The sequence below is a fragment of the Haliotis asinina genome, chromosome 13 (assembly GCF_037392515.1).
Source record: "Haliotis asinina isolate JCU_RB_2024 chromosome 13, JCU_Hal_asi_v2, whole genome shotgun sequence".
In the NCBI taxonomy this organism is placed as follows: Eukaryota; Metazoa; Mollusca; class Gastropoda; order Lepetellida; family Haliotidae; genus Haliotis; species Haliotis asinina.
The window spans coordinates 6,622,131-6,766,309 of NC_090292.1; the positions used below are offsets into that span (position 1 = coordinate 6,622,131).

Consider the following 144,179-nt stretch of genomic DNA (forward strand, 5'->3'; position numbering starts at 1 on the left):
ATGTTTGGAGGTTTCTAAAAGAAAGAAACAAACAAAGGAAACATTTTGCAAATTGGTTTGCTTGTGACTTGCAAGTAACGAACACTGGATACACTGTTTTAAAAGTGACCCCAAAGTCAAGATCCACAACATGTGCAGGATTCGCTGAATCGAGGTTCATGGCAAGATGGCTTTGATTATGATTCTTGATTTGTTCAAGCCACACCCTAGTGGATTCTGGGCTCTGCTTGTTTGTAATTAACCGCCGCATTTATCAACATCCTTGGCATGGACCAGACAATCCAGTGACTGACATGCTACTTCTCGATCTTCTCAAGTAATCAATGTTTGGGATGTTGATCACTGCATAGTTTGGTTCAGACGCGATCATTTACAGGCGGTATCCATATAACTGGAACACTACTGCGTGCAGCGGTAAACAACAACATACTAAATTTCACCTTTGTTCCCACGTGAAGCTGCCACATGCTGAAAGCGCTGTGAAAAGCGCATTAAACCCATATCACCCACCCTTAAACTACCGCCACATACACCGGGAGATATTAGATATCGATTCATGAAAATACACTTGTCCCTTTAGACATGAAAAAAATAACACGCAATCAAATCAACGCCAAGTAGCATGCTGGTCTATGACAACAGAAGTGTCGGATCTGGAGAACTATCCAACATCTCCGATGACGACTTGATCACGTTCATCGAGACGACTTCATCACCAATCCCATCCACGGGTCCATCCTGGTCGGGAATAGGGCCATGTTAGGCTGCAATGAGGAGACGTTAATAGCTGGGAGATATTTGCACGTCAGAGATAAATTCCTGGAAACTGATTGTCCAATATTCACGACCAGCACCACGCCGACGGACAGACCAGTAGAGCTGGTTCCATGTCACGTTAAAGCGACCTGTAACGTGAGCTGGACAATGGCGATTGTTGGAGCTGTGTCTGGTACAATTGATAAACCAAGTCCTATGACAATCGTTGAAGTGTTTTTATCTGGGTGAATAAGGGAAGATGTTGGGTTGGATCTTCTTCAGGAGAGAACTGCTGGGTGTGATTAAGATGTTTGTACAAAGAGAAAAAAAGACACGTCCAGTCTTTATCTGATCATCCGTGATTCTATACTGTCATACAACGAAGGACTTTTAACTGATAGTGTCGTGAAATGATCTTTCGTCGCTGTTGACCTTATAATTAAAAATAAACAATGACTTTCAGAAGGTGTTCATTTGGTGACATATGTTATATTCGGGATAACACTTCGTCTTGCTATATTCGGGATAACACTTCGTCTTGCTATATTCGGGATAACACTTCGTCTTGCTATATTCGGCTATATTCGGGATAACACTTCGTCTTGCTATATTCGGATAACACTTCGTCTTGCCATATTCGGGATAACACTTCGTCTTGCTATATTCGGATAACACTTCGTCTTGCTATATTCGGATAACACTTCGTCTTGCTATATTCGGATAACACTTCGTCTTGCTATATTCGGATAACACTTCGTCTTGCTATATTCGGATAACACTTCGTCTTGCTATATTCGGATAACACTTCGTCTTGCTATATTCGGGATAACAATTCGTCTTGCTATATTCGGATAACACTTCGTCTTGCTACATTCGGATAACACTTCGTCTTGCTATATTCGGATAACACTTCGTCTTGCTATATTCGGGATAACACTTCGTCTTGCTATATTCGGGATAACAATTCGTCTTGCTATATTCGGATAACACTTCGTCTTGCTATATTCGGATAACACTTCGTCTTGCTATATTCGGGATAACACTTCGTCTTGCTATATTCGGATAACACTTCGTCTTGCTATATTCGGATAACACTTCGTCTTGCTATATTCGGGATAACACTTCGTCTTGCTATATTCGGGATAACACTTCGTCTTCCTATATTCGGATAACACTTCGTCTTGCTATATTCGGATAACACTTCGTCTTGCTATATTCGGGATAACACTTCGTCTTGCTATATTCGGATAACACTTCGTCTTGCTATATTCGGATAACACTTCGTCTTGCTATATTCGGATAACACTTCGTCTTGCTATATTCGGGATAACAATTCGTCTTGCTATATTCGGATAACACTTCGTCTTGCTACATTCGGATAACACTTCGTCTTGCTATATTCGGATAACACTTCGTCTTGCTATATTCGGGATAACACTTCGTCTTGCTATATTCGGGATAACAATTCGTCTTGCTATATTCGGATAACACTTCGTCTTGCTATATTCGGATAACACTTCGTCTTGCTATATTCGGGATAACACTTCGTCTTGCTATATTCGGATAACACTTCGTCTTGCTATATTCGGATAACACTTCGTCTTGCTATATTCGGGATAACACTTCGTCTTGCTATATTCGGATAACACTTCGTCTTGCTATTTTCGGGATAACACTTCGTCTTGCTATATTCGGATAACACTTCGTCTTGCTATATTCGGATAACACTTCGTCTTGCTATATTCGGGATAACACTTCGTCTTGCTATATTCGGATAACACTTCGTCTTGCTATATTCGGATAACACTTCGTCTTGCTATATTCGGATAACACTTCGTCTTGCTATATTCGGATAATACTTCGTCTTGCTATATTCGGATAGCACTTCGTCTTGCTATATTCGGGATAACACTTCGTCTTGCTATATTCGGATAACACTTCGTCTTGCTATATTCGGATAACACTTGTCAGAAGCATACACTAAGCTCTAGTTTGTCTCCCTTTAGCTTCCCTCCTGTCCAGCCGTTCCTTCAATGCTACAGTGCAGTTTAATAGGCATTGCTAGTTTCTATCGAAATTATAAAAATTCAGAGTCTAAACGTTTGTCTACCCAGAGCATGTTATTACATCAGTTTTATGCAAACAGCATCATGCCATACAACCCTTGATAGAGCACCGTACCCTTTCAGATATAAATCCGTCAAGATAATCCGGTGACACGACGATGTCGTACTGGACATTTTCATTACACCGATTCTTTCTCCTTTGTTACCCTCTCAATCCATTCCTTGTCACAGGTCTATGACTAACAGGAACCTTTTGTTAGAATGTGTGGATTTTTCACTCATTCGCCAACGTCTTTATACTGTTCAAACAATTGCTGAACTTTTCAATACCGTTTCTAACCATTTTATTTTCATGAACATAAAGGACATTAAAGTGATGAGATGCAATGCAATGGAATGTCAATTACTATGGTAATGTACTGATGCTCTGGTGATCTTCGTCGTCACCATTATCACTTGCGTTGTACACTCGTTTCTCAAAAATATGTTCCGACCAGGTCAAATAGCTGTGTAAAATGCCAGGGCTGTTTTGACAGTGGGGAATTCAAACTAGTAACCACTGTAATGGTAATTTGATCCTCTACTTGTTTCATTTGTTCCAAATATTATTTATTTTGTCGTGATTAAAAGTTTTCATTAAAACTGAATTCAGCATAGTAATTTTGTTGGGTTTTTATGGTTTTTTGTTTTGTTTGGTTTGGTTTGGTTTGGTTTGGGGTTTTTTGGGGGGTTTTTTTGGTTTTTTTTTGGTTTTTTTTGTTTTTTTGTTTTTTTGTTTGGGTGGGTTTTTTTATTTTGCTTTATAAATCAAGCATTGACTCGATTCTACTTTTTTCTTTTTGTTAAAACATTCTTGCCATGTATTGCAATACGTATCGCAATAATGTACTTCTGCATCGTAATATATCGCAATATGATAAAGTCTCTGCAATACCCGCCCCTAGTCATGAAACACTAATTTCAGACTACATCTATGATACTTCCATCATCGGCCTCAGTACCTGTACCTAGCATTATGCAAATATCACGTTTATGTAAACTGTTCGTACAGCTCGAAAACCTGGAAAATACATTGAGTTTGGTTTAGATAAGTAAATACAAGTTCTCCTCAAACGGTAACCGCTGAACGATGGCAAGGTATTGGCATATGGAATGCTAAGTTGCAATTGAGGGCTATTTCAATTTATGTTGGTTGTCGTCCATCGAGTTTCATATGACTGGAACACGTCTTCAAACAAACACGTGAAGATTACACGATGCCACAAAAAACAGTCGCGGTGGCTGAGCGGGCTAGGCGGCTGACTTTGTGTGCTGGTGATTAGGTGCCTGACTCTGAAGGTGCGGGTTGGAATCCCGGATGGAATTCAACCAAAAAGTACTAGAATTTGTACTTTACTGAGAAAATGAAATCCCAAATATGACTTATGCTGCAAACACGTGAAGGACCGCCAGGGTTCAGGGGCTCCAGGGGAGGATACAGCCCTTCTCAGAATTATTTCGTTCATGTCATGCTGCATGGTACAAACAGATCGAGTGGCTTCAATGTAACATAATTATGATAACTCATGATCTCAACGTCCCAGGGCCTTTGATGCATTGTTATACCTTGAGATCATGTCTTGATGAAGATCCCAGCTTTGAACCCATCAAACATAAGAGAAAGGGCGCTGTCACATCTCTCCCGTTAGGAATTCTCTTAGTCTGCCGTACAGACCCTGAAGTATATATATCCAAGAAAGCCCACGCAAGTCTAGAAAATGTGGCAAGTCTAGATTTCCTTAGCTTCAGGTCTGAAAATGAAGGGGCTCAGGGCTCCATTTCATTATATTATTTTTTTTTCACTGTGAACGTTTTTTCAGTAAAATATGTTCATCTCAGAGACTAACTGTTAGTCTAGAATTCTCTACACTGGTACGTATTCGTGAAGGACTGACATCAAGATTTTCTAACCCATCAGTCTTTCTTCAACTCAGGACCTTCTTACCTTCAAAACCCATTAAAACATTATACTCTCCACAAACAACTCAACAGTTGTTAATTGCTGACCTTAAACCTTTTGGCGCAAGAACAGTTTGACATGCAGCACTCTTCCAATCGCGTTAAAATCATCTCCGCCCCTAAGTACATTCAAGACTGATCTATTTCTCCATTACAAGGGGCTTTTAATCATTTATACCTAACTGTGTACAGTTTTAACTTGAGTTCAGGAAGCCCTTCGAGTAGATCTCTGTGACGTGGAGATCTAGAGACAGCATATAAATTGCCTGTTATCACTATTATTATAACAAATTAATCCACACAGGAAACGTCGTATTATGAACGACGGTGCCATCCTGGATCATTGGTCTGTCTCAACGTTCCTGAACCATATTATTCCCCCTAATACATGCACTTACCCCTCCCTGCGGCGCTAAGGCTCTAAATGTACCAAGTCATTTCCCCTGGTTCTGAATCTCTGCTCTGCCTTGGGCTCCTTTTCAGTTTACATAGGTTCGTATATTACTATCAAAATCATATATACAGAGACTCATTAATGTCACGGATTACATACGCTTTTCCAATGTGTCACGCATTAGTTGATGGCAAGGTGAGTCTTATATATAAAAAAGACATTCGTTATACATGTCTTCATGCATGAGAGGGAATAGAGAGAGAATAGAGAGAGAAAAGGAATTAAACAGTAAAAATATGGACGCTTACGTTACTGGAGAAAGTAAGAGTTTGTTTACCAAATTGACAGTTAATTGAGAGATCGGAAGAGTCCCTTGACTAAAGTCTACCAAAGTTCAATTTTTGTCAAACAGAAAACAACGTATCCGTTCCTGCTGAGAGCTGTGACAATCGATGATACCGTGATTGCCCTCGATGTTTCCTGTGAGCAATGAGACATGAGTAATGTCATTCGATATAAAACGTATTTAGCTGTATGAAATGGTAACTGACGTTTTGGCATTTAGGCGTGATTGTATGAAACAACGTTGCACATAAACGGTGACCCTGTTTAACCACCTGATCTAAAAGCCTATTTCGTAGGAGCTTTTTTGGTGGTTATGAAATGACGCACAGCTTGATAAGCAGTAGATTAACAAAGTGACAAATCTGTCAGGGAGGCTTTTACATATTCATCGCCTTGATCGCCTATTGGAAAAAACGATAATTTGTGTTTGACTCGTTTGCCCTGATGGCAAGCAACGCTACCGGGAGCGACATAAACGCCTACAGTAATTTAAGTCTGTCAATTAGCAACAATGTAACGCTGGACTGAGAGACGAGAATTATTATGTGCGACAATTTTGTCGCCTTCTGACACATTCTCAACTCCCCGGGGAATACTCCAAGATGAGCCAATGTTATCTCGTTGCAATTTTTTTTGCCCTTGTCACTTTTCATTTCTCCTGTAGAGATTTTTTTTTCGAAATTTTTGGCCGCTGATGAGAAACAAACACTGATCTCACTTTGCCGATAGAATAGTTTTCGTTCTGTATTATTGAAAACCCTCACCTACGTGTCGCAGGTCATCGAATCAATAAACACGAAAATATTTTGAGATTTGTTGAAGCTTAGCAGCTTCACAAAACTCAAGTGGAATAAAAACATGCCAATAAATGAAATATTTTATAATTGTCGTTGGCAGTCTCTAATGCATGAAAACCCGGGCGAAAAGAATGTATACATTATAAATTCGATTTGACGAAATATATAGAAACATTATTAAAGCTACTCGTAGCATTTATGACGTTCAAAACTCACATGATACATATATCACATTACATGACCATTAAATAACCATTAACGACGAGGTTCATTTCAGTATCACGCTGAAGACCCGGATTCGATTCCCGACACGGGTACAATGTGTGGTGTCCCCGCCTTGATATTGTTGTAATACTGCAAAAGGAGGCGTAAAACTAAACTCACTCACTCACTCATTTCAGTAGCATGGTTGTAGGCTTACTGCCGTGGTGGCTGAGTGGGTTAGATGGCTGACTACACGTATTTGACTCTGAAAATGTGGGTTCGAATCCTTGATGGGACTCAACCCCCAAAATACTAGACTATGTACTTAACAGAGAAAGTGTATTCACACATATAACATACTAGGCTACATTCCTGCCGCTTGTAGAGAAAGCTGTTAATACTACAATATATGGCTACATGACGTTCAAAGTTTGAACACATTTTTGCATGGGTTAAAAGATGATTTGCTATCCTCCAGCAATATGTCTGCTTGTCAACGTGCATCAAGCTTCCTCCACCTTTCTAAATCGCGCATCAAGACATTACAAAAATACCATAACTCGATGCTAATTCGCTCTGAGATCATTTGCTGAATCCCGACATCTTGTGTGATATATACAAGTGATGCAATAGCTGGAATGTCAGCCGGAACGCAAAGACTTACGGCTGAACTGTATCAATTAGCCCCGAAAGGAGGGTTAGCAGTAAAAACATTAACAAAGACGAACATGATTAATTTGTTCGGTTCGGCGTTTGCTTTAATTAACCTATAAGGTCTTTCGGAAGCGTTAGTAAATGGTGGCGAGAGTTTACAAAAATAACTGATTTGTAAGCAGGTACACAGTAAGGAACACGCTAGGTAGTCACAGCCAATTACATTGTATACGAGTCAGACATTTCAGTTCTATGAGGAAATTGCACGGTATGTGGTTCGACACAATGGGTTTCGCGTTCCGACATGATATTGCCACTCAGAAATACAACAGCATTGTTTCTTTACCCTATAAATAGGTCTCAGTGAAGCGATGTGTCTGAAGACACTCTGGTCAGTGACCGGAACGAAACGCACACGTTGACAGCAAGTCGGTTCGCGGAGTGAGGTTGCGTTTTGGAGATGTGTTTCAGCGACACGTTATTGTGTAGTTCGCAGTAAATAGACATTAGAAACTTTCATTAACGTTACATATTCTTTTTTACAGGATTGTGGTGGTGTGTGGTCCTTTGCTTAGAACTCAGGTCAGAAGTTAGTTGAAGTTGAGCAGCGATGAGCTCAGGGAGCCCTTTGATGGGTGACTTCTGAGTGTTTCAAAGACTTCAGTCCTGCCATACCACGAAACACATATGATATATGTGGTCTCACCTTGGGCTAGTGTGTTTGTCCAAAATTGCCTTTGCTCACCCAGCCGAAAATGTGCACCCGGTGAAATAAGTCATAGCTATTAATCATCTAGCGCTTTACAGACACCTTGAGTTATAGTAATGATCATATAAAGTCTTTGAAGGGCATTTAGAAGTGAAATACATAAGAATGAAGATTTGTATGGATATCAACTTCTTTATTATGAGAACACAACGTTTCGGAGTTAATGCTTACTCCTTCATCAGGTGAAGTAGTAAGCATTAACTCCGAAACGTTGTGTTCTCATAATAAAGAAGTTGATATCCATAAAAATCTTCATTCTAATTATCATATTATGCGCTTTGAGCAGATATGCAAACCTGAAAAAGAGGCGTTATAAATATTTTCATTATCATATTCATTAACGTTGTCTGTGACATCGCCGTGGTTGGTTGGTTGGTCAAGTAATCCGTGATCGTTGATTTCCCCCAAAACAGTAAATATCTGAAACCTGGATCACCGCCGGTTTTCAAATCACATAAAGCGGACACGTAGCCAACACAACTGAAAAACTCTTGAGTCACTCACGAATGCGAGCACCCACCCCTCCGCCCACACGTCCACCTACCCATCTACACCCTCACACAAGCACACACCCTCTCACTTAACTACCCATTCATTCATTCATTCATTCATTCATTCATTCATTCAACTAAGCAATCAATCAATCAAGCTTTGCTTTCGTGAGAGACATTTATGACTGTTACCGCCGTTGACTTCATATTTGTATTTTTCTTCCATACGTGGATTAAAGATTAAACGAATGATCTAAACGATGGTTTAAGTCTTAAGATAGTTTTCACCATCTTGGTTTCAAATCCTAAAATGTGTTTCGCAGGTAATAAATTTCAGGGTAACTAGGCAACTATGCAGTTTGCAAGTCTACAAAATAATAGTAAAAAAGATGTATAGCAAACCGAGCTCCAAAACAATCTTAATTTCAGGCTCCTTGGCAGAAACGTACCCAGTCATGCTAGACCTGGACCGGGCTCCTTTGTTTAAGTACTCCCAAGTCTCCAGGAGATACAGTATTTTATGACCAGGCTGGGTGTGGGCGTCCGCTATAAACAACAGCGCAAATTGGCTCGACCTCTTGCCCCCATAGTGACGTACAGCACTGATGATGATGGATGGCGAGCAGATGAACAGCAACCGTGACATCATGTCAGCGTCTGTACTTCAGTGATGTGTGTACACTTCTGATCAATTCTATCTCACCAATATACGCCCTGGTCGCCAAGAAATCTGACAGTGCAGGCCACGTACGTGGCTCATATGATAGCTTGAAACAGACTGGCAATTATGAAAGATGTTGACTCAGTGCGGGACGTTTGCTTCATAAAAATGTCTAATGTTTAAAGGATGGTTGAAGATAAAGAACGTCTAATGTATAAAGGATGTTAATGTTTTTTGGATAAAGCATGTTTGACGCATGCAGAATATTTGTTTCATAAATGATGTTAATGTATAAAGAATACTCAATGCATAGAAAAGGCTTGATGTATAAAGAGTGTCTAAAGTATAAAGGATGTAAGCGTATAAAGAATACTTAATGCATAGAGAATGCTTGATGTATAAAGAGTGTCTAAAGTATTAAGGATGTTAGTGTATAAAGAATACTTAATGCATAAAGAAGGCTTGATGTATAAAGAGTGTCTAAAGTGTAAAGGATGTTAGTGTATAAAGAATACTTAATGCATAGAGAATGCTTGATGTATAAAGAGTGTCTAAAGTATTAAGGATGTTAGTGTATAAAGAATACTTAATGCATAAAGAAGGCTTGATGTACAAAGAGTGTCTAAAGTATAAAGGATGTTAGTGTATAAAGAATACTTAATGCATAGAGAAATTGTCTAAAGTATAAACGATGCTAGTGTATAAGGAATGTTTGACTCATACAGAATGTCTAATTTAAAAAGGATGCTTGACGCACAAAAAATGTTGATGCATAAAAATGTCTAATGCATAAAGGATGTTAATGTATAAAGAATGTCTAATTAACAAGGTAGGGTTGATATACAACGAATGTTTGATGCTTAAAAAAATGTTTTATGAAGAAAGTCTACTGTATGAAACATGTTAATGCCATAGTACAAAGGATAGTTGATGTATAAAGGATGTTTAATCTAAGAAGAATGTTTCTTGCGTGAAAGATGCATGATGTTGCTGATGCTGATGCTGAAGTTGAGGAAGCTGAGTTTTGCGTCACACGGGCATTAGTTCAGCCATATAGCGACACGGTCTGCATTCAGAGACATGCTGGTATATAAAGGATGTATGATGTACAAAGGACTCTATATAATGTATAAGACATGTTTGGTACATAAAGGATTATGATATGCAAAGGATGTCTGATTTATCAACGATGCATGATGTACAGGATGTCTGATGTATCAGGGATGTGTCAGCGATTTCCAATGTGGCATGGATCTCAGTGTGAGGGGTGTGTAATGTACAGAGGATGTTTTATACGTGAAATACATCTCATATCTGACACGATATCCAATATATTAAAGATATTTAAGAGACATATAATGTAAAAAGGATCAATATTGTATATAGGAAGTCTTATATCAAATGCTTGTAAGGATTCGACGTAATCAAACTAACAAAGTCATTGAACATTGCTTGATGAAAATAACGGCAAAATTCACGCTTCAGGGAGCGATGCATTTGGCCATGAGTGAAACATAGCCCTGTCTCACCTCCGCAATCGCTTAAGAATAGGCCGCTGTGTCACATTAAGATTGGCGGTTGTTTCAGCATCATTTAGTCTTTTGGCCACAGGTCTCTCTTTTCCATTTGACATTTAAAAACAAAATGTGCAAAGGTTTGGAGGCATAACAAACACATGCTCTTTATCAATAATGCAGGACTGCTGGAGTAGAGGAACTGAAGCGCAAAATCAGTTGGCAAGGGATTGCGCACGTGACCATTGCGTCGGGACAAATGAATTTAGCAGTTATTATTTTCTTTATTGATAATGGGCTGACAGAGATAGTCTGATTGTAACGTATTGGTCGTGCGGTGCTGAACGGTTGTAGCGTCATGGACGATTGTAGTGTGATGGACGATTGAAGTGTCATGGACAGTCGTAGTGTCATGGACGGTTGTAGTGTCATGGACGGCTGTAGTGTCATGGACGGCTGTAGTGTCATGGACGCTTGTGAGTGAGTGACTTTGTTTACGCCGCAATCAGCAATATTACAGCTATGTGACGGCGGTCTGTAAATAATCAAGTCTGGACCAGACAATCCAGTGATCAACACAAAACATCGATCTGCGCAATTGGGAACCGATGACATGTGCCAACCAAGTCAGCGAGTCTGACCCCCCGATCCCGTTCGTCGCCTCTTACGACAAGCGAAAACACACTCACTCACTCACTCACTCACTCACTAATACAAGTGTGTGTAATGACCAAGGGCAATCTAGAGATCTATATTTGTTTGAAGTTGAATATATTATATCAGATTATTTCTGTGTCATCTGTTTCATAACTGATTGAAGCCAATTGCAACAGACCTGATTCATGTCCCTTCCTAACACGACACGAGACACGAGAATGCTTAAATGATACATCTTGATCTCCAGGACACCGGCGGGAGAGTGAATACTTTACAGTACGCCATGTTGTGGAGACCGCAGCACATTGATCGTTCCTCGACCTCGACATGCACCCAGTCGTTCACCCATTGACCGGAAGTACTGCGGACAAAGCCTCGCAGATTGTCAGACCAACTGCTGCAGCCACTTCACAGACATCAATGGACGTCTCACGACGTCTGGTCCCAGATTCCACTTACAGACTGTATCAATGTCTATGTTGAATAGCGGGCCGTGGAGTAGCCTAGTTGTTGAAGCTTTCGCTCGTGGTTCGATGTCTCACATGGCTGCAGTGTTTGAAGCTCACTTCTGGTGTCTACCGCTCTGATGTTGCTGGAATATTGCTGGAATATTAAACCATACTCACACAATCACTCACTATGGTTGTCGAGGAAATAAACATATCTGTGCAATTTAAGGCGATGATGGCAGATTATAAACACATATTCTGGCACAGGAAAATACGTGAATCTGGCATCTTCATCCTCAGATGTGCTCGTGATCATGAAGATCCCTGGCAGCATAGGTCCTCAACAGCCCATGCTTGCCACTTGCTTGAGACTATGCTTGTCGTAAGAGGCGACGAACGGGATCGGGTGGTCAGACTTGCTGACTTGGTTGACACGTTATCGGTTCCCAATTGCGCAGATCGCAGATCATGCTGTTGATCACTGGATTGTCTGGTCCAGACTCGATTATTTACAGACCGCCACCATATAGCTGGAACATTGCTGAGTGCGGTGTAAAAATGAAGACACTTACTCATCCTCAATTGTAGAAATCATTTGACATTTAGTCGTGCCGAAAGGAAACAAGCTCATCGTCAGGTAATAACAAGTCTTGATTATTCGAAAGAGACCGATTTAATCATAGGCACAGGTTTACAAATGGATGGAGAAAATATGTGAAAAGGTTGGGCATGTCCTACATAACGCAAACACTTGGAACTAGAAAAGTAGGTTTGTTGCCTTACACCACACAGCAGAACCAGACAAGCAGGTGATGGGCCAGACTATCCAGTGATGTGATAACGCGTTTACTGATTTTCCCGAAACTAATAACGCATAAAGATCCGGATTTGGAGATCGCTTGGTCAGACTCGCTGACATGTTATTTCATCCCAATTGTGTTGATGCTCATGTTGTTGATCACTGGATTGTCTGGTCCTGATTCGGTTATTTACAGATTTGTAGTTGGAATATGGCCGGGAGCGTACTAAACAAAATACGAAACAAAACAAACAAAGAAAAACCAACTAAATTCAATATATTAAAGTAGATCTGAATACCATAATTCTTCCTTTCTAAACGCAGCAAAAACGTTCTAGACATTACGTCAAATGATGACGTACGGTCGACCGTGGACCCATGCTCATGCTCTCGTGCTCCTGAGAACAGTGGTGTATCACAGGAGGTGGCCACAGGCGCAATATCATTACCTGCGGCAGTTCATAACATTCACTCACTCACTTAGAATTGATCAGTTCCATTTGTATGTGCTCGTCGACGCAGACCTTCAAGCGATACGGTTACCTCATTGTCTGACTCAAGCCATGCTCCTGCCTCTTCCTTGTCGAGCACGTGCTATATATTCCTCGGCCTCGCAGACAACAGAACATTACTCCATAAATCAAAAAGAAACTGCGGCTTAATTACTTTCTCTTCCACAGATGACAAATCGCCATACGGTTCTGCAACCTTTTGTTGTTTTTTTGCAAACATATGATGTACGCTGCCTCACACTGCGCACTGCAAGTAGTGCTCATCACAGTGCATGAGTCACCCGAGCTTCATGCACTGCAGGCGAGTTCCTGCTAATGCAGATACCACCTTAGGCAATGAATGTACAGTCAAGCGGAGGGTAGTCTGCGTCAAGAGCCACTACGGAAAATCTGTACTTTACTTCAAAATTGAAAAAAAATACTTGTAGTTGTAGCAGATGGCGTTTAATGCTGTTACAGCTGCAACGAGTTTGGTTCTGCGGGATATATGTGATTTGCTTGGAGGTAAAACTTAGATTGGTTGATGTTGTTTGCCGATGTAAGAGCCGATCGAGGTGCCTACTTGGGGATGCCGAATACCGGTGCAGTGGTCTTCTAAAAAGTGGTTGTTGAGTATGGAGTTGAACGCCGTCAAAGCAGCCGTTGGTGTGCGTTAGAAGCTCATTAGGCATTCCAACATGCTCTCGTCTGATGAACTCACTAGAATGACATCTTACTTGTAATTCTTTACCCACTCTGCTGCAAATGGAGGTTTTACTTCACGATGTCAGTAGGTACAAATAGGGTCCCGTGTAAGTGGGTGCACGTCAGCGTATATGTGCGCCTGTGATTTTCTGTCGCGTGTGTGCGTGTGTGCGTGTGTGCGTGTGAGCGTGTGTGTGTGAGACAGAAGATACAAGTGCGCGTGCACATGGATGCAAGTTCATGTGCATGTACATCTATGATTGGTTTTATGCACGGGTGCGGGGTTGGGTGGTATGGGACGGAGGTTGGGCGTGGTGTGTGGTGTGTACATAAACGTGTGCGTGCAAGTTTGCGTTGATATGCGTCAGTGCTCCTTTGTATGTACATGTGTCTCTGCACGCTTGTCTTGTTATGCACGTTCGTGTATGCCTGTTTGTGTGAGTGTGTGTGTGTGTGTGTGTGTGTATACACACGTATATATACACAGGTAAATATGTATGTATATATATACGTGTGGGTGCATGTTAGCTAAATTTCTTACTAATATTTGATTAGTATTTAGTAATAAGATTTGACACTCAAAGAAATGCATACAAACTGTACATTGAGGTGTTTTCTTGGGGATTTCTTTGCGATATCACCTGAGGACACCTTAGTTAGGCAATTGCAGGAACCACAATGTGTCAGTTCAGCAGAAAGTTGTTGTTGTCTTGGTGCCCGTGAGCATCTCTCCAAGCACCTGCTAGACTAGTCTGTCTCACAGTCCCGGAGCCACAATATATTCCCTACTACCTTGTCCTGCCTGCAATGCTCACGCTTTAAGTGAGCCAAGTTAAGATTTTTATGTTTAAATGGGTTTAACTGTTACTGTGTATGTTTCTGTACCAGTGTGTTTCCGTACCATGTACTTCAGGGCACTAGAAATGCTTCTTTTAAACAGCATGTGCACATGACTGTATGATGGGCCTGTGGCCTTTTACTGAATAAACTTGTCTGTCTGTCTGTCTGTCTAACTGTTACTGTCATATTTATATATATTCAGAGACTAAGCGTTACTTACCTGTTTAACACTGGATTAACCGTGACAAGGCAAGGTCATATGACACTGATTACATCGTTAAGATATAACCAACAATGATTAATTATACCTGACATTGCGCATCTCCGTCATATGGTTATACATTAACAATGCAACACGGTGTGAGCAACGCTAGGTATTACTATCTAGATGTGTAATGGCAGTTGTATGATGCTTGACATGCATCTGTCATTGATACAGGTAATTAGCCTTTTAAATGCATTAGTCATCCAGCAAAGGTTGTCTTGAATGGCTGCCGTGACAGGAAATTTATCATGCAATCAGAATAGACAATAGTGAAGAAGTGGTGTGTTCGGTGTCACCGCGATTGGGGAAAGTAATATCATAATTAATGTTTCATAATAGATGTTAAACATATCTTTCCTTCCGTGACACATCTGCACGTGCTAATATGTAATTTTACGACATCGAAATTCTTATCTTTACTTTATTCAGAAACAGTTCATATACAATAATCAAAATATGAATGAATGCTAAAGTCTAGTGGGCAGAGTGACATCCCTGAAATGAACATATTTTTTCCAGCACAAGATATCTTCTAAATCACACCCATTCGGTATTGGAGCGGCATTAAGATCAGTCTTTGGCTTGTTTGCCAATATTGATCAGTATTCATGTAAATGAAATTTGCTTAGACCGTGGATATTCAGAGTACAAAATGTTATCTCAATGAGAGCCATATATATATATCGATTTCAGTAGCTATATTTCATTCATAACCTCAGGTCATCATCAAATTTCAACACAAAGTTATGTTATGTAGAACGAATATTAGTAAGTGAGTAGTGACTGTATCGTGGCAGATCTGTTCCCTGTGCTATTCTATCTCTCCAATTTTGTTCATTCTCCGAGAGAAGTCTACTTACCACATCTCACCTGGATCATTTGGTTGAGAACTAATTGCTGTCAGTAAATTCTTTGACATAGCAGTATATATCCCTCTCGTTATATATATACTGAAATAGATATCCTTGTGATATATAATTCCAAACATCATGTATCCAGGGGACATAAATTCACAAACAGCTTTCGTTTTCTCTACACACCATTACCAAGCATATGGTGTATGCGCAATCAGATAAGTAGCGTCTTTAATAAGAAAACCCAGTCGAAATAACCTCGGTACTTGAACCTACTTGAAGCGCCTCTAGTGGCCCGCCCCGCACAGATTCCACTTGACTGGGTATCATCCCCTACCGTGAGGGGAATTTGTCTGGCTGGCTTAAAGCAGCCTATCAAAAGTCTTACCAAACTCTTACGGTCTCTAGGATCAGTTTGGTAAGTGGGGTCACGTCTCACTGAGTCGGGAAACTGGTCAACAGATAAGTTCATTTCCATGTTTTTTTCACTCGGCAAACATCGTCAGTTTTTGTGAGGTTATGTCATTGGAATCATGAAGGTAAACAAACTTGTATCCCGGCTTATAAAAAGTGTGAAGCGCAATATAATGAAATAACCGGTTTGTTCATTTTTTCTAGCCTGTACCGCACGTGTGATTCATCTGTGACAGAAAGACTGTCTGTGGCAATTCCTTATTGTGCGTGCTTCTGTCTGTTTGACAAATAATTGACTTGTCTTTGAACGTGGTTGTGATGTCATCACCAAAGCGCAAATGTCTGACATTTTATACTATTTTGATACTGATTCATAAACATATGTTTTACGATATACACATAACAGGACAATAAGAATGTAGCACAGTTTTCCGATGATTATTGAAAGGGATTCGTTGAGATCAAACATGACCGACATCATGCAGGTATAAGGACGAAATGAGGTGATTGGTGATTATGAGATAATCTCAGTCCTTTATGAAATGTGAGCAAGTGAAGCCCATCTATGGTGTCCCCCATCGTGATGTTGCGGTAATATTGGGAAAAAAGTTCAATACCTCACTCACTAACTGACTAACTGACTCACTCACTAACTGACTCACTCACTCAGTAACTGACTCACTCACTCAGTGAAATATATGTTCCTGGTGTTAGAAAACAGGCTATTAGTTACACAAAACTACCTTCTCTTTCCGATGGATGAAAGGACAGATGTATGGATTGGTGGATGGATGAGAAAGGATGGGTGGATGGACAGATGTATGGATTGTGCATAGATGGGGATGGATGGGTGGATTGATAAATTTATGGCTTGGTGGGTAGGTGGATGGATGGGTTGGTGGATGGACGGACGGATGGATAGGTTGGTGGATAGATGGATAAATGAATGGAGGATGGGTTCATGGATGGACACATAGATGGATAGAATGTTTGATGAAGGGATGGAGGGATGGAGGAATGATGTAGATAAATAGTGAGATGGACATCACAAGATCACAACAAGCACATGCTGTCACTGGGAGTCAACACCATTCTTGGAGTCCTCTGTCTGAAATTGTTTGAGCAATGGTGAGAAATCTGCGTCCAGGTAATGCAATCCACTCTCGTCAGTTGATTATCACAGCTCAGACTGTATGTCAGCTCAATCCCTCTCCTCTGACTCCAAAATCCCACGGCTCAGTGTCATTCTTTCGTGAACTATCTCCTACAGATTGATCTACAGTGGATCAACATTGTGTCGACAGCAGAGTTATGGGGAGAAGCTAGACCGAATTCGACACCAGTCTAATGCCCCCCCTGCTGTTGCCGCTTTGAGTCGCCGCTAAACTACCGGCAATAAACTCAGGTGTGCTTTCAAGAATCGGAACACCCTCCCCGAGACGCAGGACAATTGGTTCATTTCGTCCTGGACAATGGGTAGAGCTGGGTCATAGACATGGGATTAACTGTGGAAGTACTGGGTTAGTGTATGTTCAACTTGTAAATTACAAACGAGGCTAGGTTATATGGTTAACTAGACTTGTGTGAGGTATTAAAAGGCTTTTATTTGAATTTGACAAATGTTGACGAATAACCACCTGACTAGGTTTGATCTGTGGGGTTTGGAATCCAGGAAAATACTTTTTGTCCATTTGTTATGCTTTGATAATGATTTTCACTAAACTAAAGGGCGACCTGCAATGCGACAACACATTTTCTATGGCAACACTTGGATCGCTGGCGCCTTGTCGCGCGTTGGTCAATTTAGACGCTCTTTGCTTGTTTTCGTAAGTGCGACAACACGAAAACGTCCGTTCTAGCATTCCATGATACCTGATGTTTTGGGTGAGATTTCTGTTGTATCTGTGAATTATTGTCCATGTCATAAATAGTCCCGCCATATGTGTATTGATCGTGGCGCCGCGATCCCGTTCGGTGTTTGAGAATGATTATAGATTTGAAAATTCCAAGAGCTTGGGCATCAACAATCTCGCATGATGTCAAAATTGATTTCAGACATACTTGTGCTACTTAGAGTCTCAATCAACTAATGTGGAAAAGGCCCCGTGTCCAATGAGGGGATATGGAAACGGCGTTAAGGCTACGGGACATGGTGGATGGTTTGGCCTTCTTGACCTTTGCTCATGATATCCATCACTGAATTGTCAGGTCCAAACTTGATTGTGTACAGGCAAGAGCTATACAGCTGATGCAGTGATGCGAATGGCGTTATATATGTGTCCGCCTCTCACACTCAACCTCTCTCTTCTTTTCTCACTCTGTCTGTCTCATTCTGTCTCTCACTTCATCTATATCACACACACACACACGCACGCACACACACACACACACACACACACATACACACACACACATACACACACACACACACACATACATACATACACACACATACACACACACACACACACACACACACACACACACACACACCAGTGACCTAGCGCTTCCCTGCCAGGTTGTTCTGATATACTTTCAAAGTCATATAAATACACTCACTCAACAAACCTCAGAGCTACCATGCTCTTTGATATGTTTATTGTAAACCAATGAAGCACTTCAAGTCCTCTTAGTCTGAATGACGCATAAAGGAAGTATTTCAAATGAGATGTGTTGTTTCTCTGAGTACACCATTAAGATGACATCACCCTCAAATGGTTGCGTGGACAACGACCCGTTTAGTTGGCCTACTGGTTTTGTGATGCAAGTGACATAATGGGTTGGGTTTGGGTTGGGTGAGTGTTTGGGTGGGAGGGTGCGGCAGTGTAGCCCAATGGTTAAGCGCTTGAAGGAATGGTGCTCAAAGCGGCGTAAAACCACATTATCTCAGATGGCTGGAAATATTGTGCTAAAGCTACGAATCAATACTGAATTGTGACGGAGATGCCTCTCTATGATGGTGTTGGTGGTATGATGATGGTGATGGTGATGGTGATGGTGATGGTGATGGTGATGGTGGTGGTGATGGTGGTGGTGATGGTGATGGTGATGGTGATGATGGTGGTGGTGATGGTGGTGGTGATGGTGGTGGTGATGGTAATGTGATGGTGATGGTGATGGTGATGGTGATGGTGGTGGTGATGGTGGTGGTGATGGTAATGTGATGGTGATGGTGATGGTGATGGTGATGGTGGTGGTGGTGATGGTGATGTGGTGGTGATGGTGATGTGATGGTGATGTGGTGGTGATGGTGATGGTGATGGTGATGGTGATGGTGATGGTGATGGTGATGATAATGTTTGTGATGATGTTTGGCCCAAAGAAAAAAGTGACTCTTGAACAATCCGACTTCATAACTGTTCGCCAGATGTTGGTGTCTAGTATTACGGTTACTAGCGTAATCATCACCATCACAGGTGGCCCCGTGGTTAAAGCGTCAGCCCTTCGCACCGAACAGTGGTAAACGTGTAAAGCTGTTTTCCGGTGTGATATTACTGAAATGGTCCTAAAAGCGGCGTAAAGCCATACTCACCCTCGTGACAATATGTCTGATCGTGCCGTAAAACAACATTCTCTAACTCATTATTTCGACTGTTGTTATAGTCGTAGCATCGACGTTGACAGTACAGATGCAGTATCCAAACAAATTGAATGTAAATACTTCATCAATTAAAACCAAATAAAACCGGGTGAAGAGTGTTTATGTTAAACCGTTTCCGCTGAGTATATATTTGTCTGATAACGACCTGACAGATTATCGTGAGGGGATGCCATTTAAGCCAACGGGCCCACAAAACAAACATAGCGTACGGATATTGGCACGCCAAGCAAAATCTCTTTAAGACGCGCCATGCATGATGAAATGCTTGAACAACCTCGAGTCGATTACTGATATTACTCGGCGCAGTAATTACATACCGTCCAACAGTAGGAGATGAGTTAGGGCATGTTTCCTTCCATGCGTCACTCATGTCAGCTGGAATATTATGCAGTGTGCTACAACAACATCCACGAAAAACGTGGTGGTTGTGTTGACGCCGACTTCGTATCTCTAATGGCAGCTGTGCGTGAGGGTTGTTGCATAATTGTCCACGTCGTCGCGATTACGCCGCCGTTGCCGCGGGAAAATTACATGTGGCGTTTTTATTAGTTTATGATTACATTGTACGAATGGAATTAATTGCTGTGTCTGTGAATATCAAATGTAAAATGAGCTGGTGTAATGAGTTGTGAGAAATGCATTCACCGTAGGTTCCAGCACGCACGTAGCTGGTATTTGAACCAAGAAGAACGGATGCAGGAAACGTTTGATGTGTCGGGGCTTCCTTAGATGTGTTTCTATAATGCTTCCGGTCAACAGAATATGTACTGATGATACAGAAGAAAGTGATGATGAAGATGAAAATAGTGATGATGGTGATGATGGTGATGATGATGATGATGGTGATGACATTTTTGCTACTGATGGCAATTGCCATCAAGCTGGTGATGTACGATGATGATGAACATACATGATGCTGATTACAAAACATACACAAATGTGATCATAGAATACATACTACTTAGACCTTGCTTGACTCGCGGAAATTTGAGAGCCATCACACTGTAGGTAGTTTCTGTCAATCTATGTTTCTCGAGTAATAAACAGAATACTAAACTCGCTTTCGTGAAATACCATGTATGTATGTATGTATGTATGTATGTATGTATGTATGTATGTATGTATGTATGTATGTATGTATGTATGTATGTATGTATGTATGTGTGTGTGTATGTATGTGTGTGTGTGTGTGTGTGTATGTGTGTATGTATGTATGTGTGTATGTATGTGTGTGTGTGTGTGTGTGTGTGTGTATGTATGTATGTATGTATGCATGTGGGTTTTTTTTTGTGTGTATGTATGTTTGTATGCATGTCTATGTGTCTGTCTGTACGTACGTATGTAGGTATGTATGTGTGTGTATGTATGTTTGTATGCATGTCTTTGTGTCTGTCTGTACGCACGTATGTATGTATGTATGTATGTATGTATGTATGTATGTGTGTGTATGTATGTTTGTATGCATGTCTATGTGTCTGTCTGTACGTACGTATGTCGGTATGTATGTATGTGTGTGTGTATGTATGTTTGTATGCATGTCTATGTGTCTGTCTGTACGTATGTATGTAGGTATGTAGGTATGTATGTGTGCGTGTGCGTGTGTGTGTGCGTGTGTGTGTATGTATGTAGGTACGTATGTATGTGTGTGTGTATGTATGTATCTGTGTGTGTTTTTGTGTGTATGTATGTTTGTAAGCATGTCTGTCTGTCTGTGCGTGAGTGAGTGAGTGAGTGCGTGCATGTATGTACGTATGTATGTATGAACGCGTACGTACTTGCATGTGTGTATGCATATATGTATAAAAGTCTACTGTGAAATTTGATTAATAAATGACAATGTCTCGGGATTGCAAATCTCATACTCGGATGAGCGTCAAGCTGCTAATTCAAACATTTTGTTATCATCTAATACATACAAATGGACGTCGCGTATGTAATGGTGGTATTCAGTTATCACATGATGCAGTGAAAAATCTAAATGTCAGCAGTCACACTTGTTTACATCCTATAATAGACAGGGTTATATTGGATATATCACAGGTTTTGCTTCCAGCAATCCCCGGGCACATACGTATTGTGGGCACCGGTCGTCAGTCCTCAAGTATATACTTATCGTAGACACCGGTCTACAGTTCTCTAGCACGTGGTTATTGTAGACACCGGCCTATAGCCCTGAAGCACAGGTATTTAATTCTCAGACACATATTCATTGTGGGCACCGGTTTGCAGTTCTCAAGCACATACTCACGGTAAGCACTGTCACTTCTCAAGGACATATGTATTGTGGGTGTACGTCGTCAGTTCTCAAGCACACATACTTATCACTGGTACCGACCTTGAGTCCTCAAGCACATATTTACTTTATTACAAACACATACTTCGACCAGCATGCTGAAGTGGTCTCTGTCTCACTCGACGATCGCGCGAACGAGCAAAACAAGTTTATTTGAATGTGTCTTTAAAATCTTTATATAAATATCTGCGATTAATCTTACCAGTGGTTAGAAGTTAGTACCGATACGTATCTTAGCTAAGCTGAAACGAGAATTACAGTCAAGAAAAACCTAAAAAATATAAATCACCTGTTATTTTATTTCATCATATAACTGCATTATCTTATCACGATTTATGATTATGATACACGACCATATCTTTATCACATACAATTTGATAAGCGTTATGTTTGACATTTAAAGTCTGTATGCAAGTAAATCTTTTATACAGTAAACTCCTGTCTACAGAATGGTAAAAATGATATACGTTCATGCATTTATTAAGGCGATAAATTTCGTTCGCCCCGTGGTAGCTCATGGTTCTGTACATACTCGTTTTACATTTCATCCGAGTTGCTAAATGCATGATGAAAGGATAAATGAGTTTACGTTTTAGACTAAAGGATAAGTATACAAGCCAGTGATAGTGATATGTTACCGACAAATGCAAAGTACTTATTGCTTAATTGGTATATTTGGATTAATTATTGATTACAAAGCGCTATAATATGATCATAAGTCAATAATGACTCTGACAATCGGGATAAGAGAGGTGTTGTTTCAGCGCTGATGTCACGTTGGAGTTAATTGAGTGACGTCACAGTCACCTAGAGTAGGCTTAATCCGATCACAGACTGTAACTATCAGAGTAAAGATCAGACAATCCGATGATTGGCATAATGATCATCGGAGCACGGTGGGTACAAAGATACATATTTAACCAAAGTTACCCAGAGTGACCATCGGAACCATAGGCGGATCCAGAGGTGGGGATGTGGGGGTACGGCGTGGGTGTGGATGTGGGTGTGGGTGTGGGTGTGGGTGGGGGTGTGGGGTGTGGGGTGCAGGGGTGCGCATCCCATCCACCTCTTTTTGTCCTCAAACATTTACTAAATGACCATTGAAAACGGGTGAATTTGAAGTGTTCCCTCCCTCTTTCTCAAGAGTGTGCAACCAATGGGTGTTGGGTGTTCCACCGCTTTTAGCAATATTTCAGCAATATCACCGCGGGGAACAGCAAAGATAGGTTTCAACATTGTGCCCATATGGGGAACCGAACCCGTGTCTACGGCGTGACGAGCGAGCACTTTAGCCACTAGGCTACCCCACTGCCCGAGCCACTAGGAGAACTGATCACTTCACAGTCAAATACTCTTACACCCAGATGTGAAAATTACAGTCATTTCGTGAAATGATTGAGAGGGTCGCCCATTTCGTGTCATTTTGTATAACTACCATGTATATACTGGAGTCATTTCATGAAATTTCACTTTTTTGTATATGTGGTGGACAGGGTTTGTGAGGTGTGGCTGCTCTGGACACCGCAAGTGTCAAACAAACAGGTGTAAATGCTCCAAAGCCAAACTGAAGTGCAACAGTCGCTGCCACAATAGTTTTAAATGTTATTGACAGTAGGTGATGTTAAAATTGTGATCCACTATTGTAGATTAAGTTATTACGTGACATTCGTGAAATGACAGCAGTATATTGATCGTTGTTACGAAATATAACACGAAATTGCTGACCCTGTTATTCATTTCACGAAATGACTGCATTTTCTAGTCATTTCATGAAATGACTGATTTCACAATCTGACTGTAAATGTGTAAGTTGCCGCTGGAAACCTCATGGGTGGTTGGGTAGCCTAGCGTATCTCGTCCCGTCAAAGACCTGGGTTCGATTCCTCGCGTGGGTACAATGTGTGAAGCCATCGGGCCCATCTGGGTGGATCTCAGCTAAACCAGGGCCTAGGACTCCATCGTCACAGGACCCTGTCCAACTTCATACAAACAACATAAAATACGGATTTTTAGAATGATTTATATCAAAATATTCAATGCAACATTGGCAAAAACAAATGCTGGGTGATGACGTCACAATGGCGAGAATATCGAGAGAAAATATGATAATGAGCAGAGCGACCTGTGTTGATTTATCACGATTTCTCGGATTCTGTCGAACTCTCAAATCTTATGCCCGTGTACATTCTGCAATCGGACCTTCACTGGCTTACTTTAGAGCAAAATGACAACGTATTTGAAAGTGATTCGTGAAACATTCAACGTGACAATGAGCGGAGGGACATGTTTAGCGGTTCGTTAGCCTGAAAGTGGAGAAACGAATGAAGTGGGCGTTGCTGGGTCTAGTGAGATCCTACATGAAGGAACTATTCCTGTTCCTGGAATGTGGACGTGAAGGGTGTGGATTGTGGTGTGGAAGGAAGTGGGTCGGAACGAGTGTAGATCGGTATAACGGGTGGGTGTAAGGGTGGGGTTGGGTATGGACGCCATGCTGGCGGGAAACGGGAAGTGCTGGGGTAAGGAGGGCGGTGTTGCTGACCCCCACTTCCAGACCTTACTAACTCCGACATTGTTTGTTTGTTGTCTGACGCACTGAGCAATATTCGAGCTATGTGCCAACAATCGAGTCTGGACCAGACAGTCCAGTTATAAACAGAAGGGGCATCAATTTGAATACATGTATATCATTATCACAAAATGCTAGACGTCCTGAACATCAGTGAAATGATATATATGATACACGGTTATATATGGAGACATATAAATAAATATGATCTTCAGAACAACCAATCAAACAAACCAGTCAAGAGTTATCGCGAAATCAGCGAAATGCAAATTTCACACAAAATGTAAATTTCACAGACGCTTGTTGCCCTGATGACCTAGATTTGATATAGACAGCAGTCGGCACATCGTAAAATAGGTCAGCTGAAAACGACGATCAAAACAATTACTCGCGACTGACTGATGGATCGAAACCTTTCGAGGCAATCACTATAAACGGGTATGAGATCGAATCTGTTCCAGGAAATCGTGATAAATTAACGCTAGTTTCAAATCTGATAATAGCATAAACAACATAGCATGCAAATGATTTTCAGGTTTCTTAGAAAAAAAATCAATTACAGAAACGTACGCCACTGTTTGAAATGAATCACAAACGACAGCACATCATTGCTCAACATAAATGTCATATATCGTCAATAATGTCGTTAATAAACCGCAGATAAATACTGGTGTCCAACCAATATGCACGTTATACAATAACCAACGGTTGATAGCCTAAGTTGATACCACTTACAAGAGGTAAAAGACCACCAGTCTTTCATATCAATATAGTTCTGTCATCAATTCTCCTAATGATGTCGCCTTAATATGCTATAGTGATATGAAAGTTGTCCTTTTCGTTTTAGTGGTACTCTTTCTTCTCTGGAATGGGTTACGGGGAATGGTGATGCTAATTTCATACTGTTTGTTTACACGTGTTCATCACATCGCGAAATCTTCTTGAACCTGACAACATGAAACATGTGTTCAGTTACATTTGGATCTTTTGATTATTGCTTTACGCCGTTTTATGTAGAGTTTCAGCTTTACACATGTACCCATATGGGGAACAGACACCGGGATTTCGCTTAACGCTTTGCACATCCCGACATTACATCTGTTCCAGATTATGTCTGTAAGGCTGGCTACACGTACATGTTCAGTCTTTCAACGTTTACTTCACAGAACAAATATGTCAATTTCAGATATGTATATTCTACATTGTGTAAGTGTTCTAAATTGTGTAAGTATTATAACAGTTAGGTATTTTAACAACGCAATACGGTTAGTATATATTTAATGACAAACCGATATACAACGCGGGCCAAAACTAGTTTACAAGTGCGACGCATTCTTCCTTCTATATTCACAAGGTATATGTCTGTTAAATAAACTTTGACTATATGGTCACCTTAGCAGACAGACAAGATGATATAAATAGAAAATATTATAAGATGGTAATTTGGTCAGTTTCAAAATAAATTATTTGCAGGTGGCATTCTAGGATAAGAGCCGATAATTAATTTGTTGACGTATCAAGGTGTGAAACTGACACTGTATATTTCAACAAGTGATGGAACACATGTAAACAACCTCCTGTTTGTGGTTATTTTTTAATTATTTGATATTCGTAATAAATTGCACTTTCAAACAGACTGTACAAGGAAACCAGCAAAGTACAGAAGTAACAAGGATTTCAATACAGGTGTCTATTCAGTTATGTATGAATAATCATAATGCACATATTTTCGAATACACCCGATTTAGTAACAGTGTTGTTTGTTCGTGATACACAATACATATCAATTTGTACATATCAAGTTTGTGTAGCTAATTGTCAAAGTCAAATCTGTGTCGATTTCAAATATAGACACCACGGGTAAAACTCACAAACAACGACCGTCCCAGTTGTAGTCCAGTGGAAAGTTCCTATTGCTTTCATTAGATGACGAGACACAGCGTTGAAGGAATATCGGCATCTGGCAACATGCCGAGCTGTACATAATTACATTCACAACATCGGTTTAATTCTTTAAAAGCAATTTCAGAACACACGTCTCTGTTGCTGGAGTAATTTCAAAGCTGATCAGGAATCCCCCACACTCGGCACAGAGGCCTCGCTCGCTGAACCCAAAGAGTATCACGTTTTTCGCCGTTGCCTAGCAACAGGAAACCTCTCTAATTAAGGAATCATACAAATCGCAACACAGACCACAGATTCAACAGTTCTACTTCGGTGTTTTTCCCGCTGTTTTGCTGCTCGGTGATGAGAGGACTGAACGCTAGGAGACCGCGGGATGTTCAGGCCGTAGGTGCATGACAATCGACTGCCCATGTCAAACACAACATTGTCGATCGTTCCAATACTACACACCATCCAGTGTAATGAGTCATGTTTCTCCCAAGATAGATGATGCTAACGATCAAACATATACACGGGTCTCGCTTAAGCCACTTTCAACAGCATCCGTTTCTCTTCTCTCGACACAAGTTGTCTCCCCTGTTTGCCATTAATCATCCCACGTGACATATTGTCATCGGTTATTTGTCATATCATTCATCTTGAAACTGAAATTGACATCTTGACACAGTTAACTACCGCCGTAAGGCACAGACTCCTTTGTACTCGCCATGGTGTCATAGTTTTGAGGTAAAAAGTCACGATTTGTAAAAAAATTGTCACATACAAAATTTATTTGTAATACATTTTCTACGTTTCTGGTTTTTTTTTTGGGGGGGGTGGGGGTGGGGTGGGGTCGGGGGCGGGAATGTATAAAAAAGTCACTCCCGATGCCTTCGCTTTTCGGTGCTCTGTCCAAAAAACCCCAATTCCACAAAACCTCCAACAAAACATCCTTACTCGCTCCGTCAGTCGACAGAATATTCCAATACTTCTGAACATTCATCGCAAATAGCACTTTCAAAACCATCTGAGCAAAACAAGGTCACCGCGGCCTTGAAGGCAAGGTGAGAGGTCAGGTCAAGAGTTATAGGTCATGTGAAGCATGTCTGTTGGTGCCTCTACATTGTCCAAGGTCGTGAACTTTGTACACACGAGGGATAAGTGCTAAGTGTGTTTCTATGTTGAGAAATGAGACATAGATATTCCAGTTCGCACAATGTTGAGTGTGATTGGCACACTTGTGTTGGTGGAAACACAGTCTGGATGAATAAAATGGATTCAAAAATGTTTTGGGTACATACAACAAAACGACTTCCTCCATCTTGAGATTGTTCACGAACACCCCTGACACACGAGGATGAATCCACTGCACAGATGTCTTTAATTTTGTAATATCAACATGAATCACGATACTTGTACACTTTGGTCCAAAAGTCCACGGGATCCTTCTGAGGTCAGGTCCGAATCAACCCCCCCGCGGGTGGCCATCAATACCTTAACCCACATCACTATCGGATATCAGTTTATGCACTTGTTTCCGTGTGGGTCTGAAGGGGGACTCTCTCTGGTCCTGGCCCTGCCCCACCGGGTCTCTCTCTGATTTGAGCTGTGTGGTGAAGGGAATGGGCGGCGATCAGAGGATGGTGATGGTGGGGTGGGTGATGAAGGGTGTGGTGTTTGGGTAGGCCGCGGGGTGGCTGGTAGGGAGGAGGTGGGTAATCCTCAAACAAAAGCTGCGCTGGGAATGACGGGTGGCGCATGTCCTTAACATATGTTGCATGCCTTGCCCCGTGGGCGTGGGGGTGGGGGTGACCATGAGCGTGCCCGTGACCGTGGGGTACGGCAAGATGAGTGTTGATGCTCTCATAGCTCCGTCTCTCTGGAATAACTTCATAATAGTTCTCAGAGCTCGACTGGCTGTAGTCCGTCTGTCCCTGGTCGGACAGGGACGGGTTCACGTAGAAGACGTCGTCCTGAGTCATGGTGGCTTGGCTCGACGTCACGGAGCTGCCCTTATTCGCAGTCCGGTTCCTAGTTCCCAGGAGCCACAACGCGAAGAAAATAGCAGCTAGAATGAGAGCAACCCCTGCCACCACCCCTAGACCGATAGCCACAAACATGTATCTATCCGTGGGAGCGTTGACAGGGGGAATGTAGGTCTTAGCAAGAGGGTCGTCCTCACACTCGCCATAGAATCCAGAAATATTAAATACATAGTTTAAATTCAACGGAGTCTTTGACCCACAGCGACTGAGAGCGAAATACCAAGTTCTGGGGCCGCTCGATCGGAAGATTCGCTCCCCGAGACACACATAGTATGACTCTCCGGTTTTGTTCCAGACATTGCACCCTACTGTTTTGTTGTTCTTGTATAACGGGATCACTTGATTGTTGTTCGCGGGTAGAATGTTCTCTCGTTCCTTACAAGTCATCCCCTCTTTTAGTTCCCGAATCTGATCATCGTAGTATATAAGCAGGTTGGTGCAGCATTCCGACACTGGGTATGAGATCTGGTACTGAATCTTGGCCCAGTCTTGGTGGAAAGGTTTCTGAACGAGATAACCGTACCACTTCAGTTCTGTATATACACGTCCTTTCACTGTGCACACGGGAGGGTCCTCACCCCTCACAGGCAGCTCACAGAGCAGAACCAGAAGAATACATCCAGGGGTAAAACCCCGCACAAACATCCTTGCAGTGAGAGAACCAAACGCCATGTTGGATAGCTCGGTAATCTAGCTTACACTGACTACAGCAGACGATCAATACCCTTCAACCTGGAAAATCAACATGGCGGGAGAAGCAGACGACACGGTGCGGTTACCTGCAGCCTCCGAGGAAAGCTCGGGATCTGAGCGGAGGGCTTGTTTACTTTTCGTTGAAATATGCCCGGAATTCCGCCGTCTTCGATTTTCAGTGAAATTTTATCACCGAATTCCTGTGAATTTGTTGTTCACGTTTGAATTAAGATGACGGGTTGTATGTTTGATAGCGACCGTCCGTGAAACGTCTTGATAATTCTCTCAGTATTGCTTTTCACAACAGCACAGATATCTCACAAAACTCCGCAGTCTTCGGAAATGAATATGGACTCAGTTAGTTCCAGCCAGCGCGGCTAAGAGTTGTTCTTTGAAAATTGTCCTCAGGTATGTTCAAATTCAAAATTCACTCGAGATTATTTCCTTAATTCCCCAAATATGAAATTCCTCGATATCACAAGACAATATGAAATGTGTAGCGTTAATCTATAAACAGCAAAATCGTGAACTCTCCTTCGATCACAACACTTTCAATCCACAACAATCTCTCGTCCGTGTACGATCCGAGAATACTGAGGCCCGCTAGTCCTCACAACAGCTGAACACTCACGCGACTCGGCAGTCGAGTACCACACCGCTAGCCCTCCGCTTTGTTCTGAGAGGGAATCTCTGCTTTGCCTGTGATCCCGTTCGTTTCCCTTGCTCGACTGTGTGGCTCTATGAGCTCCGAGGAGAGCCTACCACTAAGACACTACGGTCTGGGCTGTAGCGCTGTGGTGCACCGATTCATGTACTAGGCAGGTCGTTGGGCAACAGCTGGAAGGGCAGTACTGGCAACAGTTGGCGAGACGGGAGGGGTCGGTTGTCAGTGATGTGTGGCCGTGGGTTTGGGTCGGGCACAGTGAAGTGGGGAGCGTAATACGATCCTTTTCTTTATCACGGTCTGTGCGGATTCTGTTTCACTATCGGTCTTTGAAAACTGCCTCAAGAGATGTCGTCTGTTTGGCGATTATGACTGTCCTGATATTTAGAAGAAAGTTAATTCCACGACGTTTGTTGTGGATGCACACACTCAATGAGATGACCTCTGTTTGCAGTGTCACATCCAGTGGGGGAAAATGTGGCACACAAAATGCCGTCTGCTTACATTCACAACCACACGATTTGGCTGATGCTATCAGCAACCGACGTTTGTTATCATTAACTCAAACAGGAAAATTCCGAGGATGCACAATGAGTTTCGGGTTTGTTTCACGTCCTCACTCCGTCTTCAAGTGACACATACAGTATGTCGTCTTCTGTGGGAACTGTCGTCTGTTCAAAGTAATCCCGTGTCAGTAGACGACCCTGGCTCACAAAGACACGAAGGAACGCGAGGATTGCAGATCGAGAGTTTTTGAGGGGATCAACAATGTTTAAAGAGCATTCCTTGAAACTTTTCTCTCTGCTCGCGGAATTACTGGCATAAATATATCTCTAATAATGGCGAGCTTTCAACAATGCACTCGATGACAGACGTCGCATTCGGAGAATCCAGATATGAAAACTGAACACCATAAAATCTTGAAAAAGTGTCAAATTGTTCCAACACAAAAATGTGTCACTGTGTTTGACAGCCCTTCAGGTTTCAAATCGCAGTTTACTCTACGCTTGAAACGAGCATCAACTCCTGGGAAGGATGGCGAATTATTCAGCCCCCAAGTTTCATGTGTTCCCCAAGTTGAAGTAATTTGTCACTTCTGTCATTAATGACAATTCAAATAGTCCCTCGTCAATCAGGGTTGATTGACAGGTCGTCCAGCGCTTTGATTGGGTGATCACCAAACCACCTGCAAAGGAATAAAGGCTATAATTAGTCATCTGTGAAATTGACAAGCAATGTAACACTGAATAAGACATCATTAGTGCTATGAATTGTGAAAGGGACGTTAATAAACTTGTAATAAATGATGCAATCTTACCAGTAATAGGACTCTTAGTAGTGATACTATAAATAGAACACACGTGTTCAACATTTGCGAGCCACGACAAATACCAACACGAATACCACATCTATAAAAATAACATATTTATTCTGTGGCCTCAGCAATGCCCCGGAAGGCATATTCCCCTATCACATTTTGCTTGTCCAAAAATTTGCTGATTATATTTTGACTGTCATGTTTGTTCACTTTTCAGCAATAAACATGGCATATATATATGTTTGTCTAACATGTTTGTCAGTTGCTAGGAGATCTTGAAGTAAGAGGTGCATACAATTAACAATATCAGCAATATACACAGGTTTCTCATACATCTTCCTTAGGTGACAATACATGTATTTATATCTGCTGTTGCGGGATGAATAATCATACTAATACCAGTCATAATACAGTCAGGCCGCGATAATCCGGACACCTCTGTTTTTCATCAAAAACGTTCGGATAGTGAAATAGTGTAATAATAAAATAATAATATTTTTTGTATACTGCATAACGGTTGTTCATATGAAAATCATAAAAATTCGATTATTATAAGAAAAAATGATTTAACAGCGACTGGTATTGAAACCGATGAGGACGGTAACATTCCAAATATTTTATGTCATACGTCGTACTTTTTGTTTTTGCCGTTGACAGGCTTCCACCCAGAAATTCAATATAACTACACCGTGTATACATAAAACACATTGTGTTTATACCTAACACAGTGTGATTAAAACTATCAAACATTTGCTGTCTGAAATAACATGTACACATGAGACAAGGTGTTCCTACATGATGACAATATTCTAACATGCACATTGAAAAAATAGATTCCACCTTGAAAGAACTCTCTATCCCTCTCTCATAATATCTTACATTTGGATAACGGCAAAATTATGACGAATGTATGTGTTCTTTATGGCGAATATGGTCAAATTACAGGGAGAAAGAGATTCATGAAACCGAGCCAGGAAAATTATCGCAGAACGCGTTCCGCAAATATTTACCACTTGTATTTCCAGGTAACACGGTACTGAAAACATATGTAATAACAGGTATACTGCGAGAGCGGCGAGATAAAAGAGATTAGTTACTAACAAAGGACATAAGACGATGATAAGATATAAGGTAATACGTGATAAGTGTTATTCGCCACGCGTTTATTATCACCAGCGGTGTGAGCGGAACAAAACGCTGTGTTGGGTTTGAGGGATTTTATGATTTAATTAACCTGTATTTCCCAAAACTGATAAGATATGTGCGATTAGACACAGGTGGCGGATTGTTATGTCAAGAATGTTCAGGTAATAAGCTGATCGTGTTTATGGTTTTATGGCTAGGGTATTATAAGGAAAGGGTGCGTGTTTGTTATTTTACCTTGAGCTGATTGGAAACAGATGCCGCTGAGAAAGGAATTTACACCAGAGAGAGAGAGAGAGAGAGAGAGAGAGAGAGAGAGAGAGAGAGAGAGAGAGAGAGAGAGAGAGAGAGAGAGAGAGAGAGAGAGAGAGAGAGAGAGAGAGAGAGAGAGAGAGAGAGAGAGAGAGAGAGAGAGAGAGAGATCTGCACGACTGGGAACCGAACCGATGACATGTGCCAACCTAGTCAGCAAGCCTGACCACCCGATCCCGTTAGTCGCCTCTTACGACAAGCAGGGGTTGCTGAAGGCCTATCCTACCCCAGACCTTCACGGGTCGTTCCCCACCGTAACATTGCTAGTAGCGGCACAAAACCAAAATAGTAGCGTATCTGGAATCTAATACAAGTCTTCAGTGTAACCAGCTATTCAGAAAACTAAGCCTTAGTCTCCGAATATATGTATAGTTTTGACAGAAACAAATAATTCCTTTTTAACTACAAAAGGAGTCGATCAGAAATTTGGGAAATTTAGTCTTGTTTTATTTCGGGCTTTAGCACTGCAGAAATGGTGGAAGGGGAAATGTGGAAGCCAAGGACTGTGAGACAGACGAGCTAGTTTGTCATACGGATCTTGGGAAACTATACCCAGTACAGTCCATGCAAGTCTAGATTTCGGAAATGAAACAAGTCTCGGGATTCACTGTCATTTAATATTGTGGCAACTTAACACGACTTTGTTCTGTAAAACATATTCATTTCCAAGACAAGATATAAGTCTGTGATGAGCGAGCACCACGCGCCAGACAACATCGCCCATCCTACCTTGGTGGGCAGTGAGACTGGGCTAAGCTTGGCTGAGTGGGTGGGTGGGTTGTGTTTAATCAGGGAGCCTATATATAGAGATTATCCCTGGTTTAATCTTACAGCAGGTATCTGAGATGAAGTAATTTATTCATACGTCTTCTAGCATATTTTCCTGCTTGTAACTGTCACAGTAAGTGGGACTACAGTGTCATCAATGTGCGTCAGGCTGGTATTGGAGGGACTCCATATTGACAGGACTGGAACATTTACACTGATCGCCACAATTACTACAGGTTACATTTTATAAAATGTATAAGACTGTGAAATATACAGATAAGGTGTTTAATTAGTTTCCAGATTTGTTCATGTAATCTTGACCCGTGAAGATCCGAGGTAGAACAGGCCTTTAGCAACCCATGCTTGCCATGAAAGGCGGCTATGCTTGTCGTAAGAGGTGACTAACGAGATCGGGTGGTCAGGCTCGCTGACTTGGTTGACATTATTTCATGCCATCGGTTCCCATTTGAGCAGATCGATGCTCAGGTGGTGATCACTGGTTTGTCTGGTCCAGACTCGATTATATACAGACAGCTGGAATATTAATGATTGCGGCGTAAAACTAAACTCACTCACTCACTCGTGTAATCTCCTTACGGGATAGGTTTTATAGGTTTTGACTTAATGGATAACAGTTTGTTATATATCGTCGTACTCACGACAGATATTGTCCATAAAGTATATATTGCATTTCCGAACATCCAAAATATCACTCAAAGGAGGATACGTTTTATTAGATGTGTCTTATGTAAAATATACACAGAACATGGGTCTAGATTAATCAATGTTATCTTTTAAAAGATTTTTCACTCAAAAAGATGTTGATGGAGCACCAGAAATGACATGCTACATGGAATATGGACTGAAATACAATTACGTCACTGTCTGGAAACATATTATTATATATAACCTTAGTGTCTAATGTGTTATGGTAATTAAAATATCTACTAATTATTGATCAGTGGTATGTGCAAATATTTTTAAAAATACATACCCATGAGTATAAAACACAGAAGTGTTTTCGAGGAAGAGTAGGGTTAAAGGGTGGGGTGTGTGGGCTGGGGTCATGTGGATGGTCGACACACATTGACAATAGTCTGTTGTTCAAGGTTGTAAAGCGTGTAGAGTCACTGGCGATTAGGTATATCCGACAGGCTCAATACAGGCTGCGATATCTTTGCATATGACAAACAAATAACGTTGGATAAATAATATATATACCCACACATGACCATGCATATGTAAAGAGATAATGGGTGAGAAACAACTTGATTATTTACGTCGATAATGCACTTTTATACTTTTTATCTATATTTCTACCAAGCAAAGACATTACTTGGAGGTAGTAACATCGAGGTCAATATGTCAACAAACCTCCGATAAGGGTACGAGTTTGTCCTGTTATTAAGCTATCTGCCTATAAATCCCAGTTTATTTTTTCTCTGTACTTATGTCAGGAGTCTATTTCATTAGGTCTGTTAGAGTTATCATTTATTTATTTATTTATTTATTTATTTATTTATTTATTTATTTATTTATTTATTTATTTATTTATTTATTTATTTATTTATTTGTTTGTTTGTTTGTTTGTTTAATTGTTTGTTTGTTTGTTTATTTATTTAGTTAGTTAGTTTATTTAGGTCATATCATGTTCGAACTAATCAGTGTTTCAGACTTCCTCTATAAAGGTACTCTTATCTTCATGCAAGTTGCACCTAAGTACCACATGTTTAGCAGTGTAACAACGATCAAAACATCACACATACATGTAGTCTCAAAGTCAAACATTTCTAACGCCAAACTGTCAAGTATACAAGCTACTAGACAACAGACGTTACATACTTGAGTCTGGACCTGAAGAGCCAGTGATTGAACTCACAACAGTATATACCGACACTCCGTGAGATGACAGCCAGCCAGTCAGTCTAGTCTGAACAACCAATGTGATCACCTGGTATAAGAAGCAAAGATCGATGGTGACCTAGTTCCCCCGGACTCTGGGGGTACTAGGGTACAGTACCTAGTACAGAATACCACGGCAGTTAGAATTCGCAAATTACAGAGTACAGATCGTGTAATCAAAGAGGCCATTTTCAGCCGGTCACAAAGAAAATTGTAGCCCCAGTGAGCGTTTCGGTCCGTGGTAGAAGTAAGTACATCGCAAGACACTAGGTGGGGCGTCAACCTACAGAAATAAACCAGATTACAGTCAGATGTTGACGTAGCGTCCTGAAAGTGACAGACCAGCTATGCAATTGTTATTTTGTTGGGAAGAATACGTTTTACTATTCATCCCTGTCCTCGAGGTATATAAACATTATTTAGCCTTGTCACTTATCCTGAGGTAACCTGGACGTCTTGTTAACGAAAGACGCAAATACCTCGTACATAATCCCACATGTGTGTCGGGTAATATGGCGTGTTTGGCAACCACGTCCTCAGGGCATGCACCGTTTATGTCATGTCTGATGCATGAAACTTTCCAATGGAGGTTCGACAACTGAAAGCCCGAATATGTATTTTTAATCGGTGCATATCGTATAGGCATTACGTGTCCTTAAATAAGCTTATGAATATTGAGGTGAACGAGTGGGTATAATGGTGCTCTGACAGAGCGTCACATTGTGTCGGAGGAACTCGCCGAGCATGCACCAACTTGGCTAAACCCACGTGCACTAAGTGTGCGAAATTGCCACTGAGTCGCCAGCCCATGGACAGTACAAATCCAACCGGTGAAGTACATCTTCACATTCACTGGCCCGACTGGCGAGTAAATTGTCATGGGGTCATATTGTAAATCTTTCACTCCCCCCGACTTGTTAAGTTATAGTACACTTCTAAATCATGTAATTCTAAAAGGCCCGACACAAATGTTTATCATATAAATCGTGTCTAATGAAATCCGTGCCAGTCCGACAATATCTTTCTCTCATCTATACAGTCATGTATTTGTACATGTAATTATTTTGTGGGCAGGTAACTATTAGGCATAGCTAGCCCGACTGGCAAGCAAAATTTGGAAACTGTTTCGCACACTGCCAGTACTGTTATGGAGCTGACTGACCTAAGATCTAAATCTAAATCTAAATCTAAATCTAAATCTAAATCTAAATCTAATACAAATCTGACAGAGCAAGGACTCGAACTCACGACACCAGAATTCTGGCTTGCAGAAGACTGTCTTGAGATTCATAATATTCACCATTCCGTTTTGAGTTCCCACATTTTTTCTGACCGGTGTCGAATTTCTTTGCACATTGCGTGTTTGGAACATTTCAGGGGTATCCGTGTTTGAAACATTTCAAGAGTACCCGCAATATTGAAAGTAACAAACATATTTTGGTCGTATCGGCGTGTTGTGTACATCTTATGCTGACTATCATTAAGACTATGAATATACATATATCAGATATACACAAGTATTTGTGAGTATGTTATACAATGAGAAGGAGCCTAAATGAGATGGGAGACTTAGTTGAGAATATTTGGAAAATTTACACATACTTCATTCAGAGCACTGGAATTGCGGAAAGGACTGGATCGAAAACAATACTGTTTTTGAGACATGTTACTATTTTCCATATTTCACTGCTGTGTCAGGAAGTGTTATTAAAAGGGTATTAAAAGGGATATTAAGTCAGATATTGCATTATACGAACGTACATCCTCAAAGACCATGGATAGAGAAATACAAACATCTGCGGGAAGGCTACAACACTGTGACAAATACTGTGCTCTGATGGAGAGATTATCTAGGATCCTTGAATTACATGTAACCAACACTGGAATCGAACTCATCACAAGTTTAAGCATCAATGAACCTGTCGTGCTAATGTCACCAATATCACCCGACTATCGATCCTATTATCAATACACACACACTCCTAGAAGTCTACGGATTGTGTCGATGTTTTACTGAGGACTCTAGGTGCAATGATTAAATCAATACTACCTGCAGAGCTGTACCTAAAGCACCGTGGATATATATTATTCAGCAGTAATATTTGCTACATTGTCTAAATAATCATCGGCATTCCTAGCGGGTATTGATATGTCGATTACCCACTTGATATGCCCCCTTATTGCATATCGTATAGCACTTTATATACCATATACCCCGGTACACAATAGGTATCGGTTGCCGTCATATTAAACATTAACGTTAGAGGTAGTTTCGAATTTTACTGTATTAAAATAAATACGAATTAATTTCAAAAGAATTTTAAAAGAACATCTTGAGAACGCTGTTTAAATATTTACAGGCCACAAATATGCGGTTTTCACACTTCCCCAGCCATTTTGTTCTGTTAATCGGCGCACATTTTACACAGTTTCTAATGAACTTTATAAGCGGTACTAAGGTCACTGGGTCGGGTTTCAATATATTTTTTCAGTTTGTACTGTCGGTATCTCGCCATTTGACATTATGAAGGTAACACTGGCCTCTGTGAGTGAGTGAGTGAGTGAGTGAGTTTGGTTTACGCCGCTTTTAGAAATATCACGGCAAGGGACACCAGAATTGGGACTCACACATTGAACCCATATGGGGAATCGAACTCGGGTGTTCAGCTTGATGAGTGAACGCTTTAACCACAAGGCTACCTTCGCCCTGACCCTTGTCCAGCCTGAGTTCAGTGGTTATGGGTTGAGGCAGAATCTTAGCCTATGACATTTCTTTAAAATATTTTTTTTCACATAAATTCGTTCTCTGTTGTCTTGGTATGTTGATTAAAGGAAAATAGACTGGGTTTAGTTTTATCCGAACTTGCCAAGGGTTTAAGTGACGAAGGTAGAAGATAAAAAAAATCCACAGTCGTAGCGTAGGATACAGTTAAATACTCTCTTTACGGTATTTCACTAAACACACGACTTTAAGAATGGTTCTAAAATAAGATATACCCTCATCCACCTGACACCAAACTCATACGTCTCTTCTTCTCTAAAACACTCAGATTCAAAATGAGCACATTCTCCGTGAACCTTTGTTATATATCAGCGAATGGAACAAAACAATACAACGTAAAACATTTGCATTTCAGAGACATAAAGATCGACCCGTCCTAACACCAAATAGAAGGATATGTTGCCAGCGTTGTTTACAACCCAGCGAAACGCTATAGGTCCAGGCATATTGTTAACGTGAAATCCTGAAGTAATTCACTGACAACGGCCGATGGTATCTATCCGCAGAGCAAACAACTAAATCGCCCATCTGAGACCTAAGACACGTTACCTTAAGCTACAGGTAAAACTCCATCGGTATATCCAGTGGCTAAATATCCCAAGCCTTCAAATGGCAACCGAGAGATGGTTGAACCTTCCCGTTCCACGTCCTGCTCTGAATGAGACACCAGTGTCTGTACAGGTAAACGTCGCGACCCTTGGTGGAGGTCACAGCCACATTCCAAACAGGCGTTCTGTGTTTGAAAGGCCGACTGGGTCGGGCCTGGCTTTCTGTGTAATTACCCCTGGGTCAAGAAACATGATATTAACAGGTCCTCTCCACAATCTCCCAGACTCAATGAAGCATTGTGTGTAGGTAGGGAGGGGAGAGACCATAGTTAGTTCGTGCAGTCAGCGACGTGTGTGTCAGTTTTCGCGGCAGGTAAAGAAAAGAGGACTGTTATTTTCTCGATGGATTCTGGCATGCAACACGGCTTTTGTCCGTATGTGGGTCACGGGACCTCGAGTGTATGTTCTAAGGCGGTACAACACAGAGTGTGTCTTTTTTTGGACGCCTGAAAGTAGATTATAGTGTTTGGGAGATAGTCGGTATCGGCTCGTGACGAAGTGGTAGGGTACGTTGTTATTACAACAAAAAAATTGTCATTGAATTTCAACGAGATTGACTTGAGTGAGATTGCTGGTTGGAAGGGGTTGATTTTGAGATCGTGTTTCCTGGTGATAGCTGGCTACTCCAACTTAATAAATATCAGCCATTAGCCCGCTGAGCGGTAAATGGGTGGTTTTTTTTATGTTTTTGAGAACGGGGTGTCCTCGTTCTGTTTAGTGAAAATGACATAACAATGGCAATTCTGTGTGTGAGTGTATCTGTTTGCTTTTAACACCGACATCAGCAATGCTTCAGCTTAGATGGCGGACCGTAAATTGCTGAAGCATGAAGCAGACAATAACCTGATTGACATTATGATACAGCTCGACACCACAAAGGCACGTGTCATTACTTACTGACATAACAGCTGACTTAGGTATTTATGTGTTTGTCTGTTTCAATTACTTGCTGAACTCGTGCAAGAATAATATTTGCAGAGCTCAGTCGATTACCGTTCTCCGGAACTTGCAAACGCGCGTATTTGGCTAAAGACGTAAGAATTATCGTCAAGATGAATCTGTCACTGGAACACAAGTCCACCGATTCCTTACGTGGCTCCAAGTGTAATCTCCAGACAGAGATATATGCCAGTAGGCTAAACAGTCTATACACCACAATGGGAATAATGGGAAAATGTTCCCACGTTATTTACCTTGATGGAACCGTAACGTAATGAACTGGGGTTATGTTCAACGTTATTCCCCGCCCGACGTTTGCTCGAATTCCTCAAAGCTCCACATCAGGGCTAGTATCGCTACCTTCTGACGTTAAATGTTTACAATGGTGAACAGTAGTCTTAATACAAGGCGATATATTCGGCTTTGTCAGAGCTTCGGGTCGTTAAAATGTCACACCGTTGTTATATATCTGCTCATTAGGTAAACATTTTCTTTTAAGAGTTTAGGTTGATCTTTGCTTGAAAGTCAGCTAAGTAAAACGACCGGTCCCTTAGCGTTAGAAGCCATTTGCCCTTTACAGACTATTATCCACACTGCGCAAAGGGGTATCGCTTATCACACATTCGCTCTCAAATAAATGACCGCACAATGCAAAGAGTATGTATTCTCCAATATCTTATCTCGGACTTGGTAACTTATCTGTCCGTGGCAATATGAGAGATCGTTCATTATGCTCTAACAAGGCGAGTGATTCAATATATCTAGCGCCAGGGTGTTTCAAGCATTGACAGGTCATATATCGGAACTTTCTCAACGTCACTTCCAATTTGCCCGGAGTTATATCTGAACAGCTAGTGTAAGTGTACTGTGGGTTTAATCGGATTTAAAAACTACACTGACACGTTATTTTTGTCCCGTTATTTTGGGGGTCTGTCTTTGTCTTTCGTTCAGTAGGGTTGCGCTTGTAATTAAGAACTCGCGGTGTTCAGAGAATGAACTCAACTGGAACTCAATCGGATGATGGGCCTGCGTTTGATTCTTAGAGAACAACCTTCGTGTAAAATGCCATCTCATTATGGCAGCGAGTACATTTACCATTATTACAACGGCTGGGTATGGAGAGATCCGCGGTAAACGTTAAATACGTGTCTCCAAAGTTCGGAATATTCTGTGGCGGAAAAGATCGATATCCATGAAACAACATACGTCGGAATAATGCATTTGCCCACAAGCAAAAACTATACCAGAGACCCGTTCTCAAAGCGATCCCAGAGCTAAGGTGATTGTAATTGCTATACGTTACATAGGCTTACGGTCGACGTTGTGCTTAGATCGTCTTGTAGGACAGCGCACAGACCAGGGTTTAGAACAGAGAAGATAGAGAGGCGGATGTCGAGAGAGGAGGATATCTCTATGGAAACTACTTTATCTATTAGTCCGGTTAAATGACATGACACTATATTACTCCACATTCCTTTTGCTACCATTGTCATGATTTTAAAATTAACAAGCAGAAGATTGGTTCTGGGGTCGTGCACGTGGTGGGTGGTGGGCCTTGCACAGCCAAGGGCGGGACGAATGAACCATCTAACAACTTTGTGAAAAGTATGGAGAACCCCCATATCTGAATTAACCAGACTGAGAGAAGGGCTGTTTCTCTCCTGACCTCCTATAAGGTCAATGGGTACCAAACTGAGGCACCGAGAACAATGGTCAATTGGTGAACTGTGTGCAAATCATGGTACCCTAGTGGTTAAAGCGTTCGCTCGTCACGCATAACACGGGTTCGATTCCCCACATGGGTACAATGTGTGAAGCCCATATCTAGTGTGCCCTGTCGTGATATTACTGGGATGTTGCTACAAATAGGGTAACGCCATACTCACCCGCCCGCCCTCACTCACTCACTCACTCACTCACTCACTCACTCACTCACTCACTCACTCACTCACTCACTCACTCACTCACTCACTCACTCACCCACTCACTCACTCACTCACTCACTCACTTTACTTGTGGCAAGTGTCCATTACGTGATTATGCAATACCAAAAGCATCTTGTCATGTCGATATGAAAAATATTCATTTATTAATTGAAGTATTTTCTTAATTGAATGTGATCAGTCTTATGTTGAGCTTAAAATCATAAGCTGCCTCGGTCATGATTGTTCGTGTGCAGCGACGCTGTAGATGCACGCACCTGCCGTGACTACGTGGACGGCACTGTGACACACACATATATATCTAAGCCACTGCTGCCAATGTACATTGCTTATTTCAAGCATATCGATTTCTATGTCTTGGTTTCCATGGAGATAAAAACCTCTCTATCACGATTCGTTATCTAAGCGTCTCCTGTTGCCTGCGGAATTCTTGCTGATCACACACATGAGAAATTAACGTAGATAAGATAAGATTTGAGCATGTCACGTGACATCACTCGCTTTCCAATTTCACCCATTATTGAGCTGAATGTGTTGCAATAAAAAGCCGGAGATTTCATTTTTGACTAGGATGGAGGAACATGATTCCTTGTCACGTCATGTAGGTGTGGAAATTTGTTTATTTGTTTGTTTCTTTCTCTAACGCCTCCACGTTCATCAATATCACCACGATCTGTGAACAACCGAATCTGCATCAGGCAATCCAATGATTGATAACACGGGCGTCGATTTACGTAGCTTGGATAAGATGGGTCTATTTCAGTTATATCACGAAGTGTCACCTACATGTAGGAGGACAAACCAGGTATCTCAGTTGTACACGTATCGCGTTACCATGATGACTAGATGTAAAAGAAAATCGTTAAAGGCTTGAAAATCAGTGATTCATATCATAGGTTTGAATTATACCATTGGGGTGCAGCGGTAGCGGATAGCCTATACCCATATGCGAATGAGTGGGTGTAGCTTTCCGGTACTTTTAGCGATATTCCAGCACAATCACGACCGGGACACCGAAAATATGTTCCACACATTGTACCCACGTGGGGACTCGAACCCGGGTGTTCGACCTGACAAGCTAACGCTTTAACTACTGGTCTACCCACCACCAGTCGACGCACAAGCGTTAACATACTCAATTTTTATAGAGTATATAGCGATATTTAGCGTTGGAACATATGAACAAATATATGCTGTGGAGAACGGCAGCTAGGCAGAAATGCTCGAGGATCAACCAGGATGTTTCTAACCACGTATACTTTAATCATCTTTAATAATGTAACCATATGAATATATCTTAACAGTTTCCAATTCATCGCGTTTCCCCAACACCGAGATACACGTACCTCCACGCCCAACCCTTTGGATGACATGCATGATAGCGAGCGATGTACAGCATGACACGTTCCAGTGATTCCATGATACAAGCCTCACAACCTGTGTATGTGAGGAAAAGGTTATCCGGTGGTATTCTGCTCCAACAAGCAATACCAGCAAGCTCCACTTCACCTCGAAGCGCTGAGCTCATATTTTATTCACAACATCCCGTTTTTATCCTTATCAGCAGAAGAGGGACGTTTGACACATCGAGGGCACCATGAGTTCCATCTGAACATACGGGGACACTTCATCAGCAATGAACAAGCGTAGATTCAAACATACAAGCAGAGATACACGCGTACAAGCAGAGATACACGCATACAAGTACAGATCATGCATACAGATAGATCTATGCATACAACCACTGGTGTATGCATACAAGCACAGATCCATGCATACAAGCAGATCCATTCATACAAGCACAGATCCATGCATACCAGCGCAAATTCATGCATACAAGCAAAGGTCTATGCACACAACCGCACATCCGTGGATACAAATACATCCCCATGCATACAAGCAAAGGTCTATGCACACAACCGCACATCCGTGGATACAAATACATCCCCATGCATACAAGCAAAAGTCTATGCACACAACCGCACATCCGTGGATACAAATACATCCCCATGCATACAAGCAAAAGTCTATGCACACAACAGCGTAACCACGCATACAAGCACAGATTCATGCATGTTTCTAAACCAGCACAGATCTCTGTCAACATCCTATTCATTGTTTTAATCCCTGTCATTAGAATTTTAGTTTATTTCAATTAAACATTCTATCGTTCAAGTCATTATCAAGTGATATTGTCTGATTTCATTGAAATATGTTTCCTTGAAACATCGTGCACAAACCACACAGATTAGAGAGGTTAGTTTGTTCCAATATTATCAATCATTATCATTAACATATATGGAGCAATTATCATTATCCTCGCTTTACTGGGGCTGTCTGTTTCAAAACGTCTTATAAAGCAGACATACTGTCATTAGGAAGCAAGTGCCTAGATTAAGTCATAAAGCGCTATAAAGTATAAATTACTATCATTTAATTCACGAACAATAGGATTATTTTATTATTTTTATCTTAACCAGACACAATATCATCTTCAGAATCTTAAATTCTTTATGAAAGCAGCATCGGTAAAGGCACTTGATGTCAGTTATCTGTGCCAAATAGTTTCAGTTGGGGAAAATGACATTTCAGACACGTTCAAACTATCAAATCAACATCATCTAATTGCTAACAACGCCACACTCGAACTTGCTATATAGCCATCGGGCCTATTAAATATTTATTAGTCGAAGATAAAACAATATGGAAAGGTTATACTATTTACTACAGAAATGAAAAGCCTCGGTGTTCCCATGCTTCTTTTGAAGCACATTTAAACATAGTTTCCTTTTGTCATAACTTTTATTTCAGATGCTTGAAGATTAGAACAGTCAAACCAACATGGTCTCTTTGTCAACAACTACCAACAACGTCACAGTCGTAATTACGATAGTCTTTAATAGAGCGATTAAATATTTATTCGCTTAGGATGAACTAGGTTTTAAAGGTTAAGATGCTTTTTGAAGGCCTCGTTTTTATAAACACAAACATTTTTCAAGATAAATTACTGGTTTCAAATCAATAAGTTAGACGGCGGACCACATCCGCTAGTCTTTAGATGTAAGCTGTTAAAACGAACACGTGAAATATCGATTATACGAGATAGAAATTGTTATTGCTATCTCTTATCTCGGAGGATGTCGTCGGTCTGAGGCCGGGGGCGTGTTGGACGTTGCGGCAGGACATGCGTGGGTTTGAACAACGTATCGATGGTGACCGTAACGCGACCTTTGACCCACAATATGTCACCTTGGGACAAGGGTGTTAATTACCTACCATATCCAACACGTGTGTAAAGCATTGTGCTTCGACGGTCAGGATGGAAAGATGTAATGAACGTAATGCCGGCAAAATATCGATAAATCCTGGCAACAACAGCTGACGCTAATTAGAAAAACCGGTAAATAGTGTACTTCAACGGCACTTCTGTAGTAGACACAGGAAGGTGATTATTTCTTGAGATAAAGTTTGATTTCGGTTTTACCAGGGTAATGAGGTCTTACGTTCATCAACAATGAATCAGAATCGATAACTGATGAATCTAAGTACAAGCCCGTTAACTCGACATTAATTATTTCGAAACATACAAATATCAGTCTCGGTTATGGTGGAATTTGTGTTGTTATAAAAACCTGATACAGGCAATTACCTCGAAATAACGAGAACAAATTTACATCGCAGTCACAGCATAGTCATGTCGTATTGTGGGATAAAATTTACACTCATTTATCACCAACATGATGTTAATTACATGCACATCGAATTGTCGTATATAATGTACTTAACGTAAACGTCATGGTGCGTTTCTTATGTCGTTTAAGGCCTAATGTCGACACCCGTTTGCCCAGACATCCCGAACCTAAACATTCAGAGGCCCAAAGATGGAAGTTATCTCGAATATTTTATTTTCAAGCTCAGTTCCGATAAATAATGTCCTGACAATTCTCTACATAAGAGTGCTCTTGAAAATAGTACTGTTTACCCAAAAGAGTGTACTATTTATCATCCGCATGAGATATTGCTTGTGCGAGATCAAATGATATCTTCTTGGAGATATCATTTTAACAGTAGACTTTGTAAAGGCCCAGGTAATGCTATGACGCCACGAACTTGATGACGTCACAGCGCTATGACATCGCTGCACTGCATGTCTAATGGCAGAACCGTGTTGAGAAAAAAATTACGAAGATTTATTCTTGGTGATAAATAGAATCTCACCCTCGTGTCTTCTGATCAAATGTATCAGCACTAGTTTATAAAAGTAAAAATATTCTCGGAAAGCCGATTTGCAACTTTATTAACTCGTGGTGATGTATTCTCCATATGGTGTCAATGTGTGGAGCCCGTTTCTAGTGTCCCGCGCCGTGACATTGCTGCAATATTGCTAAAAGCAGCGCAAAACAAAACTCACTCTCTTCAAGCGATATGCGCGGCAGTATACTTTCAATGGGCCGGTGGCTCCTTTACAGGAATAAACGCCGGTGTAGGAATATATAAGAACAGACATCATGCTTCTACCTACATATCATGTTCTTCGTCACCACCAAACACTCATATCGTCCACCCACTTTATACAGTTGACTCCCACGACAGCAAACTAGGCTGTGGTTTAATCTTACGCTGAATTCGCGGGGGTTGTCAGACATGCAGTCCTGTACTCCAGGGCTCAGTGTGCTCCTGTGTTGGGATAGCGGCATTTTTCTAAACAGAAGTAATGAGAATTCTTTTCTGAATTACGCCATTTTCCTGCCATAAATTCGCACCCACAGAGAAACACGACACATTAACAACATATTCAGTTAAAAGAAGCAGTGCGTCGCAAGGCATGCTGGGTGAAAACCGGCCATGCGCAAAAGAGGGAATAAAGAGAGCGACGCCATTTTGATACAGTTGTTGAAAGGTTATCAACGTGTTCTTTCAAGTTGACAGTCGGCGTTTACAACTTCTTAAATCCGGTGTAACTAGAGACAGCTTCGTCTTGTGTCATTAGTGACTTTTTGAAGCATTGTAGAGGCATTGTGATAGATGAACGGATGTCTGGGTGAATGAAAGGGTGGCGTTGGGGTATAAAATAGAATTTAACGTCCTCTTCATCATTATTCAGCCTATGTAGCGACATGTATTCACATGGGTGTGTGTATCTGCTTGAATCACTCTTATTGTGGTGGTTGCGTATATTCTAGCGCCAACAAATGCTATATTTTTACCTATTCTCTGTACAGTAAGCAGGAATCGAACCACCGCCCTACAGCCCACGCGGCAGGGAGACTATATACAGATTATCCCTGCATATGGTAAAAACACCATCCGCGCCAGGCTTCCTCTGAAAGTGTCAGGATCCCACGGTTTTTGAATATTCTAACTATATTATTGATGTTCGGATGACTTAACGTCTTATTAAAGATACATGTGTACATATCAGGCTTGGGTGGCACCACATAAAGATATAATGTTTGATAAAGATTTCAGATATATGTTAGTGAAATGCGTATACTGCTGATATGGAACCACTAGTGTAAGCACAGTCCACTTATACAACATAGCATATCTCTACATCACACCCTACAGCATTATAGCATCTGTATCAATAGAAGCTGGGAACACATTGCTTCACACTGCGATAGTGATCACACGTTATAACATTAAACATGCTCTGCATGCCTCAGTACTTTACACACTAAAGTATATCGTTTTCAGACATGCTTGATGTGTTGTGTTCAAAAAGTAAACTGATCGGTCCGCCTGAGAAAATAAGGATATATCATTTGAGTCATTTGAAGGGCATTTAGAAGTGAAGAACGTGATTCGATAATATTTGGTGTATGAACTCGTCTATTTCTTAAACAAGATGTTCGGGGCCACTTTTAATTCAAAATTTGCTTGACACATATATAGTCAACTTCAGGCAAAAGAGCTGTCCTTGGAAAGTGTTCGGATATATATGCTTTTCGGTTTGCAGATGAGCAACAAACACTCGCTGTTGCTGAGCGGATATCAAAATGTGATAAGGCAAATCAAGTTTGCAAATCAATGTTTGCAAGTCTCTTAGAATCAGTACAAGTAAGGGTACTGACAGTATCTGAGGCCGTATCGTACAACATTGTCACGTGTTCAGTAAGAAACAATCGTTTCCCCGTGTCTCTCCGATTCTAAAGAGATTTCTTTACAAAATATATATAACCAATACATCAACAATATAAACATTAGACCATCATCTACATAACCCATGATCTACATTAATGAAAGTGTCTACAAGATGCACAAGCACATACTTACTTCTATATAAATATTATACATGTATCCCACTTGTTCAAGTGAAGTGACAGCGGGCAAGGTCAGCAAGAAATGACCACTACATCCTCTGACCTCTTGACAAACCCAATGTTTATGAACTTGCTACAACTTGACATTTCTGTAATCTATTAATCCCTATTCATGTCTTCAAGTCGATAATCCGCTAAGAAGTGGTATTAGGAGCGAGATCGGATTTACAACACAGGGGTGTTAATTCGCAGATGAGCAAACAGTGGACTACAAAGCGGGTATTGTTACAAACTGGCATATTACTGTATATGCCCTTTCTGTCATGACCTGTAAAAACTGTACGGGAATGTTTAACACGAGTCTTTCCACCATTGTCCGGCACACTGGTGGAGCAATGCTTTAGATCACACCAACAAATGGTTTGTTTTTTGAAACAGCGAATAGACAATAGGCTAATCAAGAGTTATCTCCCCCTACTCAAGATTATTATGGCTAGGGTCGTGTCAAATTAGTTCTCTTTCATACATCGAGGGTAGCGATAGCTCTTTTTTGGTAACGGACATTAATTGTTGTATTGACATTGAACAATGCAATCGATCTATCTGACAATCAAGGTGTGAATGTGTTTTCTCGCTTATTAATAGTTGAATTAGTGGGCGTTTTAAATTAGTCTGTATTCTGTTTGCTGATTACCTGCCTAAAATGAGTTTGCGTGGAATGTTTGAGAATATTCCAGACCACCCATTTTCTCGTATCTGATACGGTTGATCGTGGATTCGGTAAGCTCAGCACTGATGTATAAAGACTGCATGCGCCAGGGATATATTAAACTGTATCAACAAACCTCGTGATTTCACGAACCAAGACGTCGAATTTGTCTCGACTAAACTTGCAGAGACCCCACCCTACAAAATATCCCTGACAAAACACACAAAATCGCAGTCAACATAAACTGTCACCGCCAAAACAATAATCAGCCTCACACATTTGCTGGAAGAGAATGGGCGTAAAGGCCTACACAGCAGTGGACATAGTAACATCTAAGAGCTGAACTGAACTAGACCACCGGGTGTTCAAAAATAAAGGTCAAAAGAAGTATCGCTTCGTGTTGACACCTTTGTTCGACAAAATGGAATTTACTAATATGGGAAAAATATAATTACATTTCAGTGATGACATAGGTGATCACATCACGGGGCGGTGGGATATATATAGCCTAGTAGTCACAGCGCTGGTTCGTCAATCCAATGACCCAGGTTCGATTCCGCATAAGAGTATAATGCGCGAAGCTGAAATATTTCTAAAGGGGGCGTAAAACCACACTCATTCGCATCATGTAACCTTCTGCGATCACATTAATGTGTAATCATGTTTTGAATGACTCTGGTTACCTCAAAGATGAGGACCGGGACACATATGTATTAATCTTTAATGAGTCATTCCTCTGCATCCAACCATTGTCAGTTTGGACTTCGAATACATTCACACAATTTGTAAACCTCTGACGGTCCGGCAGATGTAGAATATTGGCCCTTAAGTACCTCATGCTTGCCGTAAGAGGCTTCTAACGGGATCGGCTGTGTAATGTGTCAGCCAAGTCTGCAATTATGAGTGTATGTCCGGAGTGAATTGTATTTTAGGTCTCAATTTGTCCAAAATATCTAGACGAGGGACGGACTACACAATTTACACCTGTGCCAAAGTGTAACTTCTACGCTCCCCATGCCTTTGTCCGAAAGATGGGGTGCCCGTACTATCGAAGGGAACAAAGATAGTAACGCTCCCAGTTATCCCACAGTTACCCCCTATCCCATGTTAGTTAACGCGGCACAGCAGCTACACAAACTGCATCCTTGAATGAGATGTAACGGTGACGTTATCCTGTCTGCAGATAGATGTTGTGCAAGTACGGATAAGTCCATGACGCACCAGATAGGAAAGGCGAGCAGTAAATATAGCATCAAGGAGATCTCGGTGACTATTTCCATCAGTTTGTGAACTTGCTTGCTACATTGGGGCGAAAACAATGTTATTGTTTATCTGCGGTTAACAACAGGACGGCATTAAGATGCAATGTCACAATGTAGAAAGCTTTTGTGAAACACTGAGGAATCATACTCATACAAGGGTGATGCTGGTTGCAAAATAATTCCCGGCCTCTTCGTATTATTAACAATAGCAAAATATTTCCATTATCCAGGGAACGTCTAGCAACATGACTTTGGTCTATAAATTAATTGTTCACGTTTAGTTTAAATGTTACACTGACAGTTACATTAATCATGTAAATAAGTGGTATTGTTGAAGTGTGTGTGTGTGTGTGTTTGTGCGTGCGAGAGAGAGAGAGAGCTCCTCTTTGTATGTGTGTTTGTGCCAATGTCAAAATGATTGCTTCCTCTCGGCTGAGGCAACCTAGCAGATAAGTCTGATCTGGACTTGTTTTATGCTCCAGGACGGTGCTTTCTAAAGATCTGATATGATGTGTTAATCTATGTTCGTTGGTGAACTTACCCTTGTGTCAGAATTGAAATCCATGTCACTGTGCACGAAATGTAGACCTAGAGCACCTGCTTCATGTCACTCCAACTGCAATTGACAATGATGGGTTTGAAATCGATCCTATAGCTGCGGACCTTGGTATGGTAATCCTATGAACGCCACTCCAGTCAGACCTACACTGCTGGGGGTGTTTATAATCGCCCAGGCAAATGTACCAAATCGTTTAGCATGTAATCGCAAATAACACAGGCTCAGCCAACGCAGAACACAACCTTGCAAACTAAGGTAAATTATCTACATGATTAAAGACTTCAGGTGGGGTAGAGCAGTTTGGATGAATGTGATAGCCGATGGGTTATGTCACCGAACAATGCTGAACGTGGGAACAAACGTTTTGACGAGGAAACGGGCGCTGTAATTGAACAAACAGAGCCATAAAGTGTCATTGCGTAACGTCAAGATGGCGGCATTGTTTGTGACGTAATACAAGATGGCCGCGTTATGACACTCGCAGGTTTGTGTAAACATTTAAACACAAAGGAGAGTCCGAGTTGATTGAGTGGAAGAAACGGCTTAATCGTTGTTTAAGTGACCGTAGGTGATGGTTGTGTGTTCTTCAAGGTTGTAGCCTTGTCGTTGCTTTGTCCAAGCCGTGGGTACAAGGAAGATAAACGATAGTGCCTTCAATCGGAACGTAAGTTTTGTATGTTAACACAAAAGGTCACGACTGTACAGATGTACATTGGCATGTTTGCCATTAGGAAAAGCTAAGATAAGAAGTGCAGTGTGACACGATCAATCTTCATAATGAAAGATTCAGATGATGATAAATGGAAACGACTTACTGGAAAATAACATGTATTTTTTCAGTTGAGCTTATAAATAGGTCCATAAAAGGTGAGGTTTTGATGACTGAAATGGGCAAAAGATATAGAAGATGAACAATAATCGGGGGATGGGGGAAGACAAAGAGGGGGAATAGGCATATAAGACGAAATGGAATTTGCGGAGAGAGAGAGGAAGAAAAAGGCATAGGCGGAGAAGAGGATAAACGGTGGAGGAGAAGGAAGAGTGTATGAGGAATGTGGAGGAATGTGGAGGAATAAGCATAGAGAGAGAGGAGGAGTGAGTGAGTTAATATTTAACGTCACATCGGCAATATTTCAGCCATATCGCGACGAGGAGAAGGGAGAATAGGTATAGGAGGTCAAAGCAGGAGCAGAGTAAATTAGTATAAAACATTACATTTTGACTTATCTAATACAACGTTGCAAATATTGCTAGTCTTCGGAAAATAGTGATGGCGCAGATGGCTTGTGTGGCTATCTTCAACCAAATGAACGAAGAGATCATGTTTGAATAAGGTGTCGGTGTACTGAGAGGTATTTGTAGTGATATACGTACACATGTATTTAGAAGTGTTCGCAGTGATATACGCCCACGTGCATTTAGAAGTGTTCGTAGTGATATACGTCCACGTGCACTTAGAAGTGTTCGTAGTTATATAAGTCCACGTGCATTTAGAAGTGTTCGCAGTGATATACGTCCACGTGCACTTAGAAGTGTTCGCAGTGATATACGTCCACGTGCACTTAGAAGTGTTCGCAGTGATATACGTCCACGTGCATTTAGAAGTGTTCGTAGTGATATACGTCCACGTGTATTTAGAAGTGTTCGCAGTGATATACGTCCACGTGTATTTAGAAGTGTTCGCAGTGATATACGTCCACGTGTATTTAGAAGTGTTCGCAGTGATATACGTCCACGTGTATTTAGAGAAGTGTTCGTAGTGATATACGCCCACGTGTATTTAGAAGTGTTCGTAGTGATATACGTCCACGTGTATTTAGAAGTGTTCGTAGTGATATACGTCCACGTGTATTTAGAAGTGTTCGTAGTGATATACGTCCACGTGTATTTAGAGAAGTGTTCGTAGTGATATACGCCCACGTGTATTTAGAAGTGTTCGTAGTGATATACGTCCACGTGTATTTAGAAGTGTTCGTAGTGATATACGTCCACGTGTATTTAGAAGTGTTCGCAGTGATATACGTCCACGTGTATTTAGAAGTGGTCGTAGTCATATGCGTATTTATGCCTAGTTGACAAGTGTACACTGTGTTGCTGCTACCAGGTACACAGTGACTACAGTGACATAGTCTTGATTCATATCAACGTGTCATAATTGTTCCAAAAAGATGATCCTTTTAAGAAATTCTTACTTCAAAGAAGTTGAAGTCAGTTAATATTGCTATTTTAAAAAAGGAGAATTCAGCAAATGTTCTGGAGCCTGATAATTAATTGCCAAAGACGCCAGGTTGATACGAGTTGGAGCTGAGCACCATAAACATACGGATGTCATACGTGTAATGCCAGTGCAGTCAAGTCGTATTCATGTATTCTGAAACACCTTAACCAGTTCAACGTCAGTAAAGATGGTTTCTCGTGGCACCGGTTAAAAATAGAGATCTAATTATTAAACTGAAGTGGATAATTTGAATATAGCTATATCAACGTAATGTTTAGCTGTGTACATACGTTGGGTTCAATATTGCCCTGAAATGATTGATATTGATTTTCGCAACATAATATATCATTGTACCGGAATCTACACAGTGAGACTATAAAAATAGGAATTCATATTTTCAGACAGAACGCTTTGACCACCGGATAAGATTGCCTTTGATCTGCACGCCTTCACTGGGGTAATACCAAAAGTGGTTTAATCAGTGTTCCATTTACCTTAGTTATTACATTAGAAGACAGAAGGTTAATACCTGTTTTATCAGACTTACGGTAACGCGAGACTTCAGCGAGTCATCATAGAAGCGGCTTCTTGATATCCACAAAAACGACCGCGAAATAATATATACGTACGGGCTCACAGAATTATTGAGACACGATTTATGGATTCGGTGATTCAGGATGATGCAGTTTGGAACCTATGTTTTGTACGAGACATGTCTGACGAAAGTATGAATCACAGAGGACTATCTTCAGCTAGAGGTGATGACTCACACCCACAACATAGTTATCCCCGTCTGCGATTGTTGTCTAACGCCGCTCTCAGCTCTCGGCGGTCTCTAAACAGTCTGAACCAGATAATCCAATGATTTATATCATGAGCATAGAACTAAGAAAGTCGGACACGATGATATGACAGGGAGCTTGACTCATAGCCCCGTTAAGGAGTGAGTTAGTTCTGCGCCTCCCTCGTCAATATTCCTACCATATGGCGGCGGTAAGCAACTAATTGATTGACCAAACAAGCAAGTGATCAACAACATGATCATTGCTCTACACATTTGGGATACGATGACATGTGTAGCCTCTCACGACAAGCATGAGCTATTGAAGATCATTTCTGCACCGGATCTTCACGGATACAGACAGGCATGAGTTCCTAAAGATCAATTATAGCCCGGATCTTCACGGGACCCGTAAAGGACCAGCATGGTGAACTTGGAAGCATGGCAAACTAAAGACCAATTTTAAACCGGAACGTCATAAGGGAGAAATGCATGGGCTAAAGCTGAAGATGTTGAAGACTACTACAATATTAGGTATGGGTTTTTAAAAAGAATGTAGATGTAGAAAAGAGGCCCTCGGATGATATTTTATGCTTGTTTTAGGTGAGAAGATTAATCACGGGGACAAGCTGTGCCTACGTTTCTCTACCCCCTCCCCGTATAAGTATGGGCAAATGCTGGTAAAGCCCATGTTTCCCCCTTAAACCCTATTCGCGCCTTAATAAAACACCAGTCCCCTATTTGATTCTATATCCCTACAGGGGTACAATGTGTGAAGCCCATTTCTGGTGTCGCCCCAAAGTGATCTTGTCGGGACATTGTGGCGCAAAAACCACACTCACTCACTCACTCACTCACTCACTCACTATTCGAATCTGTAGGAAGTATACATTTTCAGAAACGTAGAGCTGGTCTCGCGACTGCAGTCGGCGGATGGCCAGTGTGTCTTTGCCATGATATAAAAAACCCTGGAGTGAACTTTGTGTGCAGGGTGTTTAAATGTTGTTACAACCCCTAGTGTACAGTACACAACCCTGTGCACTTTAAAGAACCCATGAATCAGATATAAACATGTAGTGGCCACATGGATACGTGCAAACACCTAGAGGCGGGTACACAGCATATGCAGTAAGCATAGATAAAGTCAATAGGTACCTATGTGTCCCAGTGCCTATTCAGGGTACCTCGTTTCTTGTGGCAGCAAGAGTTGTATGTTCCCCAGGGAGTTCAGATTGATAATACGATGTGCCATTGAGAATGGCATCCATTGATCGAGGGGTAAAGAACCAGCGCCTGGAGCATGTACAACTGCGTGGACATGAGGGCTATATAAATATCCAATAATATATATAGCACACTGTGGTAAAGAAAATTTACCATTTTACCTGCTCCTGCCCACCCACCTCACATTGCTGGACTACACGTACGGCCTTGGGCACATGGCTGTGTGTGACGTCACAAGAGTAGGGTCTGGTTTGGTCTGCCAGGCTGCATTAACCGGTATGTAATCAGATAATAGCATTTACATCAAAGCCTGTCAGTGTCAGATCTGCCAGGATCAAATGCGATGCAGCGATCCCTGAGATAGTCGGTGGCTTGTCATTTCATTGCACAGCTTTATTGTAATTAACGCGGGAGTTGCGGACGACATGTGGCCAGATGAACAGGCGATGTTTGGCTATCAGTAATGGTGGATATACTTCAGGTCTGGTTTTCTCGTGCCTCGTTGAGAAATCACAGCCTCGTTCTGCGGATTACGAACACCGTTGTCTCCTTGGAGCAGACGACAAATTATGACGTAAGAACATGGCCGCTCACTTGAAAGTCGACAGAGGTAGATATACATGCCAATTGACCTTTGTGTCCCCAGTCTTGGCACGGTGTTAAGATCCGCACCTTATGATTGGCGACAGATGCTTACTTAATTTGTGTTAACACAAAGTGGGATTAGAGATCTAAGTAAACAGCGGGACAGATTGTCAACAGATAGCAGGGATGGCAAATCCTCGTGACGTGTGTTAAATGTCTACTTCGTCTTTGTTCGTCATACCCTAAGGCGAAACTAACCAGATGAAGACTCCGACTTGATCTCTTCCCACAGTAACGTAAGATTGTCACAAGATTTGATTACACGATTACTTGATTACTTCATTAACAACTTACGTCACCAATCACATACGACTGTAAAGAGAAGAACGATTTGCTTGCTTTTGTATTTGGTGCTATCACATATTCTGTTTTAAAGTAATAATGTAATGCATATATATGTTTTTGGAATAAAACTCATTTTGACCTTAGACCAAACATTGTTATGGTGGCAAAGTTGTTCTCGCCACTATATGGCTCATACCGATGTGACGTAAAGCCGAACTCAACAATAGAGACATGTCCTCTAGAAAGCTGGGTACTTTAACATGTAGCAATGTGACTACCTTCGGAAACATTGGGCTATACCCGTTGTAGCTGAATGAAAGAAAAGTTTCGAAAGGTTTTCCAAAAGGTTTGTTTTATATTTTGTAGCGAAATGCCTGCACTGCGCGTGCGTATTATGACTGTACTGGACTTGCCACCTTCATAGTGGTAGCCTATACTGAGATATCATATCCTGGTTTAACTTATCCATTCGGACACTGATTGGGGTATCGGACCGCCCTGACTATTAATGATGCGCCACAGACAGGGAACCAACAAGTAAAACATTTCAGCTTAAAATTTTTAAGTGAGTGAGTGAAAATGTCTCTTCGTCGGATTTCGCAACAACCCAGCAATATCAAGGCGGGGGACACCGGAAATGGGCTTCACACATTGTTCCTATGTGGGGAATCAAACCCATGTCGTTGGTGTGACGAGCGAACGCTCCAGCCACTAGACTACCCTGCCGCTCTTTAAGTTTAAGACGAAAACACTACAGATTTTCTGTTGACTTGACCAAGGATAAGGTCTGCTCTCGTGGAGGCAGAAGTTTGGGGCGAATTTTAAGTTGCAGGATATTTGAGGTCATTCTGCCTTTTCAAAAGAACAACAGGCTCTGATCGTCGGACCCCAAGACAGCTAGGTGAGTGACATGCTCTCGCTAAGTTGCTATAAAGGTTTTTAGTGAACTAAAATGCATTGCAATTTTCAGTACGATACAAGGTCGTAGGTAACGTCCATTCGGCTCTATGCGGCGCGACGCGAGAAAACAAATACCCATTACACTTTTCACAGCTCCTGAACGTACAGGGCGGGCTACTAGGCCCACACCTCGTGCCCAAAACTCCAATGACCCTGCGACCCTCGGGGATAGACCACTCAAGATTCATTTATTTAACAAACCCAAGACCAAAACGCTGACATAATACACACATACATGAACAAAAACGATAAAGAGTCCAAAAGACAAAACAAACACGTATCGAAGTTAAAATATTAATAATTAATATTTAACAGTTTCTATTTGCTTCCACCAAAATTTCATATTCAGAGACTGGCCGTTAATGTGTAACACGCACGATCTGTCAACCTATAACCCTAGCAATAATGGTCCATCTATTCAACGAACACTCACAAATGTACGTATATAATAAATACATAGCTATGACGCCCACGAAGGCAACTCGTGGAGCAAGTGTATGCTAACTCTTACCAGAGACTATATAATGTATCATATGATCTCTGTCCTGACTGTAGAATGTAAAGCGGTCAAGCAGCTCCTGATTACACCAATGCCACCCCACCAATGTCTCCGTCGTATCAACGACACTGATTGCCATGTCTAGACCCAATTGTCCCGTGCGCACCAGACCATGGAGAACAGTTCCCAGTCAATGCATCACGGATGTAGCTAGACAGAATTGGTATGCAAGGCAAGGAATGTGGCTTCCGCCAAGAACAGAATTACATGTAATTACCAAATATAACGAGTTTGACTTCATATCCAAGAACTCATCAATCTTTATAACGGCGATCTTTAAATGTTTTGACCAGACAATCCAGTGTTCAACATCATCTGCATCGGTCTGCACATTTGGGATGCATGCATGAAGCAAGTCAGAGAGTCTGATCACACAATCCCGTTAGTCGCCTCTTATTGAAAGAATGGGTTGCGGAGAACCAGTTCTGATCCTGTGAGTGATTTGGTGCGTGAAAGGGCGAGTGAGTGAGTGAGTGAGTGAGTGAGTGAGTGAGGCAGTTGGCATACGTAAGGACAGGTCATGTTTGAACATGTCTATGATCATCTGTTGATAGATGCTACCTCAAAATGTGAGAATATTGTCAAATAATGACGCCATAATGTTGATCCTAGAGATGCATCCTGGGACTAGAATATGTCTAAGGCCATCGACAAAACCAGTCAGGACTGACAGGTTAGGAAACTAGGCAAGACATCCCGGTTGCCCCCTGATCTACATGTCACCTGTATCTGTACTGGTGTGACGTCATGGCGTCACGGCACGCGCAACAACAGGAAGATAAACATTTCAGAAACCAACACGACTTCTGTCAATATTGTGTAACAGTTACGTCAATCTACTTAAAAGAAGAACTATTCCGTACCACACACACAAATCGGACAAAAACTTACTTTGAAAAGCAGAATTTACTCCGCTCGGATTTACTCACGAGCTCCGATTGCAGGAGGAAATCTTTTAAAAGCAAATATTGCCGAGGATAACAACGTATTTTCGTCACGTAATCGCGGTACCGCCACATTAAATGATTCCAAATAGAGCCTTGTTTGCTCTCCAAGCTTTAACCGTCAAAGCATTATTTGGTTTCGTGCCATTTTGTAGGATTTGGCATGTCCTTCGAGGGATATACACTGCAGCGTTGTATGATGACAATATCTGCTCAAAATATCACGGTGGACTTAAGGCAGATTTCGCAAACCTTGAAATTTGAAAAGAATTTGGCCAGCATGTTACTCAAAATATGGCAATCGCCTTGGAAGTATGTCGAGATGGTTTATTTGAGATGTTAGATTAGAGCAGCCATTTTGTTGCCAACAACAGGGTGAAGGTCACATCAGATCACCATGGATGGCCCGGTTTGACACGTGCGTGGTAAACTGAATAAAAGGTCGGTTTTTGTGCTTGTTGCCAAAGTGAGAAAGTAACTCAAAGTTTCGGAGTTCTGTGTGGGTATTTTCGGCGTTGACCGAGAATTGACGTCACAGAACACGTAACGAGGAAGTCAGAATCCCATGAATGGATGTTCACATCGCATGGTTTGTAATCACATGTTGATATGTCTTTTTACATACGAACCTCTTAATCTTGACTAATAGTTCCAATCGAAGTCTCTCGGATTAACAAATGTCCGAAAAGGGGATATTTGCTTTCATGCAGGTGTTTATTGCAGCTGATAATTTTCATGACTTCTTGTGTAGAATACAAGGCATTAGGGATATAGGGGCTGCACATAGTACATCGAGCTTTCTACGACCCAGCAATACATTTTACATTTGTAACCCCGATATCCCAGCTCGCTGGTTAGTTGGTCTCCGATATTGCTGGAATATTACTAAAATAGGCTTTAACCATACTCGCTCGTTTGGTTCGCTGGTTGGCTTGTTGTTTACGTCGCAGTCACCATCCTTCCAGCTATCTGGAAGCGGCCTGTAAACAATCGAGGCCCTGGCAATCCAGTGATCAACATTATAAGCATCGTTCTATGAAATAGGGATCAAATGCGCAGCATGCGGACCACGAGCTGGCCAATCCACTTATCCGCTTAATGTCAATCGTCAATCGTCCGCCTTGAAGTTGCCTCCCTTGTGCACGGCACGCCAGGAACCTGCGACAATGTTTCAAGGTTTATCCGTGCTATATTCGCGCTGGTGGGTTTCTCCATGGCGGTAGTCGCCTCACACCTGCATTTCTATTTGTTAGACTTCCAAGTCGACTGAAAAGGGGCCTAGTGGTTAAAGCGTTCGCTCATCATATCGAAGATCCGGGTTCGATTCCTCACATGGGTACGATGTGTGTTGCCCATTTCTGGTGTCCCCCACCTCTGGAATATTGCTAAAATCGGCTTAAAACAAACTCACTCTCTCGAACTGAAACCCCACGAAATCGTAGGAATTCTCCCTAACTTTCCTGGTTGGTTTCTTGGTTACGCCGCGCTCAGCAATATTCCAGCTATATTGCGTCTGAAAATAGTCGAATCTGGACCAGACAATCCAATGATCAACAACATGAGAATAGATCTGGGAACTGGGAACTGATGACATGTGTCGACCAGGTCAGCGAATCTGACCACCCGATCCCGTTAGTCGCCTGCTACCACAAGGCCGATTCTAACAGTATGCCCGCGTTTATGTGGGTAATAGTTGCTGATGAGAGACACCGCCAAGCTTTCCGCCCATCAGAACTAAAACTATTTTCTAAACGTCCTTGTTTTCAGCATCCTCAAAACGTCAAGAACCTAATTGGGAACAAACGTTGCGTTCTTTACAAATCAACCAAAACACAGTCACAACCTCGACCCCAACCAACTGATATTTCCCGAACGCAAATCACCTCTTTTAAAGACAAATGTTCCATTTGGAAACTTTCTTTGGTTTAGTTTAAAAGCAAATTTCACGACCCAACGTTCTCTTTGTAGCCCGAGTATCGTCGCCCCTTTGTAAATTGTCCTGCTAGCGATGTAGATAAACATATAACTCCGTTTCGTGTCGTGCTGAGCGTCACCGCCCCGAGACTCAACACAGCTCGCCGTTCTCCAGGTATGTCGCTTCGTTAGGCAAATACAACTCTCCAGTGCCAGGTGTTATGGGCATCTTCAAATAAGGTCCGTGAGGGGGGGGGGGGGGGGGGGGGGGGGTCTGAAGGTCGGAGACGGTGCTCCGTTTGTCCATTAAGGCGGATCAGTTAAAAAAGACACGAAGTATACTTTTCAGCGCCCTGGGATTTTTACAAACGAGTTTTTGTTAAACGAGCCAACGTCGTTTGAGACGATGGTACACCTTCGACAACGTCGTTAGTCGTATTGCGTTACGTTTTTGTTTTCATTACCCTGGCCATTTTAAGAAATGTTATCAAAGCGACATTACTGTGGAAACACCAACAACGACATTAAGTCATGGTGACAGAGTAAACACGTTTAAAATATTCCAATATAATAGGGACTGGTTAGCCTAGTGGTTAAAGCGTTCGCTCGTCACGCGTGGGTTCAATTTCCCACATGGGACCAATCTGCGAAGCCCTTTTCTTGTGTCTCCCACCGTGGTATTGCTGGAATATTGCTGAGGCGGCGTAAAACTAAACTCATTCACACAAAAATAATAGGTGACAGGAAATGGTGTTTATGCGTCGCGTACGATATTTCGCTCGCATGTTTGTCTGAGAGCCTGGACTAGCCGGTTGAGAGTGTGAACCAACCAGCCACCAGTTTAATGTGGATACGCAACTTGGCCACAGTACTAGTATGTAGACACAGAGCCATCGTTTTATGCTTAAATGTCCAGCGCCAGGCAAGGCAACAATAAGTACCATATTTTAAGGTCATTCAGTGTGATTCACTCTGGGGATTGAACAACCGCCTGTCCGGTCTCCCCCTCCTAGTCTGTCGTACAGACCCTGAAGTATAAATATCCAAGAAAGCACACGCAAGTCTGGAAATGTGGCAAGTCTAGATTTCCATGAAGGAAGTCTCAGGGCTCCATTTCATTATATTATTATTTTTTCACTATAGACGTTTTTTCAGTAAAATATGTTCATTTCAGAGACTAGCTGTTAGTCTATCCCCCTCCCTGCTCACGGCAGAGACTCCGTCCACAACGGACGATGCTACAACAATAGCAGGTGACTTTGTAATTCTATGCTAGCAATATCACAGCAGGGGACACCAGAAGTGGGTTTAACATGGTACCCATGTGGATCATGGAACCCGCATCTTCGGTGTGAAAAGAGAACGCTTTAGACTATACCACCGGACAACGCACTGAAAATACTTCCTGAACAACATAATGAGAAAAAGGATGCATATTCATAGGATGGACGCAACTTGATTACTACGCGAAACAAATCTACTTCCCATTCGACAGAACACGGTACACGCTACACTAGACAGTATTGATTTCCTGTAAGTAAAGTAACGCGGACTTGCTTCCACCTAGAATTACACTTTTTTAAAATGTGAAAGAAAACGCGAATTTAACAAGAAATTTGAGTCTGAAATTGTAATTATTAACTGAATCTATTCAGCAGCAGTACTCGACCCTCCATTTCATTACATCACTTACCACGAGGGTTTACAAATCAGCTGTTGGACGATTCACTGAGCAATTTGATTGGATAATCTCCCTAACGCGATTACCTTGTAACCAAGTGTATCTGAACTGAAGTGTATTACATGTAGATTGTTATGTAATACATGAACGTTTGGATATTCCAGTAACGGTGTAGTATATCATGCAATACTGTAATTAATTATGTTATATATGTAATATGTTACATCTGAACCACAGCCTATCATGTTTAGAATGTATTGCATTTTCAAATGGAAATGTGGAAGATTGGAAGATCATGCTAATAGCATGATCTTCCAATCTTGGACTTGTTCTCTGAATACCAGCTCAAGATATAGTATTATCGTGAATTCAAAAGCATTTTAGCTCCTGGGAAATATTTAGATTGCATTATTGACAAACGACTTTGAAATGAATATATTTGTTAAGTTAAGATGTGGCTTATTCAGATTAAAATATAATGAAGGGGGATGGTTAGGAATAGATATATCAACGTGTATGTCCTTATTGCAGGTTAACTACTGAAGGCGTGTCCAGTGTTTTATTCATTTGCACGTTATATAGCATGTGTATATAATTAAAATTCGTGCATGTGCAAATTTAGATCTTTTCTATCAACAGGTAATGTAGTCGTTTTCAAAAGCTTAAGTAATTCTCGGTGGCATCCATATACATTAAGAGAGGGTATACGAGATGAGTGAGTGAGTGAGCGAGTGAGCGAGTGAGCGTGATTTGAACATCGAGTGTTCACATTTCTCACGGCATGTCGGCTTCGTGCTGAATGAAAGCCCACACACTGAACCCACGATCACCGGTTTCTGGTACACTCAAGGGACATAACACAAAATGCCGAGACCCCCCAAGCCCTCTGACTGTGATGCTGGCGAAGTAGTTGGCCATCAGGGGCCACAGCATCAGCACCGATCCTTCGGCGTCGACACAGACATTACATGGAGGATTAGGTAATCACGAGAAGGCCGTCAAAAATATTCACGGCTTAGATTCCGTGGATTAGTGTCATTCTCGGTCTAATCCAGAGACGAGTGAAGGCAGCGGAAGGCGACCTCACATTGCAGCTTGAATTATGGCCAGAAAGATTCCGTCCAACTAGGATATGACTGGGAGAACTGGCATACCAACAATGAAAACGATTCCTGGTCTGGAAGAGCGTAGTATTGGACAACGCATACGTATTATTTAGGAGCGTCCGAGACCAGAGCGAGTATCTTTATGCGCATATAGAGTTACTTCATCGCCTACAGAAAGAGGTAAAACCCCGCGTTTAATTATGTTGACACGTTTAAGAGACAGAGAATTTACATGGAAGCCGGAAAACTAGATTACCGTAATCTCGGCGCTCGCCGGAAAACGTCCACCATGTTTGTCGTGGGACATCCTGTGGGACAAAGCGGACTGACCGGCAAACAGTCCGTGCTGCGTTTAGGCGACTGATTTCTATGACGTCTGTGTTCACTGTTTCCGATTATTCAGACCATCTCGTTACAAAGACAACATTGGAACGTAAAATGATTGAAGTTTTATATTTCCTCACGACAGCTACTATGGTGGTATCGTTTTATTCAGTAGGTACTGTAGTTCAGTTCTGAGAATAGATTTAGGTGCAGGTTGATGATTAAACCATTGGCATATTGACTGGAAATGTAGGGATGTATGTTTTTGAGACGCATTGCTGATATACATCAAATGTGAATTCTCGTTTATCTATCAAAGTAACCTGTTCTGAAATTCCCCAGGAACACGCAAAATATACATATTTTTCTCATGTACAGGAAGCATTCAAATCTTTGATGTATTATATCTGTCCAGGAAATGACGTCGTTAGATATAAGGTTATGAATCTCTTTTCTTTCTCAAAGTGACGTGCGTTGCTTCCGTATAATAATTTAGACGTTCATCTAACGTTATAATAGCAAAGACCATATTCCTGGCTATTTTCATGGAAATACGATCGTAAATCCTACTCGATATAGCTCTTATAGCGTCTTTTTTCACAATATCTACCCAGTTACTTACTGAAATGAGATAGACACCGGTTTGTTTAATCGACATGGAAACTTTGGTACAATATCGACTCTCAAGAACAATATAGATAAACTGGCACAATATCGGCGTAAAGTATCGCCATCTTGGTTTAATATCAACGCAATTGTATGCTATCGATATTATACCATGCTTTTATCTCACTTATCTGTCTTATCATATTATGATGCTAATACAACACATCCTAGCATAATACCAAGGATTAACCTTGTATCAGTGTTATAAAGTTGTCCACTTGTATAGGTACAGGCTTACAGGTAATATTTCTGCACTATCGGGTGATACTGGCCCTGTCGGTTAACATCGGCCCTGTCGGGTAACATCGGATAACATCGGCCCTGTCGGGTAACATCGGATAACATCGGTGCGGTCGGTTAACATCGGATAACATCGGCCCTGTCGGGTAACATCGGATAACATCGGCCCTGTCGAATGATTTAACCGCTCATTGAGTCAGCGAGGGAATATGGTTTTACGTCGCTTTTATCAATATTCCAGCAACATCACGGCGGGGGACACCCAAAATGGGATTCACACACTGCACCCATGTGGGGGATCGAACCCGGGTCTTCGGTATGACGAGCGAGCCCTGTAGCTACTAGGCCACCTACCGCTCCCCACAATGCTGGGATTCCTGCACTGAGCAAGGTATTTGACGCCAGTCTCTGCCCGTTTCCCTGTCTATATTGACCATAACCAGGACACTTAGTGCCCTCCCCGACTGCGAACGTGGATCTCAATAAAGTCTAAATTCATTTTTCCCTGCCAACACAGGCATAAAATCACATGATTAACCTGCTAAACAGGGCTTGAGAAATCGCAATCGATTTCAGGGAATGATTGACGCGAAGCAATCCCTTCCGACATGTGTCAGTCATATTGGCTAGCTGGTCAGATATTGATAAAACATCATAGAAATATTTTCCACATGTGTTCAAATATTGTCTCAGATTTGAGCTCTGGTGTGTCGTTTTTTTCTGTTAAGTGCTGCCAGGCGACTAAGTCAGAGCTTATTCTCTGTTTGTGCGATAAATTAATCGTGAAATAGGTTCCTGTCAATCATAGGGACATTTTCTGTTTGATGTGACGCATGCCGCATTGTTTGCATCAGTGTTTGTCATCCAAATCCAGTAAATATCGATGGCACGGGACAGTTTAGCTTTGTTTCCCGATATCAAAGGTGGATTTTAATTATGAATATTAAGGCTAAACGGCCAAGATTGAAACGTTTATGGGTTTAGCAGTGACAGACATGCCAGGAAAAAGGAAAAAATATTTGTTATGTGAAAAAATGTTCTCTTAGTCGTCTTAATTTTCAAGAAAAAATCCCACCACAGTCCTATGTAGAAAGCTTATTCCAGTATTTCGTGACGTACTTAAAATAAAATTGTCTGTTTATAGGTGATCGTTCAGCTTCAAATGAGTTAGTGAGTTTAGTTGTACGTCCCGTTCAGCAATATTTCAGCAGTAATGAAAAGATTGGCTTCAAACATTGTACCCATGTGGGGAATAGAACCCAGATCCTAGGCGCAACGAGCGCATGCTTTAATCACTAGGCTAACCCACCTCCTTTCTGCTTAATAAAAATGATAATATATAAAATCACACCCACAAGCATTAACCCACAACCCACAAGCAAACGCCCAGGCCCACATCCTGTTGATGTCAGGCATGCGGAGGAAACATCGAAACACTACCATAAAAAACAACCACTAATATTTCAAATTATCTGTATCTCACATTCCACCATAACGGTCCTTAAAAAGCTATTTTGGTTTGTGTTGGTTAGAACTAATCCCGCGACCTTGTTTTCGCCAGATTCCGAGGACCTTGAAGCTTCATGGCTGTGGAGGAACGCCCTTGACATTTGGAAAGCCTAAGTGTTAAGCCCCGTCATAGAAAAAATATGCATTAATAAAGAAGTGACTTCAAGTTATATAAGCAAGAGCCAATACGACGCCGTGACAAGCCCAACTCAATCACGGTAACGTTTCGGAGTCTGTACAATGAACGTAACGATCGTCTTCAACATATGATGCAGAATGTAATATTTTTAAGCCCCAGCTTCACTTTTGATTGGATTTTGTAGAGGCAGAATATGTATACTGGTCATTTAAAACCCCCGGACACGATCGAAAGGCTCCTGAATATTGTGACGAGCCTTTGTAACGAAAGGCCAACGACGTGCGCGCGTTTCTGTAGCTTTTGCCGATATGATTGTTTTTGTCCATAAAGACGCCGTCGTTTGTCATAGACGTGCCTCTAACACAAAACGTGATGACTCTGACTCGATCATTCCTTGTTTTATCCTCTGAATGTCGAAGAACAGACAAGGTAGCAACAAGTAACTTTTATACGAATGACACGACTGGGGTTTGGACAAACGACCTCTCGCGCTCCGAAAGATGCTCTGTTAGATGTCACATGTCACATGTCACATGTCACCACGGAGGCAATAAAATCATGAAGAATGAAGCAATAAATACAAGAATTTCAATGGAGGCGGTAAAATTTGGTCATAGTCAGTTTCAAAACCAAAGTACTAAGTGTCAGCATTTCAACTCTCTAAGTACATGAGCGACAGGCAAGGAAACAACAAGTAACTTCAGAGCATTGTGTTATGACGAGACTGACATATACTTTACACACCACAGAGGCGGCAAAACTTCGACCATAAACAGTCACGAGACCCGAGTACTAATTGCCAGCATTTCAACTGACCCACCCAGCACCGACAGCCTTCCGGCCCTGCACCTACATCTACAGGATACGCAGATTGACTCGGAGACTGTTTATGGCCACATTGGGACGACTGCGGCCCTTGGGCTCGAGCCAATAACAACTGACAAAGAAACGTAATGGTTCGGAATTCCATAAAACAAGAATTAGCCGTCACACATCCAAGAAAAGGTTAGCCTCAGAGGGTTGCGTCTGCCACGTTACTGATTAATCGAGCGTTGACTGGACGGCATGGCTTTTTGTAACGCTAACGTCAACTCCCGCGGGGATAATCACTGCTTTTGTGTACATATTAGGCTAAGGATTGGAGGAAGGTCTGCATAATTGTCTTTGATATATATAAGTATTGTATTAATCAGACAGATGTTTTGAGTTTGGCCGGTATTTGGCCCACGGAGATCTGAACATTGATATGGATGGCATCCACAAACAATAGCAATAACGCCCAGTCGTTGTTGGTGTCCTTTGAATTCCATTAAGCCTGTGGCACGAGCACAACAAAATTGGTATCTGCCATTGCATATAGATTTACTGGTCACAATCTCTTGCTTAATTACGTCAGGTGGTTCTTGATTGCATTGTGCGAGGACACCCAAGACTTCAATATCCATTTAATCACGCATTTCGGATTAACTAATTGCCACAACTGACACAAAACGACTGTTTTGTAGGAAAATATACACTTATACATTTGCATTTCGAAAAGCTCCTGGATTGAAACAATTGAATAATTTCGCAAAAACAATTGTTCAACTCCCATGAACCTGAAGATCGGGGATAGAATCGTTCTGATTATCATAAGAGGCCACTAATGGCCTTGTTGACACATGTCATAGTATCCTATCTGATGTGATCGATGTTTATGATGTTGATCACCTGATTGTCTGTACTGGATTATTTACAGACCGCCGCCATATAGCTGTAACGTTCCTGGGTCCGGCATAGAACATGCAAAACAGTAAATTAAGAACCTCATGATCTACATTCAACTTACGACGGTTGTAGCGCTGACCCATGCACAGACTACAGCCTGTTTGCTAGTGTTTTCAAAAAGTTCTTATAACGAAATTGAGGGTCACAGAGTGTACCCATGTGGGGAATCGAACACAGGCCTGCTGCGCTACAAGCTAACGCAATACGAACTTGATTATCCATACATCGCTCAACCTGATCGCCATCAAATGGAACGCCTGTAACCAGTCTACAACAGTAATCACATCAAAACAACCAAACCCCGAGTCTTCTTATGAACCCAATCCCGCTACCAACATCAGGAACTCGCCCGCGGCTACCTCGTCTTCACCGCCCCCCCGACGCCGACGGAGATCCGCCGGGGGATACGAAGAGCGTTCGATACAAACCTCTAACTACTGAGTCTACAGCTGATGGCACAACGAGGTCGAAATCCACTATTTTACCACCAGAATCAATTGTAAATGCACTTCCTATGGCCATTATGGCGTAGCATTACCATCCGTCTACATTACCGCTATCAAGACGAACGAATTCGCAGCCGTTAGATCTCCAAATTAGCTTTATCTTTCTGTAATGGGAAACGCCTACCATTGAGATTGAACAACGCTTAATAGTTTTAATTCTTGGTACCAGTACTCTGGATGAAGTTTGTGGACGTTTAGTAGCATATGGACGTGTCGAATCATGCGAAGAGAGGATATGGAGTTTATGTAAAAGCATCATCATCCTGCGAAACGAAATGTGCACTGGCGTTTAATGGAAGTCGGATCATTGCTATGCATGACCGAAAAGGGCAGCGCGGTACTGACAGTCTTGGAAAATTGGAAATGTGATGTTTGGCAGTGGACTAGGTACAAAAATAGGAGCAATGGAGGAGGGTGGGGTGGGATGGGGGAAGGAATGGAGCTTTCCACAGAGGAAATAACAGACTGAAATCTGTAGAGGCATCCTTCGAGCGACAAACATGCTTGACGACCTAAACTAGCACGTGGCGATGACATCATAATGGTCTCACGACAATGCTGTACTGCTTGACAAGTATTAGATGATCCACGACCTGAGAAATAACCCCAATTTGCATATATATGAACGTCCTCCAGAACATTCGATTGAAGCAAGAGGGAAACAGGTTGTCGTCTAAATATTGAAAAGTTCAATTTCCTCGTGCGAATGGTGTTGTGATGGTGTCTTGCTGAACTAAATCGCTATACGAGACACGTGTTAAACAGTATCTATATTGATTTCATGCCATGGTTAGCATGTATTGCACGTGCTTAATCCCCAGTCTACCTGTAGCAATCAAGTGTATGCGTCCAGATTACTTGCCCCGCCTGCTTGTCACAAACGCGTTCACTGCGCTGGCTCACCTAATACTTTTCAAGCAGTAGCTAATCTCTCGGAACAAGAGCAAAGGTTCCATTTAGACACCCCTCATAACGAGCGGTTTCTGGGAACCTAATCAAACCCGATATTTGCAGGAAATCTGTTCTTTTGATCGAATGGTAAATGTTGCAATATGTTCAAATATATTTCCCATTAAAGGACACAACACCGGCGGAATGTCTGGTACGTTAAATGGCCGCCAGTCTGTCACGTGAAATGATACTAACTCAGCGTGTGAGTGAATCTGTCATGTGAATAATCTGTCATGTCAATAAGTCTGTCATGTGAAAGTGATGTCCGTAAGTCTGTCATGGGAAGATAACACGCCCGTAAGTCTGGCACGTGAAAGTGATATGTCCGTAAGTCTGTGATGTGAAAGTAACACGTCCGTAAGTCTGGCATGTGAAAGTGATATGTCCGTACGTCTGGTATGTGACATGGCCATAAGTCTGGCATTAGACAACTGACATGAACCGTACGTCTGCCTTGAAAGTGACATGGGCATAAATTTGGCATATGAAAGTGACCCGTCCGTAAGTTTGGTATGTGAAAGCAACACGCCCGTAAGTCTGGCATGTGAAAGTGGCACGTCCGTACGTCTGTGAAATGATGTAAATATAACATATCAGGCATGGTATTAAGAGCAATGTGTCTAACATGTTTCACAACAAGGTATACTTCTGCGGGCTACAAACGACCATCAGAACGGCATGTTATAAATGACACATCATGCCACTATCAGTTCATGTAGCAACTCCAACTGGCTAGTCTTGTCACAACACAGCTGTCATGGCTGATAGTGTGCAGCATCTTCCCATATCACATGTCAGACGCGCTCACACATCACCTCACGTCCAACATCAACAACCACAGAGTTGCCATTCACAAGCCAACTCAACTCCCTGAGGAGAGTCCGACTTCACAACTTCAGTGCAGTAATAGGCATCAGTGACGCCCTCGGTCCCAACCAGATCTCTTTGATAATGGATGAGGAGACTCCATCAAGCGGAATATCTCCACCTCGTGGGTGATGCTGCAGCACATACGGCCTAGCAGCAGCAGCCGTCACAGTCCCTGGAGAGGAGAAGGAAGGGGGGGGGGGGGTCGCCGACGGCTACATTCTCTGAATCTGACGACGCTGGGGGCATGCTTCGTAAGATGGTGTCCCCAGCAACCCATACTTGTCGCTGTGCCAACCAAATAGAGAGTGTTGCGAGACGTCAAGACACGGTCGATGTTATGTAGCCGGGTTCTTAATACATAGCGGCGGTACCTCTAGTCTAATGGCTAGAGCGTCAGTTCGTCACGCTGAAGACACGGGTTCTATTCTCCACGTGCATCCGTGATATTGCTGGGCATGCTGACTTACTAATTGGATATGAATGGCAACGTTGACTGTATATATATCGCGGTTATACAGCAGAAAAACAACAATCCATTAACGACACCGTGCAAATGCGAAATGTGTGTGTGTGTGTGTGTGTGCGTGCGTGCGTGTGTGTGTGCGTGTGTGTAATCGAGTCTGGACCACACCATCCAGTAATCAGCATAATGAACATAGATCTACGCATGACATACTGGATACGATGACGTGTGAACCTGGACATCGAGTCTGACCACACAAGATCCCGTTATTCGCCTCACGACAGGTATGGGTTGATGAGGACCAGTTCAAACCCAGATTTTCACGGGTCCGATGACGATCATACAAGATGACGTTGTGAAGAATTCCATGCAGGTTCCCCTTGGTAGGATGTATGCTAAAACGTCGTAAAACATCACTCACTCGTGTCAAGTGAAACGACAGCCCATTAGTAGTATCATCATCAGCTTACATGTTGACCAACACGCCATATGAAGCTACACTTCCTCGCGTGGACGACTACAACGGCGACCAGCAAACACACCCGACACCATGGCGTTACAGTTGTTGACATGCATGAAGCTACTTATCCTAATAGACAAGTACAGAGCTCTCCCAGTAGAGCCATCACAGAGCCTATTTACATAAGCATGTATGTCTTCTACCCCCAGGAACTTCCAATACAAGCACTGGTATTAATACTCGCTTTACTCGGGAACCCAAATATTTGGTGCTTTGTAGCAAAAGAATGAACATAAAAGGATTTCTCCCCCTGAGAGCCTCGTTCTGATCCATAGCTTCTTTCCTAATGACTCTCCAATTATGCTCCATTGATTTTCCAATCAGGGTTCTGGGAGAGGGTCGGCCATCCATCACGGTCCTCCCAACTCGCCACTCTGATTTCTGCGACTGACGTTGCCGTTTTATTACCGTGCGATCGAACAAAGAACGACAAAGGGAGACAACGCGGTACCAAGCCAGTTGATCTCCAAGAAAGAAGATAAGGAGTGATAATGCTGCAGCACATGTCTATCGGTACTGTTAATGATAAGGATAATGAGGGGACGGCAAGGGGGCAAGGAGGGGATATTGATTCCGCGTTCGTAAGGACTCTGGGCTTCAACAACGACGTGGTTTGTTCTGTAGAAATGGTAATTAGAAACCGGGCCCACCAGAGAAAGGAATGGTTAATTAGTGTTTAGATAAAGGTACACATCGAACGTTGATCCAAAGCGCGGCTCAGTTCCACAACGAACCTAGCATTTTCGTAACATATATATATGTAAACACTTGTCTCTACCTGTTTCCCAGCGGCAGTTAGAACACCCATGTCATGTATTCAACATCACGTCCTACTTTCGGTCTTCCAGTCTTTGGGTATCGCACGATGGCAATATTATATCAAGGAATTATTTTCTAGACATAGCACGTATCATGCTATGTTGTAAAATATAACGCGGGTGAAGCCTTTGCGAAAACCACATTAACAATAACGTTGAGGTGAAAATCAAAGTTATCAAGTCAGTACGAATGAAATGAATGCTACTTTTAGCAATATTCCAGTTTTCTCTGGATGAGGCCACCATACACTCTTTAACCATTTGGCCTTGCAAGAAGTTACGTCAGTTTATTTGGTATATCAACAGATTAAGGAAGACTGCAACTTGTATGTTCTGACCATGGGGAGGAGAACACGCCTTGAGTAATTTCGCCTCATAATCACACAGTACTATTTCCTTACGCCTCACGATACATACTGGGCCCAGTGTAGGAAGGACCATATATATTACCTACGAGAGCGAACATATCGGGGTTAACATATTCCCTAGGGCAAATTATCACTTTGGCGTGGTGATGTGACGTCATGAACAGTGTTATGACGTCACGTTTCCTCTGCGACATTGCGGTTTACATGCGGTGACGGCGGGTAGCCAGCCTGTGTTTGAAAGTTGATGTGTTTTATTTTCCTCAATTTGACGACTTCGGTAATAAACAGAATATTATAGTTGTGCCCATAACATACTATGTTTACCACACTCGTGCCTCGCTCTCGCTCGTGAAATTCCAACATTTAGGCACTCGTGTTGCAAACATAATATGACAGGGGTAATATCTTCTCTATGTATACCACATAGCATTAAGAGTATTACGGTTGGTACGTTGGTACCTCTTCACTAAGTGAAGAGGCTGGCAAACTTGGTGTTCTGTGATATGATTAAAAATGACCGTCTGTCTGTCTGTCTGTCTGTCTGTCTGTCTGTCACTCACCCACTCACTCACTTACACCCATATTTGCCAAAAACCTAACCTGTGCTGAACGAGGGTGATGCACTAAGCCCTATCCTCTTTATCCATTTTGCCAACAAATCTTAAATCTGGGATTGAATGAACTCGAGACAAATGTCATTTCCTTCAGCATATCATCCCGAGCTGATCATAACTAAAAATACCAGAAGCCATTGTGAGAATCACGCTCGGCGGGGTCAACACAACTCCCGACTTTAAACTTTTAATGTGTTTTGTCAGTCAACAAACAAATGTTGACGGAGAAAGCTCTGACAGAAACACAACACACGAGTGCGGGGCTGTCAGTAGTCCAGGGCTCAACGATAATTTGTTGATCTTAGTTGCACTGGATCGGGAACTGTTTGCAGTTACTCATTTGATTCAATGACAATGTTTTCTGGACAGTGAGCACACTAACACGGGGTTGGGGTGATGGAACGCTTGCACAAATGGCAACAAATACAATTGGTACCATGGACAATTTTCCCATTAAATAGTCTCACACTAGAGGAAAAAAACAAAAACTTACCCACTTAAACGTTCGAAAAAAATCTTCTTGTTACCTTAGCACTTGTAGCTCATTCGTTTACCCACTGGTTTGGGGCGGAGGGAGGGAAATTAATGAGGTCGGTTGGTCTGCCTCGCTGACTTGCCTGACCCAATACTTAGTGTCTCAGTTGCGATGGCTTGTTGTTTAACGGCACTGTCGGCAATATCCCAAATATATCGGTCTGTGAATAATCGAGCCTGGACCAGACGATCCGATTTGCAGTTGGAACTTGGGATACAATCACATGTGGCAGTCAAGTCAGAGAGCCTGACCACTCGACACTGTTCGTCTACTTTTACGACACGCACTGCCACAAATACATAAACGTATTAACCAATGTGATATTCTACACACAATATCCTTGCAATACGACGTCGGTCTGTACCCAGACAAGACCTACCAGACAATCCGGTGATTGTTACTGCGGATAACGATCTGTGCTGTCTGAGTTCAAGTAGACTCAATTAACCAACCACTGACACAGCCCGTGGATCAATTGGGCGCCATCGAAGTGCCACCTCACAAAACGTGAAAGTGCGTGTTTGTGAGTCTTTGTGTACCTATTGACTACGCGTCACCTATTACCTACATCCCAGATCACAGTTCCGTTAGGTTATTAATATTCAATTACCGACTTGCTGCAAGATTAATGAAATCTCCAACACCGGTGACACACTGACAGTATTGAGTCAACTAGGTCTATCTGTATGAACTGATGTACAGGGCTTTCACGCACTCAGTGTTTTTAACACAACATCAGACAGTGGTATTGATCCTGTTGTTAACCGAGTCTATTCTAGGTGTTTACAATGCCTAATGTAATTACACCTTTCCGTCCCACAAGTGTCGAGCTAGCTGGGCATGTTGTAAGGTGACGCGGCTTAATGATAAAGTACACTTCCCGGTAATACTGGGACACAAAAGTAGTGCTTTGATCTGATGTACGTGTGCAATTATTTACACGGATGTAGAGGGGTGTTTTATGTCCTAAAGATTACTGTATTTCAGGGGTCATTTCCGTTTTCAACGACATCGGTAGCATCCTTGACAGCATCATCTACAATACCGACAGTAACATCGATAATATCAATAGCACCAGCAGTAACAGCAACAACAGCACATTGACGTTTTTTAGTTCAACAACGCCATCAACATATCATTTGCATGTACATATTAGGAAACTGCCTTTGAATATTCAGATATAGTGTGGGGGTCGGGAGACACAGGCTAGCTATTCTCGAAACCTTCGTAGCCCTACGAACTTCTTAAGCCCATTCTAAACATATTGGCTACGATCAAAGTTAAGAATTCTTAGGGCTACGAACGTTTCGAGAATAAGGGCCCAGGTTCAAATTTTGTCTGGATGTGTGTTTCCAGTCATAGCTGTGATTATTGTTTCATATTTCTTCAAAACACATCAAACTATACATATATATTTCAAATATCTTATATTTTTGGGTTGAAATTCCATTTTTAACAGTCAGTAGTGTGAGGTTAGTTGTAAAATATTTTGTGAACGCTTTTAGACAAAATCCACTGCAAAAACTCACGTATCATACTAAACCAGGTACCCGATGTTACTCGACATGTGAGTCGTTCAATAAGAAAATAAATTAAATACAAAATGTTGCAGGTGCTCGTAACCTTGTTCTAAACGTACTGAAGAAAACGGTTAAAGCAATCGCTCGTCTCGCTGAAGACTCGGTTCGATTCCAAACATGGCTAAAACGTGTGAAACCCATTTGCGCTCCCGCCATGATACTGATAGAACATTGCTAAAAGCGGCGTAAAGTCATACTCACTCACACTTTTTCGGGTCAGTAATAAATTATTTAGATACCGCTGCGTTACAGCTGTATTATTGCTAACCTCAGCGAAAAGTTCTTACCCCGCTACTCGCGCACTACCGAGACAAATAGTCCATCTGCTAAACCTGCCCTCTAATTATTACATCAGCCCCTGCAAAGTATCCAACCAAATCAATTACCCACAGAACAAAATTATCGAGGAACATTCCACAATGCTCCGAGCAAACATTGCCCAATCATCACCGCACTATACCCATATTATAAATCTATTAGCTGGAAGACATTAATATATACTCAATAATGAACTTACCACGGCAAATGCCCTGTGGGATCTTGATCAGAGAATCTCGTCGACGTTATCTCGCGTGATCTCGCCTACGAGACTAGGAAGTGAGCCCCCTGCAGATCAAGAAGAAAAGATATGGTTGAGCAAGGTTCCTATCTTATCACAGGGTCGGAACGATGTAGACATTTGTAGCTTGGCTGTGCGACCAGGACAACCTGAGACGAATATTGATTTTCCCCGCTAGCTCGATGAGGCTTCCTGACCAGTAGGAAGTCATACATATTGAATGCAGGCATCAGATCAAGGCCCAGAAACTGCAGCTCGCGCTCTGTGTGCCGTCCAATTGAATTTACAAATTATTTCTTTTCAAGCGCGAAATGATTTTAAGAAACTGCATTGGTTTAATTAACTTCATACTGATATCCTCCACTATATATTGTATATAATTTTGTCTTGGATAAGTTCACTGTTACATCGCGTCTAGTTTAGGTAATGTAGGGACTAGAGCGATAGGCACTTGGTGGATGGATGATTGGTAGGTGGCGAGTGGCTGAGTGACCGTGTGAGTGAGTACTGAGTGTGTGAGTAACTGAGTGATTGACTGAGTGTGAGTGAGTGAGTGTGAGTAACTGTGAGTAACTGAGTGATTGACTGAGTGTGAGTGAGTGTAACTGTGAGTAACTGAGTGATTGACTGAGTGTGAGTGAGTGAGTGTGAGTAACTGTGAGTAACTGAGTGATTGACTGAGTGTGAGTGAGTGAGTGTGAGTAACTGTGAGTGAGTAACTGAGTGATTGACTGAGTGTGAGTGAGTGAGTGTAACTGTGAGTGAGTAACTGAGTGATTGACTGAGTGTGAGTGAGTGTAACTGTGAGTGAGTAACTGAGTGTGTGAGTAACTGAGTGAGTAACGGATTGAGTGAGTAACTGAGTGATTGAGTAACTGAGTGTGTCAGTAACTGAGTGATTGACTGTGTGTGAGCGACTGAGTGTGAGTAACTGTGAGTGAGTAACTGAGTTAGTGTGTGAGTGGGTAACTGAGTGTGTGAGTGAGTATTTGAGTGTGTGAGTGAGTAACTGAGTGTGTGAGTGAGTGAGTGAGTGACTTACTAAGTTGCGTAGCGAGTGGCTGAGTTGCTGAGTGAATAACTGAGCTGATTGACTGCGTGCCAGTGAGAGTGAATACTCTGAGTGAGTGAGTGAGTAAATGAGTGAGTCTTTGGATACTGTTTATAACATACCACGATGGGTCGGTTTATCGTGGGAGAAGAGTCCGAAACGATGCATCTGCTATAATGTACCGCTTTGGTGAAGCACAAGCCCACGGGCGAAAGACCAAGGTAAATGAGGGATTCGCAACTCGTGCCACCAATGATGTTTGTGGGGTTTTCTTACTATTCTTTCTGAGCATATATAACCATGCTATCATCAATCTCTGAAATACTTGTCAGCGTTGCCTTATCTATTAGAGATAGCGAATAATGTTATTAGCACTAAATACGTTTTGTAGAGCGTTCTGCTATTTAGATATCCTATGTTACATAATTCAACTACGAAGCCACTATGAAGGAACATCGCCATAACCCGGAATGTTGGAGAGCCGTGACTTTTCAATGTTATTTTGGATATCGGAATAACGAATGGCAAATTAAATTCTGTCCAATCGATCCGTATTGGCAAAGAAACACTCAGCGTTTCTAAAGACAAGATGTAGGCATTCCTATGGGTACCAATTATGCTTCCCTTCTCCTTCTGATCTGTTTTTCATGAGTATGAATCAGAATTGCTTCTCGGAATAGCAACAGCAAACCAAGGGCATTAGGCCAACACGTTCCACTGGAAATTCACGAACATGCCAGTGAGCATCAATCTTAAATAATGATGAAGTAGTCAGTTGTCCTTAACTTATAAACCGATCAGGGCTTAGATTTTCGAAGCTATCTTATAGCTAAGATAGTCGTAAGTGTCATACATTAACATTAACTTATGACTATCTTAACGCTAAGAGAGCTTCGAGAATCTAAGCCCTGGACCGGAAATAACTGAAGACACGTTGGGCCTTCTCGTATTTGTATCTATGTAGGGTGAGTTGAGACGAGTTGAAGTTTACCCACACTCAGTCACATTGCAGCTATATGGCGGCGATCTGTAAATAATCGAGTGTGGACCAGACACTCCAGTGATCAACCACATGCGCATCCATCTATGCAACTTGGATACGATGACGTGTCAACCAAGTCTGCGATCCTGACCACTCCAGTTAGTCGCCAGTTACGACAAGCATGGGTTAATGAAGATCAGTTAACGGGTTTATACAGGATGACAAACATAAGTTGTCACATGAGGTAGACCTTAATATAAATATACCCAATGCAGCCCAGGCATTCCAGATTACCACAGCTTCAGAAAAAAAGAAGAATGTCTGTTTGAACTCCTATCATAGTTGGAGAACACTATAGAAAAAGAAGATTATCTGTGGGGACTCTTTTTTACTAGTATATTTGAGGCACACTATTTACAAAAAAGTTGCTTTCTCTGTGAAATAAGTTCATTTCAGAGACCAGATATTAGCCTAACTTGTGAGGTTACAGTCAAGGCCTGAGGAATGCTTTGGAAACGTTAAAATCGGACATAAAGCGAATTTTAAAATTCAGTAACCCCAATGACGTCAGAGACAGCACACGTGTACCTTATGCCTCCCACCTCGTTGCTTCTAAACAATTGTCGTCCCCTGCATGTGTTTGGGACGAGTGCTAAAGCTTGTGTACATAATATGGTACGTGTTCGCGGACAGCTACTTCCATCGGCCTTGGTAGTGATTCACTGAGAGAGGATTATCATGCAGTCGGACTGGTATCATGGGCTGCTTGTCTATTGGTCATGGAAATGGGGCTCTTTTCGGATTTTATTTTCCCCTCAGAAAAAAGAACCCCGTTATTGCAACGCAAGCAATTTCAAATAATTTCTGTTTGCACCATCAACAAATGCAACACAGATTTAAAGGCCCAGCCCCAGAGACACCTATTACAGAACATCAAAGAGAAGCGGGTTTCTAATACACGTAATTGATAAATGGCATCTTCGCACTAACGGCATATATTATGTAACATGTGAAATTGTTAGGAAGAGCTAGCTACTATTCCCATAGGGGCAACAACCGCTTTGCTCTCAGTGCACGTAAACGACATTGCTGGCCTCATACGCTGGGTTTCTTCCACATTTGGTTGGATGTAACAATTTGGGCGACGTTTTGATCTTTTTCCCACGAAACAGTGTGTATCATTGAGGTGGAAGTTCGGCTTCTGTAATTACTGACTTGAAACAAAAATCGATGAAGTGACCTTTAAAGTTAGAGTATTTTAAAGCGAAGCTTGGCTATTCAAGACTCCACTGAAATTTGTTAGTATTGAAAAAAAACCCCACAAAATGAAAGGCGAGTTCTTGTCCCCAAAGTAATCACAGAGCAACAAAAATGTCTGAAACGTTTTAGTGCTAGTGTTTGACTTGCCACACAATTGAATTGAGCCGGAAATGCCTTCGTGAATTCATTATCAATTTAGCAGATTTACAGCGGGACATATCTCCATGTTAAAAGTTGGCGGGTCAGATGTGAACGCTTTGCTTTCCTTGTAAAAGGATTTTTCTGCCTGGTCACGTGAATATCCCAATACCATTCCCATAATTTGTTTTTCTTGTGTGTCTGTTTTTTTAATAATGTCACCTATTGAATCCGGGCGTGATCGCTACATTAACTATTGAATCTAGGAGTGACGCTACGTCGCCTATTGAATCTGGAAATGATGAAGCTGGAAGTGAACACTAAGTCACCTACTGAATCTGGGACTGAACGCTGCGTCACTTATGGAATCTAGGAGTGAACACTACATCATGTTGTGAATCTTTGACTCTAGGAGTGAACGCTACGCCACGCCACGTATTGAATCTAGGAGGAAATGCTACATCACCCATTGAATCAAGGAGCGAACGCTATGTCACCTACTGAATCTGGAAGTGAACCATATGTCACCTGTCGAATAAGGGAGTGAACACTACGGTACCTACTGAATCTGGACGTGAACACTGCGTCACGTATTCAATGTAGGAATGAAGCAGTGGAGATCTATCAACACTGTCGGCTACTGAACCCAGCTGTCAACATCCGTAACACTTTTACAGTCAGCTATTGAATTTAGTTCTTAACAAACATATCGCCTATATAATTGAATCTAGTTGTCAACAACCATATCGTCTCTATTTCTACAATCAGCTATTAAATCTAGTTGTCAACAACCGTAGCGTCTCTATTTCTACAGTCAGCTATTGAATCTAGTTGCCAACAACCATATCGTCTCCATTTCTACAATCATCTATTGACTCTAGTTGTCAACAACCCTATCGTCTCTATTTAAAGCTATTGAATCTGGTTAACAACAATTGCGTCTATATTTCTAGTCAGTCAACGAACATATCTGCAACGTCAGCTATAGCGCCTAATTATCAACAACCATACCACGTTATCCTCTGCAAGGTCAGCTCTGGACAATCTCTTCGAGACAACAAGCACCAAATCGTTTAGTGACGTCAGTTATTGAATCACGCCGTCAACGACCGCAGTACCAGGCTCGTTTATGCAACGTCAACGTCGACCATACGGAGGTGGTAGCTAAGCAAATTGTTTATTCGCATCAGAATTGTTTTTACTATCTATTATTCATGAAATTCATCTGGAAGGTAGCTCGGGAGAAGACGGCAGGGCTTAAAATCAATATTCGCCCTGTTTTCGTGCCCTGGAATTCAGTCAGATGTCAGAAATTGCCAGGAAATTGAAAACTTTAGTTCCGTGTTAGATACAATATTTTTGCATTCCTTTTCATATTTTCAATTTTCCATCAAAGAACATTATTTCTTGTTTAATGGATTCAAGTTTCAGATTAAGTTTACTCAATAGATTTTTAAAAAATTTTTTTTTACTTTTTTATTTTTATTTATTTGTCAGGTGTTCTGGTGTTTCAGTCTTGTCACCGGTTAGAGAAATAAAGAGCTCTTTGGAAATTAAGTTTTAATACTCGGTTTTAATTGGTCTCCATGAAGTTTCTGTTCAATCTGAAAGTGATCTGCGATCTTCAAGTAAAGGTGGACATAATTACGACGTGACTTTCTCCATTCTCAGTGTTTCTTTCAGCTGCGCAATGAGCTAGCTCCTAACGCGGTATTACAGACAAGTCTTTCTCATATTCCACGGGCTTTTGTTCAAAACAACTGTTGTTTATCTGTTGTAATCTATCTTACCCGGTTCGGTAAATACCAAGTAGTTGTACTTCCTCGCCTTCCATATCAGGTGCACTTAATGAATTAACAATGAAGAATTTTCCGATATCTGGCACATATGCGCTGAAGTGCTAAATGTATTGGTAATAATACTGCATAATTTACAAACGCTGTAATTGTGTAAACAGAAATATAATCCGTGGTTTGCAAGGTATCCTGTCTGTGCTTGCTGTTCGTGAGGTTTGCTTGGGACGAATGCTTGTCATCGTCACCTTCATCTTGTTACCATTACCCTGATGTTGTCATCGTCACCCCAATGTTGTCATCGTCGCCCCAATGTTGTCATCGTCACCTGATGTCATCGTCACCCCGATGTTGTCACAGTCACCCCAATATAGTCACATTCACCTGATGTCATCGTCACCCCAATGTTGTCGTCACCCCGATGTTGTCATCGTCACCCCAATGTTGTCACAGTCACCTGATGCCATCGTCACCCCGATGTTGTCACAGTCACCCCAATGTAGTCACAGTCACCTGATGTCATCGTCACCTCGATGCTGTCATCATTGCGTCCATATTGTCACCGTCACCCCAGTGTTGACAGATAAACCTAAAGTCATCATCGTGCAGATTTTGTCACAGTCACCCCATTGTTGTCAAAGTAACCATGATGTTGTCATCGTCAATCTAAAGTTGTCAGCGTTACCCATTGATGTCACAGCTACCTCATTCTTGTCATCATTACCCTGGTGTTGTCACAGTCACCCTGTTGTCATCGTCACACCAATGGTGTCACCGTCACCCTAAAGTTGTCACAGTCACCCCAATGTCATAGTTACTCTATTGTTGTCACAATCAATCAAAAGTTGCCATCGTTAACAAACAGCGTACACAGTGTGTAGGCATCAGGGAACTACTAACAAATTCAGATTTACCGGACTCGGCATCCGGTCTATCAGTGATGGACGAACAAATGAACACTGACCAGGAAAGAGCGAATGACATTAACCTCCTGGCTGGTGTCAGCCTCGGGTAGCAGGTCAGTCAGTGCTCTTGTAAGGCTATCATGGTAGGAGAAACCTGAGCAGCCTCGCCAGCAATACTTGTTACATGTATTGATCAACGTCCTATGAAACGTGAAGGAAAGACATGTTCCACGGGGACGTAACCATATGGACCGTATAGCTCCAGCCACTTGTCCACCGAGCCAGAAGACTTATATATGTACTGTCGTGAGAGGCATAGTTACCTCCCTTACTTGGCCAGAATCCACTGCCCGTTCGTTCAGTGTTCGAGAACAGCAGCGTATAGCAACTCTTAAACCAAATAGCCAGTAATAAACAATCCAGTGTTACCACATAGAGGCAGTGAACTCAGTTGGAGGAAATAATCTATTCTGAATGCATCACTCTTTGTATGGACAACAACGTCCTTTTATTCTTAATACGACCCGTGAAGGTTCCGGGGTAGAATAGGCCTTCAGCAACCCATGCTTGCCATAAAAGGCGACTCAGTTTGTCGTAAGAGGCGACTAACGGGATCGGGTGGTCAGAATCGCTGACTTGGTTGACACATGTCATCGGTTCCCAATTGCGCAGACCGATGCTCATGTTGTTGATCACTGGATTGTCTGGTCCAGACTCGATTATTTACAGACCGCCGCCATATAGCTGGAATATTGCTGAGTGCGGCGTAAAACTAAACTCACTCACCCACTATTCTTTATACACATCAGTACTAGTTCTTGCTGAACAATAGTGCAATGATTTTGAGAAACACAACGTTTCTGGGTATATACATCCTCCTCTGTCTAATGAAATGTGTTCCTCATAATAAAGAAGCTGACATACATAAAATGTTCTTCCCTATGTGTATCACGTCAACTTGCTGTTAAAGACAGAAACGTACCTCCACGTTATTCTACGGTCGAATAACGGCGTTATTCGAGGTTGTTCGGTCGTAATCTAGATCGTCTGGCCGTTATTCTACGGTTGTCTAGGCATTACTCTTGGTTGTGCAGGCGTTATTCTACGATCGTCTAGCCGTTAAGTTGTCTTGGCGTTATTCGAGGTTGTTCGGTGGTAATCTAAATTGCCTGGCCCTTATTCTACGGTTGCCTAGCCATTATTCTTGCTTGTGCAGGCGTTATTCTACGATCGTCTAGCCGTTAAGTTGTCTAGGCGTTATTCTATGTTGTTTGGCGGTAATCCAGGTTGTTTTGGCGATATTCTAAGTTGTTCGGTGGTAATCTAAATTGCCTGGCCCTTATTCTACGGTTGCCTAGCCATTATTCTTGCTTGTGCAGGCGTTATTCTACGATCGTCTAGCCGTTAAGTTGTCTAGGCGTTATTCTATGTTGTTTGGCGGTAATCCAGGTTGTTTTGGCGATATTCTAAGTTGTTCGGCGGTAATCTATATTGCCTGGCCCTTATTCTACGGTTGTCTAGTCATTATTCTTGCTTGTGCAGGCGTTATTCTACGATCGTCTAGCCGTTAAGTTGTCTAGGCGTTATTCTATGTTGTTTGGCGGTAATCCAGGTTGTTTTGGCGATATTCTAAGTTGTTCGGCGGTAATCTAAATTGCCTGGCCCTTATTCTACGGTTGCCTAGCCATTATCCTTGCTTGTGCAGGCGTTATTCTACGATCGTCTAGCCGTTAAGTTGTCTAGGCGTTATTCTATGTTGTTTGGCGGTAATCCAGGTTGTTTTGGCGATATTCTAAGTTGTTCGGTGGTAATCTGTATTGCCTGGCCCTTATTCTACGGTTGCCTAGCCATTATTCTTGCTTGTGCAGGCGTTATTCTACGATCGTCTAGCCGTTAAGTTGTCTAGGCGTTATTCTATGTTGTTTGGCGGTAATCCAGGTTGTTTTGGCGATATTCTAAGTTGTTCGGCGGTAATCTATATTGCCTGGCCCTTATTCTACGGTTGTCTAGCCATTATTCTTGCTTGTGCAGGCGTTATTCTACGATCGTCTAGCCGTTAAGTTGTCTAGGCGTTATTCTATGTTGTTTGGCGGTAATCCAGGTTGTTTTGGCGATATTCTAAGTTGTTCGGCGGTAATCTATATTGCCTGGCCCTTATTCTACGGTTGCCTAGCCATTATTCTTGCTTGTGCAGGCGTTATTCTACGATCGTCTAGCCGTTAAGTTGTCTAGGCGTTATTCTATGTTGTTTGGCGGTAATCCAGGTTGTTTTGGCGATATTCTAAGTTGTTCGGCGGTAATCTATATTGCCTGGCCCTTATTCTACGGTTGCCTAGCCATTATTCTTGCTTGTGCAGGCGTTATTCTACGATCGTCTAGCCGTTAAGTTGTCTAGGCGTTATTCTATGTTGTTTGGCGGTAATCCAGGTTGTTTTGGCGATATTCTAAGTTGTTCGGCGGTAATCTATATTGCCTGGCCCTTATTCTACGGTTGCCTAGCCATTATTCTTGCTTGTGCAGGCGTTATTCTACGATCGTCTAGCCGTTAAGTTGTCTAGGCGTTATTCTATGTTGTTTGGCGGTAATCCAGGTTGTTTTGGCGATATTCTAAGTTGTTCGGCGGTAATCTATATTGCCTGGCCCTTATTCTACGGTTGCCTAGCCATTATTCTTGCTTGTGCAGGCGTTATTCTACGATCGTCTAGCCGTTAAGTTGTCTAGGCGTTATTCTATGTTGTTTGGCGGTAATCCAGGTTGTTTTGGCGATATTCTAAGTTGTTCGGCGGTAATCTATATTGCCTGGCCCTTATTCTACGGTTGCCTAGCCATTATTCTTGCTTGTGCAGGCGTTATTCTACGATCGTCTAGCCGTTAAGTTGTCTAGGCGTTATTCTATGTTGTTTGGCGGTAATCCAGGTTGTTTTGGCGATATTCTAAGTTGTTCGGCGGTAATCTATATTGCCTGGCCCTTATTCTACGGTTGTCTAGCCATTATTCTTGCTTGTGCAGGCGTTATTCTACGGTCGTGTAGCCGTTAAGTTGTCTAGGCGTTATTCTGTGTTGTTCGGCGGTAATCCAGGTTGTATTTGCGATATTCTGTGTTGTTCGGCGGTAATCCAGGTTGTACTGGCTATATTCTAGGTTGTTCGGCGGTAATCCAGGTTGTACTGGCATTATTCTACGTGGTTAATCTACATTATTTCTACATTGAATCCACGGTAACTTTTTGGACCTACTTTCTCAAGGACATGCGTATCACCACTTCATTCATTATCTCACATTTATGCACCTCCGTACGCGTCAATGATCTTTGGGGATTTGAAGTAAGAATAGACTTTCAGTAATCATCCATAAACCTGTACAGCTATGTATACGTGCAAATACGGGATTCACGTGACCTTGGGTGCAAACATTCTCGCACCTTCGTCCTTAACGACAGCCAGGGAGTATCGGCAGTCCCATTGCTTGTAATACCTTATCCAATACAACTGCTTCAGATGTGTTGTTGCGCTACCTCCTACCCAATTTACTGATCAAAAGTATGTAATGGATCATTTGGACTTCATAAAATGGTGCAGGTGTAGACAATAAAGCTCAAAATATACACCCAACAATAATGGATGTGATTGTCGTTGTAGGCTAACGACTCATTAATAAGCACATTTGTCTCCATTTCTCATCAATTCCTGGTTTATTCCGCAATTCTGAGACGGAAATCGTGGACGTAATGGGGACTATTTTGGCGCGGAGTAATATCTCACAAGGTAAACTGATCACTCGTATATTACATCGCAGTCGTTGCTCTGTGTGAAACCTGTCTTTGACAAAAACGAACAACAACTGGGAATTTGACGTCAAAACGTCTTGCCTGTCAGTTACGTGTGAGGTAATTTGAGGTAGAAGTGTGTTTTTACTTGACCACAAAGGCTGCCCGCCAGCTTCAAACAGAGTACTGTTGCATCCTAATGAAGTCGGATGATTCCACATCAAGGAGTGGGAAAAACAGAAAGATGGAAAAAAATAACGAGGGGGATATAAATATTAATATCAGACTCGGGCGGAGAGGTTGAAATTGCATTCTATCATCTAACGAAAGTGGAATTTGCTAAGTAAATCAAATATTCGTAATTTTCGATAGTTTTCGATGGTTTTACTGTTTGAATATTGTACAAATAATCAAAGTGCCGTGATATCCATGTATAACACCATATATACCGGAAAATATCGGCATTAGAAATACACGTTTTCGCAAGAGTTTCAACGGCATTGTAATATACTTTCAGCACACAAGGGGATGGGGTGGGATCCGCCTATGAATACAACACTTTGAGATATCGGACAGTTTGTTGATGATGAAGGTGACGACTGCGATTATGATGATGATTATTATACTCGTGATACACAAGAATCTCTTCACAGACAAATGAAACATCTTGTTTTGTTTGATGTCACACATATGAATATTCCAACCACATGTCGACAGTCTTTCTGTTGTAAGCAAGAAAATCATGCATGTGTTGCTATTATCTTGAATAATTAACTTGGCTCTGCATGTCTTTGTGACAGACACCTTGGGTTGGTCCGGGTACTTAATTTACTGCACCTACTGCCATCATCGGGATTGGGATTTAAATGAGAATAGTACAGTTGCCTCAGCGTGTAGCAGAGACTCTCCGTGATAATGCAGAGGACTTTGTCGCCTTTGTTCCAGACAATGGAAGCGACCTCGATATTCAAGGTGACACAAGTTAAATTTCTTCACACGTCCAATTCTGAAATAGGACTTGAAGAATTTGTAATTATTACCCAATCTGTCTTCTTCAGGTTTTGCCAGCCAAGTCTAGATTGAATTCTAATGACTTGTCTCAGGACATGTAAAATTCTAACCTAATTGATGTAAATCTCGCTAAATTTGAATAAAAGCAGACTGAATTTTAATTTCACCCTAATTGGGTAAAATTAATCTTAATTAAAATTGAGAGGAGACTAATTAATTTACATCATCCGATATGACTCATATCTGGGGATCACTTTTAATTAGTGAAACCAGAGATGCCTTAACAAAGCGAGACACGATGTGATAATCACATTTGTCCATCAAAGATTTCCTTTATAATACAATCAAGCTTTGTGATCATTTGTGCATACGAGCCAATGTGTTCAAAGCCTACAACGCAATGACCTTTGTGACCTGATTTGTAATTTTAATTAAATTAAATCATCTTTAAATCTCTGTTTGCAGGGGGTCAACCAAGCCTATCCGTCAAGGTCGACCAGTGAAAGGCGAGAAAGGATGTTCAAACAGATTAGCTAATGTCCGAAGTTTCGGTCAAACAAACACGGACATTGACTGGTCAGCTAGTGGTCAGCCTTAGCCAGCAGGGAATAAAACTGACTGAGCTTCTGTCTAATGAATGAAAAAGTGACAGGACAAAACCGCCTGCGCGAAACACACGAACCACTTGGAGTGAAAACGATCGGTCAAGCGAGAGCCGCGAGTCAGTGAAGGCGTGACAATGGTCACACGTGACTTGTTGACAACGGTCAATTAGACCATTGTGACGCGGACAATGGAACCGGGAGATAATAAAATTTGTGTCAATTAATAAATGGCTCTGAGTTGATAAAGCAGGTGTTCAAATATAAATTTCTGAATATTTCAGAATAATGGATTCACTACCAGCTGTACTGGTTTAATTATATGGTGGCAATATTGATGCTCAGTTTGGAGCTACACATTACCAAAGAAGACCTACGTATTCAAGAACACCATGCTATAACGGTCAAGGGCATGTATATTTTGTCTGTACACTTCCAGCCAAAGATAACGTTCCCACGATTAAGCGTTCTGTCTGACACCTATTTTGACTGCACATGTATTCCAGGTGTGTCCGCACATGGAGTGAATGAGTAAGTGATAGTTTAATGGGAATCGAAAACAGACATTCGGCGTGACGAGCGAACGCTGTGATCACTAGGCTACCCGACGCTCCCAAGTGAATGACTTACTTCACGTAGATTTCAGACGTTGACCAGTGACCTTTAACAATCCACAACACCGCCATATTTTCAAGCCTCACAAAAACACATACGTTTCCCCTGGCCTCCGTCCCATACTTTCTATCTCTGACACGAACAGCACTCACAGCACTGACACCGACTTCCACATGAACGCCTCATTTACTCTCCAGCCAATACCATCCATATTTCTGTGGACTACGGCAACCACAACAACAAGCCACCCCACCGACATCTACACCCACATCAACGCCCCATTTCCTCTCAAACCAACATCAGCCATATTTCTCTGGCCTACGGCAACCACAACAACAAACAACTCCACTGACACCCATATCCACATCAACGCCCCGTTTACTCTCCGCTGTTCACATAAACCAGACTTCTCTTACCCAGGCTCCAATCCTGACATGAAGCATTCCCCACCAGTGGTCTTTAACCCAGCATCCACCCCCATCAAACACAGACCATTCCCTGGCCTCGACCTCACATACCCCTCCCCACCCCTCTGACCGTCTGTTCCAAGCCTAATCAACATCGTCCATCAGTCTAATTACCCCCTAACGACCGCCAGGAACTGACAACCCGCCCTCTCCCGCTCCTGCTCATCTTCCCAGACAGACCCTGGCCAGCCGACAATGACCCTTCTGTAAAGAGCGAATGGTCTCCGCTCCGACCTCCATCATCGGCCCTGTCCATTGTTGGACGCTTTGTCTTGGGAACGAATGGAACAGTGCCCGCTGATTAACTGGACATTTGGCCCTGCAGTAAATTACACGTCATGGAAACACGCTGTCTGGAACAGTATTCAGGGATGACCGGGACGACATTACCTCCATTGTCCGACATCTGACCTCATGTTGGGCTGGCCCCGCCGTTCGGACAACAGCTGGTGTAGACACGTGTATCACCAAAGATAGTAGACATGACACTTTTGTGACTTCTTCGGCAGAAGAGCATTTCACAAACATGTACTAGCACCAGTTCCCGTATGAATATTCAGTCAACGATTGTAAACGTGTCACTGTCATCAAATACACTGCCAGCAAAAGAAACGAAACTCTGTTTGTTTTTTGTCAAACAAGTTTTTTAAACAGAACACACACGCACAAACACACACACACGCGCGCTTACTCTTACTGAAGGGGGCGTTGCTAGCACGGGTACTACAGATGTGTGCCCAAGATACGTTTCTCTATGTTTAAAAGTACCATAGTCGAAATCGGGTACCGAAACGTACCCTTGGACGAGTCCATTCCGCAGTGTGTTGTTTTGGAGGTTGTTTTTGAAACTCTCATACACTTGTATTAGATGAATTTCATTACTGTTTACAGAAACGTATCTGGGGTACATATCTGTAGTCCCTTTGCCCTCAACCTGTTCAGCCTTACTTTTATAAATTTTCATTTTTTTCGAACCTTTTTTCCCTTTATTGTCCAGGATAAAATGCAGTCTACTTTTTGTCGACGAGACCCGGTGAAACAAAGTTCGTTCTCACATGCTTTTGGATGAAAGTCAGCATACAATTTCGGAATTCTTTCCACAAATTGTCTTATACAAACGACACCAGAGAATCTCTTCATTGCAGAAGAATCCAGAATTCTGAGTGAGTTAGTATTAATTTACCCCGCTTTAAATAACATTCCAGGGTATTATCACGCCCGGAACACCAGAAATTCACACATTGTACCCTAGTCTATTTTATTTTCCCTACTGCCAAGCATTCCCTGCAATGATGTTCCCTAAATGAAGTAGACCTAGTTTTGTCTAGGTTCTCTGGTCTTCCTGGGATTCCTTTTCAGTTTAAATGGGTTTATTTATTTCAATAAAAATTACATATATTCAGAGATTAAACGTGGGGAATTCAACCCGGGTCTTCATCAACACGAGGTCGCTTTAACCATGCTCCACAGCTCCCGTTGAACGATGCTAGTTTCCACGGGGAGAAGGGGGTGGGTGTCTGTGTGGGTGGTTGGGGAGAGAAGGGAGAGAGAGTGAGTGAGGGGCTGGGGACCCTAATGGGATTACGTGGAAACCCAACGGTTGAAGAGTTCGCCCGACGGGTCAAAACCTTGGTTCGATTCCTCACATGGCTGTAAGTGTGAAGCCAAGCAACATTTCTGATGGTAACCAGCGTGATATTGCTAAACTCAGACAGTCGGTTCAAAAACATTATTCATTTATTCAGATTGGGACAAATAATGACTGTTTGCCGATGACGAATAACTTCACCACTTGTTGATCATCAAAGCGAACCATGAAATATCATGGCTTTCAGAGAGGAAGATGGACAGTCACTTTCTCCTAGCACCGACAAGCTATGTTTCACAGAAGTAATTACGACTTGCAACATTTGTTACAACAAAGTGAAAAAGGAAATCGAGTTCTTTCTATGCTTCTTTTCAAATTTCCAATCTCAATTTTTGCACTGTTCTTTTATGTCAAATATATTCACCTAATCACGCAACGCCACACTGTTCACAAAACGCGACCTGTTCTCCAATCCGTGACTGTTCCGAATTCAAAAGGCTACAGGGCTACAAAGTAAATCTTTTCGAGTTTTACATTTTATCTTCGACCTCGGCCGACCTCTACCTCAATGCACGCTTTCTGTCATAACTCCCTCTCTTTATTAGCCGGGCTGAATAGTATTTATTCAAAACACTTCATAATATTAGCCCGGTGCACGCCACGGCCGCCATCTTTGTAAGCTTTTGTCCAATCAGCGCCCCGAGACGGCTTAACCTCGTGTCTCAAGCCCCTCTGGTCGAAGATCACTGTTCTTCAATGTAGTCAAGACACTCGACATTCTTTGCTTGTTGATTCCCGGGCCGCAATAAAAAGGAAATAATTCTTGATGATATCATCGATATGAGAATTATTATGATAAGGAATCGTCGCGAGGGATCCCAGTAATCAGACTGGCAATTATTAGTTATGTCCAAAACACGCAACACTGCTGTCCTGGTCTTTTTCAATAAAAAAACACGCTGTCATTTCTTTCGTGTATTTTATGCCGATGTTCCCGTCGATTTGGGTAGTTCTGAAATTTGATAAGATTTAATACGAGTTCAGCCATGCATTTAGAGAGGTTGATTTGTCTTGATAAAGTGTATTTGTAATTTAAATGAATGCATGTTATCAAATATTGTCGGCGGGTTTATCCGGCTTGATCGTTTGTGTACACACACATTGCGACAAGAGATTTGCCTGGGTTCGAAACACTGTTAACTCATTTCTCGTGAACTTTGAGAGCATTAACGAATACTGTAGACATTTTCACCATAACAGTACATATAATTTTTTCGCTCATCATCATCATCATCATCATCATCAACAACATCAGCATCATCATCATCATCGTCGTCGTCTCTGTTATTTCTGGGAGATGATACGAGTGAGTTTAGTTTTACGCCGCACTCAGCATTATTTTTGCTATATGGAGGCGGTTGGTAAATAAGCGAGTTTGGACCAGACAATCCAGTGATCAAGAGCAGGAGCATCGATCTGCGCAAATGGGAACTGATAGCATGTCTCAACCAAGTAAGCGAGCCGGACCAGCCATTCCCTTTAGTCGCCTCTTACAACAAGCATGGGTTACTGAAGATCAATACTCTAACTCGGACCTTCACTGGTACCCTCATGATAGATATTTAATATGGCAGTGTAAGTTAGGGTTTATCGGAAATCGTTCTGCTTCTGACACTCTATCTGTATTAAAAACTAACTGGGGTCGAACATAGCATATATGGGGTGGTGTTATGGCACAAATCAGATTACTCAGTCAATCACACGCCACGAGGGAACGAGGTGATCGGGGCAACGAAAAACATGCACCTGGAACATAAATTGATGCATGAAAAAAAGTAGTCACTTGTGTTGTTTTGCTTATTAATTTCAAACAAACAACGCAAATATTTCGAAAAGAGTTTTGTATGTTATTTACAAGCCTCAAACATTGATATACTTCAATTTAAAAAAATCTAAAACATTTTCTTTTTTCACTTGTCAGTCGTCTTCATAACAATATTTAAGCAGTGAAACTGTGGCCTACGCGCACACATCTGCGCATACAAGCATTCAGGTGCATGGGTGCAAAAATCTTGAACGAGAATTGAAATCGCACAATACCTTACCACAGATATTAGCGGTATCTCGGGTATTTATCAAGATGTAAGTAAATATTACCAAATAAATACCAAAACTGAATATACGAAGTCATGGGATAGGCCATCTCTATCCAAAGTGTACCCATCAACCTACCCTGACCGGCGGCGTTTTCCTTCCTGAAACAAACTAACATGACACACGCAATGGTGACACGTGCAAGATAAGTATTGTCTCAAACACGAAGTCATCCGCGGTCGCAGAAATAAAAACCGACAATAATACAATCAACAAAGGCTTGCCAGGCAGAGTAGTTTTACCAAGGGATAGAGAAACAATCTTAGAAAATAAATCACGCGTGTGGTGTTTGTTCCGACGGAAAGCAAACATGCCATAAATTGTCCCCAAATTACACGATCCACCCGGTTAACTCATCCTGTTGCGAAACCTGACCGTCTCATTGCGGGGCGATAATATATTACCACTGCCCTCGAAGTCGCCAGTTGATGTCCTTGTAAACAAAACACGTTAAACGGGTAGATTTATGAGTTTATCTCGGTATCTGAGAGGTAGGGTTTCTTGGTGGGAAAGGAATTTTGATGGCACGTTGATTCATTCTGAAATAACATGTCAGTTGGGAAGGATTGACGAGGCGTCAGGTCACGTGATTGGGTTTAGGAGCGATTAAAAGAGGATTCCATCAGTCGGGTTTGGAGCCGAGTTATTTCGTTTTACGGACAGGTTTGGTAAACATGGTGTCTTGACTTGGGATCAATGATTAATTTCAGAGAGTATAAAAATCGATAATTCACTGACTTGTGCAGCGGGCGGGTTATCAGGCCTGTATGATAATAGTACGATCTGAGGTATTTCTTAAACAGAGAAGTAGAATTTGTCATCGATTATTCATGAGAAGGTTCAATATTGACTTCGAAACTGCCGGCGTTCTGCTGGTTTTGACTCATTACCTTCGACGTACGGATGATTAGTTGCACGAATTTCCGCTACTTTCGATTGTATATTCCCCAGGGAGTAGAGAATTTAATTTGAATGCTTACTGATCCATTAATCAGTGTAATCTTATATACTACGATAGAGATGCATATCTCACTTTCCACTCTAACGCGAGTGAGTGAGCGAGTGAGTGAGTGAGCGAGCGAGTGAGTGAGGGAGTTAGGTTTTAAGCCGATTTTACCAATATTTCAGTAATACCACGGCAGGGAACGCCAAATAGCATCGCGTGTATGTGGTTTGATCATGGCGTGTTTGCGGAATATTGCTTTGTATATTTGTTTGTTTGATTATTTGTTACCGGACGTATATTCGCACAATATTCCAGCGAACTAACGGAGGTCCGTAAATGATCGAGTCTCGACCAATTAATCCCGTGATTGATACCCTGAGCATCGATTTACGCATTTAAGATAAGATGACATAGATCAACCAAGCCAGCGAGCTTGACCACCTGATTATTTTAATCGCCACTTACGAAAAGTATGGGGTACTGAAGACCAATTTTAACCGAATCCTCGCTTGTTCAAGATGTCACTTCCGGCATGGTGGGGGATCTCAGACGCTCATAACATCAATTCACAAGCTGATACGTACCTTCTAGTCACCTTATTGCTATCTACAGAAGATGTCAGTAGACACATTCCAAAGTTGGATTCAAAAATAGTCCTGGTTGTGATTATATAGTTGATCATAGAATGGATAGTATTCTCGACATTATAGAGCCAACGGATATATTCGGTATCCGTTGGGTCATATACGGATATTGATGCAAATTAGATAGGTCATATGCAAATTAGATAGGTCATATGCATATTTTAGGGACTACTTTCACGGAGTAGAAAGCATGGCGTCATGCCCGTCTATGAGCGATCGTGTCCGGTTTATTCTTAACACAGTATGTTAGTAATTCAAAAGCACCTCGCGAGATAACCTACACGGCTTTGTTGTGGCGACTTATAACTGTGACAGTGTGGAAAACTTAAGTCAACTCAGTGTCTTTTGATGTGAAACTACATCTACGAAAGTCGGTAAAACTTTCAGCGACGAATGCTCATATATTTGAAATAATACGAAACGAGGTTGATATTACATCCACCAACTTTTTCAGTTTGAAAACAGCATTTTAAAAATAGTAACTTCGGACACAAAATGCAACTAACCAGGGGCTCCTTTCATGAAGTAACCTTTACTAAGGTTAACCGTAACTCCCATTCTTTAATATTGCATAAAGGTTACCTTAGTGACTTACGATCGAATTAGTGTTTTGTGAAAGTAGGCCCAGTCTCAATAGCCGGAAGCTTAGTGATGTCATTTGATTGTGACGTCATATACGAAATGACGTCACAAAAATGTAAAAAGTACACAAATGACATCATAAAATCGCAAAACACTCAGTTGATCGTAAGTTACAATGGCAAGCTAATGCAATGTTAAAGAATGGGAGTTAAGGTTAAACTTAGTGAAGGTTGCTTCGTGAAACGAGCCCCAGATCGTCACAGGTCAGTTTGAGATCATAAGCTATTTGTTTTACAAACTAAGTAGGTCGATACGTCCTCGTTCATGTTACTGTTCCTGGGTCTATAACCTCATGAGTGTATATAACAGTATTTTGTTTTGAAAACGAAGTCAAAACTAAACAACCATATATTTTCCTAAATTGCCTTCGCTGTGCAGTTTATTTGTATCCAAGATACGAACGCGGGTGTAATAACACGAGTAAATGTTTATATTGCACGTGTTATCTGGTGCTTCTTGATGCGTAGAAATTCATATCGTTGGGAACCTGCCACGTGTGTCGGTGTTCACGGCAGTGTTCACTATTAAGGTGTTCCTTCAAACAAACACTAACAGCTAGACTAATGCTTAGTCTCTAGATATATAATTTTGAGAGTAACAAACTATAACCCATATTAACTGGAAAGGAGCCCCAGGGAGACAAGAGATTAGCACTGCAGAGAGAGTTTGGCAGTAGTGAAAATAATGTGATTCAGGGGCTGTGAGACTAAACAACAGCCTGTTCCTAGCTGCACATACTGGCCATTCATGCCTGGTACACTCATGTCAGCGACCTGTGTTATCCCCACTGTAAAGCCGTCGACGGTTGGGGGAAATCAAGCAAGAATGTACACTTAACCAGTACCAACACGGTAGAAATGACATGGCCGGGTTAAAACAACACCTCAAGTTTATCGGAAAACACAGCTCGTTAATACAGCCCCAGTCGGTTTCACAGTACCCCAACTGTATGATTTTCCCCACCACCTAACCACGTCTGTAAGTATAGTAAGATTGTGACAGTGATTTTTAAAAATGCACCAACTGCTCAGGCGACCATTCCTCATATTCTAAACAGTGTCCTATTTGGAAAGAGCCAATGGAGATAAACAGAATAAAGTTTACTCAAAATATCTCTTTTTCTGAGGCACAAAAATGCTAAAGAGATCTGTTCTTCCAGAAAGTTATGCTACAGTAGCAAAAACATCATCTGAGTCTAGCTCTAAAATAACAAGATCATCCACAGGCTACCAAACTACCTTGACTTGGGTAAATTGCGACTCTCCACAGCTTTTGTCCGCTGCTATATCATCGCAGACTGAGGAATCACTCCCTAGTACCTCAAAGTCGTCTTCTGATCACAATTCATCATCATCTCAGCCACACTCAAAATCTCAATCGACAGCTGACTGTCAGCAAACCGTTGGAAGTAAACCGAAGCCAAAGCCTGATGCTTCAAAACAACAAAGTGGCAGACCTCCTAAAGGGTCACAAAATAATATTCAAATGTTCAATAAATATGGGTCTCACGGAGACAGGGGCGTATCTGAAAACGTCCATTCTAGGGCACATGGGTAGACCCCCAATAAATCCCCCTAAAAGATTCCAATGATATTGTTCAGAAGAACTGCAGAGGATTGAGGACTAATTTACAGGAATTACAGTTATTAGTCCAAGATTTTACACCTTCAGCGATCTGTCTCCAAGAGACATATTTAAAAAGGTCAGATACATTTGTCCATCGTCATTTTAATGCACATCATTTTTTTCACCTCCGGGTGATAGGACCACTGGCGGATCATCCATTCTTGTCAACAAAATGTTAACCATATCCCTTTTCACTTATTACTAATATGCAGGCTAATGTTGCTACAGGCCAATACGACATCGTCTTTTGTTGGTTACCCAGTCACGTAGGCATTTCTGGTAACACAATGGCCGATCTTGCTGCCAAGGTTGCACTCAACAAATCTGTGACACCACAAAACAAGTCTAAGGTTTCTTGAGCCTCCTATTTTACTGGAGCCCTTTCCAATTTAATGGAAAATATTTTGTTTCCAGCTAAACTATACGTGTTGAAAGACTAAGCGTTAGTCTTACACGGCTTAAAATATTGAAGACTAGTTTTGAGTGAGCGAGTGAGTGAGTATTGTTTTGCTGCGCTTTTAGCAATATGGTGTTTTGAATATCATTAGCAACGTCGGTATGTTCCTACTATTTACTCATTACGAAACCCCATCTTCTGTGAGTGAGCGAGTTTAGTTTTACGCCGCTTTTAGCAACATTCAAGCAAAATCATGCGAGAGACACAACGAATGGGCTTCACACACCGCACATATGTGGGGAATCAAAACCGGGCCTTCGGTGTGACGAGCGAACGCTTTAACCACTGGGCTATCACCACCGTCCCGACTAGCTCAGACGCCCATGGAGGCAAATTAAAGAGATTCCGGCAGAGTGACAAAACAAAAAATAAAAATCAAACATTTGAATGAGGCATGAAGAAAATGGATTCACATAGTATACCCGTATGGGAGTCGAACCCGGGTGTTTGGCTTGGCGAGTAAACGCTTAAACCACTCGGCTACCTAACTACCCTTTTAATCATTCTTACTCTCCCGATCTACCATCCTCTTCGTCTTTTCTCTTTAAAACGTATTGCGAAAGTGACATTTGAAAAACGTACCATATTGCCTCGACAGTTCCGTAACCTTAGTAACAAGAATCTGCGCAGTCATTATCCACGCTTTTTTCTTTGGATCAACTGATCAATATCTTAACTCACTGTCTGAAGATCAAAGAGTGGTATATGTGTCATTTCGGAAAGACAAGATGCGTTAGTTCGCTGCTGCTAGTGAAAGTGGTTCTTCATATTGGATAGGCTGCAAAACATACAATGAAGTTTCTGGTAAGCATTAAGAACAAAAAACATCAGCACATATTATGCTCAGTCGTTTGTTGTAAAACGCTGTAGTCAGCAAAATTTCATGTTACATGGGTGGTCTGTAAGCAACAGAACGTCGACCAGACAAACCACTGATTGCCTCCACGTGCATCCATCTATGCAATAAGACAATGGTTCCGAAACGTTCTGGACAAAACAACTTACATCAATCCAAGAACAAAACCCACCCACAAAACCAAAATACTTTTAGGTAATATAAATATGAAGGATCTAGATCGCGCATCGTCGAATTTATACAAAACAAAAAGATTATCGTGTTGTCAGTTGAGTTGTATCACACTGCCCGAACCATACTTTCCCTCCTGTTGAGCTCTACTTGTAATGCAATGACCCCTTAATAACTCATGAGAAGATTTTCTTTAGCCTGCGAATCTCCCATAACATTTGAACCCCGATGTTGTAAATGGAGTTGAGTCCATCGAAACTATGCGTTTTCAGGGACCAGGCGTTATGCTAGTCGGTCTTAGCTGTCCTGTTGACAGGTGTCGATAGCAGTTCATCTGGCTGAATCAACACTGGGGCCCACTTGGGGTTGATTATGTTTACCGAAGGGTTTATACGGATTCTGTTTATACCTTGAAACACTTGGCAGCCATGTGGGGCTGAGATTTGCTGACACTCTTGAAGCCAGATGACGGTTTGAGTGAGTGAGTGAGTTTGGCGTTATGTCGTTCTTAGCAATATTCCAGCAATATCACGGCGGTTTGTCTCAGAAATGGTCATACCAATGTGCAGACTCGAACCCGAAGTTTTGGACGTGCCAAGCGAATATTGAAATATTGCTAAAAGATGTAAAAACATATGAAATGGGCTTCACACATTATTTTCAAGTGGGGAATCGAACCTGGGTCTTCGTTGTCACGAGCGAGCGCTTAAACCACTAGGCTACATCACCGCCCCCTTAATACTGAAATATAATGTTGTCCACATGCCTTTCCATTCCCTTGTACAGACAATGCACAACTTCTCAAACCAGCCGCTATTCTTGAAAATAATATCCTAAGGCATGTTTAAGTACGTTTACTTTGTAAAGAATCCAAAACGCCCCCCTTTGAACTTTCGAAAATTTTGTCAAGCACGAACTGAAGTTTCGCCAAGAAGGTCAGGTCGTGAATCCGAGATTACACGCCATAAACCTCAAGGCCTATTGTCGTAAAGTCGGCGTTGTCGTAAACTAGACCTTTGAAACATATGTCTTCAGGACCGTTATACTTGTTGAAACCGGTCCAGGGAAAGTCTTTTCTCAACTTTAGGAGATACGTGCGGAGCGAACCGTTGGGCGGATTCGACATACTTCACACATCATGTGTATTGATATGCCACATTATGTGTTCAAAATGTATCTCCAGTCGGCCTGAAAGCAAGATAAATATAATACGCTTTTTTGTAATGTGTTAGACACCCTGGGTATGTTTTATAGCGCTACGGGTTGGGTGGGGTGGCAGAAGGCGTTTGGTCGTTACGTCTAAGACTCCTATTCGATTCCCCCATTGGTACAATGTGTGAAACCAATTTCTGGAATCCCCCGTCGTGATATTGCTGGAATATAGCTAAAAGCTACATAAACCTACACATACCTATATAAACCTAAAACCTCACTCACTCATTACAGAGTAAAACTATTTTTATTATCCCCACGTTTCATTCTCAGCTCCCTGGGAATTATACCACTCAAGATGTGGTATAACTCACGACGTTAGAAGCTTCACATGTCTCCACCTACCGAATACCCATTAACTGCTGGATGAAAAGAGATATCTTACGAATTAGGTGCAACCATATGTACTGCAGGGAAGACACCCCAACTCTCTGGAGCAACACACTCAACCATCTAGGACAAACTTAACATTACCTTATTCTTGAGAAAGAACAAGTGAGAACAACTCGACCTTGAACAGTGTGAATCATATTTTACGCCACTGTCACAGACATAGTATGAGGTTGTCTACTACAAATTTACTATGCAGACTTATGCTCCTTAGATTAGATTATGTCCCATGCCGAACATGTAGGGGTATAATTCAAGTTATTCAAGGTTCGATATAACCGACGAATGAACGTTGAAGAAGAAATACGTAGGAACTTTGTACTTCGAGACTCCAGAGGTAAACATTCGTAATGATTCAATGAAAACATGCATCATATTCTGGGTAAAGCGGTAAACGATCGTTATCTGAAAAAGTTTTAACATCGGCTATGTTGGAAATACGTTCAATTTTACATGTACATTTTCAACACTCGAAGTGTATCAACCACCCATCCTAACATATACAGAGCTCCTAAGCCTCTGGGTAAGTAATTATGTACCCAACAACAAGGCCTTTCATCGTATAAACATATTCATGGTCCAGGAGGCTTTTATAGTTCACTAACGCTGAACTGAATACATTTACAACAAAATGGCGCTGTTGCAGACATGTCGAGTACAATAGCCTACAGCAAACAGAAGCTCGACTTCGGTCACACTGCTTTTCGCGGCAGTCTGTGATGCTAGTTTGTTAAACACTTCATGTGCACACATCGACGGCCTGTATATATGTGTATGTAAACACACCAGCAGTCTATATATGGGTAAACACCCACTGGGCATGTATATACAACAGCCCTAGGTGGTCCTTCTTCTGGACATGTACATATACGACAACGCTAGGTGGTCCTTCGTCTGGACATGCGCATATTCAACAACCCTGGGTAGTCCTTCTGGACAGGTACTTGTGTGATTTGATCCATCTGGACACGTACATATACAAGAACACGAGGTGGTCCCTTCTCGGTACATGTACATATACAACAATGCTAGGTGGTCCATCTGGACATGTACATATACACCAATGCTAGGTGGTCCTTCTGATCATGTACTTATACAACAATGCTAGGTGGTCCATCTGGACATGTACTTGTACAACAATGCTAGGTGGTCCATCTGGACATGTACTTGTACAACAACGATAGGTGGTCCATCTGGACATGTACTTGTACAGCAATGCTAGGTGGTCCATCTGGACATGTACTTATACAACAATGCTAGGTGGTCCATCTGGACATGTACATATACAACAATGCTAGGTGGGCCATCTGAACATCTACTTGTACAACAACGATAGGTGGTCCATCTGGACATGTACTTGTACAACAATGCTAGGTGGTCCATCTGGACATGTACTTGTACAACAATGCTAGGTGGTCCATCTGGACATGTACTTGTACAACAACGATAGGTGGTCCATCTGGACATGTACTTGTACAGCAATGCTAGGTGGTCCATCTGGACATGTACTTATACAACAATGCTAGGTGGTCCATCTGGACATGTACATATACAACAATGCTAGGTGGTCCATCTGAACATCTACTTGTACAACAACGATAGGTGGTCCATCTGGACATGTACTTGTACAACAATGCTAGGTGGTTCATCTGGACATGTACTTATACAACAATGCTAGGTGGTCCATCTGGACATGTACTTATACAACAATGCTAGGTGGTCCATCTGGACATGTACATATACAACAATGCTAGGTGGTCCATCTGAACATGTACTTATACAACAATGCTAGGTGGTCCATCTGAACATGTACTTATACAACAACGATAGGTGGTCCATCTGGACATGTACTTGTACAACAATGCTAGGTGGTCCATCTGGACATGTACTTGTACAACAATGCTAGGTGGTCCATCTGAACATTTACTTATACAACAATGCTAGGTGGTCCATCTGGACATGTACATATACAACAATGCTAGGTGGTCCATCTGGACATGTACTTGTACAACAACGATAGGTGGTCCATCTGGACATGTACTTGTACAGCAATGCTAGGTGGTCCATCTCGACATGTACTTATACAACAATGCTAGGTGGTCCATCTGGACATGTACATATACAACAATGCTAGGTGGTCCATCTGAACATCTACTTGTACAACAACGATAGGTGGTCCATCTGGACATGTACTTGTACAACAATGCTAGGTGGTCCATCTGGACATGTACTTATACAACAATGCTAGGTGGTCCATCTGGACATGTACTTATACAACAATGATAGGTGGTCCATCTGGACATGTACTTGTACAACAATGCTAGGTGGTCCATCTGAACATGTACTTATACAACAACGATAGGTGGTCCATCTGGACATGTACTTGTACAACAATGCTAGGTGGTCCATCTGGACATGTACTTGTACAACAATGCTAGGTGGTCCATCTGAACATGTACTTGTACAACAATGCTAGGTGGTCCATCTGGACATGTACATATACAACAATGCTAGGTGGTCCATCTGGACATGTACATATACAACAACGCTAGGTGGTTCATCTGGACATGTACATATACAACAACGCTAGGTGGTCCATCTGGACATGTACATATACAACAACGCTAGGTGGTCCATCTGGACATGTACTTATACAACAATGCTAGGTGGTCCATCTGGACATGTACATATACAACAACGCTAGGTGGTCCATCTGGACATTTACTTATACAACAACGCTAGGTGGTCCATCTGAACATGTACATATACAACAACGCTAGGTGGTTCATCTGGACATGTACATATACAACAACGCTAGGTGGTCCATCTGGACATGTACGTATACAACAACGCTAGGTGGTCCATCTGGACATGTACTTATACAACAATGCTAGGTGGTCCATCTGGACATGTACATATACAACAATGATAGGTGGTCCATCTGAACATGTACTTGTACAACAATGCTAGGTGGTCCATCTGAACATGTACTTGTACAACAATGCTAAGTGGTCCATCTGGACATGTACATATACAACAACGCTAGGTGGTCTATCTGGACATGTACATATACAACAACGCTAGGTGGTCCTATCTCGTTACATGTACATGTGTATATGTCTGTATCGCCATTATACTTGTAGACACTTAGGTCCCCAGTCCCCAGTCTTTCTATCCTACAAAGCCGCTGCTTAACATAGATACCCCACTCAGACTGTACACAGCTCTGGGCGGTGGAGAGAAGCCAATTAGACGACAGTGGCTGTCTTTTAGATGACAATAAGTCAATCACATTTCACAAAATAAGACTACGGCTGGAGAAGATCCCAGGCGGAGCTCCAAATACCAACCACGGACACGATCACGGCGGAACACACCGTGCGGGAACTATAAGCCGGCTCTTCGGAGTGACGGGAGAACGCTTTTACCAAGAGACGACTCCACTGCCCCAATATTGGAAATTGTTTTGATGCGTGTTTGCTTTACTTATTGCTTTATAATTAGGGCGTGTTTAATCCACATGAATTTCACAAAAAATATTTCATATTCCTAATTTTACATCGCTTCAAAGAGAAAAAAATGAAAAATTTTGAGCCTTAAAACCATGGCCATTTCTAGGCCGTATTATACCACACACAGTGTCAAGATCCCACCTGCGCAACACTAAATGTTTCGCTTGCACAACAGTTAATAGTCTACCGCACAATAATTATTACAGCCTTCTATATTACAACGGATATCATCAACATCAAAGCAGTATTTAAGTCACTTTAACGCTTATCACGCAACGCAGTACATATTTCACCGTCAAAGCTGTCAGTCATGTATATCGATGACAAAAGGCATACGATTGGTATCATGCATTCATTAACAACCCGCCATCAATGGAGATATTAACTCAGGAATCCAGTGTCAGAGAGTGACTCGTACCACATTACTTAGATAAAAGTAACAAGCGATAGAAATCATCACGACATTCTACCAACGTCATTTTACGACAATGGGAGTCAGGCCGACATACGGCTACCGGAAACGTGATCTCTTATGGGAATGCCATTTGAGAAGCGAACCCTTTGTCGATGGTAAGTCATCCTTGCGGGAACTATTTAAAAAAAAGTAGTGTCTCTTTCTGAAACCCGACGAACGTTTGGTTAGCCAGACAGCATATAAGATGATATCTGGCACAGAGGGCACGACCTTTCGGTTATAAACGAATTCAATGGCGACAGAAGGCATGAAATGTGACGAACAGGTCGACTTTGAATACAAAAGGCGGGCGTTTCATCGCTTTGAAATGGTGTAAACGTTGAATACGGAATAGTGATGTCGAGAGTGGGTATTGTATGGTTTGGACTTTACTGGATATATATGTTCTGATCGGAATAATGTGATAAGAATGTTTTTATCCATTATTTGACAGTTTGTGGGTAAAAGACAATTAATGACACTGTTATTCTCGGTCTGGTGGCTTCAGCTCGTCTTGATCTGTTCTCTTCGCCCTCTCAGCTTTATTCTCGATTTATAATAAAAAGAAAGTCAGAGTGAAGTGAGTGAATGAGTTTTGTTGAACGTCGGTTTGATCAGTATTTCAGTAATAACTGCCTGTCAGCTTAACGTCGGGGAAAATACCGAAGTGAGTTAGATCCCCGACGTTGATCACTTTGCTGAACGGCGAGCAGGGACTCGAACCGTGATCACAGGATTCTGGCTATCAAAGGGAGGTAATTCACACAATGAATTGTAGCACACGAGAGCATCTGAGTGACAACAACCGCCTATGTGACCATCTTTGAGAGTCACAGCCCCTTGCTGCAATCAAAATGGCTTTTTACATTATCATCGATAATTTATGCTATCGCTAAAACAAGGCAACCACGGTTCCAGTCACACTGCAAACAATGCTCACATGATATGAAAACAAAGACCTGTAACATCAGCCAACCCGTAGAGGACCCCTTAAGAGGTCTTATGCCATATATTTGATCATAGCGTGTGAGTGTGTGAAGGTTACGCCACGTTTAGCAACACACTAGCAAGTTTACGACACAACCGAAATTGGTTTCGCGCTAAGTGCCATGTTCAGAATCGAACCCGGAAGTTGAGCGTAACCAGTGAACGCTCAAACCACAAGACTACCTCCGCCGTCAATGAGTAGCATGGTTTGTGGCAGAAACTGTCAATGATAAGTGTCTGACTGTGTCGTTCGAGGTCCCGTGTTACCATCCAACAACTTGTGACCTGTTTATGTATTTAACTTGTGACCTGTTTATGTATTTAACTTGTGACCTGTTTATGTATTTAACTTGTGACCTGTTTATGTATTTAACTTGTGACCTGTTTATGTATTTAACTTGTGACCTGTTTATGTATTTCATGTGTATACCATGTGATTTTAACAAACAGTTCTCTGTTGTCTTGCAATATGTCCGAGAGACTTTTGTTTCTTGTAAGGGAACCTTGAAGGTACGCAGCGTTGGCCACTAGTGTCAAACATCTTGACGGATGAAGGTCGGGTAAAATCCGGGTATGAAACAGAATTCGTCAACTGGGTGGTGGTGGGGAAACCTTGTGGTTAAAGCGTTCGGTCGTCACGCCGATGGGCTGGGTTCTATTCCCCCACGGGTACAATGTATAAAACTCATTCATGTTGTCCCTAGCATGATATTGCCAAAGTCTTGACAAAAACAAAAAAAAAAGAAAATAAGAAAAAACCTCCCCAACCCACTCACTCGTGTTTGGGTACGGCAGTGAAACTTCACACAACGGATGTCAGCGGTACAAACCAACAGGCCGCCGTTGTCTGCCACAACACCGAAGGCCGGGCGACGACGATTACAGGCTGTTTGTCTCGTCTAGACAAATATAACAATTTAAAATACACACTTCCCGTGTCACGTGATCAAACTGAGTCAGTTAGCTCACTTTACAAAAACCTATGGCTCCAAAAGTGAAAGGAAAATTGCCCTGTTCTCGTCCGTAATAGCTTCCTATTGGTGACCTTTAAAACGTGACCTTTTCACAAAGGGTTTTTGTTTGGGAAACTTACAACGAAATAACTAAAATGTTGCACCACAAATTATGTTGACATTTGACACCGCATGGCGTTGCAGGTGACCTTGCGACGCTGTGGACGTGTATTACATGTGCACAGGTCACGCCGGTGGTCAAGTCAATATAAATCTGTCCGGAGAGCCATGGGTCAGTGGTTCGAAAAATCTCACCAAAGTGTCTACTAATATCGATTATATCAACATGAGCGGGTAAAGTTACAAAGATTGTTGAGGGTATTTTCACTTTTATCAACGACATTAGACTCTATTTATCATTAAAAAAAATATCAGCCTTATTTATATTTATCGTTTCCCAATAAAACTTAGCATCTCGGAACACGGTACTGCCACTAGGTTTGAAGACGTCATCATGCTTTTGACGTCATGCCATTGCGAGTCATGTAATTGATGATGCCACATACGTTGGACACTGTGCAAAATCTACTGCACCACAAGGTGGCCCGCAGTGTCAAGATCAAATTTGGTGTGTTAAATCGAAGGACGATACAAACGTGATTGAGTTTGGTCTTGCGCAACGTTTAGCAATATTTCAGCAATATCACGGCGGGTACACCAGAAATGGATTTGACACATTATACCCATGTGGGGAATTAAACTCGGATCTTCGGCGTGACGAAACCTTTAACGGATGGATGATCTTGATCGGAGCTGTCATAGTGTTGCGTTGGATTATAAGAAACAAACATACACACTATTTCGCTGTACACACTATACGCGCGATTTCGGTTTGGGGATTGTTTGGAGTTGTCCGCCGTGTGGGGTACAGGGTACGTTTCTGCAGTTAAGACTTTGTTAATGAAACATTTTTGTACACATAAACGTAACTGGGTACATGTCAGTAGTACCTGTACCGACAGCGACCCCTTCAGGAGAGTAAGCGTCTGTCTTACCATAAAGTCAGCCGGGTAGTCCTCACTGAGCAATGAACGTGAGACGACTCAGAAGTGACTGCGGTAACGTTCACCGGACAGAGCGATGCCGGCCATTAGACAAAACGCGGATCGGGAGGTCGCGTCAGTTTCCATTTCCCCGTCTCTTTGATGTACGGAGGTACCTAAGAGTCATAAATCACCAAACCTTTGTTCATAAATGACATTCCTAACGCGACATGTCGCCGGGGGGATATTTTCCAAAATCTGTAATCGAAAATGTCCTCCAATTTCTGGCCAGATAACAAAGGGTGGTAAGTGCTCTGTTTGTTTGCGAGCTGGAGGAAATATTGGAGGTCTTCTCGACTTGATACGTGGCGGTTAACGACAATAAATGCGTGTCACTGCCAATCTGTTGCCTTTGTCAGAGGAAGAGGTTGTTAACTTCAAAGACACGTAATAAGGACCTGCGTCACCTAGCGGAGAACCCTCTCTGAGGGCGCTCATTAGCGGCGACCGTTGGAATTACTGAAGTAAAGGGCATAGTTATCTCCCTTGGATGTCTCCGGTTGTGAAAAAAACTCAATTTCTTACTTCCGGAGCATGGCAGGGGAGCCGATGGATGATAGTGATTTGGGTTCGTGAGTACCTACACATGACACTGAAGAATGCTGGGGAGAGAGAATGGGCGGGGGAGGTCAAGTATTTCTTAGTATGGGCTGTGTTTGTGAACCTCGTTTTAGCGGATGTGACGATGCTTGGTGTTATTTAAAAGAACGGTATGGGGCTTGCGTCGGCACTCCGCGCTGACGGAGGAGTGAATGGGTCTAGTTTTAAGCCGCTATAACAACATTCCAGCAACATCACTGCGGATGACACCAACACTGGGTCTCACGCATTTTTCTTATGTTTGGAATGGAACTCGGGACATTAGCCTGGATAAATGCATGGTTCAGGTTGTGAGAGCCAGGCTGTTCTCACTGTATAATATGATTCCGAGATAAACAAATTCTCAGGATTCATCCATTACCTACTTCAGAATCAAACTGCACATGGTCAGAAATGTGTTAGTGTTCTACACCAAGGAGCACTTAGACTGAGCGAAACATCGGCCACCTCCTCATCAGCAGATAGGACCTAGGCACACTCTTTAAAAAAGAAGACGGTCTTGACAACAAATAAATCGGTTCATTATCGAAATTGTGCCTAGTGGGGAGGGAGATTCAGTCTAGTTTGCTTTCAAGACACAATACCATTTAGAAAGTAGTCAAATATAACACTCAGCCACCACTTCCTTCATCTAGGGATGTTGCATCACAGATTTGGCTGGGAGGCTGGGAAATGCATTGCTAAGGGACTGTGAGATAAACTATAAGACCAAACCCACAGACACCTGGACCACTTCAGCTGCTACCGGGGATGCAGGTGTCACATTCCCAGCAACAGCACGTGCGACGATGCCGACAGCGATGTGATGACACACATCAGTGTGTACATTCTCATGCCAGTTGGCTGTCAGTCAGGGGATATGTACATCCAGGTTGTCACAGCTTGTTATGCATGCACGTCATGTCAGTTGTCGGCGATGTCTTCAGCAGTCAATCTCAGCTGTTACAGATGATGATGTTGTGTCTAGGATACTGGAGAGAATATTACACCTGAATCCAACTCCAGTCTAGCTCGCCCCATCTCTGAATTGCTCCTTGTTCTGAGCAACATTTGAAATTGTATACATTGTATTAAAATACAGACTGATGTTAAAACAGATGACTTCATGTCTAGTGAATGAGTTCACTACAGTGAATTTCAGTTTTACTCCGCTTTCAGCACTGTTACAGGAATATACCGGCAGTGGACACCGGAAATGTCCTTCACACATTGTAACCATGTGGGGATCAGCCCGGGTCTTCGGCGTAACGGGCAAACGCTTTAACCACTAGGCTACCCCGACACCCGTCCTTTACCCGTGGTAAAAGTGTTGGCTCGTTACGTCGAACATCCGGGTTCAATTCCCCACATGGTTACAATGTGTGCGGAGGTAATAACGCAGTGGTCCAATCCAGGGACTTGCCTATACTCTCACTCACTGAATTGTCTGGCCCGGACAGACCACCATCATATGATCTGAATAATACTGAATGCCGCGTTAAGCAACAGTAAAACAAAAACACTATTTACATTTTGATTGTCCGTTGTATGGACAGACTGTGGACTGATCTAGTTTGCCTCATAGTCACAGTGGACTAGCTTAATAAAAACTAAAACGTGACAGTAGTTCAAGCATACACATGAATGCATGCACGTCTCTGTGTCACATTTCTTAAACGCAACAAAATATCTGGAACTCATCACCGACTATCACATTTAACGACAAAACAAATAAAACATACACCGTATTAGCCTAATTGACCCGTGAAGATCCGGCTTTCAGCTGGTCTTCACTAATCCATGCTTGTCGTATTTGAGGCGACTAACGGAATCTGACGCTTGTCATTGCATCCCATTAACGTAGATCGATGCTCATGCTTTCGATCACTGGATTGTCTGGTCTAGATTCGAATATGTACAGATAACCGCCACATTGCTAGTGTGGAGTAAAACTAAAGTCACCGGTCCAAAAAGCGTCGCTGTGACAACAAAATCATGAGAAACTGACATAATGCCCCGTTGTAATGCGTGCATGTCAATCAAGCCTTGAAGTTCGGCCTCGACCATGTAATAACCCTATTCTACAATATCGCACAATGCGGGCTTTGTGTCGCGGTATAAAGAGAACGCCATGATATACAGGAATTTATTGTGTTGACGGATTGACAGCTTGCATTCTGTTGTGTACTGAACGTCCAAAATAAATCTATGATTTGTGAGCAGTACATGTATGTGTCATAGATGTGGATGGGTTTTATGTCTGTTGCCTCAGGTCATGTAGGAACACAGAGAGGCATGTCGGATAAGTAATTTCAACTCGATACGTTGCAATTAAAGACATATTCCAGCAAGAATATTAGTGACTTGAAATCTGACCAGACTATGCATAACGTTTAAGATGAATTGATTTTTCATAAAAAATATAAACTATATTGGGATACCATATTGTTCCCCTAAGAGATGAGAGTATAAGTCGGGTGTATATGCAGTATGTGAAATAGCCACTGGTCCGCTAGCATGTGGCTGTTAAAAACCCAGTCGGGTGAGTAAATCTCAACAGTTCCATGCGGGGTCATTTTTAACAATACAAAATATTATTGCATGACAAATAGTGGTAGTTTACCTTTTATTGATCTATTGCTTACTTTCAACATTCAAATTTCGGGCCGCTGAATTATGTTGTTGGCGTTTAACTTCTAGGCACAGTTAGCCCGACCGACTGGCAACATTTGAAAAATATTTCCAACACGATATTCATTTGATGTTGTCTGTGCAGTATAATGTGGTGTAGGTGTAATTAAAGCACGCCACAACAGCATAAGTCTTGAGAATGTTAACCTCTTGAATTATATCTACATGTCATATACTGGGACCTCATCCGTTATTAAAACTCATACTCACCTAAAATATGAAAGCGTGGTGTTCTGAAGACAGTATCGCCAGGCTCCGGTGACCACGCAAACTGTTACTCGTGAAGAAATGCTACACGGATAAAGTTCATCAGTCACAACACTAAGGCTTACTGTCCACCCACCCACTTGGCAGAGCTTCTGTAAGACAGTACGCCCATTTAACATGGACAAGGTCCAGCAGATCAGAAATAGTGGCGATATATCACGTACAGCGCTGGAAGCGGTGTTTACATCAACTCACGTCTGCTGTCAGCAGCGCAGACGACATGATTTGGACAGAGGACAGACGACAACAAACCGCAGGAACTCTTTGCATGGAGGGTGAGAGCCGTGCGCGGAGGAAGTAGAGCGTACGAATACGAATATCTCAAATAGCTCACAGTATCGATTCGCCTGGGGAGATTTGACTCAATAAAATAGTCCTTTATTGTCCCCAGCGTTGGGCCAGTCGTGTCTGATTGACAGAAAGCCCAAGGCATGCGTTGTCTGTTATACTTTTTTCAGATAAAGATCGCGTAATTTGTTCAGACATCCCTGTTGAATGTTGTTGTATTTTCCGATGCGTTAAACTACTCTTAACAACGGCTTGTTTTTGAATATTGTTTTCAATCGAATTTCGAGAACGAAAGTTATGCGTCGGAATCTCGAGTGGTGTTGTACAATAATAAAATTCCACACTGATATTCAAGTTGGTTTTGTAAAGGATGTCTTATGCGGAAATTCCATCTGTGTTTACAGAACCCTAACCACTCCAGTGTTGTCTTGCCTTCATATCTCTCGCCTGAATATCAAACTCTTAACTTCCTTCGACAAACTATCAGTGCTCCCGTTCTCAAAAACGCGTGACCATTCAATTACATAATAATAGTAGTAATAATAATATTTAGATGATGAGTTATACCTGCCTGACTGTGCCAGGATCACCCGAACTCTTTCTGTTGCATTTCAGTCCTAATCTGTAAAACATTTTATAATACAAGCGTCTAATGTCCACCTCACAGATGCTCAGCTGTCCTAATACAGTGATAAATTAAAGTGGAACATACATACACAAATAGAGAATGCTTATGTACTGATATACAGACAGAAATAGGTGAGTCTTAAACTGTGATTCAAACTTGTAGTGGTTGTATTTCTGAGGTTTTGGGGAAGTGAAATACATAGTTGTAAGTGTAAGAGAAGACGAAATTCCCTTTAGTGATATTCGTTGAATCCAGAGAGAGTCACTAGGTGAGCTGAGATTCCGCTGAGGTGAGTAAGGGGAGATAAGTCGTTTGAGATAGGTTGGAAAGTGTTTATTGTAGAGACAGTCATGAGTGAGGACGAGGAGTTTGAAGGTGTTTCAAATTTGCTGCCCATTATTCAGATTGAAGACAATTAATATACGTGGACAACATCCCAGGCTGTTTCTGTCTGCGAAATCCTGGACGGTCCTGACGCACATTGTAGAGATCCATTCCCTGAATTTCATGTGTCTCAAGAATGTGCTCCAGGACAGAGCCTATTTGAGATGTGCATCAAGACTTTTTATCCGGCGTTAGTCTGAGACACTAGGTCTGCGTAATTAAGTGAGTGACTTAAGTTTTACGCCGAGCATCATCATTTTGACACACTGGACAATGGTCAGTAAATAAACTCTCAGGACAGAGGGAAGGGGGGGGGGGGTGGAGTGGTGGGTGGTGGTGGTGGTACGGGAGTGAGTGAGTGAGTTTAGTTTTACGCCGGCGGGGGACACCAGAAAATGGGCTTCACACACTGTACCCATGTGGGGAATCGAACCCGGGTCTTCGGCGTGACAAGCGAACGGTTTAACCACAAGGCTATCCCACCGCCCCTGTACGGGAGTGTGCACCATCTGGATACGTCTATGGTTAATAACAACAGAAATGGTCATTTAACTGGAACTATTTCTACAGACTAAAGGCACCGAGATATGTTACTGTGGTTAGATTCTCCGTACAATAACGGAGAACATTATCAAAATGGACCACTAAAATCAGTGATGTGTGATGTTTACGCCTCATTTATGCAATATCTAAACAATATTACGACAGGTGACGGAGTCACACGTTGTACCCTAGTGAGGAATCAAACCCGATCGAGTCTCTGGCGTAAAGTGCTAACTCTTCCACCACCCCGAATAAATGATGAACACCCGGTGTCGTGTTGTTTCCATAAATGCTAGTCGAAATGCGTCTGTGGTTATTGGTATCCATCCTGCTCGAGCCCTTCAAAGTGACGAGTGTAGTGATTATCAGTTACCTTGATCAGCGGAGCAGAAACAATTCGTGTATAACTTGGAGATCTCTTGCCGGATAGGGAAGATAACAGAGACATGAGAGAGTTTAACAGATCTGTGCCGGGGGATTGTGTTACTGTGTTATCAGTCGTGACAGCACCCAGTGCACGGACCACCTGCCTCTGTCCGTAATTAGTGTTGGGGTAAGTAGCATGGACACATTAGAGGCAGACTCTGCTTTGTGCTAGGATCAAAGATGAATGTAGATGTTATCGACTGGTCTGGGCATATGTCTAGTAAATAGATTTATTTGGACTGGGGGGGCAGTTCTTTGTCTTGTGCATGTGAGCGTGCGCCCGTCATCACATATTAAAAACTAGCCTGTCTCACAGCCCCTGAACCATTTTATTTTGCCTACTACAAGCACTCTCTACAATGATAACGCCTTAAAGGAAACAAGTCTACACGTCCCCAGAATCTCTTATCTCTCTGGAGCTCCTTTTCAACTTAAATAGGTTTGTTTCTTGCTATCAAAAGTAAATATCCAGAGTATAAGCGTTAGTGTATGAAACATCCTGTGACGATCCGGGCTAGAACCAGTCCTCACCAAACCATACTTGTCGTAAGAGGCGACTAACGGGAGCGGTGGCTAGACTCCCTGACTTGCTTAATTGACCCATGTATCAGTTCCAGATTGATCGATGCTCGTGTGGTGATCAGTGGATTGTCTGATCCAGACTTGATTATTTATATACCGCTGCCATATAATTTGAATGTTGCTGACTGTCACATTAAACAACAAACAAACAAACAAACAAACATATTCACAGTAACAAAGGTTCTTACGACGTAGTGATCAGGTCTTGACGTCTGTGGTTCCAAATTTATTTAAAAACGATCCCCTTCTGCGATTCAGTCTGCATCCACCATTTTGAATGTTTTCCTCTTCAGCCCATTCGGAATTCTTATATAGATTTCAGAGTTACGTTTCAAGAATGTCCTGAACCCACCTTCCCATTCAAACCAACAAAATCATTATCTCTGAAAAATCAGAACAGACTTGCGTCCAAAAACAAAATTTCCTTCACACCAGATTTCCCGAACACACCAACTCCCCCGTCTTTCTGCGTCTGTCAAGCACAGGTGTTAAACCATCCCAAAAGGATTTTTCCGATAGCAATCATGACATAAAAAATAATATTTTCTATGCCTGCTGTCTTCCATAAAGCTGTTGGGTCATTAAGACAGGCTACTGGGATCTCTATCAGGAATGAAAAAAACACCGGTTCCGCCTATTGTTTTTGTTCCGGCCGATATTTTGCAATATGATGCAAATTCAGCATAAAATTAAATCAGATGACGATGTTCAGTTTATTGTACGGCAGATGTTTTCTCTCGTGAGAGCTATTAGCTGATCCGGAAGAGATTAATCTCCTCTCTAATATCCCTGGCCTGCACGTGGTGCCAGGTTACCCGGATTACAGAGGAATAATTCACCATCTTCAGACCCTCCACTACTGCCTTTGTTCTCTGCTAAAAATTTGGAATAGAAATTTTATTATTTAATATTTCCTCGATTCATTTAATGAAAACTTGCCTAATGAAGAAGGAACTTTTGGAAGGTCTGGGTTAGAATTTATGAATTCATTTCAGATCATTATTGTATTATTTCAAAGAAAATGACATCAGTGCCTGATGTCCGGGCTGAACGTCCTGAAAGCATTTTTATTACTTTGAAGAAGACAATCGAATACTTGGCGTTAGTAAATATGACTGCAGTGTTCTTCTTTCTTGTTAATAACAACATTACTATGTTCTGCTCAGATGCTGGCTGGTTTGCTGTCTAACGCCACTCTCAGCAATATTAAAGGTACATGGCGGCTGTGTGTAAATAATCAAGCCTGGACCAGACAATCCAGTGATCAACAGCATGGACATTCATCTACGCATCCGGGGTACGATGACGCGTGTCAACAGAGACAGACAGCATGACCACCCGATCCCGTTAGTCGCCTCTTACGACAGACATAGGTTGGTGAAGACCGGTTCTATCCCGGATCTTCAAGAGTGTCTGTTCAGTTGCAATGTAATGAAACAAGGGGGAGAGTTCTACGGATATACAACTTCTTTACTGAAACATATGCGCCATGACATGCATGTGTTAGCATCTACACAGACACACCGCAAATGTTGTAAAAACGAAGTTGCATATCCATAGAACTACCAACTTGTTCATTACACCTGTCTGGGAAGCTGTGTTCCAGCCGTGACATTGCTGGAATATTTCTGAAAAGCTGCGCAAAATCCAACTCACTCACTAATTTCAGCAACTAAACGCCACCAAAAAAGGAACGATGAGCGTCAAGAGCTCTCACATGACACACTGAGTCGATGACGACAATGTATGTATCATCCCTGACGAAGGAGGTCGACGCAGTTGCTGGCGTAGACGCCACGCTGAAACGTCGTAAGTAACAATTGTTACTCCAGGCGCAAGAAGGAACGCTGGAACATTGTTACACGCATCACAAAGGTTGTTATTAAGACGGAAACACAACCCTGGAGCGTCCTTACAAACAATTTAGAAGTTATTTTTGGAGCATGACACAACCCTAGAGCGTCCTTTGGTAGGTATTCAGAGGTTATTATCTTTAGAGCTGGAGACAAGCCTGGAGCGTCCTCGCAAACAATAATTCAGAAGTTGTTACCCTTGAAGCAGGACACAAGCTTACACCGTTCTTACAAACAATTCAGAAGTTGCTACCCTTGAAGCAGGACGCAAGCTTACACCGTTCTTACAAACAATTCAGAAGTTGTTACCCTTGGATGAAGACAATCGTGATAAGTCGTAGACGCGTGTAGACAATGCAGAGTTGTTCCCCTTCCTTCTGAGATGATCTAGGGGTTTCAGATACCCGTATTATGTGCTGATCAGAAACAAATATCGATTAAACGGTCACGTGAAAGACATATTCTACAAGAAGTGCCGAACTGTACACACAAAAGTGTGGAAAATTGCCTGCACTGCCGAACTGTTGCCACCAGAAGCCATATAACAGATATGGTCTGTGTGGCCACCGACGATAATTGCGCGTGTGGTATTGACGGCTCCAAGTTACTTGGCCAACCACCTGGACAGTAGACAGACAGTGATTAAACCAGGGATTTGGTAGACATATAGGGGCGTTTAGACAGTTTATGATGTACCTTGAGTTTAATGATCGAACCGCATAGGGTCAGAATCCGGCCACCAGTAACCTCTACAGGAAGAAGGACACACGTCATTGGGTGGTTGTGGTTTCCATGTGCTCGTTTGAGTGCATGTGCTTAATGCATGGCAAATACTGACAAAGCAACAATGTAAACATATTGCACTTCCAGAATCACTTCGTCTGTCATCACGTTTATGAACTGGACTGAAACCTCGACAATTTCCTATCGTTGTGATCTATGATAGCGGTACAGGAGTACTGAAACATATATGGGGCAATAACGTCACTGGCAGACAGAAAATATCATATTTACACTTTTCTTATTAATATTTTGGGTTTTTATGTTAGGTGTATTTTAGGGTTTGTTTTGTAATTGTTGTTGTTGTTTTGTTTTGGTTTGGTTTGGTTTGGTTTTTGATATATGTCAACCAAGTAAGCAGCCCTGACGACCAGAGCCCGTTCGTCCCCCCTCACGCTAAGTGTAGGTTGCTGAACACCAGTCCTACCATCATCAGCTGATTAGGAATATCCCCTTGAAACGCTGAGCAGTATTACATCAACGACGTTTGAATTTAAAACGTGCCAAGCGAAAAAGCTACCCATTTTTTAAAACCTACCGAGCAAAACAACTACCTATTTCGAAATATTACATAAAATCTGACACTTCCACCCAGTGGTGCATAAATAATGGTGCGTTGAAATTTATATACTGGTGCTGACAGTACAAACGTCTTTAGTCGGACACGAAAAAGGTGCATAGTAATTTCAAATGAATAGTATAATAATTCTAGTATTGATGTGGCCAAAACTTCACTCACTCAGCCACACTCAGACTCACTCATTCACTCTTACGCTCTTTCACTCACTCTCTCACCCAGACAATCGGGTGTGCTGCGTCGAGATAATTGTAAAAGCGGCGTAAAACAGAACCCATATACTTTTAGATAGTATTCCCGTGCAGAAGAGGAATTCCCCGAGGTTCTGCTGCCTATCAGTACGCGGCATCCTTTAACTAAACGTGCGCTATCAGTTTGATCAGACAGGCATTAAAATAAATGACATTTTGACCACAGACTTTGTGAGACAGGAGCATTATTTACAACAATGGCCGTGCTAAGTCCACCGAAATCCCCACCTAAATCACCTGAAGATTAAATATCTCGGCTAATACTCCCGAGCACTGTCAATTTCGAGATACTCACAAAAATATTTAGAAACCGCACGAAGACCGCACACCCGAAACCGGGATTAGTCGTCCGGAGGTTACAATGAAAGTATGGCTGTTGGCAGGAAAACACAATACACAACAATGGCTGCGGGATCTTCAGCTCTGAGTTTCATAATTGGCAATATTCAAAACGCGGTTTGGAATTAATTTTTGCGCCTTGTGGAAACCGAATCCTTCTTAAGTAAGTTTGTGTTGTATTGTAATGCCTTGCACAGCTTTACCTGTGATGCCAGCACACAGCTGATAGAGACTGAGATTATGTTTGAACAGAAATAACATCAATGGGGATGATGTTATAACACTATCTCAGCCACGAGAAATTGAAATTTGAAGTAATACCTTGTTATCTCCCTGTGTCAGACACATGAACGGCGGAATAACACGGCGCATGCAGTGCAGGACTTTTGGGCTGGCCCGTTTCAAAAAGGTATCAGTAGAGGCTTTGACTGTCATCAATTTTAAAGTATGGGAGGCACGGCAGTCGCAGCCATGCAATTGCCTTTTTCGGGGCCTATAACTGTGTCAATTGTTACATTTTTTCTGTTATTGTCTTAACAGAATATATTTCTAAGAGTTTGGCTTTATTCAAACGCAACTGGACGTCTCATATCATGACTATTTATCTCGGACAAAGATTGTTGAAGTGAGTGAGTGAGTTTTTTGATGAGGCTTTTGACGATGGTCGAATAATTCCCTATCGTAGGACACCAGAAATTTGCTTTAAACGTAAACGTACCCGTTTCGAAAACGAACACGGATCTTAGCCGAGGCGAGCATGAAGATGAAACTAAATTGAAAACGGCCTTTCACACGTCGTGCCCATGTGGAGACTCGAACCCTGATCTTCATCTTGACGTGCGAACGCTTTCCCCACTATGCTGCCCCATCAGCCCCGACATCCGAAGTGTTGCGGTAAGAGTATCGGCCCGAAAGTCGTCGTTTTTTATCAGTCGACTATACTCTTTTGTTTGAACTTGGTATATGCTCATTGACTACTGACTGTACCATTGTGTTAGAATTTAGTATGTGTTATTGACTACCGACTATACCATTCTGTTAGAACTTGGTATATGATATCGACTACCGACTATACCATTCTGTTAGAACTTGCTGCGCTGACTACCGACTGTGCCATCCTGTTAGAACCATTTATATATTATCGACTACTGACTATATATACCATTCTGTTAGAACTTGGTATATGCTTAATGGCTCCCGAATATATCATTCTGTTAGAACTTGGTATATGCTAAATGACTCCCGAATATATCATTCTGTTAGAACTTGGTATATGCTTAATGGCTCCCGAATATATCATTCTGTTAGAACTTGGTATATGCTTAATGGCTCCCGAATATATCATTCTGTTAGAACTCGGTATATGCTAAATGACTCCCGAATATATCATTCTGTTAGAACTTGGTATATGCTTAATGGCTCCCGAATATATCATGCTGTTAGAACTTGGTGTATGCTAAATGGCTCCCGAATATATCATTCTCATTCTGTTAGCCAATTTAATGAATAAATCAAACAACGACAAATATAAGACCGAACCAAACTGAATTTTGCTACTCATTCTCACAGGCAGGCTTCTGTCAGTCTATAACGTAAAAAAGTATTTGTTCAAACGATAATTTGTAAACAAAAATATGAATCACAGACTGGCTTACGTACCATGTCTGGGTATCGGGACTTGCCTCGTTAAAGGATAAAGTAACTATTACGTTCACGAGTTCAGAATTCAGTACAGCCTTGGCGCAAGACTATATGACAGTCGTCGAGTTGGGATCACGCTACGTAAACATGCAATAATAAACAGCTCTGTTACAGATATTTTCAGAGGAAAGTGTGAAATGGGAACTTGATGTCACGATGAAGAGAAAGTTTTTTCATCCCCTAATTGCCGGGGGGTGTTGTTTACGTCCACGAAACCTAAGTAAGGAGGTGCGAGGTTGAATGACCTCATCATCACAGACGGATAACTCTGGTACAAGGTCAGATAACCTCACCTCAAGGGCGGGTAACACTAGACTGGTACAAGGTCGGATAACCTCGCCTCAAGGACGGGTAACTGTAGACTGGTACAAGATCGGATAGCCCCGCCTCAAGGACGGGTAACAGTAGACTGGTACAAGGTCGGATAGCCTCGCCTCAAGGACGGGTAACTGTAGACTGGTCCGAGGTCGGATAACCTCAAGGACGGGTAATTCTAACCAACACATGGTAGTTACCATGACATAACTCCAGTGTCAAAAGTTAATATGTTGGTACAGAAAATCTACCCAATATGCAACCTCCAATGCAATATGCAAACAAATTAGTTGAGCCAAAAATCGATTTTACTCGAACATCCGACACATCATTATTTCACATTGCAGATAACGACCTGAACTCACAAGCAACACTTCAAAGCAAATGATAAAAAATATTATCAGTAATATATGCACGTTTTTCAGTATGTTTCTTCCTTCAGAGGCTGTGATGCCTTTCGTAATAGAATACGCAGGAGTTCTACAAAGACGAAATTGTAATTGGCAACGTGATCCCGTCTTCGTGCACGGCGACAGGAGGGCTGCATCCATCAAAGATGTCAGTATTGATGTGACATACTCCGAGTGATAGGTCACGTGTTCATTGCGCTAACGAAGCCGAACCTTCCTTCTCGGTGTATGTCTTTTTTTAATGTTTCTTTCTCTCTCTTACCGGAGTTTTTGGGGAAAGACCAGAGACCATCTCTTGTAAGATCTCTGGTAAGGCCTGCACCGGAGTTTTCATTCGTAACTACTCGTGTCATTCCGGAAAGTCGGATGCCGTCCGTTTGTATGTCACGGTAAGAGGCGTGTAGTTACGAATGCGGAGATGCGAGGCACAAGGTATCCGCGATACTTTATTTCTCAATATGACGGTACGTTTTCTTTCTATGCGACTACGAGATAACGAGATACTTTGTTCCAGTGCGAGATAACGCGATACTTTGTTCAGGTACAAGATGTCGCGGTATATTGCAAACGAACGAAATATATCTTTACGCTTGTTGAGAATCCCTTGCAACATTGACACCGGCTATGAGGCTCTGTAATTATGTTGACTGGTGTTTTCGTGTCAGAGGAGCGTTACAGGGTCCATCGCTTGGACACAGTGGCTCTCGGCAACTATCTCTGTGTTATTTTTACAAGACAGCTGGAGCGTCTGTTAAACTGCCAGTTGCATATTATGTAGTGAAGGTCGTCGTACAGCAGGGGTATTCTGAGTGCGGCGTTAAGCAGCATTCACTCGGTCAGATTATTACCACCAGATCATCATTATTCAACAGACCCGTGAAGATCCGGGTTAGAATGTTCCTTCAGTGTCTCATGCTTGTCGTAAGAGGCGACAAACAGGATCGAGTGGTCAGGCTAGCTGACTTGGGTGACACATGTCATCGGTTCCCAGTTGCGCAGATCGATGCTCATGCTGTTGATCACTGGACTGCCTGGTTTAGACTCGACTGTTTACAGACCGCCGTCACGTAGCTGGAATAAAACTGAACTACCGAGAAAACCCTACGTGAACCTCCAAAAACAGTCTCCTGACGATGCCGGGTAGATGTACATGTCAGAATTGATTCAGTCAAGACAGCCGTCAATCACACGCCGACGAGACATTCTCATAGTGTGTAAGACTGGAGTTTGGAAGTTCATGTGACATTTGACAACAAGGCGCAATATGTTCTTTGTGGGATGGCGTGAGGACAAATCTGTCACTGACCCCCTCGTCGAAATGAAGGAAACAGGTCGGAATGACCTTGAGGTATGTTTGGATGTGTACATAAGCCTCGTCGTTGTGAATGTCTTGTGTCCATACTTGTGTATGTACGGCTGGGTTAAGATGAGGTAGATGTGAAGTCACTTTATAGTTTGTGTGGCACCTTGTTCGTTAGTCTAAAACTTAGAAAAGGATTTTTCTCAATTGAAAATGAGCCTCAGAGAGAAGGGGGATTCTGAACCAGGGAAAATTTGAGTTACTTCATTTAGGTATTCGGCATTTCAGAAGGGCTTGGTAAAAGGGAAAAGACAGACTACTTGACGGTGGTTTGTTATGGTTCCACTAACGTTAGTCTGTCGTACAGACCCTGAAGTATATATATCTAAGAAAGCCCACGCAAGTCTAGAAAATGTGGCAAGTCTAGATTTCCTTAGCTTCTGAAAATAAAGAAAGTCTCAGGGCTCCATTTCATTATATTATTTCTTTTTCACTATGAACGTTTTTCAGTAAAATATGTTCATTTCAGAGACTAGCTGTCTACACTGACGTCAAAATATATAACAACAGTCAGCATCCTCAAATCTCGATGTCAACACGTCAAATGAACACAATCAGGTGACGTGAGATGGGATTTAACGTTGTACATGACAATATTTCTCTGATATGAATGAGTGAGTAAGTGAGTTAATTTTTACTCCACACTCAGCAATATTCCAGGTATATGGCAGCGGTCTGAAAATAATCGAGTCTGGACCAGAAAATCCAGTGATCAACAGCATAAGCATCGGTTTGTGCAATTGAGAAAAAGATGACATGTGCTAACCAAGTCAGCTAGCCTGACCACCCCATCCCGTTAGTCGCCTCTTAAGACAAGCATAGTCACCTTTCGTGGCAAGCCTGGGTTGCGGAAGTCGTTAATGCGACGTTCATGTGTGTGTATACGTGGCTGTTTGTGTGTCTACCTCAGACGTAGGCTGGTTTTATAGTGCTAGCTCACTGAGATACAATGCCGCAGTAAAGCATGAATACCCACCTCAGACACATTATACTGACTCAGAGCCACACAGTCCTTGGTGTACCCATGAATGCCGAGCACCATTCACGGACCAATAAGTACCATATTTCAACGTCTTATGTTATGACACGGCCAGAGATCAACGACCGGAATCAGCCAGTGAGTGAGTTTGGTGTTACAGGATTTCAGCACCGTCAGTTCAGTGAAAGAAAAAAAGTCTAAACTGGTCGCAATGTCCGCAAAGTTGCGTGGGTGTGTTAGTGTCAGAACCGTCTTCATATTCGATGTCAGTGTAGCTTTCAAAACAACTTTCAAATTTCGGCAATGTTTAACTGAAAGAATCGAAGTGAGTGAGTGAGCTTTTGTGCCATTTCAGCTATATTCTAGCAGCATCCTGTCAGGGGACACCGGAAATGGGCTTCACACAATGTACCCATGTGAAGAAACGAACCCAGGTCATCGGCGTGACGAGAGAACGCAATAACCGCCATGCTACCTCATCGCCCCATGGATATTCCAGATGACTGACTGACTTCAGATTGTACATACCATGTGTTAAGCAGGTTTTACTAAGATCAACGCATGTAGAAAATAAGTTAATGACATCTACGAACAAGTCATCTGTGTTCGTATAAGATTGATTTTGTTCACGACATTTGCTATTAGTATCAGGTGTCGATCTGTCGAGAACAATAAGCTAATGTTGCCATGGGAACGATTCAAGGATTCCCCAGTATGCCAGTTGTGTACATATGATAAAAACTACCCAGAACACTGACGAGGGAAAATAAATTATGCTCCGGTAAAGGCGCGGCCATTTTGCCTTCTCTTCTTCGATGTCGAAACGTTATTTTGTTCCCGTGTCAATTTGACTTTGTGGCAAACGCAGACCGAAATGGTATTGGGTAATGCAGTATTAGAACGAACACGAAAATATCGAACTGATGGATATAAAGAACTGGTTCTTTAGCTGCAATGCGTATCACGAACTATGGTCATTTCGAACTGTCCGTCTGAGTTCGCATGACCATAGTTCATTGCACCAATATCACAAAGTAGCTACAGGCTGTAGTCATGCTGAAACCTCGTACACATACATGTGTCATGTCGTTATGGGTCTTCTGAGTGTTCTCAGCTTGTGTAATGATGATTCAAAATCGCAGAATGTACCATTAACTTAGAAGGATGTTGTGACTTCAGAATTCTCTTAAAGATCAAAACTTTTAGCTTTTACAGCTCTCGAAAGCATCTGTCATCCATGAAAAGCAAGATCCAAAGTTGTCAAATGTCAAATATGTCCCCCTGACCCAGATCGATCTTTGATATATAAAGCCTTTAGCGCTTGTTGCCCATCATCTTTGTAAGAACGAACGTAAATATGTTTGCGCATTAATTTAATCCACTCCCAGTTTCTACATCGGTAAACACTGAAGAGGACACTTAATGGTTCTAAGAGGTTTAGTGTAAGCGTTTCAGCAAGTAGAATTCCTGAAATGTGTTCTGCTGATTCTTTGATGGTGTTAATAGCGGGGCTAGATTGACATATGTCGTTTTCATCATTGGAGGGCATTTAACTGATTAAATGTGGACAGAACAACGTTGTTGGGCTCGTGTGTTAAGTGATTTGTACGTTCCTGTAATCTCGTCTGTTTTCTCATGCACGTGACATCGTTACGAGGAATGAGATCAGATATTCGAAATTCTCACATTTGCAGTTAAAGGAGGTGGCGATCTGCAGAAAAAATATCTTTGATGTCAACAAAAGCGCAATTACTGACATCAGTCATATTTCTGAGATATGCGAGGGTGAAATCGTGACAGATGGGCGGATGTAAAGTTGGTCTGTTATATGTCAAGGGTGTGATGTGATTATGACTAGACTACTCAAGTAATTCAGTATGACAGAACCAGCTCACCACGACCTGTCCGCGTGCAAGGCAGAGTGGTCTCCCCTTTGACAAGGCAGGCACAGTGACCGTCGCGCTGCATTACGTTCCCAATGCGAGGGCAAGTGAATTTTATCACAGAGACGTCACTCACATGTACCGCCGTCATGAAAGTCATAGTTCTGACCACACTTTCCGAGTGTAGCAAGACGAAAACTGCTGGGATCTTAACATCTCTAATAGCATCGAGGAAGTTTGGATATATCCCATTTAAACCCATCTTTCGTTCGAGGTTATTTGAATTAATTTGTTTTGAACATGTACACATTGTACACATGTACACAATCACTTTCTGCCAGATTCACGTCTTTATTTCCTAAACGCCAGTACTCGTTTTGCCCGTGTTGGACTTAGTCTACCAGCATCTTCTTTATACTCGATAGGGGCTGAATGCATCAGCTGAGGCTCCCCTATGACGGATTGTATCAACCCCTGATGCACCTCCTGCTGCATCCCATCTTCGCTGACAACGATAGAGGCATCTTCGAGACACCTACACGTTTAACAAAGAAACCGACAGGGAACCGGAAGTAGAATATGTTGCGCCTCGAAAGGTGCTGTTCGCTTGTTTACTTATTTTTCGTTTCACGTCGACAAGCTTGGGTTGCTGAATTCCGAGAATATTCTTACCCGCAACTTACGGCTAATTCAGGTGTTTGAGGTTCAAGGAGAAAGTGTTCGCAAAACTTACCTTCACACAAGAGCTTCCGGTGTTCCTTCTGGTTCGTGGTGTGGGGAAGTATGGTAACACCACCCTGTAAGAGAAACAGGAAAGGTTACCACTAGTTCCAAATCAAAGCAATCGTCTCATTTCATGCTAACAAATGAAAGAAATAATCACCTCAACATAACCGTTACAGAGAAGCGACACGCATCGTAAATCAGAACAAGTCCTATCAGCTGTTACGGGAATTACAATACGGCGTAACAAAGATATGAATAATACTGTTTCTCGAAAAGAAATATTTTACGAGGGAATAGCAATACTAGGTCAATTTAGGTCTTTACTATCATTTCACGGTTTGTAGTGTAATACGGGGGAGGGGGTCCCATAAGGGCAGTCATCGATCTTTAATAACAACCGCTGCTTTATATGCAGCATCGATCGTGCATAAAGCCTGACACAGAAATACACAAGCTATATATCGGCGGACTGAAAATAATCTAAGTGTGGATCAGACAAACTATCTATTAATAGAATGACCAACCTCCAACGTCGTCAGCGTCCGATGTGACGCTACTGACAACGAGTGAGTTAGTGAGATGTATGGATTTACGAACTCTTTTAGCAATATTCCGGCAACATCACGACAGGAAACACAAAACATGGACTTTGTAGACAAACGTTTGAACCACCAGTGTACACCACTGCACCTGCAATCAACAATGTGAACGAGCCCAACCATCAGTTAATATTTATTTATTAACCTTTTAAGCCATGCACTCCCCGATAAACAGTTTGTATGAATAAATAATATTCATATTCAGTTGGAGCCCACAAGTGCAACGCCATACTCAGAACTGAGGCATTCAGAACTTGCTAAATCATTCCAGATTTAAGATGTACTCAGTTCATGTGCTAAGCTCTGGGCCCCGTTTCACAAAACTCTCGTAAGCCTAAGGTCTCGTAACTTTTCTCGTAGCATTTCCACCTCCTATGTTACAGTATGCCAGGTACAAATGCTACGAGAAAAGTTACGATACCTTAAGCTTATGAGAGTTTTGTGAAACTGGGCCCTGGCTAACAGAGCTGACGAAAGAAAAGACTTTTATCGGCGTCGCCAGAGAGTGAGTGAGTGAGCGAGTGAGTGAGTTTAGTTTTACGCCGCACTCAGCAATATTCCAGCTATATGGCAGCTGTCTGGAAATAATCGAGTCTGGACCCGACAATCCGGTGATCAACAACATGAGCGTCGATCTGCGCAATTGGGAACCGATGACATGTGTCAACCAAATCAGCGAGTCTGACCACCCCATCCCATTAGTTGCCTCTTACAACCACCATAGTCACCTTTTATGGCAAGCATGGGTTGCTGAAGGCCTATTCTACCTCGGGGCCTTCACGGGTCGCGTCGGCAGAGAAAATCATACACTTTTCATTATGTGTTAGAAAACATGTTATACAAAATTTATATTCTTCTGGTCCGATAATTTGTACTTACAGCATACCAAAAGGGAAAAAACGTCTAATATATATGTTCAAACTTTAATTAACATTTTTACATGTTCAGAAGCAATATACACCATGAAATCGGCTTAAATCAACACAGAAGCGTGCAGCAATATGAAATTGAGTATCGTTTAAACAAACCACCGCCCGCTCTTCAACTGGCGCCTTATCGTCAGAAGAAGCGAGCGAAAAGTGTGAAGTCCGTGCTATGATATTGACAACGCACTTGTCGTACAGGTGAACCAGGATTGTATTTCTCTTTCGCCAATAAAGGGATTCTGTGATAGACAAGGAACGTTAGATACAGCCCAGAAAAGGGTGTTGACATTGGTACATAAATACCCCTTTGAGAAATATTTACACCAGTGTACACACCGTCTCTCGCTGAAGGCTGAATTTGATTGACGTAGGCTTGTATGTTTCGCGTTAAATGTTATTGAATAAACATATGCGGCACGGAGTGTGCTTGTTGAGCTGGAATGAATTTAATCATAAAAAAAACGCAATTACATTAAAGAATGTGAATCTGTAATTGATTTTCGTGATACAGATCAACAGCGATGCCATTACGAACAGCGAACATGATTTTTTTAAAGTTCCGTCAGTTCAAAGAGATTGTGGCTCCGGCAAACCTAGAAAACCTGATTCAAGTATTTAAAATAACCCTCAACCTGTCTGAAAACTCATATTTTAGTATATTTAGTAATCGATAGTTACCGATAATGCTAGCTGCAAAGAGACAATGTCTCAGTTTTAAACCAGGTCCTAATTGCAATGTCTAGACTGAATCAATATACCAGGACACTGGTTGGTGGGGATGTTGATGTGTTGGGGATGGGGATGCTGTTGGGAAGAGGGGATGCTGGTCTTGGGGGTTGCATATGAGGTGAGGGCCGGATGCTGATCGGGCCGTGGAAGGGGAGTTGATGTTGGGGATGACGGGTTGCTAATGTTCCGGGGCGTGGGTACTGATTTTGAGGGATGGGGTGCCAGTGTTGGGGGTGGGGATGTTGATGCTGGTGGAATACTAATATTGAGGGGGGTGCGCGCTACTGTTGACAAGTGTAGGTGCTGATGTTGGGGGATGCTGTTGAGGGATGGAACTTCTGAGGTTGGGTCGGGTTTGAGTCAAAGGTGAGGTGACTGGAGTAGAGAGCGGCGAAGCCCCTCCCGTCCGTTTCTAAAACATTGCCACCACTTATTGACACGATCTAACGGGTCATAAGTAGGAGAACAGAAACGAAAATAATTGAAAGTTCGAGTTTACTGAAAGTATTGGTAAACATAAAGTGACATATAGAAGTCGGTACGGTGATTAGGAGCGAGTTTTATGGCTTGATGGGAATGGGTTAAGATAATAATCCTACGCCAATCTAGAATAAACATGGAAATAATATGCTGGTTGCTTGTTTGGTTTGTTGTTGTTGTTGTTGCTGTCGTTGTTGTTGTTGTTCAAAGCCGCACGTGCCACAGATCATCGTCATTAGCAGCGTTCTATACAATTGGGATATGACCTGTCAACAAAGACAGGGAGTCTAACCATCCGATCCCGTTAGTAGGCTCTTACGACAGGCATATGTTGCTGAAGATCCATTCTAGCAGGATCTTCACGGGTGTAGACAAGTATAGGTTGCTGAAGACCAATTCTATCCCGCATCTTCACGATTCGAAATAATACCAAGCATTTCCAGACAGTATTTGCTACACTGCTGATTACAAAGATGTCCTTTAATTCCGACATTACTCTAGGAAGATCACAGTCCTGGTGATACTTTATTCCACGTAAAACATATTTGTCTCTGTGTCGTATAAAAGCTACCATATGCCATTAAAAGAGCTCAAAACGAGCTTAAAATCCCCCAGCTCGTCGCCAGTCTAAAAACGAATAATCTATCGCGAAAAAAAACTCATACTACATGCCTTTTATTCATTTCATGGCCGTCTCCTCAATCGTGTAGAAAGATAACACGGCTTGAAATTGACTTCTTTCTCAGAAGAGCATCATGATCGATTTCAGGGGTGTTATACACACCAGTTGACCTTTCGACGTTGATACATTTCCTTGCTATGACCCCGGTCGATGAGACTTTTGAACCGACGCCATCGACAAGGCGAAGCTAGCATTGTTGACCGCAGCCCGAAGATCCGTGTAGTAATTTCAAGATGGCCACGCCGGGTTAATGTAAAATCGAGACTTGCACTTCAGGAGATGTGTTCAACTGAGTGGTGTCTGAATATCGAAGTATTTTTTTCCGAATCGTGAATGGAAATCATGAACGTGAAATTCGTTTCAGAAAAATTCTGTAAATGGTATTGTAAACGATGCATCTCTTAAAGGAGACAAATGGAAGTGTGGCTATCACATCCGTCGTCAAATTTAGAAAAATACACTATGATTTATGAGTATTTTTGTATTAATCACACGGCTGATTGAAGACGGCTGCATCATGTCATCAGCGTGATTGGTGTGCATCATCCCACGTGCAGATTGCCGCGATATTGATGGTTACTGCGACACGTCACTGAAATTGACAGTTATGGTGTTTTCCATGTTAATTTCAGAATCAGAGCGCGGAATAACGATTAATTGAAATAACCGAAGTAATAATCGATCGAGAAATAGAACACTCTTTTTTGTCATCTGTTATAAAAAATATAATCCTTTTATTTACTGACGAACCTTTCATAAACATAGGGTGAAATACAGAACTGATTATCGATCAGTTTGATTAGGCAGTGGCGATGAACTAGTGGTCGATTTGACGATTTCAAATAAACTAAAATGAGCAGTTGTCAGTCTGGAGATAGCCGGTGCTGAGAGTATGATAAAGAGGGATCTGCCTAGTGATGAATGCAGCTTTTAGTGATATTAGCGCCATAACGACGAGCAACGATCAAGATCTGATACTCAACCGGCAACCTAACCACTTTTATTTGTTGCTCTCATATACATCATCCAGAATGATTCCCCCATTAATTTAGCTTGAAAAATAATATTTGGAACTTCATTTTAAAAACAAACATATGTTGCATTTGACCACCTTGTGAAAGGCATTGTGTATTTGTTGCTTGAAATATCTAACCGATGTCTATGAGTAGTATAGCTAGCAATCAAGTAGCGGACTGATTTGTGATTTGAATGTGAACTGGATTATCACGTCATAATAACCGATGACGTCACAGTATTCTGTCAGACATTATGAAACATTCTCAGTGCAGTGATATCTCATACATGTGATAGCCTGATATCGTCTCAGGGACGTCATCCGTCATTGTCAATCTTAGCTCACTCCCCAACTGAGAATTCATCTGCCACACTCGGTCAAATCTTCCACAACCAATTAAAAATACTGCATGTTTTTCAAGTATTTAATTTGTCTACGCATCAATATTAACAAATATAACAGAGTAGTTAACAAGCATAGGGAACAATCTTAAAATTCAACTGAAACCATGAACTAAACCTACAGACAAGCAGCAGTAGTAGAAGTCGTCGTCGTAGTAGTAGTAGTAGTAGCAGCAGCAGTAGTAGTAGTAATAGCAGTAGTAGCAGCAGCAGTAGTAGTAGTACTAGTAGTAGTAGTGGTAACAGCATCAGGAGTAGTAGCAGCAGTAGTAGTGGTAACAGCAGCAGCAGCAGTAGTAGTAGTAGTAGTGGTAACAGCAGCAGTAGTAGTAGCAGCAGTAGTAGTAGTAGCAGCAGCAGCAGTAGTAGTAGTAGTACCAGTAGTAGTAGTAGTAGTAGCAGTAGCAGTAGTAGTAGTAGTAGTAGTGATAGCAGTAGTAGCAGCAGCAGCAGCAGTAGTAGTAGTAGCAGCAGCAGCAGTAGTAGTAGTAGTAGTATCAGTAGTAGTAGTAGTAGTAGTGGTAACAGCAGCAGCAGTAGTAGCAGTAGTAATGGTAACAGCAACAGTAGTAGTAATAGCAGCGGCAGTAGTAGTAGAAGTAGTAGAAGTAGTAGTAGTAGTAGTGGTAACAGCAGCAGCAGTAGTAGCAGTAGTAGTAGTAGTGGTAACAGCAGCAGTAGTAGTAGTAGTAGAAGTAGTAGCAGCGGCAGTAGTAGTAGTAGTACCAGTAGTAGTAGTAGTAGTAGCAGTAGCAGTAGTAGTAGTAGTAATAGCAGTAGTAGTAGTAGTAGTAGTGATAGCAGTAGTAGCAGCAGCAGCAGCAGCAGTAGTAGTAGTAGTAGTATCAGCAGCAGCAGCAATAGTAGTAGTAGCAGTAGTAGTAGCAACAGCAGCATCAGTAGTAGTAGTAGTAGCAGCAGTAGTAGCTAGCAGTAGCAGTTGTTGGCCAACTGTTCTGGTCCATGTTGTTGATTACCTCTGCCTTGCATAATATTACAGCTGTACTGGAGATGCGAGGAATCCCCAGGTGATAGGGGTCGATTACCACGTTGGTGAGATCATCAAGCATTGCTATGATGATCACATACATGGGTCCTATATTATAGCTAATTCGGGATTCGTACCTAAGACTAACACGTCTGGCAAAACTAAGGGCCTCACATACACACTAAATTCCGGATTCCACTTACTGGGCCTCGGCGCCCCTGAGATGTCTGTGACTGTCAGATAACGCCATGTATATTTTGTGAGTCAGAAACTGGGGCCAACAGTTGTACGTGACCCAGCATGAGGGAGATACACAAGGCCGTGACGGAGACTATGGATTCCTCATTTATTTGCAAGAATACTAGTACTTCAATAATTGACAGACTGAGTATGATTAAGCTAGAACAAAACAGTAAAATTATACAGCATCTGAACAGAAGATTTTGTATTACACGTAACATGAATATACTATAAGTTGTTTGCTGATCACGAGGGGGACATGGGTTGATGTATCTTCGATGTTTGTATATATTCCCTGACCCATAAGGGTAAAGTTAACATAAAGAAACATCGAGGGTACATCAACCTATGGGCCTCAAGGGAACAGTGAACAATGTGTTTATCTTATCGAACGCATAAATGTTAATTTTGACTTGTTTGAAGTGCTGGTACAAAACGTTTTGTAGCCCTCGCTAGATTTTGCAGACGAGAGGAAAAACAGACTTAGAGTTATCTCCCTTCCATCGATGTGCATTCGCAAAACATCGGAAATTTCCGTAAACCATACGTCATCCAGTGATATTCGAGAGCAACTTTAGAGAGAATTATCACCACGAAGTACCAAATGAGTTTGGCATTCCCACCGGGGTACATAGAAAGTGTTATTCGCTTGTAAGTGAGGTACATTGAAAAACAGAGCGTTCAGCCAATCAGAAAACGGCAGTAATGTGTGAGGTAAAGTAATGGTACATATATGTTCGCCTGGCGAACGCCATGTGAAGATAACTTAAGGTTATCATGTCCCATCAGTGCTTAAGGAATCGGGTGTGAGTGAGTGAGTGAGAATAGCTAACACCGATTTAAGGAATATTCCAGCTATATCACGGCAGAGGACAACAGAAATGGGCTTCACACATCGAACCTATGTGGGGAATCGAACACGTGTCTTCCGCGTGACGAGCGAACGCTTTCACTACTGGAATACTCACTCTACCGCCCCTCTGAAGCATCAAAGGATTGACGTGCATTGTGAACACACCCGGGGAAGGGAATGAGTTTTATCTCGGATATTATGTGTCACTCAAGCTGCGGACCCGTCACTCAAAGGAACATTTAACAGTCATAGCGATCAATTTTTAATTGGATCGTAATTTTGTTAAAATGTAAACCTCCTTTTTCTGGAACCATACCGACATGGCTGCTGGATTATCCAGTGGTGAAGAGGAGGTGGGTAGTCTCATGGTCAATGTGCTCGCTCGTCACACCGCAGTCCCGAGCTCGTCCATCTCACCGGACCTCCTATCTAGTTGCTCGCGCGCACGCGCGCACACACACACACACACAAATGCAATAAGAGTTTCTCTGGCACGTTTTCAAAAGTGTCGAGGGCGATATAGCATTCTATCAATTTTTGATAGGGAAAACGTGACGAGGGAGGAACACATTCTGTTTTTTCTCTCAGAAATACATCTTGGGAAGTTTAGCACGTGTTAGTGAGTTGTAGATTCAATCACACTCGTTCTCACAGAACTCATTTTTATGGTAGACAAATGGATCATCTGGACGCGGGCAAATCAAAATTATGGTTTTTAAATGGCATTAAAAAATTGTCTGAATTATGCATATCTAGCGTAGAAGCGTGGGTCTGACTGACGAGCGGTGACGGGATGCACATCAGTAGGTCACATGAGCTAAAGGACGGTAGGACAACGTGATCCTGTGTCAGAAAAACATCCCTAATGAATTAAAATCCCTTCCGACAAGGATGAGTTTGCCCGATCAGCTTCAGGCATCACGTGCTGCACGCGCTCCCGTGCACATGCTTCGGTCCAGCAATGACATATGTCAATCATTGGCAGGAACAGAATCTCATCGATTTCTACAACGATCTCGGGACACATATAGGCTTGTATTCTAATGGAGCATTCAGGCGGCAGCGAGAACTACTTATTAGTGTGTTATGACGTGCGGGTTAAGTATAGTTATAGAAAGTTTTAATAACCTGTGCACCAAACCGTAATGGACACTGTAAATGGAAACAGTATTGAACGTACTTGACACCAAGGGGATTCAGTGCAAAGCGCATTCTTTCTTTACACTCAGCCAGGTTCGAATCCCACGCGGCGATATATATTTTCCACACATTTCGAATATTGTCTCATAGTTTTAAGCTTCAGTAAATCCAGTGTTCCTACTAGAGCACAACATCGAATTGTTCATGCTTTCAGATGTAATATGTTTCTGCAAAGATAATCATGTATGTTCAATTCAGACTGACTGAGTTTGGTTTAACGTCGCTTTTAGCAATATTCCAGCAACATCGTGGTGGGGAACACCAGAAATTATTCAGTTCATATGTAACTGACATCGTTAACACTACCAAATCATTACACCGAAGATCCGGGTTCGATTCCCCACATGGGCACAATGTGTGCAACCCATTTCTGTTGCTCCCCGTCGTGATATTGCTGGAATATTGCCAAAACTTGTGTAAGACTATTCTTACACTCACAAGGGGTATCATCATCATCAACAACAACACGAGCAACGTGACTATAACCAGGAGCAACAGCAGCAGCGCCATTGGACAATCTCACAGTCCCTGGGTTGCATTGTGTTTACATACTATCAAGCCCTTCCTGCATTGGACAATCTCACAGTCCTTGTGTTGCATTGTGTTTACATACTATCAAGCCCTTCCTGCATTGGACAATCTCACAGTCCTTGTGTTGCATTGTGTTTACATACTATCAAGCCCTTCCTGCAATGGTGAAGTCCTTACTGAAGGAAGTCTAGATTTCCGCAGGTTCTGAATATCCTACCTCACTGGAGTTCCTCATTAATTTAAATGTGATTTTGTTAGTATCAAAATTACATACATTCAAAGAAAATGTTAGTACCAGCACCAACACTGCCGCCACCACTGTCGCCATTACACCAAAGAAAGTTATTAATACGTGGATTTTTTCATATGCAGAATATATGTTTGTTGACGTCACTGATTCCAATATTGATGCTATCAAAATATGATATAATCTCTTCAAAGACAAATACAGCTAACATACACACAACTGAAACCCGTTTCTAGTGGAACCGTGAACACCCGGGTCAGAATTGACGTTCATTTACTCACGCTTGTCGTAAGAGGCGACTACCGGGATCGGATGGTCAGGCTCGCTGGTTTGGTTGACACATATCATCAATTCCCAGTTGCGTAGATCGATGCTTAAGCTGTTGATCACTGGATTGTCTGGACTAGACTCGATTATTTTCAATCCGCTGCCATATAGCAGGAATACTGCGGCGTAAAACGTGTCTCCCTCCCTCCTTCAGGTGGCCTCCGGTGTGATTTTGCTGGAAACGCCGGAACAGAGTAAAACCAGACTCACTCACTCATTAAAAAAAACGTGGTGCAAATTTGTCAGTCTATGAGGCTGAGATGCCATGGAATCAATAAAACACCAATCACCCACGCAGGTGTTGAGAGTTAATTTACGTGCCCTGGAATATGGAATATTCAGAATATAATGAAACTCACTAACCCACTAACTGCATGTCAAGTAAATCAAGTTTTTGAAATCAGCCCTCCCTAAGTTGAGATCCGTTTGACGAACAGATCGATGTTTGTCTGCACTGTCCTTCAAGCAATAAATAATCATCTGTATCTGCCCGAAATTAAAATTCATTTTAAAAAAATGAAACGAAAACAGTCCTAATCGAAGAGGCTCCGCGCGCACGTGGCGCGATGTTGTTTAAACCCTCTAACTGCACCACGGATATTTTCTGCTTAACGTAATCCATGCCGACTTGGAAACATGTTGTCTGACTTGCAGACTGATTGAGCGAGTTTCACGAACCAGCCAGAGAATGTTGATTTACGTCGCATTGATATATATCATAAACATCACATCGCCAGGTACTCGTGCAGATCCACGTTAGATCAGCCATCTAACCCACTCAGCCACCGCGGTTTCCGCAAAGAAGTGTAAAGATGCGAGTTAGTCTTTACCAACCCATGCTTGTCGCAAGAGGCGACAGACGGGATCGGGTGGCCAGTGGCGATCATTTGGTCGGTACGTCATTGTATCATATAAATACATAGATGATCATATGATATCAATCTATGGATTGTCTGGTCTAGGCACGATTCCTTAAAGACCGCCGTCATACAGGTGGAGTGAGTGAGTGTACTGTTAAGCCGTATCATGGGTTTCACACATTGTACCTATAATTAGTAGCTTCAGAAAGTGCACGTGGGAGTAAATCCCGAAGTGAAGCAGATCGCGTCTACCTCCACTCTCATGAAATCCGCGAACACCGGAAAAACGAATCTGATCAAACCAGCATAGTGGTGCAATAACCAAGAGCTAAAGCGTTCGCTTACGGTGAACTTCCTGGTTCGATTCCCCCAGTGATACACATTGAATATTGCTAAAGGCGGTGTAAAGACATGCTCATTCAACATCAGGATTCGAACCATTATCATTGTCTTCTATCATGATACGACTAAACATTCACAGCAAATTCCTACACCTACAGGCGCGCGCACGCACGCACGCACGCACACACACGCGCGTACCTTTATTCCCCCACCATCCATTTAAACCCAAACTCCAGAATATTGTATTGGGGGTAACTGCCCTCCTTTACTTCCAGACACACGCCACAGGACACACGAAGTACGTAGACAACGTTAGTGGGACAGGACATTTAATTACCGATGTGCAATATGGAAATCATTCTCGTGTAAGCGCTTCCCCCATTAAATGCGGTGTACGTGCTTTGAACACGGCCGTCACTCCAGTGTGTGTTTCATGTCTGAAGGAACATGCGCGTTTGAGTGGAAGCCAGTCCCGGGACAAGAAAAAGCAATACGTTTGAACGTCAACGAGTGCAGTTTTTTTTCTCAGATCGTTCAAAGTGGAAAAGGTTTATGGTTTAGGATACCGTTAATAGCAGTCTGTATTGAGCGACTCTTCAACTCACACTTCCGGATCACATGTGTGCAATCAAATATTTGCAGTTCGGAGAGCGCTGGAGTGAGTGAGGGGGATAACGTCGCTTGGAGTCGGATATTAGTTACATCACGGCGTGTCAACTCCATGTGGTTGAAGATCCGGGTTAGAATTGGTCTTCAGCAACCCATGCTTGTCTCTCATGAAGATCCGGGTTAGAATTGGTCTTCAGCAACCTATGCTTGTCTCTCATGAAGATCCGGTTTTGAATTGGTCTTCAGCAACCCATGCTTGTCTCACATGAAGATCTTAGTTAGATATTGGTCTTCAGCAACCCATGCTTGTCTCTCATGAAGATCCGATTTTGAATTGGTCTTCAGCAGATACAGGTGGGGATTGGTCTTCGGCAACGAATCATTGTCTCCTGTAAAGACCCAGGTTGGCATAATAATTCGTCTTGAGCGACCCATGCTTGTCTCCCGTGATGATCCGGGTTAGAATTGGTCTTTGGGAACCCATGCTTCGGGAAGCCGGGTCTTCAAAAGTTAAAATATGGTACTTGTTGTTACCGTGCCTGTCATTCGGTTTTGTGTGAATAAGACAAGGTCTGGCTCCATGTGTCAGAGAGGGATATTCTCGTTCAACCTGCCTCCTATAAAAATCGGCATTAGCCAACACAAGCAGACACACACATCTGCATGCACGGCGCAATCATAAAGCAATTATCTAGAACGTGTGGTCAAACAATACTTCTCATTACCTGATTATCACGTCGAATGGCATCTATGAGCACAGATCTGAACACGCCTATTAACATCATCACGCGTAGCCTTTTCCTTATCATTGAAGCACACTGGTGTACACGAGAACATTCTCTGAAATATGCACGAGTACTACAAACGAGGTTCATATCATTATCATTCAACCAAAATAGCCGTCGGGAATGTACTGCTATCTAATGTTAGCAGTCGTGAGGAACGTACTCTTACAGAAGTCTTTGGTGCCATTTGTTATTCTTCCTGAGGAGTTACAGAACAGACCTAGAACTTTCTAGTGTGGGTGAGTGAGTGAGTGAGTGAGTGAGTGAGGTCGTTTGCCCCTTTTTCATTAGAGACCAGAAATGGGCTTCTTGCGTGTATCTATGTGGGGAATCGAACCCGGGTCTTCAGCGTGACGAGCAGACGCTGTAACCATTAAGCTACCCAAGCGCCTCAGAACCATCTATAGTCTTTGGACCTGGGATGGGCAGTCGCATGCCGTTTGTGAAGGTCACATTCACACAATGGATCTCTAGTCTTAGCATGTTTTGGAGGTTTGTCCACTGTAGCAGGTAGGTGAATAGTATTATCACTGCCTATGCTGCCGCTACAACTACTACTGTATTTCATACATTCACTGCAACCGAGGTGCCGCTGAATTCGACACGACCGCCCCACTGGGTTAAATATGTTATTGTTATTTGTATTGGTTTGTAAACCAAGTTATCTCTTTAGCAATTAACATTTCTGATATCGTTTGCATATAGACTTCTTTGATCGATTAAAATGTAGACATGTAACAACATTGGAATAAAATTGGAATTAATTTAAAAGTTCTAAAAAGTTAAGAAAACGTTACTTGGATAGAAGCGCGCAACAATCTTTTCTCTGGCGCTTTGTTCTGATTTGTTGGTTAGTTTGGTCGGTTAGTTTGGACCAGACAATCCAGTGATCAACAGCATGAGTGTCAATATACGCACTTGGTATGTGACAATATGTGTCAACTAAATCAGCAAGAATGACAAGTCAAGAAACACAGAAGCTGATTCACTACAAACCGAGTATAATTCGCTCTGGCCTAAGTTCACGTGTGCGCCGTGCAAGTCGATCCCTTGCGGCAACGTCATCGACGTCATGCAGCGACACCAATCAACGTATACTGAGTAATGGCCAGACTCGCAGTTTAACAACTGTGCAGGAGCAGTTATCATTACTAAATGGACATTTGTGGAATAGACAACACTGAAACGAAGCATGCCCATCACGAATGAGTGATTGATTGAAATAGACACGTGCGTCCAGCGCAGTTGGAACTGAAGGATACGTTTCTCCCAAATGCGCCTGGTGTGTCACTATTACAGAAGAAAAGTATGGAATATCTGCCAAAATTGATTTCCCCACTTAACAAAACACACTTAAAGTGCGTGTAATTAACAATAGTAATCAACCAGTAACAGGATGTCTGTCTCGCATGAAGATGAAATCGATACATGATTGATTGAAATTGACACTTGCTAATTTCATCTTCCGAAGCCTTTCGCTAGCGTAAACGTTCATTTTAGGTTTTTAAATACTGCGTTCTATAGCTCAGAGCGTGTTGACTGCGAAAACACAGGCTGAATATAGTCATGTAGGCATTAGGGGCTGTGTTTCTTATACAGGCACGTGCGTTCAGTAAATAGACACTGTTGCTACATCTTGTCAATTTCAATATTTATTGCACGAGCTGTTCCAGTGAGTTTCATGAATCATCAGGTATTGACATTTCAATGCTTACGTAAGACACGCGGCTCGAGAAGACTGTTCTTGTTTTCTCAAGGTGTAGTGCGCTGCAGCCTGAGTGCATGTAGAATCGCGCCAGGTAGATATTGCATTTATCAAACGTTTGTGTTAGCAGTCATATTTCACGCACTGTTGCTATTTACCCTCACAGTAATGGTGTTGAGTGTCAAGAGAAAGAACAAGATTTACTGTACAGCCCCTGTCACATGAAAGATTGTATTAGATGTGTCTAGTTTTCATTGCTTTCCAAACCGTCATATTTCAGGTACTATTTTCCTCTCACTATCAATTGAAAGACAAGGATTTCTCATACAACCCCTATCTGATGACTGTTCGAATTAGATGTGACTGTTTTTTATACTTCCCATGCAGTCATATGTCGGGTAATGTTACTGTATTTACCTGACCGCAGTTGTATTGAGTATCAACAGAAAAAACAATTAAGAGCTATTGTACAACCCTTGTCACATGACCGTTTCTACAGATTCTCAGTAATCACATTTGGGATAGTGTTGTACTTTTCCCTAGCAGTAATGATCCTGGCTATGAACATCCTCGATATATACATGGCATACATACAATAATATAAGTCTCCACTATACACTGGACGCATCTACGGGTCGGACCGATAATTTTATTACCTCCCTTTGTTGGCCCGTATTCTCACAGTAGGTTTCTTCATAGTGCGACTTAAATTTGGGGGAAATCACACAGACAAATTGACAGGTCCGAAACTTTAAAAAATATATGCAAGAACTCCTTCAATCTCTTTCGCAGAATCTCTGCATGGTTTGTGTTGTTGCCAGGTTTAATCGGTCAGATAATTTAGAAAGTGAGTTGTGTTTGTATGCTCAACTTCGGGAGATGCATCTAGGGTATAGTGGAAATTTATCGGAAAGTACATACTGGAGATATGGAGGATGGGGTATGGAGGTAAAGAACGTGAATTCTTTACAGACCCTATCATATGAACGTCTGTTTCACATGTGACTGAGTGTTGTTTCATTGCTTTGAGTATATTGAAACTACCAACCAACGTTTGCAACAGCTGTGCTGTTCAGCTTAAGCTAAACTGTGTAAAAAGGTTTCGTCTGAGAACTGGAACATACTCAAACAGTAACATCTGTCCGGTATCCCCCGCCGTGATATTGTTGGAATACTGCTATAAGCATTTAAACCCATGCTCATTCACTAGTGCTACTCCACCCCAAATTCCCCACATCGCATCCCCTCCAACAAAACCTTGGAATCCTCCTGTCACTCTCTCACTCAAACCGCACGGGCTGTAGCATCACACCCAACACAGTATATATCAGTCAACGGTTTTCATCACTGACTGTTTCCAGCTGAATAAACAACGATGTTTTTTCATTCGTGATTTCTCCTTCTTTTATTTGATTGGGTAAACGATATCACCCTAAACTACAGCTCTCGTTGACTGCAGCGAGAAGTAACGAGATTAACCCGGTACTTTACTCCAACAAACTTGCTAGATAGTAATTGTACAGTTTATCTAAACTTTATCTGTGGCAGAAAGATAGCAAAGCGGGTCTTCGGGGAAAGAGCTTGCCTATCGATTACTGTGTTAAAGGATTTAACTCAATTTCTACGAAACCGTCAGATAAGAATTTTTACGGCTCGCTTTATTCTCTTGCAAATATCGTGTGGATTCGAGAACCGTGATAAGCTTGTTAAGATGTCATATTAGCATTATTCAAGACGTATTTACAATCTAACCAATTTCTTAGGAGGAAATAACAACGGGTATCAAATTGGGCATAAAATAGAAGGCGATAAGAATTGGTTCTAACATATCAGTGGCTCCACCGAGCGGTGCACATCTTCAAAAAGACATCATCGGATCTGTTAGATAAATCGACCAATGGCAACGGGGTATTGACGTCGTTCATACGAATATATCACACTTACACTTCATGGCTGTTTAACGAGTTAAAGGAGGCATTGAAAGCGTCTTCCCTAATTTGATTTCTAATTACCTGATTAACGAATCCCATTGAATAGAACAGCGGTTTTGTCAGAGTCGCTAGTTGTTCCCAGTATGGGTGATTACACGAGCAGGGCTTCTTGAATTGGTTGGCTAGTTTGTCTGTCGTTTACCGCATGGGTAACCGTTCTTGGCCAGATCCTGGTGTTTTCGGTGTATGTTGGTTAAATACTAATGAGACATGTATTTAGAGGAATGGTTTAAGTAGCAGTCAGATTACATGTTGATTTCTGATGAACGTGGGTTAAGTTGCAAGCGTTCTGACAGATGACTGAGTTCAAAATCTACGGTTGAGAGAGAGGGAGAGAGAGAGAGTGGGGGTTGGGAGGTGGGGGTTGGGATGAAGCACAGGGAGTGAGAAAAAGTCGTAGAGAGAGTGAGTTAGTTACTGGCAAACAAGAATAAGTTGAGCACCGACTTGACAATTGACTTGTGAGCGAAGGGGTTCCAGGCTGTCTGCGGCTAATTGCAGTTGCTACCCCGACCACGTGAGATTGTTATGAGCAAGGCCAGTGCAGGTACAAAATCAGTTTCATCGTCATGCACCGCACGTGCACTAGCCCACATCTGCTCTATCTTTCACAAACGAAATGGGTTTGCTCACTGCCGTGAACCGCCTACTTCTCACACAAGCGTTCCCTGCGCCGGTCCAACTTATCCATGTTTGCCAAGAGTTACAGCAACAGTCAAACAGACAGTCATATAATACATGATTTTGACAGAAACAAAAACCTCCACATAGACTGACTTAATCAGACCAGTTGGGGCTTTACAGTAAAGGTATGGAAAACATCATGGTTCATGGATTTTGAGACAGACCGCATCTGATATAGTTCTCGCAAAAGTGCAGTTGAAGTTCAAGGACTATGAGGCAACCTCTAGTTCTGGAAATAACGCCGTTCAAACCAGCGCAAGGGAAATAAGTCATTCAAAATGTATATCGCAACATAAAAACAACATTGTACCGCGTTCCTCGGCACCCAACTGAACAAACATAGCAGATCAATACTGTAGAAAAAGATACGCAGAAAAGATGTAAAAAGAACTTTCAGCATCTTAATAGAATTAGCTCGCAAGCATGAGTTGTTGCTAAGATCGATATTCAATGTTTGACAACGTGCATATTGCAAGATTTATGCTCAAAGCGGCTAATATCGCTGCGTTCCGTGTCTATTTCGCATAGTCACCTTTCGCCCGATGCGTGTTGTGGTTTTTTTCTCAGAAGTGAATTAATATCACGTGTCAGTAAGGTTGTCTTGCACGCAAAACACGTGCCTGCAGCCAGTTTGACGCATATGAACAAACTAGAACAACTGGAAGCAACCATGTGAATAAACAAACTCCACCAGCTTATGAGCGTGGTGCTCGAGGCGACGATAAAACGGTGGAACTTCTTGAATATTAAGTCTTTTAGGATAATAACGCAGTTTGATAATAACACGCCGTCAGTGCAGAAACAGTGGAAACATGCATAGCTGCCGCCTATGACGTGGCCACGCACGGGGAAATTGTGCGTTAACAGCTCTCGTCAATGAGAACGAGTTGAACGTTCCGCACGTGCAGCTCGTGCCCTACGCATGGTCTCTACTGGCTGTACATCACCTCGTGCAGCACGTGTTGGCGGTAATCGGTGTGGTATTCATTTCACATGGGGCCAGGTTCACACTTGTTGTGGGATTTGTTTTTGTGAATGTTCGATGGAATGAGATAATGAATGAATGCTTGTTCGGTGTTGACTGTAAATAGTCACTGTTGTTTTCACAATTGTACAAAGTCATATTTTGATCGATGATGGAGACAGTCTGATTTACTATTCCGTAATGGTAAAATGACTCGAACCTTTTACATGTAATTCTTGAATTAGACTTAACGAACCCGACCGTTTTGAAAACTTTCCACGACTTAAACCTCGTTGTAGAGGTTTTGAAATTCCTGTAATTGTTACGTAAGTTACTCATTGTAACGTGCATCTTCACTATAATAAGTGAATTTCTAAATCAAAATAATATGATGATGTCTTCACGGTTATGAGGAAAATATGACATCATAATCCCATTATCACACTTGTCAAACTCTCTGTGTTCATTGATCATTTGTGTCTTTAAAAAAGCCGTTTTCTTGGCTTACCATAAAGTAAATAATATCAGTATTTTTATTGCTATGAAGCAGTTCAACTCGTTGTAAAAATATAACAGAGTTTAAAAAAACCCTGTTTTACAGTGAATCACCCTGACACCCATTCTAAGTCTGTCATACTGAAGTAAATATATCCCAGGAAGCCCACGCAAGTCTAGAAAATGTTGCAAGTACTAGATTTCTACAGCTTCTGAAAATGAAGAAAGTCTCGGGGCTCCTTTTATTTTATTTTTTCACTGTGAGCTTTCTTTTCTATAAAATATGTTTATTTCAAGGATTAGTTGTTAGTGTACCTACTGTCCAGCCCTCTCTGCAGTGCTAAAACCAGAGAGCCAGATACAAAGCAAGTCTAGATTTCCTCAAATCCAGGAATCTCTTGTCTCCCGGGGCTCCTTTTTCAGTTTTAATGGGTTAGTTTGTTACATATACATGTATGTATGTACACACACACACACACACACACACACAAAGCACACACACACACAAAGCACACACACACAAAGCACACACACAAAGCACACACACAAAGCACACACACACACACAAAGCACTAAGCACACTAAGCACTAAGCACCAGTCTACATGTACCAGATGTACATGTGAGGTCATAAAATCACAATAGCGACCTCTAACTGAAGAGAATTTCGTTTGACAACGGAGCTAATTTCCACAAGGAAGTACATGTATTTCTTTCTCCACCTTTGTCAGTAGACGTCTTTATGCGTCGAAATGCTGCGCGCGATCGATTTCTGAGTCAATGTACTTCCTTAATGGCTACCGCATCTGCCCCTCTTACTACAGGCACGGGTAAAAAAAAAACACGGATACATTGTGTGTAGCCCATTTCTGGTGTTTCTGTCGATGTTTATTTCTGGAATACTGCTAATGCGCCGTAAAAATATACTCACTCACTCATCCACACTGCGGGTTATGTTTGGCCTTCAGCAATCCTTGCTTGCCATAACAGGCCACTATGTTTGTCGTAAGAGGCGACTAACAGGGTCGGGTGGTCGGGCTCGCTGACTTGGCTGACACGTCATCGTGTCCCAGTCGAGTAGATAGATGCTTATGTTTTTTCATCACTGGATTGTCTGGTCCAAATTCGATTATTTAAAGACAGCCGCCATATAGCTGGAATACTGCTCAGTGCGGACTTACACAACAAGCAAACCAAACCTAGATGTAACGCAGCTCAACCTTTGGAGACACAACATTTTGCCCCCCTAACGTTCCCCTTTGTAACATTTTGTTGATCAGTTTGAATACCGAGTAATCTGTTCATCATAATACATATTTAACATACGTTATATTTGGGATTGACTGTGCTCAGTACAGTACAGATTGCCATCACTTCATTCGAACTCACACTCTCAGAGTGAGGCAAATAGTCGCTAGCACACAAAGTCAGCGATCTAACCCACTCAGCCACTGCTTTCACTTGACCACTTTCTGGAAAATGTCTATTGATAATACACATTACCCCTTTATAACGTCTTTAGTAACATCAGCGTAATATCGAGCGTTTGGAGAGTCGGTAATCCCGCCACGAGGCGGTTGAATGTTAACAACGTTCCCACCTGTCTCGACAATCCGCTATTGCGTGTGAACTTAGAACACGCTGATCGAATCCTGGTCTAATCACACTATTACAACATTTTGGGGATTGTGACCACTCAGCATAGATCAGAGCCAACGAGACGAATCAAATCTTGGGAATGTATTGTGGAGATCGGGTATTACGCTTCTAAGGGTTCTTAACTAAAGTGGGTCCATTATGTTAGAGCACTTTGGGTTGTTGGGCAGAGAGACTTAATCCTCCGCAAGCGGATTATGATACAATCCCCGCAACTTTAATGTTGTAATCCCTAATCCACTTCGAGGGGAGAGTTTAATCTCTGCTCAGGGCTAGGCTGCACCTACAGTTAGAGTATACCGTTGTTCTGACAACAGTTATTTTTGGATCAGCGTTCACGACTGGGAGACGTGATTAACCATTTACACATCTCCATACGCGTGTTCATAATGCGACATTTGAAAAATCAATAACAGCATTGAGATTGAGTAATGTTTTATGCCGTGCCCAGAAGTATCACGCAATATTCAGTGCTACCACTCCAGTGATTCACGGATTGTGAGCATGTAGATTATCGAACCCGACGTTACAGCGGGAAGGGCGGGTGCCTTATCAACCGGGCTACCCACAGTATCCGTATCTACAATATCAAGCAAGTGAGCAGGATTAGATGCCGCCCGAACAGCATTAATTACACATCGGCGTGCTCACTTCATGTAGGAGTGAGACAACTTGGGTTGGGATTCGAACCCATGATTGATCAGGCATTCCATGCCACCACCTTGAAAGTTCTGCACGTGACCAACCTGTATCCCTTGCTTGTCGTAAGAGGTGGCTAACGGGATCGGGTGGTCAGGCTCGCTAACTTCAATTGGTTGACACATGTCATCGGTTCCATATTGGATATCTCCAATTTGGAGATTTCCCATTTTTTTCCATTCACATAAAATTAACAACAATCTTAACATATTTACAGCTCACAACGAAAGTGTATTTCCAGACCATAGATTACGAAGACGCGTTTCCTGTTGATTCAGCTTCCAATTTCAAGCACGTCATGTGAAAAATAACGAGAACCTGCTCCGCCTCCACACTCAGCCACGAGGGATGGCGTATCTGTCATTCTCGTCATATAGCCGTTGTTTTGCCGAGAAACGTTACTTTACGTCATTCATCTCTCCGAATACCGCCCACATACGCTTAAGGATTTCAACAAAACAAAATTCAGGATCTCTCCCTATACAATCTCTCATAGCCTGAAATTATATAATTGTGACTGAAATACAAAAGTGCTTTTTGAGATTTAGACCCCGAGGACAGACTTCATTTGGAGTATTCTATTCTCACACGGGTACAACGCGTGAAGACTATCTCCGCCGTGATGTTGGTGGAATATTACATAACTGGCGCAAAACTGAATCCATTCACTCACTAATTTGGGGGCAATTGCGCTGCAGTAAAGGATGAGTGGTATGGGAAATATTATGGTTTATGAGCTGTGTGAATAAGAAACTATCTCTGTCGAGCAATGATATAGTTCTCTGAAAAGAAGGGGCGAAGATCGTGCTGAAAGGCTGACGTAAGTGTGTGTGATGAATGCAATTAATTCTATTAGAAGTATGCCGGTGTCATGTTGGAAACGTGCTACCAATTAAGTTAACAACAGAAATACTGTATGTTGTTCGTCCATGTGAACTCGAATAATAGATCGGTGGGAGTTAAGTATTCCTAATATAAGACAACAGTCAGCCATCCACACCCACACCCACACCCACACCCACACCCACACCCACATCCACAACCTACCCACACCCACGCCCCAACATCCACATTCTGCCGCACTGTATTGTAGTTCTGTTACATCAGGTTCGAAGTGATGCGAGTGTCAAACCTAGACCGTTTTGGTAAAACCCACTTTAACTGCGGTTTGATGCCAGGGTTTAACGCTGTGATGATTACGG

General features: G+C 42.1%; 1 protein-coding gene across 3 annotated transcripts; it reads right to left on the reverse strand.

Annotated features, from left to right (window-relative positions):
• Nucleotides 1-24,023: 24,023 nt before the first annotated feature.
• LOC137260455 (uncharacterized) lies at nucleotides 24,024-109,181 on the reverse strand. Of its 3 annotated transcripts, XM_067798110.1 has the most exons (4): nucleotides 108,889-109,181; nucleotides 75,082-75,170; nucleotides 50,360-50,434; nucleotides 24,024-31,055 (listed from the first exon to the last, which is right to left on the reverse strand). In XM_067798110.1, exon 4 carries the CDS (start codon nucleotides 29,182-29,184, stop codon nucleotides 27,991-27,993), a length of 1,194 nt encoding a protein of 397 aa, XP_067654211.1. In that variant the 5' UTR covers nucleotides 29,185-31,055; nucleotides 50,360-50,434; nucleotides 75,082-75,170; nucleotides 108,889-109,181; the 3' UTR covers nucleotides 24,024-27,990. The 3 variants fall into 3 exon arrangements, with proteins under 3 accessions (XP_067654211.1, XP_067654210.1, XP_067654212.1); XM_067798109.1 differs by lacking the exon at nucleotides 50,360-50,434; XM_067798111.1 differs by lacking the exons at nucleotides 50,360-50,434; nucleotides 75,082-75,170; nucleotides 108,889-109,181 and adding an exon at nucleotides 38,644-38,905.
• Between the last annotated feature and the right edge of the window lie 34,998 nt (nucleotides 109,182-144,179).

Excerpts from the sequence above, each read along its gene's own strand:
- LOC137260455 (XM_067798109.1), bottom strand. The coding sequence starts at position 29,184 with ATGGCGTTTGGTTCTCTCACTGCAAGGATGTTTGTGCGGGGTTTTACC.